Genomic DNA, 144,179 nt, shown 5'->3' with positions numbered 1-144,179 from the left:
CGGAACTAAGAGGCGGCGTCGCTTACGTCGTCGAGGCGTGCAGGAAACTAAACCCACCTCCCCTGAACATGGGTCGACTGAAGAGTCTCGTCATGCCTGCCCACAAGAAGTAGTGCTGAGCAAAGTGACTAGAAGGCAACCACACATTTATAAAAAGTAACACACTTTATAAAGTCAGGCAACACTAACGAGGCTTCGTGTGATTCTGTTTATTTGTACCTTACTTTGACCATCCGTTCACTGTTATTGATCATTGTGGAGAGCAGGCAGACGTTTTGTTTTTTATTATAGCAGCTATCGGATGGAATCAATACATGGGCTGCACAGGTTGTCGTGTCTGACTATCACAACTAGAATCATAATGAAAAATACGCCGGTAAAATGTGCCTGTAGAAAACGGCTTATGCCACAATAGGATAGCAATATCAAGTAGCCAGTTTACCTTCGGTTGCTATGCTAACATCTCCCATTTTTTACCAGAGACACTTTAATAACAGCGTTGTGATGCCAAACAGCGTCAATTCAGACTGACACACATTCCCTTAAGGGGAATTGGGGATATGTATCAGCTGTTTGTGTGACAGTCAGACAGTGAATACTTTAGAGAGGCCGCTCTAAAGTATTAGCTAACCCGGAGCTAACGGGAGAATAAACTCCTGTGGAAGAGCAGCACTGCAGCGGTCGGTAAATGCCGCTGAAACACATTAATAAACAATGAACCACGGCACTCTGGAGAAAAGCATAAGGTTGGAGAAGTCGTTATTTTATTTAATCTGACTTCGTATGATTAAAAGCAACACGATCATCGACCCGACGCAGTCCCCCGTTGTTGTCGTTGTTGTGAGCGCTGTTGGGGAGCAAATCAGCAATGTAAACGGTGACATCATGACGCAGCAGCGGCTGCACCAGTCGGGCTCTGGGTGGTGTGAACAGAGCGGGAGCAGAAAAGGGAAACCGGAGCTGAACCAGAAAAGCTCTAGCTCGGAGCTAGAAAGGGAAAAGCGCTGGTGTGAAAGCCGCATGAGTGACAAGCTTACAGATAGTGACGTAACAACACCACAAAAGCTGGTGGGTTGAAAGCAATACGGGAGGTAAAAAGAACTAGAATAATTGTGATTTATTTATTGTGGCTTTTATGTTTTGTTGAGGCAGAATCTCTGCTTCGCGCGTTCCTCTATGAGTTTGTTTTAAAAGAAGGAAAAGTCAAAGCAGCCAGAATAAGGGTTAAACAATAATCTGCTTTAATGGTAAAACATACAATACATCAAACTTTCTCCTATTCACCTAATCACGAAGCACTCTGCAGAGTACTCCGGGCGCCGATCTTCAAAATGATCACAACATTTATACACAGGTGGGGAGGAGTTTTGTCGCTTGCTCCTTCCTAGCTATATTTTAGTGGCGAGTTCACTTCTGAGCGAGCTAGCCAGTGAGTTGGCAGTGTTCCATTGGTCGGTTTCACTTCTGGGCGGGACCCCAGGTAGTGAGTCAACAGTTTGTTGATTCCATCTGTTGCTTCTGTGCGCGTGTTTGTGTGTGTTTGTCCCTCTGCCCTTAGGCAGATCCCCCAATCAATGATTTGGAGTCATGACAGAGGACTCTTTGACAGGACACATACTCATTCCCCCTTAACATCTTCAACACACACAAACATCGTATCATGTATCTTATCACACAACAGTCACCTGTTTTTCTCTATGAAAGCCATATTTATAAATATCCAAACGCCATCGTCCCATGACAGTCACCGAATCAGTCAACCAACATAAGTTAATTGTTCTTGTGGCTTAATGGCTTCCCTGAACTTCCCTTCAGCCCAAAGTCAGCTCTCTGGAATGAATACATTTAAAAATGAGAACAAAGGACTATGGCCTCGGTAACTGTTTCTTTTGGGGTCTGTAGGAGATAAATCATTAATTCTACAAGACTTTAACTGCCTTATATCTGAAAAGGTATCTGGGAATTCCCCTGTTAATTGCAAGGACTATTGATAATTAACAGAGAGACCCTAGGGGCCTCTTCTTGGTATCTGCTAGGCAGAAGTCACTCAATGCAGAAATCACAAGTTTAACAAACATTCTATATAAGGTGACATTAAAATGAATATACCAGATTGAACTTTCCTGCCATAACACGTTACTTTAATCCTTCAAATAATTCAAATAATACTTCAATTTTTAGGTATAAAATGTTATATAATTCAGGCTTATAATTCACCCTTCTGTAAAAGCCTTCAACAATGACAATATTCATAGTAATTTCATAAATCCTTCCATTACACGTTGTAAAAAATAGCCTATAAGTTAAGAAATCATTCCAATATGTAGCCTACATCTTCTGATGTAACAACAATAACATTATAAATAGTAACATAGCTGAACATGGTATTGCACATTTAGATGTCACAACTTAATACACTTTTTGGGGATGCAGCTTGGGATGTGAGGAGTTACACGGCTTAGAACGGGGGTGTCGCCTACTGTCCTGCCAGTGTTGGCAGGACAGGAGAGTGTGTGCACCAGTCTGCCTTGATCTATGAATTCATGTCCGTGACACTCACTGCTGCCCACAGCTGTTTTATAGAAGGAAAACCTCCTTCACTTCATGAAAGTGTTTTAACCACACACACCTCAACACACACACACACACACACACACACACACACACACACACACACACACACACACACACACACACACACACACACACACACACACACACACACACACACACACACACACACACACACACACTCACACAATTGACATGAAATCACTGACAAATATGAATATACTGTATTCAACTTCATTAAAACGTTATTAATGTGCCTAAGCTCAGTAATTCACTAAAAATATTTATATTTTAATGGAGCCTCGACGGCAGATCAGGATCCCAACGCGTAGCGGAGGGATCTTGATCAGCATGAAGGGTGTTATTTTCCCCATAAGGAACAAGTCGCTGCAAATTATCCCGCTTATTACATGGCCACATTCTCAACAAAGTACTGAGATGACTCCCAATATTAATTGAAATGCTTTTATGGATTTAGAAAATGTTTTTATTGATTTAAAAAATAGTTGTATTGATTTAAATTGACATGCATCCGCTAAGAAAAATAGTCCGTTGTTACCATTTTTTAAACAGTCTGAATGAAACGGCAGCTCTCAGCTGTGTATTTACACAACTAATGGCCCATCAACCACAGCTCTCTCCCCCCCTCCCCCTTGATCTTTCTTCTCCAGCAGCTAAATTAACTGTAGGTTACTCTGAGTGACAAGCTTACAGTAGAAACAACACTGTCATTGCAAGTGACCCTCAGTTAGTTTGACTTTTATGTTCAACTGCTAAATTCGTTACTGATAAAAAAGGGCTTCTACCGTACATTACCTTAACACTAGAACCGCCAGAGGTTTTTGTGTAGGCCTACCTAAAACCGTCAAATTCCGCTATTAGAATGCAATTTTTAACAACATAGGGTGCTAACACACTTTCAGGAAAAGTCACGGACTGTGAGACTTTAATATTTTGTTGAAATAAAGTTACATTGCACACACACAACACACATCACACAAATTGACCCGATTGGCGGTTCTAGTGTTAAATAAACTCACTAGTTAATAAAACCAGTTCAATACGCATTATTCTTATTCTTATCATTCTTTATGAGCGCAGAAATAGTCTTAAAATCAGACCTGTTTTTTAAATTAAATCTGACGGCAGGCAGTTATCTCTGATCACCTATAATAAATGCGCCACACCTAATCGCTGGCCATTCAGCCATAGAGCTCCCTCTATGCAAATCAAACTGTAGACGGTGGGAAGCACCTACTGTATTGTTTTAAATAATGGTCGGAATGTGACCTGTGAGCCTTCTGAATTACCGTGGGACAGACAGCACATTTTAGACTAAAATGTTCAATCAATAAAGTAACATATTATCTTATCTTATCTTAATAATATCTTCATACTAATAATAATAATAAATCAAGTATGTGTCCGAAAGGGAGCAGGAGGAAGCAAACACAAAAATATATAAAAAATATACTGCATATTAAAGCAAACGATTGTAAAGGTAAAAGTATGAGCATAACAAATAAAGAAGTGTAATGTAAACATCTACATTATTATTATGATTATTTAATATATAAAGACTATATATTATTGAATTACAAGATTAGATATACTTTAGTTGATCTAAAATATTGATGTGTTCAAATGCTCTTCAAAACACAACTGAAAGTCCATGAAAGTTGTCTTTCTGTATTTGTGAATGAAGTTCCATCTCCTGGTTAAAACCTGAAATTGAAAATCTGGCAACGCCCTCTTGGAAAATAGTGGGAGGGCTTAACATTCCTCGATACTGGTCTTAGGCAGGTCGTAGGCAGGAAGCTGTAAACTGGAGTCTGAAATTAGGTGCTACATCTGTAAAATGCATGATCTGTTTGGTATTTTGAAAAATAAAAAGTATAAATATGCCTTATATTGGTATGGTCCTACACTATATTATTCAAATATAGCATGATAGGTTCACTTTAAAGTAATCTCAGCCAGTATACAACACATTGAATCATCTAAGATGATGAATGAACAGTGTTGTGCTAGTTACTGAAAACCAGTAACTAGTTACATTACTAGTTACTTCATTTCAAAAGTAACTCAGTTACTTTACTGATTACTTACACCAAAAAATAATGCGTTACTGTGAAAAGTAAGGTTTTAGTTACTTAAAAAAAGGGCTCCCAAAAAAAAATGCTCCCATTAATGCCCTTATAGCCTTCATTTAAGTACTGTTATTGCATTGGAGAATAATACAATCTGTTGATCAACTTGACATGCATTTGCATCACTGAACTCTGCTAAGCAATGTGGTCTATACAAACACAAACACAAAGATATGTTTCAAAGTGCCAATTTATCGTCGTCAGAGAGCGATTCCGGTTGATACATGGCAAAGGCTTTCCCAAAGTTAGAGCCGTTATCAGTAACCGTGGAGGTAACTTTTGTTGACACTCCATACAAAGAGTGAATGTGGTCAATCTCACTAGCAATAAGATCGTACGTGTGCCTACCCTTTATCCTCTTACAGGCCAACGCAGCTTTCTGGCGTTGTAAAGTGGTGGGGTTTATCCAGTGAGATGTTATCCCGAGGAAGCTTCTGTTGTGGACAGACCAAATGTCTGCGGTGGTCGAGATGTATTCCAGCCCCTCAAATGTTTTCTTTAGCTCGCTATCCATTTTGGTATATTCTTTCTCCAGGTAGTTGGATTGCTAGTGAGAGCCTTTTCTTATCAAGCTCCACTTTTGTGGAATCAGCTTCCAGTTTGTGTTCGGACGGCAGACACCCTATCCGTTTTTAAGAGTGCGCTTAAGACTTTCCTTTTTGATAAAGCTTATAGTTAGGGCTGATTAGATTCAGCCCCTAGTTTTGCTGATATAGGCTTAGTTTGTCGGGGGACATCTTACTTCTTCCTTCTCTCTGTCTATACCTGTGTACTCTCATGTTCCGATTAACCCAGCTTCCCCAAATGTCTTTCTTTTTGGTGTCTATATACGCCGGGATCCGGAGTCATGGATGATCCTGCGGTCCTGTGTCATGGATTGCGAGTCCTGGATCTTGAGACGTGGCTGCGGTCCTGGATCATAAGTCCTGGATGGATATCCTCGTGGATTCATCTTCTTATTATACACACATGCATTTCAAAACATTTGGACTACCTATGTTGCAAATGTATTATCTTTTCAATTTACACACGGCATCTATTGCACGTCTGTCCGTCCTGGGAGAGGGATCCCTCCTCTGTTGCTCTCCCTGAGGTTTCTCCCATTTTTCCCTTTAAACTGTGGGGTTTTCTCTGGAAGTTTTTCCTTGTACGATGTGAGGGTCTAAGGACAGAGGGTGTCGTATTGTCATACTGATATTCTGTACAAACTGTGAAGTCCACTGAGACAAATGTAACATTTGTGATATTGGGCTATATAAATAAACATTGATTGATTGATTGATTGGAAAACGTTTTGCGTCCCATATGCCGTGTGCCGCCCGGACATGGTATCATGCTTAGGGGAGAGCGGGGTAATGTGAGACATTTTTTACATTTGCTCTCCTGTAGGCGAGCTAAAATGATATATCAGTAAAATTTACACATTTCCCATTAATTCAGGATGTTTCCTAGCACTGGAAATGATCAGAATGTCTTCAGGACAAAGGGCAGTGAAAATATGATTGTTTTTTAAAAAGTGGTCTTGTGTCTCACTTTACCCCAGCTAAGGGGTGAACTGAGACAGACTAGAGAAATCAAGGGGGTAAAGTGAACCACTTACCTTTTCCACTTTTAAACTACCAAAACAACACATGTTGTAACAGTTAGAATCCTGACAGATAGATTGACAACCACACATTCCAAAACTAATGTCGGATGCGCAACATAATCATGGGGATTGGTCAATTTAGCACATTTTTTAAACAAAGTAACTCCAAACAAAGTCAAATACAACATAATATATTTCAAAGTGCTTTAATAAACATTCAATTAACCATTTAACCAGTTAGATTAGAACACGATATGATATGAACATCAGCTGCATATTTAAACAAGGCCTACTCTACATTCCAGCCCTGCAGGTTACAGGGAAAGGTGAAGAGTTGCTCTCTCCGTGTTGTTCCTCCAGGCCTATTAGGTTGAGGCAGCTTCTTCACCACATCACCTTTAGGAACATGTGCCACATCCTTTTCTTTCATAGCAAACGTGGGTCTCTCCCACTCTCTGTTGTTTCCCTGGGTTTTTCTGAGGAATTGGGTTAGTATTTCGTCCCCCTCAACCTTCTCAACCATGCCAACATAACGGATACTTCGGTGTTTTGTGGCAAAGTTGACGAGGACGAAGTCACCCACGGACAGATCTTTGTTTCCGGGGTCACTCCTCTCATCTTCAGAGCTCTCAAAATCATCCTCAAATGGGACAGGGTCATCACTCTCCTCCGAGCTGCTATCTATGATTTTCTTCTTGGGTGCCTTCTTTTTCGGTTTTCCCTTTTCTTTGCTATTTTGCTTTTTCCCTGCCAGTTTCTTTTGTCTCTCTTCATAAGCCTGTTCTATGATTTGCTTCCCTGGAGTATCTGTTAAGATGGCTGTCTTCACACACTTTCGTTTTGTTTGTCCTCTGGGGGGACATTTTGGAAGTGGTATGATTTCCTGAGGAGACACATATCCAGATCGTGAGACAGCTGGCGAGGCACATCCATGTGGACCATGCAAAGTGGATGGAATAGCATCAGCGAGTGGAATAGCATCTGCAGCAGGTGGTTCATCTGCAGGGGGTGGATAATCTGCAGGCCGTGGACCATCCGGATCATCTGAAGTGGATGGACCAGTGGATGCAGGCCGCAGCTCAGGGTTTGGCCGGTCTGACACCATGGATGGTGCAAACGCCTCCTCAGGGAAAATATCTCTGTTATATGGGAAGATCCCAGTGGACTTGAAGCCAGAGGTGATATTGCGTGTGTCACTGCTGACAAGAAGGCCTCGTTCACAAATCCTGCAATCTGATAGATGGAGACTGTTTTGCCAGGGTTAGATCTCATCCACCCATCAAGAGCTCGGCTGTATAGGGTCTTGAACGGGCCATACACCGTCACGTCGAGAGGCTGCAAGCGATGGGATGTGTGGGGTGGGAGGGTGAGCAGAACAATACCATTACTCTTTGCTTTCTCCACTGCCTTGAGTGAGATGTGAGCTCTCAGATTATCCAGGATTAGCAGCATGGGATGGTCAGGAGTGCACTTAGTGTGCTTTATCAAGTGATCGAGGAACTCAGGCCAGGTGTCTTCGTTCATCCATCCTGTTCTGGTGGAGGCACCTTTGGCTCCTGGAGGTGCTCCTATCATGAAGTCGTCCTTAAACCTAACTCTGGGGAAGACAAACATGGGAGGTATGGCATTCCCAGCAGCATTCACTGCACACACCACAGTCACCAGTTCTCCTCTCTCAGCTGATGTGATAGAACCAACTTGCTTTTTCCCTTTCTCTGTCACAACCTGAATCAAGTAGAAAGTTTAGAATCAATGGCATGTGCAATCAGTAGGCTACTATTGGTCTAAAGGTACATTTTATTTTGTTGCAGTCCATTCATTTTTTTCTAGTTCACAGGCTCACAACATTACTAATAGCATTAGTTTCAGCATTCTGCCAATAGCTAGCTGGTCATTATCACAAGCCACTCAGTATCAGTCTGCTGCTCTCTAGTAGCTTACCTGCCGTGGCTTTTGTACTGTAAAGACGCCTGTTTCATCCACATTGTAAATCATGTGTGGAGGAAATGTGTGTCTGTTAAAGAAGAGAGGCAAGGGAAGAACCTTATCAGAATCAAAACCAAATCTTACAGGTAAAGCCTCCATAAAACATTTGCAACTAAAGAATTAATTCTGTCACCTGTCCATCACTACAGCCAGATTTGTAAAGAACTCCCCCACTGTAGTCTTATTGAAGGCTGTAGCCCTTCCCAGGGATGTTGCCTCCGGAGTTCGGACAGAGAGATGGCGACGGGCTAGAAAGCTGCCAAACCACTCTACTCCTAAAGAGTGGACAATTCGTTATTATAAGATAAGCTTTGTGGCAAGATCAGTTGGCCTAAGTTGACCTACAGAATCATGTGATCTCTTGCGCACCCTAGCCTACCTGCACATTGTTTCTCCATCCAATTGGCAGGGACAGGGATATGGTTTTTGTCTGCATATTCAAATGCCAGTTCACGGCACTTAACTGGAGCAAGGCCATGGAACTGGTCAGCCAGTTGTTTTAAATGTTGGGCAAGCTCCTCCTCCATCTCATCTGTCAGTATTCTTTTTGCCTCAGCTACTGCACCCCAGGCTACTGATTTAACTCTCCCTTTCTCTATTTTCTTAATGAATCTTTGGAGGGTTGTCTTGTCGATATTTCGTTCCTTTCCTGCTTGTCTTAAGGACTTCTTTCCTTGCATGACCTCTGCAGCTGCACTCTCCATCTCTGTGAGGGGTGTTTGGCCCCAAGATGTCGTCCTGATGTATCGTCTTGGCATGATGACTTTTCTACAATGTTTATGACATTAAAATTAAAACATATGTATTGTAATATTAGACTAAAATATATATAAGACTAAACTTAACTTGTGCTTCATGTCGGGGTAAAGTGAGACACTGTCTCACTTTACCCCACAGCATCTGTCTCACTTTACCCCACAGCCACCATTTTAGAAAAAACAACATCTCTAGGCAATTCAGGCTAATCTTTAACTAGCATCAATCACATGGTTTTATATGTTGGAAGTTCATCAACATGTATGATATAAGTTTTTCAACCTGAATCAATTTGCTTTGATATTACAGTTGATTACGTTCGCAGTAAGAAAATTTACTTTTACATGCAACAAACACATTTTTGTGAAAAAAAATACTTACCACAGAACCAGCACCAACTTCTCCTTCATGACAAGTGGGGGGTGGGAAGGGGTTGAAAACATTATGGTCACATGACCGCAAATGTGTTTCTTTGCCTAGTTACAGCGGGTGTCTCACATTACCCGGTGTCCCACATTACCCCGCTCTCCCCTACTAGCTCCCAGAAAGCGGGTGACTCCACTGTAGAAATAGCCTGCACGTGTTCAACAACATACCGTGCAATGGCTTTATCCACTTTCACCTGACTAGCAGTCCCTAGGTTGAAATCCAGCCGCTGTTGCTTGGGTGGAGGTGGGGTGGCGTCGGATGGCTCTGGGTCTGTGGTCTTAACTAATAGCTTCGTCCCAGCATGTTGTTTTTGCAGATGTTTTAACAGATTGGAATTGCTGTTTTGAGCAGTAGATAGGATCTTTGACCCGCCAAGACACAACTTACACTTAACTAACACATTCTTTTCTTTATGCTCGAGAAAAGTAAAATAGTGAGCATATCTCCATGCGGAGAAACTCGACTTGTGCTCCGCCGTCGCCATGATAGTATTGTTAGTAGGCTAACTAAACACAAACATGCCCACAAAGCGTCTCCGCATGTGACACAGGAAGTATCTAAGTACATTTACTCAAGTACTGTACTTAAGTACAGTTCTCATCTCTGTTCGCCTCGCTGTTGGCGCCGCTCACCAACGTCTGGGAGCCGAGACTATATAAAAAAAATAACGGAGTAACGCACCATGTAGTAACGGTAACTGAGTTACTGAATTTAAAAAATAACGCGTTAGAGTACTAGTTACGGCCAAAAATAACGGCGTTACAGTAACGCGTTAGTCCCAACACTGTGAATGAATGCCTTTGCACTGAGGTATTCCATCAGGCATGTATCAAATATCTAAATGATCTCCAAGAAGTATTTTAGCTACACACCAGTCAGTGGTTTAATGTGCATTCATCTTGAACATGTGTAATATGAAAGCCGACCATAGTCAGTTTTTGCAATAACTGTCAGTGTGCACCAGAGGGAGCTGCACTAACTGAGGACTGCACAGCAGCATGCTGGGAAAACATGGAAGGGCTTAAAAAGCTACTTTGCTGTAAAGGACAAAAGACAACAAAAGTTACACAATGAGAGGGTTTTGTTTAGTAAACATTCTGGCTTGATGGACCTTAGATTAGAAAATATATCTAGAAAGGTACTGCGGCAAATTACTACCTAATTCAAGTATATTATAATATTGTCTGAAAATCTCAATTTATTCTAGTAATACTCAAATGAATATATCAACATTCTTTTACTACTGAGATAAGATTAGTAGTAGGATGCCAGTTTTTCTTAGCAAGGATTTTTCTGAGTTATGATGACTAAACTGTCAAGAAAAATGTATTGACAATTAAAAGGAAGTTATAATTTTGCTGCAGGTCCGACCAGGATGTGGAGCTTCTGCCAATGAACGCTGGAGTTTCCTACAGACTTCAACAGGAGGAGGAAGCTGAACCTCAGCCGGCCAGCAGTGAGTGTCTTGTTCAAATGTTATGTTTATTACATGAAGGGTATCGCACAATACTTAGGACACAAATCTAATCCCAAACAAATAGCATTCCAATAACCATCCACACAAAGGACAAAGCATGAATAAACATGAATATAATGTTGTTTGTGCTGTCGACACATGTTCTTTATCCCATAAAAGGTTCTATTTTTTTTAATGGATAAACTTGATAGCCCGGCACAGCATTAGCATTAGCAATGTTTGAGTCATTAAACAAACACGGTAAAATAACAAATGTACAGAATTCCTTCACGACATTTAGCCTATTTTAGATGTCAATTATTTCAAGTATATGTATATGGGTGTGTATAAGGTCTTGAACCCCCCCCCCCCCCAATGTAAACAACCTACTTCGTTTATGAATTAACGCTAATGACTAAAGTCTGAACTTTTACTAACTGTAATTCATTTAATTAATTGTGTCAAATTGTACACATGTGAACTCAGGCAAAGAATTTCCTTTATGCTGGTATTTGATCAAAATACAGTCTCTGTTGTACTTCCTGTTTTAAGGGATTTCAGATTTCAATGTGCAGTTACTTTGAGTTTACTCCTTTGTGTTCCCTTTAGTTCCAGTGGTGGGGGTGCTCCAGATGTTGGAGGCGCTCGGCGGCAGCAAGCTGGACAGTCTGAAGGAAGTCCTGGTGGAGAGGGAAACACTCACCCTGGGGAAGGAGCTCGGCAAAGGTCAGTTCATGATGACTCAGCAACAATTATCGAGACTTTGAATGCAGGGCCACCATTTGCAAACTGGAAACAGGGTGAATAATACTGTGGATGTCTCCAACACTTCCTACAGTTCAGTGTTAAAGCAGCCTAGTTCACTTTCACACAGGAGAGCAGAGTCCCACATCCAGCAGTGAGTTCTTCCTTTGAAAAACAAAACCTTAACCACAATCTTTTTCCAAAATGTTAGAAAAGGGTTTTAGTTACTTCTTTTAAGTCATCAGTATGATTGTTTCCTACCCTGCAGCACAGATATTGTAAATGTAGAAAGGCTGCAATGAAAATAAGTTTAGTGTAATAAATAAATCGATCCACTATCATTTGAAGGATTCAGTAGGCCAAATAAAATAAGATTGATTCTGATTTTAAGATCATGGTGATGGTATATTCATATATACATATATGAAATAAATAAACCATTAATCATCACCACATTTTATTAAACGTTGCTTTTTATTGCTAAGCATATTGTCATTATGTCCACGACTTAATTGTAAGGTTGTAGTGTAAAACCTTGGTTATGTACTGTGGAAAGTTAATTGAAATGTTTTTCGATAGTAAAGAACATGGTGATAAATGCTGCAGATAGTCTAAAATATAATCTGACACTACAGATTAAAAACTGATTTCAATTCATGGTAGAAGAGAAGTCAGAACACTACCAAAGTCATGAAGATACATAATCTAGCAACCCCAAAAGTCTGAACCAAATGTTTTCCTAATCCATTTAGTAGATTTAGAAGTGTTTCAGTGAATGACTGAACACTTGGACCTTCTAATTGCACTCGAAGTGAAGCAATGTTATGGTGATCCATCCAAATGCTGTCGAATCTTCCGTTTTGAAAAAAGAAAAGAAGTATTTTACTTGGGAGTAAAACTGTGTGTTAAAATCATGTGTGTTCTCCAGGAGAGTATGGATCAGTCTATGAAGGGGTCTTCTCACCAGAGGAAGGAGGGGACATGAAGGTGGCTGTGAAAACCATGAAAGGTGGGGACTGAAATGAACCCTTTATCTAAACTCAACTGTACTTCTACTTATTTTGTGTTTTTATTCTCTGTCCTACAAATCCAGTTGGAATCCACAGCCAGGAGGACTTGTATGACTTTCTGAAAGAGGCAGAGATCATGAAGACCTTTGATCACGAGAATGTGGTCAGACTCCTGGGTAAGAAACCACCTAATGTTTTCTATCGGGCTGTGATACTGTGTTTCTTCAGAAATGATTAGGACACATCCACTTCCTCTCCGGTCCCACAAACCATTGCAAGCTGGTCATGCTGGTTGTTGGTATTTGCATTGAAAGGCAGGTTCATTTAGCTAGAGGGCCGTGTTCATACACATTTCAGAATCAGAATCAGGATATCTTTACTGTCATCATACATAGGTATAACACTATTTTGTTGGCACCCCTCACTGCAGTAATGGAAATAGCCACAAATAAATAAAAGCAGTGATAAAAGCAGAGGTAGCAGCTATGACAGTACGCTGCAATGAAATGGCACTTTGATTAAATTAAACGTCAATGTACAGTTACACATTTCACAGACTGTAACATTTAAATATACAAAGCTACAACAATTTTAATATAACTGTGTTCACAAAAAGATGCTTAAATTAACTAACGTCACATATTTCTGTTGTCTTATATAAGACACTTAGGTTAAAAACATGTTATCGATTTTTAGTTTCTTTCTTGCACTGCGTTTGATGTTGACAAGTACTGAATTAATTTTCTTTATGATATATATTTAGGCTAATTTAAATCATCTTTATTTGAAATACATTTATTTTTTAATGCAGTTGATGGAAACCTGAATAAAAAAAACTACACTTTGCTTTTGATTAATGTATTAAGCTTAAACAGCATTTGTAAACTATTGCTGTTGCTACATCTTAGATATTAAATATGTTGGTCTCTTCTTTGCTAAGGTTACATTGTTACATACACTTAGAGGTGGGGTAGGTCATTTTGGAGAAATCAGCTCGAGTGCGCTAGAATTTGAAAATACACAGCCGGAAAAAATCTGCCACTTCCTTACAGAGCCCACTTTTAAGTAAAACACACGCACAAAATTCTTTATTATTCCGCTGGGTTATTTTGCGCTGCTTCTTCTCCCACATTGAACAACGCAGAAACTCCGTTCAAACATGAAAACGTTCAGCTCGGTCGGGAATCAATGGCTATTACTTTTATCATTCATAACTTTCATAATTCCAGAGATACATCCCATAATTCATCAAGTTTTTAACATGGAAGTCAATGGAGAACTCTTCAGACTTCAACAATCTTCATGCAACTTCAACTGCTAACTGCTCCTTCTTCAACTGCTAACTGCTCCTTCATACTTTCACTCAGAAACCTCATTCTAACTTTAAAATGTTACACATCTTTCTGACATTAATCGTGTAACACAACTTTTAGATCTGATTCTTACTTTTACAGTTACGTAAACAAATATATATGTATATATATACAGAAAAAATATACTTTTCTGTATATAAACAAAAAGTGTATCTCGAGTTTCTCAAACGTACCTACCCCACCTTTAACAAACCTGTTACAAATGTGTTGTTCAACAAATTTGAGCCTTTGCCACATTTATTTGATCACAATGGAAACCTTTGATCTCTGGACACTTCGTTAGCTCAAATATAAACACCTGTGTCATGGAACACGATGATTTCATAACTCCAACTGACATGCTCAGAGCAGCAGACTTCAGATAACGGTTAATGGTCCTGCCCTCAACAGCTCTACGCCAAATCTGAGATCTCACCATAGGCTGTTGCCATGGATCCCTCGCCATAAAACATGATGTCGCTGTAACTCCAATGGACACGGTCCGGTTGTCCGACAATCTTCACCTGTATATTACCTCTCCAAGCCTCAACAGCTCTACGTCAAATCTGACATCTCACCATCAATCAATCAATCAATCAATCAATCAATCAATCAATCAATCAATCAATCAATCAATCAATGTTTATTTATATAGCCCAATATCACAAATGTTACATTTGTCTCAGTGGTCTTCACAGTGTGTACAGAATATCAGCATGACAATACGACACCCTCTGTCCTTTGACCCTCACATCGTACAAGGAAAAACTTCCAGAGAAAACCTACAGTTTAAAGGGGAACATGGGAGAAACCTCAGGGAGAGCAACAGAGGAGGGATCCCTCTCCCAGGACGGACAGACGTGCAATAGATGCCGTGTGTAAATCGAAAAGATAATACATTTACAACATAGGTAGTCCAAATGTTTGGAAATGCATGTGTCTATAATAAGAAGATGAATCCACGAGGATGTCAGCAATCTTGTGGGAGCCATCAGGGAAGTAGTATGGTGAGAGTCTGGCAGGACCGCAGAGACAGGTTCAGCCACGACTCGAAGTCCAGGACTCAGATCCAGTGCTCAGGATAAAGGATCCAGGACACACGACCATAGCAACAGGATTAGCCTCGACTCAGGATCCCGGCGTATATATGGACACAAAAAAGAGATTTGGGGGAAACTGGGTTAATCGGAACATGAGAGTACACAGGTACAAACAGCCAGAAATACGGAGTAAGGAGCCCCCCCCCAACAGTCCAAGCCTATAGCAGCTAAACTAACGTGTCTAAATACATGCACCTTAGGATAGGTTGATGGAAAATGGTAGCAAGTAAGAATTCGGAAACAGAGGTGGACAGGCACACACAGGGAAAAAGGTCCCCATTGGAACCTGAATTTGTCAGAGGTAGGAGTGGGTCAGTGACTACGTTTCACACTCCCCGGCCGGGCTAGGCGTTCTCTGCAACATGTTACCCTCTAATAAACCTCGAGAGGTCATAGAGGGGAAAGGTTTGGATAAAGTTTGAAAAGATCTAAGTTTTTAGGATTTAAGTGAAAGAGTAAGAACTCAAATGTATAGGTGAAGAGGCACAATGTATCTGCATCAATGCACTCTTATTAGATTATTTTATTTTATCACTAAAAGCTTTATCAAAAAGGAAGGTCTTAAGCGTACTCTTAAAAACGGATAGGCTGTCTGCCGCCCTAACACAAACTGGAAGCTGATTCCACAAATGTGGAGCTTGATAAGAAAAGGCTCTGGCTCCCATTGTACTTTTAGAGACTCTAGGAACAACCAACAACCCTGCATTCTTGGAACGCAATGCCCTAGTACAGGGGTTGGCAACCCGTGGCCCACGGGCCGCATGCGGCCCTTTAAGCCCTCTGCTCTGGCTCCCTTGAGTTTAGACAAAAATAAGAAGGAAATAAAATAAAAGTATTTGTAGGACTATTTATATTTTGTTGCATGGTCGAAAATGTTTCGTATCTTGTATTTTGAGGTGATGCTGTGACACATAAATAAAAAACAAAACGGTTTTAATTAGGTCAATTAAAAATATGCGTCACATCCTGCTACGGTCCCGCGCGAGCGCCTTTTCTTGGAGGCGCTCGCGCGGGGACCCCCGGCTCGATGAGCGAACTATGGATAAATCAAAGAAAAGTACCGGAGGAACACAGGAATTAAATTCTGTGTGGACAGAGTTATATGCTTTCACAGCAAACGATGCTGGTTTACCGGTATGTTTGATATGTAGAGAGAAGTTGTCAACGGTGCTGCAGCCTTTACGTATCGAGGAACAACAAGGGAGAGGAAGACAGCTGACAATCTTCAGTAATAATTTAATGGGGTATGTAATTTATTTCAGAAAACACTTTTTGTTATATTCCATGGAATGCTCTTAACGTCCCGATAGCAATGAATATATGAAATGCCTTGACAATAAATACATACAAAAATTAATCTCTGGAAGCCGTAGCGCTGTAAAAAGCACGACCAATCATTTTAGCCGACCCCGCTAAAATAACTGGATGGCCTACCTGCCTGTCAGCCTTCCATCTGTGCACAAATTTATCTCGTGCTCTCATTGGTCATGTGCGCGTTCGTGCGTGTTGGAGGAGGGAATCTGTAAGAAAGTCTGAAGGAAGAAGCCTATTTTTTCCGGTTGTGTATTTTCAAATTCTAGCGCACACGAGCTGGTTTCTTCATTCTTACCTACCCTACCTTTAACTCGTTATAGGGTGCAGCTATATGTTTTGTTTATTTCAAAGTGGGCCCATTTTAATAATATTTTTTTTCCCTTCAAATGTGCAGAAGACTCCCCAAGTGCTGTGTTTAATTTATTTTAAAGTAGGCCTGTGTATTATTTGTAATTCTCCTTATAGGAGTTCTTTGTTTCTTATTAGAGGTTAACAGTTTTATATAATGTAATAAATAGCCTAATAAATGCAAAAAAAATGTAGTTTTTGTCTGATATAACAATAAATACAACTTAGCTATCAAGCTATGAAATATGTTTTGCGGCTCCAGACAAAATATGTTTGGGGAAAAAGGAGCAAAATGGCTCTTTTGGTCAAAAAGGTTGCAGACCCCTGCCCTAGTAGGACAGTAGGGTATAATGAGTTCTTTAAGGTAAGATGGCGCCTGCCCATTAAGGGCTTTGTAGGCGAGAAGAAGAATTTTAAATTATATCCTGTGTTCTATAAGGAGCCAGTGTAAGGCAGCAAGAACAGGAGTAATGTGGTCCCTTTTCCTAACTCTGTTTAGTACACGAGCTGCAGCATTTTGAATCAGCTGAAGCGACTTGACTGACTTCTTGGTACACCCTGATAATAAGGAGTTACAATAATCCAGCCTTGAAGTAACAAATGCATGGACTAGTTTCTCTGCATCGTTTTGAGGCAAGATATGCCTAATTTTGGCAATGGAAGTAGATGGAAGTAGGCGGTCCTTGAGATTGATTTTATGTGGGCGTTAAAGGATAAATCCTGATCAAATATAACACCAAGATTCCTTACTGTCTCACTGGAGGCCAAATTAATGCCATCCATAACTAGTATATCTTTAGATAGTTTGTTCCGTAGATTCTTTGGGCCGAGTACAATGAAAATGTTCAAAAAGTGCTCAAACTTGTGCTAACAGTCCAGCCGTGAAGACATCTACGGGACAGTTTTGAAAGTTCTTCAAATGCCGTTGCCATGGCAACACAATGCTCGCCATGAAACACAGTTTTCTCATAACTTCAGTGAAAATGCTCCAAACGGCCCAAAACTTCACAGGTTTGGTAACGATGCAGCCATCAACGCATGTAAGCGTATTATGGGATGTCATCAAATGCCATTGCCGTGGCGACAGATCATTCACCATCAAGTTAGTTCAAAAGTTTGCATTTCAAATATTCTGCTGCTTTTCCAAGCCTTTTTACTTTATTTTCTTCTCTCATCACACATTCAAGCCCCCAGTGTTCATGTATCATTTCAATCTAAATTCTTCACTTTCTTCTTACACATTACATTTCAGCATAGCAATTCAGTGTCAGCTTTTCAGCATAAAGCATTCCCACTAGCAATTTCTTCAGGAATTGCATTCTCTAGTTGTTATTGATTTTCTCTTGTTTGTATTTGCATTGCATTTGATATTGAGGTAATCACAGAGTTACCAGTTTATATTACTTTTATATTTTGATACTCAGATTAGGTTACTGATTATATTTTTTATATGTAACAAGTTGTTGTAACTGTAATTACATTTTCAAAGTAGCCCTCCCAACCCTGGTAAAGGTTCATCTATTGTACCAAGAGAGAGTCTTTTTCTCTCCTCTGCAGCCGCAGCGACCTTGTGAAATATATGTGTGTGTGTGTGTGTGTGTGTGTGTGTGTGTGTGTGTGTGTGTGTGTGTGTGTGTGTGTGTGTGTGTGTGTGTGTGTGTGTGTGTGTGTGTGTGTGTGTGTGTGTGTGTGTGTGTGTGTGTGTGTGTGTGTGTGTGTGTGTGTGTGTGTGTGTGTGTGTGTGTGTGTGTGTGTTTCTCTCGCAGGGGTGACTCTACAGAGAGAGCAGGACTCTCCTCTTCCGGTGCCCCTGGTCATCCTGCCGTACATGAAACATGGAGACATGCGCCGCTTCCTCATCGCTACACGATACGGAGACATTCCTATGGTGAGGATGGCAGCTCATGTATGCACATCAAGGAGGAAATTGCAACCCCAGCACTTGCGAAAATAGACAGTATTTTTGTAGAGTTTGTCATCCTTTAAATTGGTTTCATATACAATAAGATTGTAATTAAGTAATTGCCGAAATACAACATGTTAACATTGGTTCTTACTTGTTCATAACACACACCAATAGTTAAACTCTGAGTCTAGAAAAAGGGTTCAATGAAACATCACTCATTCTTTCAAATGACGTTTTACAGTGACCTGTCACTAAGACAAAAGAAAATCTTCCTGCAATATTTTTATTTTGTCTATGACAAAAATAATGTTGCAAACTTTTTTCAGGGAGAATAATAATATTATAACTTAATAAAAATAAGCCTTTGACAAAGAAAACACTTTGATTAAACCCATATAAATTAAGCAATACAAGGGAAGACACTCAAATGGACACATAAGCATTATACAAATAAAATATTTAAAAGCTTAATTCTGCAAACTCACTGGACTGTACAGTACATTTACAGTACTTATGTACAATTTTGAGAGACTTGTACTTTACTTGAGCATTTCAAATGTTTTGTTTTTCTACTCCACTACAGTTCAGAGGTAAATGGTGTACTTTGACTCCACTCCGAGTATTTAATACCTTTAGTTACTTTACAGATGTGGATGAATGATGTGAAATATAATCAAGTGTTAAATCAGACTTCAGTTCCACCTGGAGTAAATTACATTTACACAGTCATTCAAACTAGCTGCACCTTTACCAGCTTTGAGAACACTTCAATGATCAATCATTATAAAACATATCATATATATTATTCTGAAATGGACCAATCTGCACAACGACTACTTTTACTGTCGCTACTTTCACTAGATTTTGATGATAACGCTTTTCTACTTTTACTTGAGGAACATTTTGAATGCAGGACTTTTACTGTAACAGAGTATTCCTACACTCTGGGACTTCTATTTAAAGGCCCTGACACACCAAGCAGTCACCAGGGAACTCGCCGATGCCGACGCCGACTGTTGCGTCGGCGTGTTCTCCTGCGTCTCGGGCCCTTTCTCATTTCATCAAATCCCCCTCCTCGACTCCTTGACTCCTCGACTCCTCGACTCCTCGGTCCTCCGGTAGTGACCCGGAAAAGAATTTCAGCGTGCCATGTTGAAGGACATCTCATTTCTCTAAATGCACTTCGAGGACCGAGGATCGAGCGTCGAGGATCGAGCGTCGAGGATCGAGCGTCGAGGAGCCTCTCTGGAGGAGCTATAACCGAGGATACACTGATGGGTCCTCCACAGTCCTCCACGGCTCCTTCGTGGATGCATTTCCGGGAACGGAGATGTTTCAAAGAGTTGTGACGCATGGCCGGACTTATCTCAGCCAATGACAGCTCTGCATGCATCTCCTGGATATTATTTTATTAACTGCTATCATCGCGACGCAATGTTTACAGTCAGTGAGAACAGCTGTGAGGTCCGTGCAGAAAGCAGAGCAGTGTGTATAATATATATCACTCAGTATAACAGTCCTACTCTCTTTATTTGCTTTAGTTTAGTAGATATCTACAAACAAAGAGTCGATATTTTTCTAAAACCATTTAGTGCTTCACATAATAAAATACACAAAGGCTGTTAGGCTGTTAGCTGTAGGTGCGTATGTGTGGTACAGTGTCTAGGTGTGTGTGGTACAGTGTGTGCGTAGATGCAGCGGACAGACAGGTCTCAGTTGGTTTGGTGTCCTCTGCTTACTTTTAATACTTGTAAATAAAACTTTTGGCCCTTAATTTATTTTCCTCATTGTAGCGACCAGAGAGGGGGGGGGGGGGAGGGGGGGGATATATCCAGTCTCTGATAGTGATACGTTATTATGAGAGTGCTCTGTTTGATTCTGAAATTGCATATTTATATAAATATATATATATGTGTGTGTGTGTGTGTGTGTACGCATCTGTAGCCTGTTATTGTCTCATTATACCGCACTGTGAATGAATTAAAAGTAAATATATAAGTCGTCATGAACACATCTGTCCATCAGACAGAGTGCTGCTGTGCCTCCTGTCATCATTAATGGACGTCTCTTTAAAATAACCGCTCGGAGGAGAGGAGTTCGCATTTCTCTAACCGCCTGCTGCTTCCCCTCCTCTCTCCACGGTTCCCCTCCTCGGCTCCTCCGCTCGCATCTCCTGTGGGCGGGACTAAGTCTCGAGGATAGGAGTCGAGGAGGGGAGTCGAGGAGGGGAGTAAGAGAAATGAGAAAGGGCCTTGGCCATGTCTCGCACTGGAACACACCGCAAAGACTTCAGCCGGCTACGTACGAACTGCGCATGCGTGAGTGGCAATAACTCTCCTTACCAGCAGGCGGCGGTAGTGTGTATTCGTCATTAAAAACAGGCAACAACCGGAAGACATAGAAGAAGAACAGACTACTAGCAAACAACAAATAGCGAAGGCGTTCCATTTTCACTCGCGTCCATCGAAAACATGCTTTGTGCGGTACTGGAGCTATCAGACATTGGAGTGTTGCTTGTGGAAGACATTAGGCTTGTTGGAGACAAGCGAGACCTGCACAGACTTGCGCAATTTCGATCAACGTCTTGCTAGTGCGTTGCATGATGGTTAGTCATTTTCTCCGACTTGCTCTGGAGGCTCGCCCATAGATATAAATAAACACTAGATGACTCACCCGCGCTGCTGGCCAATGGAGACTGACGTTGCCACATGGCCGCCATCTTGCTACAGGCAGTGCTCTCATTCATAACATAACATAATGGTTTACTATTTAAATAACCATAGCTTGCTCAATTTTCAACCAATTTTCAAACGGTTTAGTTTTTTATTAACATCAAAGATGTAGTTATGATACTGCATACTTATAATAATGGACTTTCCTATGAAAATAACATTAAGCAGATAAAGCAATAGCTATACACACACACACAAGGTATTTATATTAAATATTTGCCAGTGTATATATTTACATTTATTTTATTATATTGTTAATATTTAAAATAAATTATAAAATAAAAATATATTTATATTTTATATATAAAAATCGGTCTCATGTTACCACTCTGTAAGCCAAGAGTTGTTAATTTAGCAATGCCTTAGCTTGAAGAACAGGGACACAACTAATGACAATAGCATATGGTGGTATATTATTTAGATATTCACACCTTTATCAGAAGAACCAAACCAACATAAAATGAGCTCACAGACAGGCCAGTTCTGTCTCATTTATCACAATTATTTTTGACATCAGATCTTCATAACGTCCTAGTTTTGTATTTAGTTTCTAGATTTGTAAACAAATCCAGAACCTTTGAAATACATTACTACTTCACAGCACGGTGCGCTGAGTTCTTGTAGTCGAAAAAAGCCCAAGAATAATATAAACTGTACCCTGTGTCCTTCTGTAGTCCATTTACTGTTGTTTGTCTTGTCTTACCCCGGCTGATATCTCACTTAATCCACTGTTTTAATTATTCCCTATATTGCCCCTATGCCCTGTAAGGTGTACTTGGGTGTTAGGAAAGTGTTTGCACATGTTTGTTTATTCAAGTGTATGAGTGACATAGAGCAAGTGAGATGGCCAGTGGTTCTCAAACTTTTTACACAGAGTACCACCTGAAATGATATTGGGCTCTCCTAGTAACACCATCATAGACCTTCCTGGGTACCACCGAGATAAAAGATTTAATATGACAAGCCATATGATGCTCTCATTTGTTAGTGACATTCCACATGCAAATAAGATAAGATGGTACTTTATTGATCCCAATTTGGGAAAACATTTTTAGTTACAGCAGCATAAGGGACAAGGCATTTTACAATACATTAGAAATAAGTAAGAAAAATAAAGAAAATAAAGAAAGAGGAAAATATACAAGTTGGATTTGACAGGATATTATATATATATATATATATATATATATATATACACATATACATAAATATAAGGCATATGGAATATTAATGTTAAATATTGAACAGATTATATATGTGTAAAATGTACAACGTGGTTATATTCAAGAGAGACTATGGAGCAGAGAGTTATCTTCCATCCAGAGGTGATTTGATGTACAGAGTTATGGCACTGCGGAGCTGCAGCAGTCTGTTGGAGAAGGAGCTCCGTTGACTGTCCAGCTGCAGGTGGAGAGGATGGGTGGGGTTATCCATGATGGACAACAGCCTGTTCAGTGTCCTCCTCTCCACCACAGCTTCAAAGGGGTCCAGCTTGATGCCGATGGCAGACCCATCTGTCCTGATTAGTTTATTGATCCTGCTGGTGTCACCGGCTCTGATGCTGCCCCCCCCCCCCCCCCCCACAGCAGACCGCAGCAAAGAAGAGTGCACTGGCCACAACACACTAGAAGATCTCCAGCATCTTGCTGCACACGTGGAAGGATCTCTGCTTCCTCAGAAAATAGAGTCTGCTCATCCCCTTCTTGTGCACAGCGTCAGTGTTGATCCTCCAGCTCAGCCCATTGTCTAAGTGCACTCCCAGGTATTTGTAGTCCTCCACAACAGCCACATCTTCTCCCAGAATGCACAGGGGTAGAGGAGACGTCCTCACCCTCCTGAAATCAATGACCATCTCTCTGGTCTTGGCCACATTCAGAATACTCACAACATTAGGCTGAGGTTCATCTTCCGCTCTTCTAGAAATGGTTGTGCTTCTTGTTGCTTCCGGCTAAAATAAACATAATTAAAGAAATTTTGAGTGTTTAAAATGTGCTGTAATACACAACACATTATTTTTCCTAAACTTGCAGAAAGAAAAACAAAAGTGAGACATTTAATCACATATTTATATATCAATCTTATACACCTTGAATTCTTGTTGGCCAATGATACACATACCCTTTGAAGATGAGCTGGGAAATTGAATACTGTTGGCACAACACCATCTTTAAGCCGGACAGTCTGCCCCGTCCTGTCAAAGTCCTCACTCCTGAAGTGATCACTGCAGAGCAGTGTCCTGCCACAGCAAACAAAACCGTCCCTTCTTAGGGCAACTTCCCACTGCCTCCTCCTCTCTCCGGTTTTGGGAAACCTTAAAAACATGAGAAAGGTAGCCAGATATATAAATTATTGTCAACATTGTCCTCCCTTCTTTCCTTTAACATTAAGGGTAAGGACAAAAATACACACCGAAATTATCATATTTTTGGGGTAATTGTATGTATGTATATATGTATGTATGTAATGTATACTTTAAGAATAAGACAACCACACTAAGAGTTATAGAAGGTGTCCAAAAGAAAGATTAAATAATTGTGTAAAGAAATGGTAGCAACATATTCTAATGAGGCTGGGTCAACATCAATCTTGCAATACTATTATCTCACATAGCCCCACTGATCCTGTGTAGCAGGACTTGTAATGTACATACATCCACTAAGTAATTAACGATTATCCTAATTATAGTCATAATGTTGTCATATCTTACACGTGAAAGGTGATTCCACGGGTTCTTGTTTGCAGACTGCGGTGATTAGAGCATCCGTAGGCTGCACAAAAGTCAGGCATAGTCAGGTACTTCTGTAAACACAAAGCCAGCAATTTCCTGTATCATAATGTATCTAAAATGTAAGATTTTGTTAACAAGCCAAACCACTTGGAAGAAATCATGTGTAACTTAAGTTATGTTGAAAAGAAAGAGCAGTTATGCCTCTCCCACTGGTGTAAAGTTGCTGGGTCAACTTTGTAATACTAGGTCTCACTCACAGCCTCTTCTTATTAGCCAGCTAATAAATACAACCACGGCACATACACAAAGAAAAGCTGCAATTTCAACATGTCCAAGCATCCTGTATCATAGCCATGCTAATAATGTTTATAATAAACCAAACCGTTTGTAAATCAGTCAAGATTTCAGCGATTTAAGAGTATTTTTGTGCAGATCACTCACCTTACAACAGCTACCATAGCGCGTACCAGAGTACCTGTTGACTGTAGCAAGATGGCGGCCGGTGAGCTACGCTGGAAAATCTCCCACGAGCCATTTAGTGTTTCGCCTACATGAGACGTTGAAATCTCGCGGGACAAAGACGCACGCAGCCTTGAGAGCGAGGGAGCGGCGAGGCGGCGCAGTTCCTCACATTTTTCATAATTTCATAATAGCAACCAGGAGTGCAAAAAGCAGTAAAGTGAAAAGTAATGTACAAAATCTACAGAATAAAATATAGAATGAATTGAATGATGAATAAACAGTGAGGGGTAGATACACACAGCAGCAGCCTGTGAGCAGTATGAACAGTGTGTATGAATATGCTAAGATATATAAAGTATAAAAACGGTAAGTAGTGCAAGTATAGTATAAAATATATAGATATTAATTTCATGATGATAAACAGTGTGGAACAATGATGAAAAATGTGACTGGAAGTGGAAGTGACCCCCCCCTCTCCCCCTCAGTTTGTGCCCCACCAGAGTCTGCTGCGCTTCATGGTGGACATCGCGGGGGGGATGCAGTATCTGAGCTCTCAGGGCTTCCTGCACAGAGACCTGGCTGCACGCAACTGCATGTGAGTCCATCAGAGGGAGACATTGAGTGGGGGGGGGGGGGGGGGGGAATGAATGACTCCTTGTTCACATATGACTGTGACTCTGTCCTTTAGCCATTGGTATTCCTCGGGAGGAAGCTGATCAAAATATCAAGAAAGTAGACTGAGGCTTTAGAGGAGAAAGTGTATTAGCACAAATTAAAAAGACTGTTTATCAGAACTCTATTTGTTGTTATTTTATCCTATACTCCAGAAAGCATTGTTCAGAAGAGGATTAGGGCCATATGAAAATATTTGTTTGGGTTGGGCCCAAAAGTTAAAACAGATAAATGGAGTTCTGAAATTCAGAACTTCCGAATTTTAAGTATTTTTTCTGAAATGTCCCCTACATTTTTTTACTGGCACTAATCCTCTTCCATATCCCTGCCTAACCTAAAGCATTTTAATTATTTATTTTTTGTATCCATAGGCTGGGCGATGACCTGCGAGTGTGTGTGGCTGACTTCGGCCTTTCCAAAAAAATGTACAGCGACAATTATTACCGCCAAAAAGTGGCGATCCGTGTGCCGATCAAGTGGATGGCGATGGAGAGCCTGTCTGAGTCCCTGTATACCACCAAGAGTGACGTGGTGAGTTCAGGCTTCACGGGACATCGCTTCATTAGACACATGATTAACAGCTGTGAAAGAAAGATAAAACATTCGATTAGATATTATTTCCGCCACAGCAGCACCAAGAGAAGACATGGCACAGGAATAAATCAAATGAAAAACAATAAAGATATACATATTAGAAGTAGAATATAAACCAAATAAGCAAAACAGTGAATATATACGTATCAATAATGAAGGATAAATATGTATAGAGTATATATAATGAATGTACAATATAAATGTACAAATATAATTGAGGGCAGTGTACATTATGCTTGTCCAGCCTATCAATCTCACAAAGTGGAAACATTGAATACAATTTACATTTAAGTTAGCAGAATAATTACAATTTTAAGGTAAATCCTCAAGGGACCACCTTAAAACGATATATACAAATGAGTGAATTAGTGATTTGAGAAGGGAAAAACGGATTAGGATTGGTTAAACAAAGAGCAACTCAAGAACACTATGGAGCTGTGAGTTGCTGTGAGAAAGTAGAGATTGGACTCTCATTCCTGGAATGTGATATTTTCTCTATGTCTTACCTGTATTTGTCGTCCCTACCCTCTCAGTGGTCCTTCGGGGTGACCATGTGGGAGATTGTGTCCCGGGGAAGGACTCCCTATCCTGGAGTGAGCAACCACGAGCTGCTGGAGCTGCTGCTGTCCGGACACAGGCTCAAACCCCCTCAGGACTGTGACCACAAACTGTGAGTTCATCGCTGGTTCAGCTTCAGGCTATTTATTGGTACCCGTAGTTAGATTTGGGTTGCAGATAAAAGGACAAGGGATTTACCATGACACACATTCTGAAAACAACACATACAACAGACACATCTCTAATAAAAGTACACCCTGCTCCGTCACAACTTAAAACATTTAAAAAACACTAGTAAAACTATGGGCATTTGTAGTTGATAAATCGATAAATAGGTATCTGTGTGACACTGCTACCACTTATTCCTCTGTGCGATAGCTGCTGGAATAAAGGTGTTTTTATACCGCTTTGTACTACACTTGGGGACAACTAACCTCCTAAAGGAAGAAGCTTAAGCTTAAAGTGCAGAGGGGGGAGGGGGGGGGGGTCATCATTCAATTTAGAGCTGGGTAACCACTGTAACTGTAACTCCAGGTTCAGCTGTGGCTCACCAGTCAGTCTGCTGGACCCCTTTATGATCTGAGTCTCTGCTCTTTAAAGGCAGGTTACCAAAGCATGGCATTAAAGATAAGGACAGAATTGACTCGATAAAAGCAAGATAAACATGATCATCATGGTTTTGTCAATGTTAAAATAGGACAGTTTCCTAAGACAATACAAAAGCAGGTGACACCTTTTGCACACAGCTTCACAATTTGATTCAGAGCTCAATTTTTTGTCAATAATTGTCCTGAGATATTTGTATGATTGCACATATTCCACTTTCTGATTCACGATGGATAGACTTCATGTAGGTGGGGGATGTCAATGATCATGTCCTTGGTTTTGCTTATGTTCAGTTGTAGATAGGACTCCTCACACCACCTGACAAAGTCATCGATGACAGGGCCGTGGCTGGTCTCATTATCCTGGAGCCTACTAACAATTATATCATCTGCATACTCTAAATCAGGCATGGGCAAACTAAGGCCCGCGGGCCATATATGGGCTTTTTAATCCGGCCCGCCGAATATTGGTACAAAATTGTCCAAATTATAGTAAAGACCGCATTAATTTTGTATGTGTGAGTAACTTGTACCCCAGTTTGTTAAGAGATTCTGAAAGTTTCAGAAAAAAAGATTTTCTCCCTTTTATTCCTGATCCATTTAATAAAAACCTGTCCGAAAATGAGCTGATCAGATTTTGGCCACTTTGTGATGTCACAATGTTTTTTTGGGTTGTGCAATCATTAGCCAATAACCAACCAAGGTAACCCCCCCCCCCCACACACACACACACCTTATCACCTGAATCTCCTCCTAGAGCACCATTCTGTTTTTTCAAACCAATCACTTCTCAGAGGGGCGTGGCCAGCAGCAGCTCATTAGCATTTAAAGCTACAGAGACAGATTCAGCACTTTTGGAACATGGCTGAAACTGAGGGGATTATGGGATGCTGCAATGATCTGTCTGTTATTACAGCCAAACACTTCAGAGACATGTTCTGTATATATCTGAGACCTATAATATAATGTTGAAGAAGAGTATAATAGGGGACCTTTATACAATTGCAATATAACATATTTGTGTGAATCAACAATATGCATAGTTGTATATGCCCTGCCTCCTGCGCCCCACCATCACAGTTACGAGGTTATGCAGAGCTGCTGGCACGAGGACCCGAGCCTCAGGCCTGGCTTTGGGGAGCTGTGTGAGACACTGAGAGCTCTCCTGTCAGAGCTGCCAGAGCTGGAGGCCAGCCAGGAGGAGAGCTACATCAACACAGGCCTGGAGGTGGCTGCTGCTGCTGCTTCTGCCTCTCAGGAGACACACACTGAATGTGGGGGGAGATGCGAGAATGTGTACCTGCCTACTCCTCTTGGTGCTGCTGCTGCAGCCAGAGAGGAGGATGAGGAAGTAGCGGATGGCTACCTTAAGTATATTACTGGCTCTGCAGTTAAGGGGGATGATTACGACTAAAAAAGACAATGTTTAAGATACAACATTATAACTGAAACTCTCATTAACTGTGTTTGTATAAAATGCTCAGGGGCATTTCCCCGTCTAGACTGAGAGAGCGACAGAAAAGAAAATCTATTTTGCACTTTTTATATGTTTTGTATAATTGTATTGTAAATATAAAATCTATTACACTGTAGTTCGTCCTATATTCATTGTGCTAAGTTGTTTAGTTTCTTTTGTATTTGTATATATTTTCTTTTAAAATAGTTCTATTTTTTATCTTTAATTACAACTTATTTTCTTATGTTGTTTATGTTTTCAAACCATAGAAAATTCCTATAAACTCCTAATAAACTCAGTTCTGATTCTTATTCTGATCTGGTGCAGACAAACCTAATGATTGTATTTCCTTTTATAAAAGTTAACTAATAAAGTTGAATAATTTATATTAAACGTACACATATTTTAAATATAATAATAGAATCTGATTCAGCAAAACACAACTATTTTAACAATTTGATGTCTTTACTTGTGTTTTTAAACATCTATATATATTTTTTTTATTGGGAGTTGACATTTGAGAGTTTTAGCAATAATAATTGTGTTTACATCACCCAACCCAAGCAGCTGCCTTCTTGTTTACCTCAGTGAGTTCAGTTATTTTTTAAACCTACTTTTCCTGATAAACTACAAATCCCAGCGCCACTGTTGTTCTCGATTCGTCCCTGCTTTCTGAACCGAGTAGTGACACGTCACCTCACGTCACTACCGCACCTGCGCAGCCATCTTGAACTCCTAGCAAGCAACGGACACAGAAGGCAGAAAATAGGAGTAAATTACGGCAGCCTGACCCGAAGAAACAAGGATATGTCCCCTAGTATCGAGGGTATATGAAACGATAAAGGTCGAATACAGTGGAACGACCTCGGGACGATAACGGAGACGGTAAAACAGCCATCCAAGTGCCTAGGATACCGGACCTACAAGTCATCTTTTTCGCCGGAGTAGGAAGGAAGATTCGCCGACAGAAAAACACATCCAGAGAGAAACCATGAATCCCGAATAGTGAGTTTACATTTAACACGCTACATGTTAAGGCAGACTCTGTATTGGAAAGAATACTGTTTTAATATGGTGTATAAATAATTAATGCTAATTGTTCTGTCGATACATGTATAGTCAGATATTCGCTAGCTGGCTGTGAACAGGGCGCGGACAGCTCCTTTTAATGTGTCGGGCTCCTTAACGTCAGCTGACAGGGCTCGTGCCTCAGCGTGTCGGCCGTGTCAAGCGACCTCTTCACGGGACAAATAAACTACCAGTCCGCTGTATAAAACTAGAGGAAAAACAAGATGGAACGCGGTCATAGCTCAACCTAGAAACTAGAACTAAAAGGGTAGCTTTAGCTTGACAGTAACGTCGTTTCATGTAGTAATGGAATACAGTTTGTTGAGCAGTGGCCTCGGTAGAGCCTGTTGTTTCCATATGGACCCTTAAATCTTCATACGCACAGGTGCATACTGTACCTATTTAAGACGCCGGGTACTCAAATTATTTAAAAATGGCTTCCCCTTTAATTCAAGGCTTACAAGCAAACTGATATTTAGCAGTGGTATTAAGTAAATAAGTACATTTAATCAAGTACTGTACTTAAGTTTGTGGTACTTGAACTTTACTTGAGTATTTAAATGCATTTGTACTCTACTTCAATTCAGAGGTGTATATATTGTACTTTTACTCCACTACGTTTATGTAGTACCTGTTAGTTACTTTGCAGGTATAGATAAATGATAAACAATATGATAAATAAGACTTTATTTGCACCTGGAGTGAATTAACATTCTACCCAGCAGTCAATAAGGTAATTGACATGAGTTCCACCTTTACCAGCTTTCAAAACAAATCAATAATATATTAGAAACATATACTATTGTGAAATGGTCCAATCTGCATAATGACTGCTTTTACTTTTGGTTCGTTAAGTATAATTTGATGCTAATACTTCTGTACCTTTCCTTGAGTAACATTTTGAATGCAGGACTTTACTTGTAACAAAGTATCCCTACACTCTGGTACTTCTACCTTGACTCAAGTACAAGATCTGAGTACTTCTCCCACCTCTGATATTTAGCAAATATTAATAATCATAACTATTTGGTTGGTGCCAACCTAAAACAGGTTACCAGGTCATAATGTTGAATACTTGCAATGTGTTAATTTTGCAGTTAAAATGCCCAAACTGGCTTCTATTACTTGCATGCTGGTGCTAACGCCAGGTGATACGGCAGGGAGCAGATGTTTGACGGCTGACCTGCAGCCATGAAACGAGAGGACACCCGGTGTCACCGAATCTGTCTGCCGGTGCGGAAACTATTGACTGTCCGGGAGTCCATAGGAGAAGCTTTTCAATCCCTATTGAGCCCTGTCTAACTAGCTTTGCTAACACCTCCACACCCTTAGCAGACATTCTGGATTTCCCTGTGTGTTTTAAACGAACTGTGCAACATTGCCTCTAGTTGGATATTACCCAATATTGGCTACCATTATATTGTTATTTAATTGATTGGGCTGGTTATCTTTCTAATATAAACGAACTATGTAAAACGTGTATCTACTAAGTTTATTAATGATTAACAGATACTTTTGTAATGATTTAATTAACAGGTATATAACCATATAATAATACCATATTGAAGGTTGTCAGGTTGTTTACAAAAATAAAGCGTGACACTAAAGTGATTTAGGAAACCCCTCCCCAATAGATCGCTTGCCTTATCTTGACAACAATTAAATGATTACCAAGTTAACAATGTTTATTATTAATGGCGGACCAGACCTGATGGGTTGTTATAAAACTAAACGTTTATTAATGATTCATTAATGGTTATAACTGCTGACCCTTTTGCAAAAACATCTTATATTACTCAATATAAACGTTTCTACTTCTATGTATTAGGTTTTAGTTAAATAAACACAACTTAAAACGAATACAAATGTGATATATATATATATATATATATATGATCAAAAAGTGTATCAGCGATGTAGTACTTAACAAGGAGTGAGGTTACCAACCTACCTAATGATAAATCTTTGAAACAATGTGTTTTACATAACAATCTGCTTAATTACTATTAGGGTTGCAACATTCCGGGAATTTTCAAAGATGAAAACTTTCCACGGGAATTTACGGGAATAAACTGGGAATTTTCTAAATGGAAGGTTGGCTCTTCATAGGGAACTTAAATATAATTGGGGAAAGTATATTTTAGCATAATATTGACTAAAACAAACAGCTGCCATTCAATACACTTGAATATCCATGCCATAGCACACTGGTTACTGCATGGCTATTGAGACCACACAAAGGTTCGCAACAGGCTCACAAATGTGAGAGTGGAAACACTGGTTGGCATTCGGGCAAACCTAAGGCTTTATGGCAGTAAAGCTATGCATGTTGCCACAATAACTATTGTTAGCTGGCAGCTTCCCTCAGTTTAAGTGTATGGCCATGTACTTAAGATGGTCTTTGGATTAGTTGTTTGCCCTCAACATCAGTCCACATCAACAGAACCCCCAGCCATACAGACATGTGAAATGGGCTGATTGCGACAGTGCTGTTGCATCCAGTGTTTGTGAGATATTGCCAGTTGATCAAGTGTCAAGTTGCTGTGATGCACGACAGGTCTCAGTTTCCTATGACACAAGAATAGCAGGGGCATTGGGCAATTCTCTCCAGCTGTCTTTGCTGTGTGTCAAATTCATGTGATGTTGTTTTCCCCTCAGGGATTGGGAGGATGGACGGTGGGAGATGTTGTTCCATCCTTTTAAGAGAACCTGCCAGTACCAGCATAACAGTTAAAATCCTTCAAATGACATGAAAATAAGTATTGTTAAAGCATCAGTGTTGGATGTTAGGAATGGGCACCACAGCCGTAACGTTTTAAGTAATACCGAGCTCTAAGTCTAGGGCCGGATCAAGCTGCTGTAGTGCCCGGGGCACAAGTGTGTGATGGCCTATAGTAAACATTTCATTCATCCCACTGTGTGTGCATTCTGTATGTTTGTGCTGGAGTAACCAAGTACCTAGAATACTTTTACCTTTGACTTTATTGAACAGCAAACAGTAGTTGGACAACAAAGGAGTCAACAGCAACAAAGTTGCAGTTGCAAAATTCATTACAAGCTATTTAATTAACCTTAAGTAAAGCCATTTTTTTTGGTCAAAACAAAAAATATTTGGAATCGGCAACATAAAAAGTAGCATTGTCCCAACATCCTAAGGGTTAATGTATTGGCTGATCCAGGGGCTGAATAAAGCAGAATATATTTAAATCATTTCTTAACTGTACTCTTATGATTTAAATGATACAAATCAACATTTAAACAAAGCCATACCTTTCGTCTCTTAAAACGATCCGTTGATCGTCAATCATATTCTCTCAATAAAACCATTGTTAATTTTACCGCGTATCAACCATCGCATGTAAGATTCTAAATGTATTTTTTTTTAACCATGATTACGTTTTTAAAGTAAGTAGCTTGTAAACAAATAAGCTGCTGCTTGTATTGGATCAGACTCCTCTGGCAAACACTAAATATTATAGGACTTGGATGAGTCAGGCAAAAAAACCACTTTCTTGACCCTCTCTGTAATAAAAGCACAAACAATTTGGTCATGTTGCATCTGCTGGATTTGTATTGTATAACCTTAAAAAATAATTCCAGTGAATTCCACACTGTAATAATGTATGCAGATAAAAAAATGGGCAAAACAAAGACGATGTGATATCTGATTGGTAATTCATATTGGCAGACACCCTTATTTGTCACAAGCACCTTTTTCACGACAGAGCTTCAAGATCTAATAATGATGCTGGACTTTCACGACGGGCCTTTATCATGTCTGAAGGATTGTTTTGATACATAATATCCAACATAGGAAATCATTTGAATTGGCACAAACTAATTAGCACAAGCTATGCTAAGGTCAAACTATTTATCAACAAATCATGCAAATTCAAGGCCTAAATAACAAAGAATGGATCAGCTAACAAGTGTTGTGTGTGTACCCAAAACCGCTTATATATTTGTCCTTTGTGCCATTTATTTTTGTCTAAATACTAATTAAAAAAACATCATGAGCCACATTGTTGAACTGGGTTACATGACCCTATCAAATATTACCATTGTGACGGGGCTCTATTTGTCCGTTCAAAAAACACTGGCCTAGTCGGTTGGGTTAAGCTCCAAAACTTTATTTACAGCAACAAAAAAATATAGCTGAACCAGCACAACTTAAACAACAAAATAAAAGTCCAAAACAGGCCGTCCATCACTCATTAGAGTAAAAATGCTCTGGTGTTGCCTTCTCTGCAACCAACTCCCAAACATGTCCCAGCTGTTGCCTTCATTGCAACATTCTTCCGAGTGATACAGTCCCAAAAAACAAGGAACCAACACTGTCCCTTTTGAACCCGTAGCCCCTCCCACAGGCTCACCGTCAACAGGTGACACAATCTACTCAAAACCACATTTCAACAAAGAGATCCGACCCAAACATAAACAGGTTAACTACCTCTTAACATAATCATTCCCCATAATTAACAAACGTAAAATAAATAAGCAATTGCATGGTTCATTTGACTGAAGAGAGCAGGAAATGTTTGGTGTGTGTGTGATGTGTGTGTCGGCTGTCAGTGGTGGAATCAGTCACTCTGTGACCCGCTCCGTCACAACCATAAACACACATTGGAGTTTGTTTTACTCAATCACAGACTGAACTGTATCCCAAAATAATCCCCAAGATTTATCCGCCGCTGAAAATAGTCCCCCACAAACGTAGTACCTTTTCTTACTGTTTCAGTTATTTTTGCTTAAAACGCCAGTAACCAACTCTTTTAGCAAACTACTGAGCCGTCAACAACAAGGAAACATCCTTGTGAGCGCTCTTAAAGCATCTCTTCATTCTTTCCAATGGTTCTGAAGCTGAGAGACACCCAGGTGATAGTAGAGGAATTCAGGAATGATTGTAGGACAGACAACATGTTGTTGGTATTGGTTTGAACATCTGCTTTGTGGACACTAAGACAAAGCTTTATACTCAGGAAAGCTAGGTATAAAACATTGTTCATCTATCTTCCTTGGTGATGAGAAAGCTGTGTGTCAGTCAATGTTTAACACAACGGCACACTGGCATTGAGACAACACATGCTCTGAGCTTAAAGATGTGGCCCCTGTTCTGACCTGGAATGTTTTCTTTCAGTGACTATCTGTTCAAGCTCCTCCTCATTGGAGACTCTGGAGTAGGAAAGTCCTGTCTCCTGCTGCGTTTTGCGGTAAGTTTTTCACCCTCCAAAACATGTTCTTCCCATTACTTTTGGTCTCTTCAAATCGTTGTCCTTACACAACCTTTGGTCTAATTCTCACTCACTTTATCTCTGCAGGATGACACCTACACAGAGAGCTACATCAGCACCATTGGTGTGGACTTCAAGATCCGCACCATCGAGTTGGATGGCAAGACCATCAAACTGCAGATTGTGAGCACACACACACACACACCGACACACACACACACACACCGACACACACACACACACACACACACACACACGCGCGCACAGAACACCATCTGTAACCCTTACCTGAGCTAGGGCTTAGAGCCAACCATTGTTATCAAAACACACAAGAGGCCTTCTGTGTGTGCGTGTACATTTTACACTTGGTCCAAGCTGTAAGAGGATCCTGTTTAATTTAAAGGAGCAGGCGACACCACCTGAAAACATCCAGTTTGTTAAGCACACACACAGCAGCTCTGCTAATGCTGTAGATATACACAAACAACTACTAGCCCACTTCAAAGTGCTCTTTATTGACTTGCTTTTGTAGATCTAAACACACCTAAGAATGAATGAACTGTTCATGTTCCCGCCCTTTAGCTGATTCTCACAGTAGAAATGAACAGTAACCTGAAGCTTCACATTACTTCATCTTTTATGAACCTTGGTACGAGATTCTTCTTTGTGTTTACAAAGTTATACGTTCCCAATGTAGATCAAAAACACACATGATGTCATAGAAGCAGTTTGGTAAGCAAATGAATTCATTCGACAAGAGGGCAATTCAAGGTAATATTGTTTTGTTGTGTACTGCAGTGAAACCCTCTAATGATGTTGATGTAACTTTGACTCCTTGTGTTTATATCAACACTTTTATTCCGTTTTCTGTATTTTGTTTCTGTATGTTTTATTCTATTTTGATCTCATTCCAAAATGGAGCCACGGCCATAAAACCCAGTTTCCCCCGGGATAAATCAAGTATTCTGATTGGTGATGATTGTGATTACAATGGCTGAGGAGGACACAACAGGGTTACTAAATGCAACAACAGAACAGTAACAACGTGCTTCAGAGAACAGCGCATAGAAAGGTTTCACAAAACTAAGTTTAGGTAATCAGGTCTGGTTCGTTCTGTCAGGTGACGCGAGTTCAGAGCAGAGCTAGAGGAATGCTCACATCACATCATCCACTTTAGGGAAAACTTGAAAAGATTCCACTGTGTTCTTCACAGACCCAGGAGCAGGGCAGCCTCTCAGCCAACTGCTTCAAAGCATTGTTTTTTCCTTTTAACACAAATACTTGAAATACTGTTACTTGTCAAATAAACCCATAGTGCTACAGCCACCAAACACTAAAGAAGGCTGCTAAAATGAAGTGTGGGGGGGTGAGCTGTACTCTATTAGCCTGTCAGTTAATATGGTAAACTCTGAATAATGTGCATTTACACATCACTAATTGCATCATTGCAACATCACAGTCCTGTCACACCACTCTGCTCTCAGTGCTATTTGTGTCTCCATCCTTTAAGTATTTCCAAGCGCTGCTATTTTGACTGCTATCCAGAAATCAGCTCAATAGAATTGATGTTGCTACACTCCATTTGTTTATGGTACATCCTACTCCTCAATGGTCCATTTCTTATGCCGTAATACTGCTCCGTAAAGTCAAAACAACACATGAGACCTTGGATTGTCTCAAGGTGGTTATAAGTTAGGGTATTAATCAATTTCTTCGCATTCTTTGTGGATTTTTGTTTATTAATGTTCTTTCTCTGCCTGCGTCTCTGTCAGTGGGACACTGCAGGTCAGGAGAGGTTTCGTACCATCACCTCCAGTTACTACCGCGGAGCTCATGGCATCATTGTTGTATATGATGTGACAGATCAGGTGGGTAATCACTCCTATACTTTAGGATGTTATAGTTTGTCTTGTTACTTTGATAAGTATACATTCTGTGTACCAAATGTTGTTCATTACCTAACCCTGTTCAAACTTGAACTGATCTGATGTGAATTACATGGACAGACAATCCCAGTTGTGTCTTGTCCTAGCATGACATATAGCTATTTATTTGTATTATATGACTGTATGAATACATCATTGTGACAAATATAAAAAGATCACACATAATTCATTGCTAAACACAGCCTAAAAAACAGTTGCATCACTATCATGACCCAATCTCCACAAGAACCCCTATTACTAGAACTACACAACAAGTTGTTACTGCAGGGCTCTGGTATGTGATTTCATTAGATTGTTCAGGTGTTGATGATGTACTACAAGGACCTTTAGCTGTGTGCATGTCCTCCCAGTGGTGTTAGAAGCATGTCGAGTGCTGCAGTTAGCTCTAAAGCTCACATCCTTGTCTCTGTGCAGGAGTCCTATAACAACGTCAAGCAGTGGCTGCAGGAAATCGACCGCTACGCCAGTGAAAATGTCAACAAGCTTCTGGTGGGCAACAAGTGTGACCTGACCACTAAGAAAGTAGTGGACTACACAACAGCCAAGGTGAGGCTGTGCATTCAGTCCCAACATGATTCTTCTTCTCATCTGTGAGGGGGGGATGCACATGACATACTATTCCTTTGACTCATTCATGGTAACGCCTGTACTCTAATGGAGACTACACCATTACAACAGGCATACCTATCACTGCTGGAAACACCTTCCCTTTCTAACGGATACATAGCTTTTATTAAACAATCCATTGCACTTTGGCATGTTTTCGATAGCTGTTAGAAACTCACACTTTAAGGAATAGCCTTTAAGGAAACCTAAGGATTATTTATTTGAATGTGAACACCTCTTTGCAGCCATCCAAGAAACATAAGATGCTCGGGATGTCACATTGTGCTACCTAACACAAATCTACCTTGACAACTGGTGTGTGGGAGAGAAACTCTCGGGGAGTTCAGCCTCTGCAGACCATAGACATGCACTGAAAGCTATAGCACACACTACAGGAGAGGGAGAACCCCAAGGAGCATCATTGGGCATCTTTATGATTATTCATTATTGATTGATCTGTTTTTCTTTGACAAAAAAATGGCAAAAGTAGTTTGACTTGAATACAGCACCCGTTACTCCATGTCTGTGTGTGATGAGCTCACTGTCCCACTATAAGTGTTCTCCATGTTCTCCATCAGGAGTTTGCCGACTCCCTGGCCATCCCCTTCCTGGAGACCAGCGCCAAGAACGCCACCAACGTAGAGCAGGCCTTCATGACCATGGCAGCAGAGATCAAGAAGCGCATGGGCCCCGGGGCCACAGCCGGCGGAGACAAGCCCAACCTCAAGATCGATAGCACTCCTGTCAGGCAGTCCGGAGGGGGCTGCTGTTAAAGACCCCTCGCTCCACACCCGCCCGCCCTGACCATCACCTCCACCATTCCCACTGAAATCTCCCTCTCTTCTCCGTCTGTGTTCCCTCACCCCCCCACTCCTCCATCACACCCCCCTCTATCCGCCCTTCTGGAGATCCGGGGGCGGTTGATCAGAGGAGTAAACTGTAAGATTGTTAAGATTAGAAAACACATTGAAACATTTGGGCCCCGACACCCGTCAAACAGCGGAGAAAGGAAAGGGAGGGACACAGAGGCCACTTTTACTTTCTGCCAAGAGGACAGAGAGGAAACAGGGGGAAGATTGCTATTGATTTAGGATGGAAGTGAGGCAGTGGAAGATTAGGTTTAGATAAAATTGAGTTTATTGCTACACACACACACACACCCACCCACACCCACACACACACACACACACACACACACACACACACACACACACACACACACACACACACACACACACACACACACACACACACACACACACTGTAGCAGGGGGGCAGAGGTTCAAAAGATTTTAGCCTTTTGGCAAAACTCTTTCCTCCTCAGACTGTGTCTGTCTTTGCTGATCTCATCTCTCGCCTCAGCCCTACTTTCATCCCTGGAATTATTTACACACACACACACACACACACACACACACACACACACACACACACACACACACACACACACACACACACACACACACACACACACACACACACACACACACACACACACACACACACTAGATTCTCTTTCCCTGAACAGTGACTCATGGTTTGAAATATATTGATGGAGATCCAAGGGAAAGCTTCTCCCTCCATCTGTCCTTTCCCTGAAGCCACTCTGTGTCTTAAGGTGTGTTCAGACAGGAAGCAATGACACTCTTGTGGTTTATCATTCACGTGCTCTCCACAACTTGCTTTTCTAATGCTTGACTCGCCCTTTTTATGCGCTGTCAGTTGAAAGGAAACATTTGCCTCTTCCAACTACGAGCTAAGACAGTACTTGGCAAACAGCCAATCATATTGCAGCGGGTCAACAGGCCCAACCACCTACACTTGGCATCAGATGTGTGCTATCCCCTTTGATTGTCAAAGGCTTTGGACAAGCATTATGTAGTTTCCCCACAAACTATTATATCCAACTGCTGTTCTTAAACTGTGGATTGTTGTTTTAAATTCTGCTTCAACCAAGGATTTATATTACTATTCATTTCTCTGTAACTCACACTACCAGCTGGTAGGGCAGCAGTGGACACACGTCTGATCCCAGACCCCCCGGGTGAACCTGCACCTGTTTATGCCTTTCCATAGAGTTTGTATGCAATCTCGCTAGCATTAAGAATTGACCTCGGTTTCTGTCTGAACACACCTTTGAGTGAACTGGAAACAGGTGATGGCAGTAGTCATGTGAAGAATGAAAACTCCTCACATGCAGCTAATGCTGAATAAGGCCATGCCACTTTTGCTAAATTAATATTCAACTCACCTTGACTTCCATTCGACACGAGTAATGACGAATCTTTGCTTGGCATAGAGTTCAACTTTGGTCAAATCCGTCAGGGGTCTTCATTAGCTCATGTGTGACCTTGCCCTAAACTGATCATCATTGTCGGGTTGAAGTTCCAAACATTGTTGGATCTAGTCCCACATGTGCACCACGGAAAAGAGGTTTTTGGAACCCGACAATGATTTAATTTGAAGCATTCTAAAGTGGCAGAGCAAAATAAAATTCACCTTCTAGCGCAACAAGCTAGGTAGCATAGTGGCTACTTGTGGGGCTAATTTGCAAGCCAACCAGTTGCATCTAGCAAGCCAGCTAGCTTGGTCGCTAACAGCCAGTTAACACAGTTCACTCAAGAGGCCACTCTGTACCATAGTGTGTATGTTACCACACGGCTAATACCATAGCCTGCTTCTTTTTGGATCTATGTTCTCTTAAAAGTCAGAACGTGATTGGTCAGGGGCACACATTTCCTCTGAAATGAATTGTTTTGCTACTTTGGCTCGGCTACATACAGGAGAAAGATCTAGATGCAAAGACGGATCGTGCTTGGTTCTGAAGGAAGCATTAACTGCTCAACACTTGGGGGAGAAGAGGAGTACTGGCAGGTGACTTAATTCCACATATAGACGTCAGAGCTGGGGTGGAGGCGGGGTTGTGAGAACAGCAGTATACAGGGTTCATTAGACTTTTTTAGTTTTCATCTCATACATTAAAAGCAAGCGACGTGACAACATGCTGTAACATTTGGCACGGGGGCTTCCTGGATACACTAAATATTACAGAGCAGATGCATAGAGGGGGCAAAGATTTAACTTAAATGAAAGCGATTGGCAACATTCTGCATTGATCTTACAATTTATTGTTGTTGTGGTTTTATTGTTTGTTTTGTTTACTCATCGATACTTCTGAAGGAGACGTGTATAATTTGCTTAAATTCTCATGCTCAGCGGGTGACGGATAGCTTTTAGGATTTCATTTCTTGCTTGTTTGCAGATGGAGCTGAGGTGGAGGTGTGCCCTTTTGCGGGGGGGGGAGGGGGGGGGCGCTGCTGCTGCTGCTGCTGCTGCTGCTGCTGCTGCTGCTGCTGCTGCTGCTGCTGCTGCTGCTGCTGCTGCTGCTGCTGCTTCCCTGAGAACGACCTGTTGTAATCGTGTCACATTCGGACGGTTAGCGATTTCTTATTTGTCCCTGTGCATTTTGGGTTTCTGATCAGATGCTTTAGTTTGCCAGTTGTGATTATTTTTTTCACATTTGAGTCCCTTACAATCATTACTCGCTATACTTTTAATAAACAAGGCCATATGTTCAAGAACAGGATAAAGGAGGCACTTTATTTGAAGTATACTGAAGCTTTCATGTTCAACAAAGCAAAATACCTTTCTACATTTTTAAAGAAATGTTAATAATCATGGACACGGACACAGGAAGAATTCCCATATCATTTAAAACTCCTAAAGGCATCTTAAAGAAGCAGTGGTTCAGAGTAAACTTGTACTTCAGCGTGACATTTCATTCTATAGGTCATATTTACATGAGAGAAACATATTCAATCCGTCTTGCAAGACATATATGTGAACAGATTTGATGTTCTGTTCTGTTGGACCTTGCTAGCCGGTTGTCATGAAATGACTCCTGTTGGCATAGTAACGTTGAAATGGCAAAGGTATGAGTGTGTACATGCCTGGAGCGCTTCTCGTAACTGTGCTAGGTCTATTTCCAGGGAAACTACGAGGAGTGTGAGGAAAAGAGCTTCTGTAGAGGGGCCTCCACACTGACGTACAATCTGAGCCCTAACCCTTCACCCCCCCCCCCCCCCCCTCACAAAGAACTGGAAACAAGCATTAGGGCCTTCTAAGAACTCACTTTGTTTTGACTTCACTCGGTTATCTGTGGCTCCTACACACACATGCTGAACTAAAGGAATTCAGTCTGCTTCATGCCTTGTGTTGTGTTCGGGGGTGTCTGGAGATTCCGGGACTGACTGGTCTTGGTTTGCAGACCGGATATGAACTCCCAATTCAAGGCAACCCTTTACTGATACATTTGATAAATCTGATTTCAGGCACAACAGCGACACAAAACCTGTGTGTGTGTGTGTGTGTGTGTGTGTGTGTGTGTGTGTGTGTGTGTGTGTGTGTGTGTGTGTGTGTGTGTGTGTGTGTGTGTGTGTGTGTGTGTGTGTGTGTGTGTGTGTGTGTGTGTGTGTGTGTGTGTGTGTGTGTGTGTGTGTGTGTGTGTGTGTGTGTGTGTGTGTGTGTGTGTGTGTGTGTGTGTGTGTGTGTGTGTGTGTGTGTGTGTGTGTGTGTGTGTGTGTGTGTGTGTGTGTTTTCATTTTCCACTGATGTATGTTTATCCTTATGTTTTTTTATCCAGCCCTGTGTAGAGAAACTGGAATACAGTAGTTTGCTTTGCAGGACTTTAATCTCACATTAAGAGGAAGGAAGGAAAAAGCTGTGTGGATCAGGGTCAGGGTTGCGTGTAACATTCCTGAAGCTTTATGGACACATGTTGGCATCCCGGTATCACACTTGAGTAGATGCAGAACAAGCAAACCTAACACTTGAGACACACACACCCTGGATTTTGTCCTTTTTTAAGTCTTGTTATTCTACTGATTTTAATGTATTCATTGAATACTGTGTTGTCTAGTCGATGGAAGAATGAGAAGGGGAATCTGAATTGGGTGGGGGTGGGGCTTTCGCTTATGAATGTGATTCTGATGAAAATACACTTTTCTTTCTTTCTTTTTGTATTGATTTAGGGTGAAAGGGGGTATTTTTGTCCATGTCATTTGCACACTTGTCCATGGCTGTTCAATGGCTTATTAAAGGCACTCACTAGGTGTTGTTGTTAATAAAAAGCACCGGGCAGGAGCTGCCTGTCACTCACCTGTCTTTTTTCTGTCCGGCTTGTTCACTTTGGTGCTGTCTCCCTGCTGAGTTTGATCATGTTTTTTTTCTGTACATATTATAAATATATATATATATATATATAATAAAATGATGAAAAAGATCAACGTCAAAAAGAGAGCTGGTCTGGTATTGTTACTAACAGCATCCACATAACGGCTTCCTGAACACTGACGGACTGAACAGACATTATTATTGGGTGGGGGGGGGGAGGAGTACAGTTGATACAATACTGTATGTGAATAGTGGATTAAACAGGGGCATCACACTGGGTGGGTGGCTGGCTGGCCGTCACTGGCAGCTGTTGTCTCATGGTGGTGGACTTTGTAGCACGTCTTAACTCCTGAACAACCCTGAGGACTGGATGGCTGACTGGACTGACTGATTAGCATCAGAGGGATGCTGAGGAGAGGACCCCACCTTACCCCACCCCACCCCTCGTCAGCTGTTTTCGGCACATTGGTGGCACAGCGGTAAGTCAACGACACTTGCCTCCCTGAGGTTGCGTCACCCAGGAGAAATACATGTTTACGTCCAATGCAACACTTGGAGAAAGGCTCCAGTATGTATTACAAGTAACCTTTACGCAGTGGTGTAAGAAGTACAGTGTTAAAATGTGCTATTTAGCAATTGACAAAGTTCTCTCATGTAGCTTATTTAGTTAGAGTTCCTCAGGAATAACAAACATCATTTTCTACAGTCTAATTTGATAAACATGTGATACTGTTTAAATCAGTTTGAGTATTATGTTTATTATGTTTATATATAAAGCAGAAATATTTAAAATTCCAATTACATTGAGTAAGACAAGTCACAGATTAAAAACAAAAAGGATACAAACAGAGCTAGCTCAGACATATCGTGACATTCAGCCCAAGATGAGCTCCAAAGAACACTGGATTCTACATTTCCCAAAATGAAACTAAATAATGTATTTGTATCAGACACTCCCTCACAGTGCTGGTGAACACTCAAGTCTAAATCACAAGCCTATATCCCCAATGATGACATCACTATGACAACATCAAGATTATATTCTCCGTCTTGATTGAACTGAGATGTAAACTAAAGGAAAATGAATTGTAGTCCTTCATGCTGAATATTTGCTTGCAGATGATTTCCAGTCAGTCACAGCTGGTATTATCCTGACAGGCTGAGCTGCAGCTGACTCACCTCTCTCCTGTTTGGGTGAGGGACATGTCTGAGGTACTAGTACTTCACTTCAGTATTCTCAGTTAATGCTACTTTATACTTCACAAGCCAATATTGCATTTTTTACTCGACTACATTTATTTGACAACATTAGTTATCAGTTACTTTTTCAGATTCAGATTATAAAATAAAGCCAAATATGAATACACTAAAACATAAACCACATTTATTTGAGAGTTTTTTAGATATAGATTATTAGCTACAGAATATAAATGAATTATTAAATACACTTTGATATATTTGTATAGGTTAAGACATCCGGTAGCAGTATATGAAGTATTTAAATGAGCTCTGATAAAAACACATCAATAATCATAAATATAATCCAGCAACTCATTATGATTCTGAAATGGGCCATTTCGATACTTTTGTACTTTTACTTGAATTAGATTTTGAATGCAAGTACTTTTACAATTGAGAAATCCTATACTTTTACTTTAATAATCTTCTTTAATTCCTGAAAATGTGATCGGTAAATCCTACTATTAACATCTCCAAGCGGTAGCACGGAAAAAAGCAGACAGCAGGGGACTGTTACAGAATGGTTTAGGCCAGCGCCGTATAGATAGAAGAGTTACGACAGCGGAAGTCCAAAAACGGTTATCGTCACGTGGTTCATGCAGACGAGAATCGTTCCCCGGAAGTTCATGGCGGGCAATGTGAATGCATTGATAACAGGAGATAGAACTTCGACTTTTGGTCCTTATTAGTGAATAAAGGTTTTGATTTGCAATATTTATACAACAAATCGATATTTGTATGTATTTACATCAATATGTTTTAAAAAATAAAATAGAATTTGCTAATATTAAGTGATAATATTAGGATTAGTGTGAACAACTAGTTTACATGTTAGGCTAACAGTGCCTTGGTTAAAGAGCCTGTTGCTGTTTATTTATAGCTTTGAATTCTTTCAAACCAATATTATCTTCTTAAACTTGTATGGTAGTCAGGAGCATCACTTTCTAATGTTTATTGATATATTTAGAGGGAGGGGATCTAAAGGAATGCTTCAAAATTCAGATTAGATTAATTTCTACCATTTTCTTAAATTCATGGTAGTTTCAGTAATCCCATGGTAATTGAGGACACAAGTTATCTAAATGACTAATTTCATCTTTATGGCTTTCAGAGAGGACAGGAGACCGACAGGTGACTATCAAAGGACTAGCAGCAGCAGCATGATGTTGATGATGATGATGTTAAATGTGTTGTTTTAGGAACATCCATTGCAAATACATGGAATTCAATAAACATTGAATAGCATATCATGCAGTTTGTCTGTGCCTTTTCCTCCGTGTTGTCCTGGTTTGCTGTGCTGCCTCCTAGTCGCCACCATGGTTTGCTGTGCTGCCTGGGGATGCTCAAATCGCTCCGAGAAAGGAGTACGAATGTACGGCTTCCCCACTGACACAGAGCGGAGGAAAAAATGGCTGGCACAAGTCAGCAGGAGCAATTTCATGACCAACAGCAAAAAAATATGTGAGGTTAGGTTATTGTATACAAACACTGCATTTGCACTTTTTCACAAAACGAAAACCACACCATTGGGAAAGCTTAATGTTTTGTTTAATACAAAAAAACAGGGAAAGGCTTGAAAAACACTGAGAGTTGAGACTCAGGGTGCAGGGTGAGGGTCTCAGTGCAGGTATTCAGGCTCCATTGAATCCCCCTCTGGTTCTTGTGCTGAAAGAGGGAGTAACAGACAGGAGACAGGGTTATACACACCTATATAGCACACCTATTGGATGGGAAATTGCCTTGGGGAGATAAGGTGTGGTCTTTGTTCCCAACTGAAGTTATGGAACTTTATTATTTGTGAGTTTAACAAAGTATGACAAATGGCATCAGTAACAAATGTGATATGAATTTCTATAAAGTTGTCTCACTTTCTTGGTCATATTTTATATACAGTATATAATGAGTATAACATGTCCAGTAAGTATAAAGTGTTTCCTAATACTGTGTATTCAACCACTATGGTATAGTGTATGGTACTATGGTATGGTATCCTAGCTTAATCTGTTATCTGTAAACGTTCCCTAAATCTACTAATTTAGGGATAATCCACTGACATCCTTTAATACACATGTTAATTTGAATCAGATGTACTGATAATATCCGCAATATAAAATCTTTAAGCTTCTTCTTACCTTTAAAAGTCCGTCACGAACGGTCTATTATGCTGCAACTCTACAGCTCTGCTAGCCTTGGCGCTAACTTCCGGGGAACGATTGAGAGGCTCCACGATCCGCCATTGCTGTAAAAAAGTGGTCCATTGGAGTGAACGGAGATGACATAACTCTCAGTCTATACGGCGCTGGTTTAGGCTAGGTTGCAGCTCCACCCTGTGGACGTATTGTGCCTGTGTTATATATATATATCTGCCTCACGTGACTCTACCCCAGTTGTATGATTACCTGCTTAATGTGAATACACGGCGTTGAAACACAGCCTGATTTGCCTTGTTTATTAATGCACCTACATCTACAAACATGGTGTCAGAAGCTCAAATAGGACCCAGCTGTGGACTGCATGCTACTGTCCGTCGCTGAGACGGCGTGCATTTATTTGTTTTGGGAAGGTTTAGCAGTTTCAGTTAGCCTGTTAGCATTAGCGTCACGTTGGAACAATGGCATCCAGCATCCCACCTCCGGAGCCTATGAAGATGGCGGGGGACATCCACGGCAACTGGGTGAGCTTTTGAGCAGAATTTGAGGATTATCTGCTTGCGACCGGGCTCAGCGAGAAAGAAAAGCCGGTAGGCTACAAGCAGCTGCGCTAAGGAGGCTAATGAGGAACGACTGCCGCCATGTTTACAAACACAACCTGGGACTCACCGCGGACCAACAAAAGGATGCGGGTGATATACTGGTGGCACTGGAGCAATACTTCACGCCCGCAAAGAACGTAATCTTTGAGAGGTACGTTTTTGGCAACCTTAAACAAGAGGATGGAGAGCTCTTGGATGCGTTTGCTACCAGGCTGAGGGAAAAGGCTGCCTCTTGTGAATATGGAGCTATAAAAGATGAACTCATAAGGGACAGGCTTGTTCTCGGGATAACTGACGAGGGTGCTAGACGTCGTTTACTAAGGGAAAAGGACCTTAAATTGGACGAGGCCATTAAAATTTGCCGTGCAGCCGAGGTCATGGACAGCAAGTTAAAAACCATGTCACTGGGCAGCTCTGGACCTGGGGACAGCATTAATGCCACACAAGGACAGCGATATGGACGGAGGTCTGCCAGCAGGCCATCCGAGTCCACCAACACATCTGCACAACCACAGAGCATGAGAGACGCTGGCGAATGCAAGTACTGTGGCACACGGCACAAGCGTGGGCGTGACCTGTGCCCTGCTTTTGGTCAATCGTGCCGCTCGTGTGGCACTGCTAACCATTTTGCAAAAGTATGCATGAAAAGAGGCCAGCAGGCACGCCAGTTGAATGCTGTGGATGACCCGTTGCCAGGGGAACTGGAGGACAGCGATGAGAGAGACGTGTACACAGCGGAGAGCGTGGGGGCTGTGAACACTCAAGGTAAAAAGTGGTTTGTCAACCTGCCACTGCAAAGTGGGGTTCAGAGGTGCCAGCTCGACTCTGGAGCCACTTGCAATGTGATGAGCATCAAGGACAAGACGAGACTGGCGTCTAGAACGCCTCTTCTGAAGAGTCTCACCAGATTAAAACTATACAACAGTGAGTGGATGAGCTCATTAGGTGTGTACAGCACACAATGCGTCATTAGGGGTAAGACGCACAGACTGGACTTTGAGATCGTGCATACTGGCCAGAGGCCCTTGCTTTCGGGTGAGACATGTGAGAGACTTGGTCTGATACGCTTCACCATTCCTGAGGAGCTGAATAAGGTGGAGCACTGCAGGAAGGGAGACCTGACCAAGGAGTGTCTTGTCAGCACCTACCACGACGTGTTCACCAGCCCTGTTGAGTCTCTGCCCGGTGATATTCACTTTGAGCTGGACAGCACTGTGACACCGGTGCAGTGTGCTCCCAGGAACGTTCCAGTGGCCCTCAAGGCAGCTGTTAAGGCTCAGCTTGATCGATATGAAGAGCAGGGACACTTGACCACAGTCACTCAACCCACGGACTGGATTAGCAATCTAGTCATAGTAAAAAAGCCAGACAAATTGAGACTATGCATTGACCCGAAGCATCTCAACCGTGCTCTGAAACGGTCCCACTACCTTATGCCCACTTTAGATGACGTGTTGTATAAGCTGCCAAAGGCACGTATATTCACCCTGGTCGATGCACGTGATGCATTCCTGCAGTGCCACTTGGATGAAGAAAGCAGCCTGATTACAACATTCTGGACACCGTGGGGTAGGTAACGCTGGCTGAAACTTCCTTTCGGTGTGTCAGTTGCCCCGGAGCTGTATCAAAGGAAGCAGCATGAGCTGCTGGCTGGCTTGACAGGGATTGAGCCCATAGCTGATGACATCCTTGTAGTCGGCTGTGGGGACACAGAGGATGAGGCCAATCGCGACCATGACACAAACCTCATCGCTCTGATGGACAGATGCAGGGAAGTAAAGCTGAGACTGGGCCTGAAAAAGCTGCAGTTCCGAGTGAAGGAGGTCCGCTTCCACGGCCACATACTGTCCGCGGAGGGCCTCAAGGCTGACCCTGACAAAGTCAGGGCGGTGCTGGACATGCCAAACCCCACAGACGCAAAAGGGGTCCAGCGGTGTGTCGGATTTGTGAACTATCTGTCCAGATTCATGCTACGCTTGTCAGCGGTATGTGAGCCGCTGAGGAGACTGCTGGACAAGGATGTGATGTGGCACTGGCTGCCCAAACATGATGCCGCCATGAAGGAAATCAAGGCACTGGTCACGGCGGTGCCAGTCCTAAGGTACTATGACGTCCGCAAGCCAGTCACCGTACAGAGCGACTCCAGTCAGGCGGGTCTGGGCTGCTGCTTGCTTCAAGGGGGACAGCCTATCGCATTCGCCTCCCGGGCATTGACCCAAACAGAGCAAAATTATGCACAGATTGAAAAGGAGTGCCTGAGCATCGTATTCGCCTGCCAACGCTTCCACTACTATCTATATGGGAGGGATGATGTGACTGCAGAGACCAACCACCGCCCGCTGGTGTCCATCTTCACCAAGCCCCTCCTCAGTGCGCCAAAGCGCCTTCAGAGCATGCTCCTCACACTTCAGAATTACTGCCTTGCGGTGGTATACAAGCCAGGCCCTGAGATGTACATAAGTGACACGCTCAGCAGAGCCACCACCCCGCCACAGAGAACAGACACACTGTACCAACGTGAAATGGTCTGCAGCATGCAGCAGGAGCAGTGTGACACGGCGGCCATTCAGCAGGCAGACTATTTAAATGTCAGCAGCCAACGCCTGGCACAGATTCGGACACACACTGAGGAGGATGTGTGTCTTCAAACACTTAAGTCTGTCGTGCTGGAGGGATGGCCAGGACACAAAGAGGAGACCCCTGTAGCCGTCAGGGACTACTGGGCCGTCAGAGATGAGATAAGTGCACAGGATGGCGTGCTCTTCAGGAGTCAGCGCGTCATCATTCCAAAAGCTATGCGCCCGGAAATGCTGAGACGGATCCACTACAACCACGTGGGGGGCGAGGCGTGCTACAGGCAGGCCCGTGATACATTTTACTGGCCCGGTATGCAAGGGGAAGTCAAGGATTATGTGCAAAAGTGCTCTGTGTGCAATGAGTATGCACACGAACAACAGAAAGAGACTATGATGTCACACCCGCTCCCCACACGTCCCTGGCAGCTAGTAAGCATGGATCTGTACAGCTACGCAGCACAGAACTTCTTGCTCGTGGTGGACCATTATTCTGACTTTTGGGAGATCGACCTGCTCCCTGACCTATCAGCGGACACCACGATCCGTAGATGCAAGGCACAGTTTGCACGCTACGGTGTCCCAGACAGGGCCATTTCTGATGGTGGAGGCCAGTTTGCCGGTGGAGAGTTCCGGGCGTTTGCGAGAGAGTGGGGTTTTGAGCATGTCATGTCCTCACCGAGGCACCCAAAGGCTAATGGCAAAGCGGAGTCAGCAGTGAAAATTGTAAAGAGCCTGTGCAGAAGGGCAGACCGTGCCAAAGAGGACCCCTGGAGGGCCATACTGCATTGGAGAAATACGCCCACTGAGGGTATGCATTGCAGCCCAGCACAGCGGCTTATGTCGCGGAGACTGAGAACCCTTCTCCCTGTGGCCGACCAGCTACTGGTGCCTCAGGTCGTCACGGGTGTTCCTGACAAACTGAAAGTGAAACATCAAGCAGCAAAGCTGACATATGACAGATCTGCCAAGGATCTGCCGGAGCTGAACGTCGGCCAGCCCATACGGATGAAGCCGCCCCCTTGAGACTGGACGGGCCGATGGAGGAGAGGTGTGTGCCTTCAGCAGTTGGGACTCCGGTCCTATCTGGTCGGTGTGGAGGGGACCACGTATTGGCGCAACAGGGTTGATCTTCGACCAGCAGAGGCGGCCCTTCTCCAGCCGTCAGTTCTCCCATAATCGGCCCCGGAGCAGCCTGCGAGTGGGGGGAGCGCCAGAGAGGTCGTCTGCGTCCCCGAGGAGTCTCCAAGGCCATCACCCCCGAGGTCGTCGCGGTCTTCCCCGCAGACTGGGGGTACACCATGCCGTGAGTTACAGGGCCGGGCCTTCTCCCGGAGCGGACGGCTGATTAGACCTCCTGACAGACTTGACCTCTAGGACACACACACGCACTCACACACACACACTTGGACTGTGCGCACTCAAACACACATGGACGATAAAGATTTAAAAAAAGAAAAAAAAAAAGGAAGTGGAGAGATTGTAAAACAAATGTGATTGATTGTTCTGAGTTTATTGCTGATGTGTTCTGATCCGGCTATTATTGAAGTGTCTTTGCTAGGTGCACTATTTGTTGTTGAAATCATTTGATTAATGTTCTGTTTAAAGGTCAACAGTTTAATGGCAGTATTGATCCTGTGTTGTTACTTAACAAAAGGAAGGGAGATGTTACAGAATGGTTTAGGCTAGGTTGCAGCTCCACCCTGTGGACGTATTGTGCCTGTGTTATATATATATATCTGCCTCACGTGACTCTACCCCAGTTGTATGATTACCTGCTTAATGTGAATACACGGCGTTGAGACACAGCCTGATTTGCCTTGTTTATTAATGCACCTACATCTACAAACAGGGACGCCTCACTTTAATGTAGCAACTTGAATATTATCCCCCTACATTTCAATATTTTTTGTGAGTGAGTGAAATGTTTGACCTGATGGGGGGGGCTAGAGGAAACACCAGGAGCCTCATTTATAAAGGGATACGCTCAAAAAATGGCGTACGCCAGTTTCTACGCAATGTTTGCGATTTATAAAATACTAACTTGACGGGAAAACGTGCGGTCCTCAACGCAAACTCTAACCCAGGCCTATTCAACTGGCGGCCAGCGGGCCGGATGCGGCCCAGAACCAACTCCCGAATGGCCCAACCTCCCGTAGCCAAATTCCTACACTAGTACAGACCATGAACGCAACACTCCGCGTTGCATAGAAACCACCAAACCACAACGCAGCACGTTTTTTGAAAGTGCACCTAGTGGTGCTAGTAACGGTGGTCCTATGATAGCAACTCTAAAACATGTCTCTCTCAACTCTGAAGCGTAAACAGAGACAAAACGGTCATTGATCTTGTGGAGCAGATCCAAGTCAAGCTGGACCTTTTCGCTACCGACTTGAGCACGGGTCGGATGTTGCATTTTCCGACGCTCCCCAAACACATCACATCTCCGGCACAAATCACGGATGGGATGACAGATTTCATTGCGAGGTTGAAAGAGAACTTTGCCGGTCGATTGGATGGACTTGCTCTGCCCACAGACGTGATGATGGGCTTGGCCAGAGACCCCTTCACGGTTGCAATAGAGGGGGACGTATCAACCAGAGAAAAGGAAGTGGTCCCCTGCATCGACAAGGGGAAATATACACTGGAACTTATTGACATGCAGCGCACTAACGGGCCAGCGAAGTTTTGGAGTGATGTCAAAAAACAGCAGTTCCCTAACGTTCAGAAAGTTGCGATCTGTGTGCTCAGTATGTTTGGATCAACATACACATGTGAATCAAGCTTTTCACACATGAACTCAATCAAAAGTAGCACTTGCTGCTCCCTGACTGACAGCATTCTTAACCAATGTCTTAGGATTGCATTGACATCATATGAGCCAAAAATCACTGCTCTTGTTCAAAACAAAAAATGTCCCTTCTCCCATTGAGAAAGTCAGCGATGACAAATCACAAATGAGGTGATAGTAAGCACCTAGTTTACTATAGTAGACGTGTAGTGTAGTATTCATTCATATAGTTAGCCGTATCCCTTGTTATGGGTTTGTGCACTGAAGTGTTTGACAGTTCTTTCTGTATTCATTTAAGTGCACTTTGTAATGTGTCTGGGTCAAATGTGACCAAAACATATGATTTTTTTGTTATTACTTGAAAAGTGAAAAAATATTGATACGGTACTACCTCTTTGTGTTGCATTGGAGCTCTTTAGCTGTTTTTTTTTTTATGTGAGCACATTTATTAAGACTGCTATTATTGTATTCAGTAAATGCACTTTGTGATGTGCCGGGTTCAAAAAAAATAACCTTAATATTTGACTTCTAAAGAAAACAAATGTAATGCTACAACTGTGCACTTTTTTTTCAGATTCTGTTAAATTAATGCTAATTTGTTGTGTTTTTATGCACTTTTTGACGTACCTTTGTTAGATGAACAATGAATAAAAATTGCATGTTTTTCATCGCAGTAATATGTGTTGGTTTAAAATGTGTCATTACCCGCTTTTTACAGGCCGCTGAATGTCTGGCCCAGCTGAATTTTGTAGTTATAAAATCTGGCCCAACTGAATGTGTAGTTGAATAGCCCTAACCCATGCGTACGCACTAATCACAAAAACGGGAGAGACGAGAAACTGCGACACCGTTGGCAGAAGGAAGACTAGAGAGAATTATGTGGAAATAATACCATAAATAAAATGTTACCTCTCATTTATCATATATGAAGAATTCCTTTTTCAAACATTGATCAAAGCCAATCGCCTGTTTGCGACTCCTCAGTGCACACAAAAACATAACTTGGAGAAATAAATAAATATGGACATGTTATTTAAAACCATCTCGAATATGTTGTGTTAATGTTATGAAATGTTTTCTCATAAATGATGCGGTAAGCAGGACAGAATTACGTCTAAACTGACGCCGTTTTGCATTTCTATAGGTTGTAGATACGAGCATGGTTTTATATACTACCATGTTTAATCATGTTTTATGCCGTTTGCTAAGACTTGATAAGTCGCTCATAAAACACAGGATGTATGGAAACTAAGAACACCATATGTGGTAAATTGTAAAGCTAATATTACGCAACACATTAGTTGATTTCCTTTAACTGGTGGATATAGAGTTGCTGCAGTGGAGACGCTGCGCACAGCTGATCAACAGCTGGGACACAAACCACCAAATACGAAAACATAATTCAGATCCAGTCGTCATGACTCCAGTCCGGAGGGATTCCCCGATCATTTCTTACAGTTTCTCATTCAAGGGAGTGTCTCCTGTCCCTGGTACAAACACACTGCCTGAGGAAGGCTATGTGTATTTTTTTTTTGTCATGAACCTTTTTCGAACCACTTATTTATTTATTTTGGTGACGATCCGACCTCCATGCTGCTACTCTGGTTCAAACTGCATCCACCAAACAATATGATTTATCTCGACCTCCCCAAAATAACCAAAATCTGACACGGTGTGAGAAGTCTTTTTTAGCTGTTCTGTCGTCATTTCCTGCCATCTTCTTCATAAAGTCAGTCAGTCAAAATGAATGAATGAATGGGCGTTTCTTTGACTATTTTTAGGCAAAAATGGGCGTTAAGTGAAACCCGCAAAAGCTGCACCGCATTTCGAGTCGATTGTGATTTATAAAGGGTAACCGGCGTAGGAAGTGCTGTACGACCTTTCCTCACCGGTACGCAATATTTGGTGAATTGGAAAATGTCGGAACATTTCTGTACCTATTTTTTGGATTTCTACTACGTAAGCAACATTCCCACGTGAATCTTACGCACGGCGTTATAAATGAGGCCCCAGGAGGGTCACCAACCCATTTAGGATCAAGGTCCCTTCATTAAATACACTCTTCAGAGTTCAGTCTTTCACTAGATATGCTGAGAGCTGAATTCATGTATTTGACACATTCAACAGTCATTTTCTTTCATCATAAGGGAGGTTTTACACAGGGTCGAGAGAGCTCTATACAAATGTAATCCGTTACAATTAAAAGTTACAGTTTACATTTTTTTTAATCAATTAAGTAATCTAAGTATAAAAGTAATGTACCCTGATTACTATATTCTACTTTTGGATGACCTCAAAATCAAATGCAATGCGAATATATACGAGGAAAAAGGAGAAGAAACTTAAGTGTATTATGTAAAGCAACAAAACAATATGATCTTAGAAAAGAAGACAACAGGATATTTTGTATCCAAAATGTGTCATCTTAAATCAGATAGTTTACAAATGTATTTGTATGTAAAACATTTATTAAAACCAAACACATATTTTTGGTTTAATAAATCAGGTGCATTTAAATATAAATAAATATATATATTAAATTAAGGAAAGCATACCGATAATGTATTTATATTTATTTTTAAATGTATTTTAACGTTCTAATCCTGCTAGTAATCCCCATTTTGGAAAAGTGCAACAGTAATCTGTCATTTTATAAATGTAACTGTAAGGGAAAACATCTACCTTTTTCTTTGTATCCTGATTATGTAATCCATTATCAATTCCAAGTAATCTGTTACTCCCTAAACCTGGTGTTACACATAAAGTACACACACAGTAAAGTCTCCTGAAGGCACCAGGAAACACTGAAAAACTGAAACGTTGACTTGAATTAAATGTATCATGGGAACAAATGACACATAATTAGGTTAGTTGAAAGCAACACTATTAAGTTTAAATACAAAATATTAGGTTTAATTTAAGATTATTCCTTTCAACTAACCTGACCTAACTAACCTGTTGACATAATACAATTAATTAAAGTAAACCTTTCCGTTTTTTTAGTGCAGGTCCCTCCCCAGCATCCATTACCTGGACCACCGTACTGTAGATCTCTGCTGATGCCTGTCATCCACATGGCGGGCGCCCTTGATTTGTACCCCTGCCCCTCCCTGAGGGCCTTTAAATAACCACACATATCGAGCGGATCATCTGCAGGTGCAGGCGCTCCGCTGTTGTACATCACTGTCACACGGACATGTTGGAAGGGCGATTAAAGACACACCTGCCACTGAATATGGTCCAATGTTGTTCAGAATCTGGCTCTTGCTCTGATCTGAAAACCCTGCGGCAGCTCTGGGTGGGATTTCAGCTGCATGCTCCCTGGAGTGACATCTTTTCCAGCAGATTTTACATGATAAGATACAAGCAATCTGCTCATAAACACTCGTACCGAAATACTGTTAAATTGAGGATAATGTCATGGTGCAGCTTGTGGAACAGCTCTTGAATTGGGACAAATTATAGGGTTTGTCACTGTTTATTCAATAATTCTGTACAGCAGGTGCTGAAAGGTTATATGCAACCCTCCTGATGCCCTGTTGTGTTCTCTCTCTCTTTCTCCCTCCTTTCCCTGGTGGGGGAGCTTGGTGACCTTGAGTTATCTTTACAAGACACTGTTGAGTCTACATGCTGGATGCTACCGTGGATTGAGGTCCTCTCATAGCGAGCACTGTAGCATCTGTCCAGTCATTTACATGCTAACATGCAGTTAATGGTTGGTTCTAATTTTTCGGAAAATCTTTCAGTAGTTATAAAAACATCATGCTTGCCAAGACGTTAGAACACAGCTACATTGCTACAAAAAAGTCTGACTAGTCAAAAAAGTTGTAGACCTCTAGTCCCAGTATTAAGCTGTATTTTTAAGGGTCTCCATTTTGTATGTCTGGTATGCACACACACACACACACACACACACACACACACACACACACACAGTCCTACCATACTGTTCCACTGACCAACAAGTGGTAGAGCACGCCAAGATAAACTGCAACAAATAAACTGAACTAGAAGTCATGGGTGTGAACAAGGCAAGATTGTGTAGTAAAAACATGTTCTTTATGTTAAAACACAAAATGTGATATATGGTGATTAAAAACTGATTGTAGTAAACCTTTAAACTGTGATGAGACTGTTTTGATAATAAAATGTTTTACTTTTGTTCAAACTAATCTCAGAGTTGGGTTTCTACGTCTCAATGCCAGTTCATCAGTCCCTTTCTTCTTAGTGATGCCTTCATGCTTCCAGGTATCATAAATTCACTTGGTGAGTACAATGTTATGGTCTGAGATTTTACAGGTACTGTACTTCCAGGCACTTCAAATTCTTAGCACAGGGCTAAAGCTGCTCTGGAACAGGGCCAGCATCGGCTCACTTATGGTGCGTTCCAGTTGTACTGGTAAGTGGGAGTATCCAAGATCAAAGCTGGACATTTGTAACTGGAACGCCCCCTGAAGTCAGACTTCCTACGTGGAAACTCTGCAATATCTCGCCGCATCATTCAAAAACAGAGTCTCCGCATATGAACAGTAAGAGAACCCTTTAAAAATATAAGACGTTTAACTCTTCTGTATTATCTGTGTCCCATTAAATTAACTGTACATAAGGTATTGCTCATCTTCCATCTGTGGATATGTTGCTACGATGTCTGTATTCACAAAATACTAAATAAAGCGTAGTTATCAACCGGTGTTGCTTACAGTGGCCTTCTTTTTACGACTTGTGCCACTGGAATGCAGTCAATTCGATGTGACGTCACTCCCAGGTCTCACCTCCGACTTCCAATGTAAAAGGAACGCAGCATTAGCCCAGGGCTAAAGTTGGTGCTCTGGAACACGGCCAGCTAGCCCTAGTCTAACGGCTCACTTAGCCCCACACTAAGTGCAGTGTGAAAAGCCTGAAAAAAGACGACAAAGGATCACTAAACGTGTGCTCATTTCAACACAATTTATTTACACATCTTCATACAACTCAGTTTGAAGCCATAGCAATTTACTATTGCATGGCACCTTCAGTTCATCACTTCTTTTGTACTTCATCAGTGCTTTTCTTTCATCCCACACTTGAGTGTTCAGATTTTTGTTCTAGCACACAGTCTTTCCTCAACACCTCTACCCAGGGGTGGGCTTCAGTCGACGGGGCCCTGGAAGATGAGTTTGATGTGGCCCTGCTCCCCTGTCAACCAGGTACCACAGAAGGGGCAGGCAGCATGGAAGGCATGGGTGCCGTGGGGCAACGGGATCTGGCTCCACCCCACCACAGTCTTTTCTGAGCATACATGGCCGCAGGGGCAGAAAGCGTGAGTGGGAGGTCCGGCGTCCAGGTACAATCCTCCCTCACAGCCCAGCCACAGGGGAACATAGGGGCCCACTCTCCGGCACATGGGGCACTCCCTCTCCCCGGTGCTGGCGGTTGCGGTGCCCCCGGGTCCAGCAGGGCCCTTCTCCTTGCGGTAGCCCCAGTTGTGGTAGCCGTGCACGTGGCCACAGTTGACGTAGACCCAGGGCTGCTTCTTGTCCACGATCTCGCGCTGGGCCAGACTCGGGAAGGCCAGCGTGTTGAAGCCCACCGGACACTGGGGCCGGGCGGCGTTCAGCTCCTGGCGAAGGGACTCCAGCTGTTTGAGGGTGGGGGTGTGGCGCAGTCCGGCGGGGGTCCTCCACAGCAGGGTGGCCCCACATAGATCAATCAGAGATCCATCCTGGAGAGTGTTGGACTCATTTTCCACCTGAAGAGGAGAACAGATGATGGCAATGTAGCAGAGGAAGAGAAGAAGAGAACAGTTTCTATCACTGGCTGGAAGGAGGAAATGGGGATTCGTTAGACCCGTTGTCGAGGGGATATGACCCAGAAAAATCATGCCATCAGTTTCACTAAAACAACTCTTCACTGGGCTGTTAAGATGTTTAAAGGTGACAGTTTGCCAAAAATCCAAAATCCCAAAACATTTTAAAGATGTAATTTGAACAGCAGCTTCCACTGGTTCGCTAACTTTTTGGTTCACACCCCTTAAGGTCAAGACAGCAAGTGCGTGTACGAAAATCACAACCCAAGAGTAAGGGCTCGTGTCCACATAGCGCCGTTTATTTTCGCTTTTTTAATGTTTCTATGACAACAATATGTCAACAACGTATCACTGCTGTTGTAAGACTGACTAGCATGGATGTTATCATCTGTTTATGCTACTATATATTGTTTTACTATAAGCACCAAATATCAGAGTCTTACTCTCACACTTTGATTGAATGAGCTTCACCCCTCTGTCTGACAGCCATATGTTGAGGGGGGTGGACGATAACACAGTGTCACACCCACCGGGAGATACATCCGGTCCTACATCCAAGAAACGGGCTTTAAGGTTTTTGTTATGATAGTTTTCATCTGATACAAACACGGCCAAATATAACCTTTTCATTCAATTCACACAGTGTTGTCACCAGCATTATTCTGGAAAGTTGAATTATTTTCAACTCTGAGTGCTCTGATCTAAAAAAGAGGCTAGCGCTCAGAAGAAGGCACTATGTGGACAGACTCTTACCCTCCGGTAAATGTATAATGGGAGTCCCATTATACATTTTTAATCCCAATAATGAAAATGGACATGATCCTACAATAACACAATATTTCATTTCTTTCCTTCTTTAAAAATAATGAAATTTATAAAGATCAGCCATGCCAGGGTGATGAATAAACCAGTTTCTGTAGAAATCTCTGAAGTACACCAATTTCAGTAACCCGTATCAAAGCAAACGTATAATTTTCCCATCATGCCCTTCATCTCACCAGTTTCCCCCTCTGCTGCGCTGAGCGAGTCTCTCTCAGGGCGAAGACGTTTCCACAGACTGAGATTTCCCTCCAGACGCCCGGAGCCGGCTCAGACACAAACTCCCCCGCCGGGTGCATCACAAGAACCCCGTTGGTGGTCAGGCCGTCCATCAAGCCGTCGGACGTCCTCCATTTGGCCGCCCGTTCCTGAGAGACAAGTCAACACGAGGAATATGAGGTGGAGGCAGGATGGAGGAGGGGGTGTCAGAGGTGGCCGGCTGGGGCTAGCGTTGCTTTTCTCTGCTGCTATATTTAGCTCGGTACAGAATGACTACTTTACTGACTAATGCACCCACGCTCAGGATGAACCCTGGGAGAGAGGAAGGCTGTATTATGAACACAAATTAGCTAAAATGGAATGATACAGCACATTTCTGCCGTGTGTAGCTGCATTTAAAAAAAAGAAGGGCCAAGGCAGTTATAAAAAGCAGTGACTCAGCTCTGCAAATATTTATTTTAGGCTGCTCTGGAGAAAGAAGGATTTCACTGAAATATAGTGAGACATTAGGGGAAGGGCCAAAGGTCCCACGCACACTGAGAAAACTGAAACGTTGACTTTAAAAAATGTATAAAGTCAACACATTTCACATAACTGTATTAGCTAAGTTGAAAGCAACATTTTTTTATTTTAAATAAAACATATTAGATTCAACTTAATATTACTGCTTTCAATTAACCGTATCAGAGTATGTGTAATCTGTTGACATCATATATTTAATTAAAGTCAATGTTACAGTTTTCAGTGCAGGAAACTCAAACTGCGATGAGATTTGTCTTTCATAATAATACTAAAGAAGACACTGTCAGACACCATGGCACTCAGGAGCTTTGACTCTCAGAAATATAAAGCAACTATTTATCACATTTTGTAAATATATTTAGTGGCTAATCCTGAAAACATGCCCGCTATAATCCAATGACATCGTGATAAGGTCTTCTCATACTACATTATTTACAGTATCAACAGTAGTATCTGCATCACATCCATCAACACTACAGAGATGAACCACAGAGCCTGGCTGTAACAAAAAGAGAATAATTGTTTATCATGTCGGTGGTGTGATTGTAGTCCTGATGGCTGCCGGAGCTACAACAGCCTGCGTGGTGACGTGTGTGTAGATGGAGCGCTGGCTGCTGACGTTGTCTCTCTGCTCGCTGGCCTAGTTGTTGGGGGTCCTGATAAATCTTTCATGGGATGATGTCATGGTGTCATGAGAAAGGGCTATTATTGCTTTTGTGATAAGGCTGTAGCTCAGGCATTGTTTTGACCAGGGGCGACTTTTGTAAAATGATGGCCAGGGGTCAGCTAGTAAACAAATATTAAAACTCTCCTATTATAGTATTTGTAGGCATATATTATAGGTCTCAGATATATAAAAAACATGTCTATGAAGTGTTTTGCTCAAAATACTAAACAGATCACCAATTCTAGCCATGCCTCATATCCCTCTATTTCAGCCCTGTTAGAGAAGTGCTTATTCTGTGTCAGTATAAGTAGCTACTATGTGTGCCCCCTTTGGAGCACACATGCAGCAGGGCTGCACAGAGAGAAGCAGAAACTCAGCTAAATGCTGCGGTTATGAAACGCCATATCATGTTCAAAACCACTTCAAGGATTATTTCTGAAAACAGTATGGAGCTCAAACGCTTTCTCTCTCTCAGGTTTACCACAAGGTGAGTTCCTTGTTATGGCTTCTTTACACATACTCTCTCCAGTACAGGTTAGCTCTGAGTGTTAGCGCTGCTTGCTAATGTAAACAAACACCATATTACTTCCAAAACACGTCAGGCATTGTTTCTGATAGCAACGTTTCTGATAGGACCGCCGGTCTAAAGCCAGCCCACATTTTCGATGTTACGTCATATCGGACGTAAATCTGGATCAGCTCTGTTGTACCCCCGTTTTTAGAGATGTGGGTACAGAGGAAAAGAGAAAGGGTTGTATTTTCTGACACTTTGTGAGTTCCCTGACACATTGGGAACACATATTTATGTATAAAAGACATCAAAAAGTGCATTTTGCATGACAGGAGACCTTTAAAGCTTGGGGTAACAACTTGGGGTTTTCTCTCTCCTGTGTTCTATAGTTTTTTTGCATGTAAATGGTCTGCAAAAGCTACGCCAGAAACGTCTCGATTGTACTCCTTTCTTTACTTCTGCAACATAGTGACATCACTACGTAACACTCGTGCTTCTACTGGCTAGCGCTCCAACACATTGTACGTGATAGGCTAAGGGGCGGGACATCTCTAAGCAGTTGACCAGTCACAACAGAGCCGACCAGCTAACCAATCAGAGCAGACAGGGCTCTGGTTTCAGACAGAGGGTGAAAAGAGGTGCTGCAGCACAGGCAGTATGAGAAAAATAAAGAGCTTTTTGAACATTAAAACATGGAAACATGTCACAGGAGAGGAGCTAAATATATTTAGCATGGACCTCTGTTAGGGGGCTTCAGGGGATCCTACCCTGGTACTTAATTGTTTTACTAACAAGCTTAGCACCACATTAGCAGCGAGCATACCCTTCTCTCTGATGGAAAACAATTACAAATCCTCCCCAGGCGGCCTCAGGCTCCAGACAGTTCCACTGAACTGAGATCAGCAAGATGGAGGGGAAACTGCTGAGTCGGCTTGATGGAGCATGACTGTGCTGCATTAATGAAAAATAACCAGTGCCCTGCTTTCTATTTTAGGGTAAAGCTATTTGGAGCTTTCTTTGCATGTCTGACAGTAAGTCTTACTAGAAATGGCACAACTGTTATCACAGAAATTATGAACATTATGAATTTTCACATTAGACGTTGTATTTTCATAGATTTGCTAACTGGTTATGATGATATTACTTTCTAAAGGAAGAGCTGAGCACAGCTATATCAGTCAAAATAGAGCAGGTTGTAATCATTTCCAGATCTCAATATCTAATATCTAATAATATATCAGTATATTATTATCATATCCGATTAGACCCGGGCCCCCATGACATGGACACTTAAACCCCCTATTAACACCTCACGTTACATATTAACATCATGACCGTTTATATATGATACATTAATGCACATCTTTGGGATTATATCTCTGTATGCTTTTTTCAAAGCTCCCATTTTGAATCAGAAATATTGTTGTTCTATTGTATGTGTTTTAGAAGTTCTGCTATTTTATGTTTCTTAATTTCTGTACATGCTTTTATTATGTATTGAATTTCCCCTTACTGTGTTGATGTCATACACATAAGCAAATAACTTGTATTTGAAAACATACTGGTAAAAAATAAATACATCGGATTCTGATTTCGAACAAAATAGGGAAGTTATAAAAAACACAAAAAAAACCTGAATTATTGGGTCTTTGAAATAATGAAATACAGTAGCATACAAACAGTGTACTGCGTGTACTCATATGCTGCATTCACTGACTGATATTTACGACAAGAAGCAGTTACATTAGAGCCACACACAAACACACACTTTGCTCCCTCCTCTCCAGGTCACATGCACTGACACCCATCTTTACTGCTATGATGTCACCCGTGGGAGGCAAAGCCCTGTCCCTGAAGTCACTCACACTGTATGCTAGTTGCCGTGGTAACCGGTCCCTGTGTAGGGAGAACACTCACCCCCAGGAAGATGTTCTTGGAGGAGTCGAAGCCGGCGGCGTAGATGCGGGCGGTGTAGGGGGCGCTGCGCTCACACATGATGCGGCAGGCGTAGCGTGAGATGGTGCTCTGCGGCGACTGGCCTCCCCCCCCCCCCCCCCTCCCCCGCTGCACCCCCGCCCTGACCGCTGCTGCTCCCCGCCGTGTCCGTCACCACAAAGTCGATCATGCTCTCTGTGGACCGGCCGATCTGAGGGGCCAGAGAGAGGGGTCATTGTCAGGAAACAGTTAAAAGATGGACAGTAAAGGGTTACTTCACACAAAGTCATTTGTTTCACTTATATTCAGGAGTTTCTCTCTTTAATTGGCCACAATTAGATGTTCCTACATTAAACACTTTACCCACAACCAATCAGAGCTGGAATCAGATGATTTACTTAATATTTTCAGAGTGAAGTGCTTTTGTTTGCGTAAACTCGAGGGGAATTACTAACGTCAGTGTGATTTTGGTGAGGGGGGGTGCCAAATCTGGCAGCAATAACACCAACTGGCCAGATTTAAATAGTCCCCTTTGAGTAAAAGTAGCAATACTACAGTGTAAAAATACTCTGTTGCAATTAAAAGTCCTGAATTCACATTTGTACTTCGGTAAAAGTAAAAGCGTGTTAGTGTCAAAATATACTTAAAGTATCAAAAGTAAAAGTACTCTGCACAATTGCACATTTAAACACCAGATATATTTCGTTATTATTTGATTATAATTATTGTTGTTTGTATTATTGTATAATTGTGTTCATCACTTCAATGATATGCTTGGTGAAGATGGGGTTTATTTGAATTGTTTCATACACTACTGGGTAGGTAAGCCTATAATGCAGAGGTCACCAACTACTTTTGACCAAGGGACAAAATTAATCCAAGAGACACTTTCGGGGGCCAGAGTTTTTATATATATATATATATATATATATATATATATATATATATATATATATATATATATATATATATAATTGATTAAAATGTTCACTTTATTGAAAAAATTATCTTTTTTTTAATAAGCCTGTATCCTGATTGCTGGGAAACGGTTGCAGGATGTAAGAAAATTGTTTGCCAGGCACGCAAAAATGTAACCGTCAAAGAGCCTCAAGCGTAAAGTTGACGTGGAAAACCGCAGTTTTAATGAGGAATGGACGGATAAATACGCATTCATCATGCCATCGTTCCGCCAACCCCACAGCCACCCCCCACTGTGCGGGCCGGATCAGAATGTCTGGCGGGCCACCAGTTGATGGTCACTGCTATAATGTATGTGTTGATTTATATTTTGTATTAACCTAAAACTGCAAAGTACGAGTAAAGTACAAGTATCTCCATTTTTTCTCAAGTACAGTACTTGAGCTTCTTTCATGCGCCATTGTGTCACAGTGTTTCCCACATAAACTCATTTGGCTTTCTGTTGAAGTGGATTAAAAATGTGGTTTTGGCTTAAAGGGTTAGTGATTCAAAAGTTGACTGTGATGCAATACATTGGCCCTCAACTCTTCCAATTAGTTGTACAGTATGACAGGTATTAACAGGTACACCTAAAACCTCAACTTATTTCACTTCATTAAACCTAGACTGAAAAGCATTTCGGTTTCATTGCACTGGCAATTAGTTCGGTCAGCTGAGTTGGACAAACAACAGTTTAGCCAAAACAGCTGCACTAGAAAACCCCAATGACCAGTGGCTTAAATCTGAAGCAGGAAGTTGCTCTGTAAACTGTGTTGGATGTTTATCAATCTGATTTGCATTTGTTGTGTCCTATAAGGTGCCTCCAGACAGTTAGTGGGTGCTGGTCCCGCCCCCATTGTTTTCAGCCCTCAGCAGCTGTGTGGCTGTGGGGGTCAGCGGCCCCAAAAACAGTCATACACGCCGAAAGCTGCATCCTCTGCACGCCGCCTGAAAGCAGCTTCAGCGATGTCGCCGCCTCCCAAGATCCCATTAATAGGTACAGTATCATGCGAAAAGCTGACGGATCAAACAGACCTTCGTGCTGGACTAAAGAAAATAAGATGCAGCAGCGGGTTTTAGGTCATTTCTATTTTTGTGTAATGTATTTATGAATTGCTATTTTGATATGTATCTAGTCAAGAATGACACAATTTCACAATCTTTTAAAAATGTGATTATTTTTCAAGCCGTGTTACACCAATGTTACACACATTACATGTTACTATACCAATGATGAACACATATGTCACCTATGTGACAACCATATTACACCCATGCCACAACTATATTACCCAAATATATCACCCACATTACCACCCTATTACAACCATGTGGCCCCCTTATAATCGCACATTACACAAATAATAAACTCATTATACATGCATATTACACCCATGTAACACCCTGTTACCTCCATCATGTAGGCAAGAGTCTTAGTCAACGTATGCTGCCATTTTGGATTTTGATATGAACGATGAACGACTTTGAGGAGCACAATATGCATTTCCTTCGCCTTAATCATAATGGGTTGGTGGCGAATATCTTACATATATCTATAAACTTGGACAAAGTACACCAGGTGAACCGAGAATGAGAGTGAGACAGTATGGATGGAAGGGGAGCCTGTTGATTCTGTCTGCTGGAGTCTTTGTATGGATCTCCTCGATGAAGAGAGAAGGTTTTTGGAAACAACTGTGACGGATCTGACTTATCTCCTCCTGCAGGTGTTATCTTCTCAGACTCTGGTCCTCCGTCCTTCTGCCTGTTCTCACGCTTCCTCTTCATTCCTTATGCCCTCAATGCTCTACTGTTGTATGAGTCTACAGGGCTGACAGCGTACTACACAACTTCATATTACAATCTGACACCTTCAAAAGTGCCCTTTTATGCTCATTCAGGTTCATAGTATTTAGTGTCTCCACTGGGACATGTCTCCATACTTTAATGTTCAAAAAGCTCTTTATTGTTCTCATAATGCCTTTGCTGCAGCACCTCTTTTCCCCCTCTGTCTGAAACCAGAGCCCAGTCTGCTCTGATTGGTTAGCTGGACGGCTCTGTTGGGATTGGTCAACCACTTAGAGATGTCTTAGCCTCACATCACGTACGATGTGTTGGAGCGCTAGCCAATAGTAGCTTGAGTGTTACATGGTGATGTCATTATGTAATGGAACTAAACAAAGTAAAGTGTGTTTGAGAGAAACTCCACAAAAACTTATAAAACACACTATAAAGATACAATTTAAGAAAGAATTATAAGGCCGCTATAAAAGGATAGGTCAATATAGACCTTATACCCGCTTTTTCAAACACAGAGATATGGATATTAATCTCATGGCAGTGTGTTAGGAACAGATCTGTGGTAAAAATACTGCTAGCCTATAAGAGGGGTAAACACAGCTCACCTGTTACATGCTCTCTAAAAGCTAATTATACAAATAAATGAATTCATCAAATGTCTGTGGATGAACATCATCCTTAAACCTGCTTCATATAAAAAGTGCAGCACAGATTAGTGATGCATTCAATGTCAGGTTAAGGAGTTTTGGCCTTTCCTACGTTAAGCTAGCACATTGATTTTTTTAATGAAATTAAGCTAGAAGGGCAGAACGCCGCCATGGCCGAATGCCCCATCTGGCAATATAAGCAAAAGGGAAATATAATTTGTGTATCTGCCACATCCTGCCACCAAAATAAAAATCTGGGTTGATCTGAGCAGAAAATAAAAACAAACAAAATCAAATAAAACAATACTGAAATACAAAAAAGTATTGATATCACCTGACTACCTTTTGTTTTAAATGTTACTCTTTCCCTTTTTTTATAGTGCTACAGTAAGTTAAATGTGTAAATTGGCCACAATTAGCTTTCCCTATATTAAACATTACTTTACCCACCACCTCTGGTTACACATGTCCATAGAGCTTCTTAAACCACACCTGTATCACAGTCCACTTACATTAAAGGGGACACATCATGCTCTTTCTCAGGTTCATATTTGTATTTAAGGGGTCTACTAGATTACTAGAACATGTGTACATGCTTTAACGTTCAAAAACACATCGCATTTCTGATTCTGTCTGTCTGACTGCACCTGAATTCCCCCCTCCTGAAAAGCCCATGCTTTGATTGGCTTGTGAAAAGAATATGTCGCACCATTGCAAATGTCGTTTTTAATACGTGGGAAATGACTTAGTCTTATTTCACAGTGTGTGGGTTGGTAGGCATCTAGATACCCAAATGTGTGTGTGTGTGTGTGTGTGTGTGTGTGTGTGTGTGTGTGGACTCAGAACAGTCTCATGATACACACATGCACACAGAAGGATTCACACTTGTGTTTTTCAATGCACACACAAATGTGTTCCGTTTCATATACATGTAAATAAAATCCAAATACAGAAAAAAGTTTTACATATGTATTTTTGATCCACACATATTTGTTTTCAGTTTAAATCCTCTGCACCTGCAAACACAAACCGCTTTCTGTGCACGGATTGCTGTGCATTCGTGTGTGGGTTTTTTGAGACTCCCCTGACGGTCAGCTGATTCGTACTTGTAATTTTGTCTATCTATAGGGGTGTAACGGTTCACAAACATTTCGGTTCGGTACGTACCTCGGTTTTTAGGTCACGGTTCGGTTCGGTACGTTTTCGGTACAGCAGAAAAAATTATCACAAAACATAACATATATATATATATTTTTTTATTATTATTAAACAGTGAATAATGTATTCACTCAAATAAATACAAAATATAATAAAATAAACATTAAGGTGCAGCATTTCGATGAACTGAAATAATCTGTATTTGAACTGTACTGTACTAGTACCTAAGCAGCCAGTTTGACATTATGACTTGCTTGTCATTGTATTCTCACGTTTTTTAAAGAAAAATGAACTTGTCCACATTGCTTGCCGAAAGGGTAGATCTGCTGGCGCTAACAATGTCTCCTGATGTGGAGAACACCCTCTCGCTAGGGACAGAGGTAGCAGATACAGACAGTTAGAGCTTTGCTAACATGGCAACATAAGGATATTTGGCGTTTGTAATAGCTTTGGCTCGGTCTGAACTTTTTGCGAGTGGTGGAGGCTTAAATGCTAGTGGGAGTTGGGTTTGCATTTCAGTCTTTTTTCTTTTGGTACCGGTGATATTCACGTTCGGGTGATGCCTTTTCAAATGAGTGTGGAAGTTTGATGTATTGCCAGCCGCATAACCAATTTTAGTTGAACAATGCCGACAAACAGCTTTGGTTCGGTCCACCTGTCTTTGTCCGTCATCTTTGTACGTAACTGCGAAACCAAAATGTTCCCAAACCGGAGACTCCAATGATGCTGGAGAATTTTCGAGCTCAACTTTATCTGCGTTTGCCAGTTCCTCAAATTACTGACTACATTTGAACGCATCCCTCTGACCAGCCTCTCGTCCAATGAAATGACTTGCTCGCTCTATGATGCATTGAACCCAATGTGAGCAAATTACTCTGAATGCTGCGACGCAGCACCTGAGATTACTTCCAAGAAGTTGTTCACGTTCTCAATTTTTTACGTTTAACGTTATATTCGTTCGGTACACTTCGGTACACACCTGTACCGAACCGAAGGGCCCGTATCGAACAATTTCGGTACGGGTACGTATACCGTTACACCCCTAATCTATAGCCAATCAGATGTCTCCTTCATTCTAAGCCAATCACATGAGCGCGCCCCCACAAGGGTAGATTTCTTGCGTTCATGACGTAGTGCTTCATATATGCATTTTGCAGGTCCATGGAGCCGGCCTGCAGGCGCTAATCTCAGGACCGTAGTATAGTTGTCTTTATTTTTACGGTATTATTATTCAAAGTTAAATAAGGAAGTGTGTGTTATATGAGATGGCAGAGAGGTTTCAGCACCGATTATTAAATCAAAGAGGCTTAATGTTTTAGATTATATTATTTCACTATAGCTATGTGGACGGTGTCAAGGTCCAATGTTGACAAAATTCATCAATAGCGGTTGTAACAAAAATACAAGATGTTTTTATTTATAGATATACTATTACTAATAATAATAATAATAATATAAAATATTTTATTTGCGTGCATTACCTGTTTGGAAAGTGGCGCTGTACTGAGAGTGGCCATTTTATTTTGTAATTATATAATACTTGTAATAATGGTGCGTTCACACCGGACGCGATGCGAATAATTGCTCGAGTTTCTTGCCGGCTGTCAGCTGTGTTTACTCGCGTCATTCATCTGAGTCAGCTTCTCGAGCCGTATCTGGCCGTGCAACACTTATACTGTATGCCGAAGCAGTGGCGGACTGGCCATCGGGACATACCGAAGTGGGCCGGTCGGGCCACTCCGATCGGCCCACCTCGGTACCGGCAGGGGCGGACTGGCCATCTGAAGTTGCTTTGACAGGCGACAGAGGTCCACCGCTTCCCAGCAGCGAGGCTCCCCCCGTTGATAGTTCACTGTCTAGCACCCACGGGAAGTGGCGCTGTACCTTAAAGAGCATGTGACATGAACCCAACAACTGTTGTGCAATGAAATAGTGGGCTACTAGTAATCTCGAACAGTCAGTTTAAAAAAGAAAAAGCGATACCGTTCCGATAAATATCAATAATTTCGAACATCGCGGGAAAATTCCTTCGACTCATTTTGAGGTTTTGGGGGAAGCCGGAAGTGACGTCAATGCGGGAACGCTTCACTGTGCGGCGAGAGAGCCAAACACGTGTGTGTTGTCATGCGTAGAAATGGTGAATTACTGAGTTTAGGCACGTTAATAACGTTTTAATGAAGTTGACTACAGTATATTCATATTTGTCAGTGCTTTCATGTCAATTCGGCGAACATAAACATAAATGATCGTGGTGAAGATGATGATTAAATTAGGATTAAAAATCGGTAGTGAGAGCTGCTGAATTTCCTCCCGTCGGATGTGATATAAAAACAAATCGATTATTTTTGTAAACTCAAGTGGATGATATTACATTTATTAGTGCTTTCATGTCAATTCGGCGAACATATGACACATTAAATGATCGTGAGGATGATGATTTAAAAATCTTTTGTTTGAGCCGGTCTGCATTTCCTGATGAGAAAACTAACCTTAGCTTTTTGTAGTTGCAGTCAGTGGTGTAGTGGGCGTTGGACGCGGGGGTACACCGTACCCCCACTTATTTGAAGCATGATTTCTTTTTTTAATAGTCTAATACATCTAAAATCATTGCCAGTGTTATCAGTTGCAAGTGTGTGTTTGTTGTAATAATGACGAAAACATAATAGGCAGATTTCACAGTTATTATAATAAAAACGTAGCTCAAGCATTTATGCAACTTGATTTGAAGCGTGTGTGTGTGAGGGGCAGAACTGTGTGTGTAGGGTGACCAGGTGTCCCGCACTGTGCGGGACTGCACACACAGCATTTGTATTATTTGTCCCGCGTCCCACACATTGAGACTATGTCCCGCATTTGAGTGATAGTCGCGCAGAAAGGCCGGATCGGTTCGCTGACAGCCGGCACCGCCCTTTATTATTATATTGTCTAAACGGCATCATGTAAGTTGCGCTGACAGGCGACACAGAGGTCCCCAAGCTCCCCCCCCCCCCGTTGACAGTTCACGAGCGCGTCCATAGTGTCTCCCGTCCACCCACCACCCCGTCCACCCAGTAAAAACATCCCCACTACACCACTGGTTGTAGTAGTAGGCCTACACCAACATGGATTAAACGTGTTTTTTTTTTTTTACCACAATGTTGGGGAAATTAATGGATAAAATGCACGGATTATTATTATTATTATTATTATTATTATTCCCACTCCGATCGGGACACTAGGTCCACCGTTTCCCCGCAGCGAGGCTCCCCCCGTTGACAGTTTACGTGGGCTGGGCTGGGTGCAGTGGCGGACTGGCCATCGGGACGAATCCCGATGGGCCGGTACCGAAGTGGGCCGGTCGGATAAGTCACTAGCACATCCCCCACTCCCCCCGTTGACAATTTACTAGTGGTACCGAAGTGGGCCGGTCGAGAGTCCCGGGCTGATTTTTAGTCCCAGTCCACCACTGGCTACATGACCGTGTGATCGCCCATATTGACGCACTTAATTCCTAAACTTCTAACAGATACAAAATAAACCGATCCTTCAGCTCTCAGACACGTTCAAAATTAAACCGTCATCGCTGTCTGAGCTTGCTGCTGTGTGCGCCATCGTGCGTTTACATGCAGATGCTGGGATCCTGAACTGAGGTTACCTACTGTAACCCCAGCTTCTATGAGTAAATGGCGCAGCCCTCTAAGGCTATTGCTATTGGGTAATCCCCCTGCGCCCCCGCGCAGCACTGAAACAATTGTAGTCCACGCCCACCCGCAAGGTGGGCCCCACCCTCGGGCCTCCTTCCGGTATAAATAGGAAGGTGGCCCGGCAATCTGCTCCCATACAACATAACTTTTCTTCAGCTATTCGTAGAGCCAGTGGGGCCCCGCACTTAGAGGGCTGCGCCATTTACTCATAGAAGCTGGGGTTACAGTAGGTAACCTCAGTTCTATTTCGTATATGGCTTCGCCCTCTAAGGCTATCGCTATTGGGTTAAGGGCCAAGCATGATGTAGTCTGCGCCCCACTGGGTCCGCCCGGCACTAGAAGCACAGACATACCTGCTCAATAACACCCCCCTGCCTGATGTGCCATGCGTAATGGCTCATCACCGTACCTGGAACATAGCAAAACATGCCTATCTTCCCGACGGGGTGAAGGCTGGGAACAATACATACAGGCCGCTGTGAGAAAGTAGAGACGAAAGTCCCACCTCGTCCTGCGATCGTAGTGGGGGAACAGCAGCTCTCTGCGTGCAGACAGGCAGGAGAGCGCACAGCTGGATCCCTGACGTCACTCACTCTGACCAGGCACTCCGTACATAGTGTGTTAGAGGAAAAAGGAACATCCCTCCTATAAGAGGGGAAATGGGCCGCTCTCCGCGTGCCGAGAGGCAGGAGAGAGGCGCACAGCTGGCTCCCTGACGTCACTCACCCCGACAGGACACCCAGTACAGGGTGTGTCAGAGAGGAATGGGAGACATCCCTCAAATAAAAATGAATAAATGAACAGGGGGGGGGGAAGACCAAGATGCAGCCGTGCAAATATCTTCCTCTGACATTCCTCCGTGCAAAGCCGTGGAGGAGGAAATTCCTCTGGTGGAGTGCGCCTTGATGTTCTCCGGGGGCTCCACCCCAGAGGAGACATGCCTGTGACACAGCCTCACACAGCCAGTGTGACAGCCGTTGTGCAGACAGAGGTTGCCCGATTGAGCTCTCTCTATAGTGCACGAACAGGCGCTGAGAACGGCGCCAGGCCGCCGTGCGCGCCACATAGCAGGACAGCGCGCGCACCGGACAGAGGAGATTTAGAAAAATAGCGGGGGTAAAAACCACGGAAGACACTGTTCCTGGGATGACAGGAGTGTTTCTTGTATCCCATGGAACTGCTGGGGGGAGAGGCTTCTCTGTGAAGTGCCGTAATGGTCTTTCATGGTGACGAGCCACGCCATCGCCGCCGCTGCCCGTGAGGCAAAAGGGCTGCGAGGGAGTTTCCACACGCTGCTTTTCACTCCGTCTCTCCTCATGAGGCGCGTACACGCCCAGGGGATGAGAGGTGTGTGCATGCTGTCCACACGAGGCGTTATAACGGTGCTCGTGGTTATTAGGACCGTGTGTAGGAGGCATATCTGGGACAGAGGAATGCCGCTAGTTCTGCAGTTTATAAACCAATAGGTTAAAACAGCAGGCTTCTGCAGCGAATGAACCACCTCTGGAGTGTCCCCCTGTTGGAAGAGACTCAGGGGGATCATCACGTGACCAGCTGACGCCAAGGCCGAGCAGCTGCGTCACGGAGAGGGCTGTGTGGGTTGTGACACGCCGGAGGAGAGCTGTCAGTTCTTCCCCTCGCTGCCGCGAGAGTCGCGCTCTCATGCTGGCTGAGTTTAACTCCACTCCCAGATAAACGATTGTCTGAGAGGGAAGAGGACAGCTCTTCTTCCAATTTATTATGAAACCCAGGCTTTGACAGATGCGATACGAGATGTACCGTCTGTAAAGCGACTTCCTCCCTGGGGCGAGCCAGCAAATAGCAGGTCGTCCAGAGGAAAACCACACTCTCATCCCTCCTCTGTGTAGTGGCTCCAGCCTTCTCTACACAAATGCGAGGAGCCAGGAAATATCCGAACGGCAGACGATTGTCTGGTCTGATATTCCCTGAATGGAAAACGCAGGAATTTCCTGTGTTTCGGGATGATGGGTACGTGGAAGTATGCATCCTTCAGGTGGAAGTGAACCAGTCGTCCTGGTGAAAACATTCCAGCACCTGTTTGATCGTCAGCATGTGGAATACTGACAGATCCAGGATGCCTCATTCCCCCAGTCTTTTTCGGGATTAGAAAAATAACGGGAGTGAAAACCCCTGATTTTCCTCCCTTTGAGGAACCCTGGAAATATCCTCTTTCAACAGGAGTTCCAGCAGCTCGGATTGGAGCGCAAGACATAGCTTCTGGGAGGACAGGAGTGTTTCCTGTATCCCATTGAACTGTGGGGGTGGGGGAGAGGCGAACTGCAGGACGTATCCTCTGCTGATCAGCCTGCTCATCCATCTGTCCATCAGACACACGCGCTGCCACTCTGAGAAACACTCTAAGAGCGGGCGCACATGCTCGAGATGTTCTGTGGTCGTCATGGCAACGAGCCACGCCAGGGAGTCTCCACACGCTGCGTTTCACTCCGGCTCTCATCATGAGGCGTGTACACGCTCAGGGGATGAATGGAGGTGTGTGCAGTGCTGTCCACACGAGGCGTTATAACAGCGCTCATGGGTTTATTATGACCGTGTGTAGGAGGCGTATCTCGGACAGAGGAATGCCGCGAGCTCTGCAGGTTATTAACTGAGGTTAAAACCGGCAGGCTTCTGCAGCGAGCCCTGCTGTCTACTTAATCAACAGATTAAGGGCAGCCGGCTTAATTAGCGAGCTCTGCAGGTTATTAACCGATAGGTTAAAACCAGCAGGCTTCTTGCAGCGAGCCCTGGCGCCGTGGCGCTGCGGGCGCTGCCGCTGGGGGCACTCAGCCTGGAATACTGCTCATTCCCCCGTTCTGGCTTCTCTGTGATGCCATTGCCCTCGCCGCCACTGTGAGGCGAAAGGGCTGCGAGGAAGCCTCCACATGCTGCGTTTTACTCCGACTCTCATCATGAGGCGCGTACACGCTCAGGGGATGGATGGAGGTTTGTGCAGTGCTGCCCACATGAGGCGTTATAACGGCGCTCATGGGTTTATTAAGGCCGTGTGTACGAGGCGTATTTCGGACAGAGGAATGCCGCGAGCTCTGCAGGTTATTAACCGAGGTTAAAACGGGCAGGCTTCTGCAGCGAGCCCTGCTGGTAATCAACAGATTAGTGGCAGCCAGCTTAATTAGCGAGCTCTGCAGTTAATTAACCGATAGGTTAAAACCAGCAGGCTTCTGTAGCGAGCCCTGGCGCCGTGGCGCTGCGGGCGCTTCCGCTGGGGGCACTCAGCTTGGAATACTGCTCATTCCCCCGTTCTGGCTTCTCTGTGATGTGCTGTAATGGTCGTCATGGTGACGAGCCACGCCATTGCCCTCGCCGCCGCTGCCCGTGAGGCGAAAGGGCTGCGAGGAAACCTCCACACGCTGCGTTTCACTCCAGCTGTCATCATGAGGCGTGTACACGCTCAGGGGATGAGTGGAGGTGTGTGCAGTGCTGTCCACATGAGGCGTTATACCGGCGCTCATGGGTTATGACCGTGTGTAGGAGGCGTATCTCGGACAGAGGAATGCCGCGAGTTCTGCAGGTTTATTAACCGATAGGTTAAAACCAGCAGGCTTCTGCAGGGAGCCCTGCTGCCTACTTAATCAACGGATTAGTGGCAGCCGGCTTAATTACCGGCTCCGCTTCCTCTGAGGCTCTCGCGGAGCCGACCAGGAGTGGGGGAGCCTCACTCCCATTTGACTCGCCGCCGGGAGACCCTGTCTCCGGGGTGGCGGGGGAGCAGAGACGTGGGACGGAGCCCCTGCAGCCGCCGGGGCGGTTGCTGTGGGCGTCTCTCCGCTTGCGGCCTCCTGTGGCCGGCGTGGACGCCGCGGCTACTGCGGGCGTTGGTGCTGCTGTGGCAGCTCAGCCGACTGGAGCCAGCTGTACATGCTGGCGAATGCCGTCCACCTGTTCCGCGGCCGTCTTCATGAACTGGGGTCCGAACAGCCCGTCCGGGCTGATTGGAGCGTCCAGTAGCACTTTTCTGGCCGTCTCCGTAACAGACGCCGCCGCGCTGTGGTGACGGAGAGGGGGAAAGCATGTTCGGCCGCCAAGCTGGCACCCTGCTCCGACTCTGTCTCCCCCGTCCGGGGGAGAGGAGGGAGGGGAGAACCGAACGGTGAACCGTGGAGGGAGGCGGGGCAGGAGTTGCTTCGGACTCCTGCCCGGCACTCTGCCCCAGGGACACGAGGCCCCGTCCGCGGGCTCGTAAGCCTGGACGGGCCAATCGTCCTCCTCGGCCACAGCAGCAAGAGTGTCCGCTCTCCGCTTCCTTTCGCCCGAGGGGAGACGAGCGCAGTGCATGCTACCTGCTGGTTTAGAGCCGCGTACGCGTGCTCTGACCCCCGGCAGGATTCGCATACTGCTTTTATCTCTGCAGGTCATAACTCATTATGAACCCAGAGCCACATGAGGGACAACCACGGACTCAGTTGTTGCTCATGATGATTCTCAATTGCTGTGCTTCAGTAACTGTGCTGGTTTGCTGAAAAAAAGAGGGAGCAGATTGCCGGGCCACCTTCCTATTTATACCGGAAGGAGGCCCGAGGGTGGGGCCCACCTTGCGGGTGGGCGTGGACTACAAGTGTTTCAGTGCTGCGCGGGGGCGCAGGGGGATTACCCAATAGCGATAGCCTTAGAGGGCGAAGCCATATACGAAATAGAACGGTGCAGCTGGAGCGCTGTGCCCGCATTGACGTCACCCATAATTTGGCGGAACTTGAAGAATCCCCGAGAAGATCCAGGAAATGGTCAACATTGAAGGGCAGATTAATGGTTATCAAAGTACCAATATCCAAAATCAGTTCAGTAACGGTTTTCAAGGGGACAATATTTACTCAAATTGATGGGTTTGGATGATGGGGGAAAATCGTGTCACAGGCTCTTTAATAATATAAAGGCTTGTATTTGCGTGTATTTCCTGTTCGGAAAGTGGCAATGTACTGAGAGTGGAGGTGTCCTGAGATCAGCGCCTGCAGGCAGGCTCCATGGACCTGTCAGCTCCGGACAGCGAAAAATGCGTACATAAAGCGCTACGTTTTAAACGGAAAACAAATATGTGAGGATCAAAAATACATATGTAAAACTTTGTTCTGTATTTGGATGTATATGAAACGGAACACATTTGTGTGTGCATTGAAAAACACAAGTGTGGATCCGGAAATACAAGTGTGAATCCTTCTGTATGCATGTGTGTATTATGAGACTGTTCTGAGCCCATACGTGTGTGTGTGTGTGTGTGTGTGTGTGTGTGTGTGTGTGTGTGTGTGTGTGTGTGTGTGTGTGTGTGTGACACTCACCTGGAACATGTCTGTGTTGGTGTCATGTGTGTACTCCACGATGACAGAGTGGCTCCGGGACAGTGTGTAGGAGATGCTGTGCTGGCTTTTGTTGCTGAGCGCCTGCCAATGGAAAACACATCATCCTGGTCACATGACAAGGAGAGCTGAAGGTCTGCCCCCCCCCCCCCCGCAGAATCTACCCAGAGGACAGCCCCAGATCTAATTAAAATGACTCGTATCGTTTTATAACTGATTTATTGTCATGATGGAGAGAGATCAATATGCACAGTAAGTGATCATTAGAACCCATATTTACAATATACACATGCATTACATATACACACACCATTACGTGGAAAAGTGTTCCTATTTGAAGCCTCTGCAGCAGCACTTATTATGGCTTGGCTCATTGAAAGTTGATGACCTGCAGGATTCCTGTTTGTATCTTCTTGGTTTAGTGCACTTTGGATAAAAGCGTGAGCTAAATGTAATGTCAATTAATTATAGTTCAGCACAGAGGTGCTAATGTCAGCATGCTAACATTTACAATGACAATGCTAACGTACCATTTGTAAATTGAATCCATCCAAAGCAAATATTACAAGGCTTTATAATTCAGCAGACAATATTTAAATGTTTCCCTTGATAAGTAAAATAAAAACCAATATTCATTTATTATTTTATCCCTCCTATTTGCCAGCACCTGAAATGCACACAATAGGAGGAAGAACATGAATGTGTTTAGCTACTTGTTAATTCACCATCCACACTATGATTTTTTTTAATTGATATTGATCCTTCAGAAATGTTTGTTATGTCCTCATGGGGTCTCATTGTAGAAAAAATGGTTATGTTTAAAACCGTGTGCAGATAATCTCCCATCTGGAATACCGTCTTCTGCATAGTGGACTTTATGTTCTTCCACAAAGGCAGTTAGTGCTGAATTACATGTAGTGGGGGGGGGGGGGGGGTGTACAGTTTATTCTGCATTGTGCTGAGATGTCCCGCTAAAGAGTCTGTATTATATTTTATGACAGCCCATTGTCTATTTATGGTACTCTGTAAATCTGATATGAACACACTGCACTTTGTATCCTTTTACATGCTGTTGTATCACTATAACGTTTCTTAGGGGAACCTATAATGGGCCTGTGGTGCTGAATAGTGGCTGTTTAATCTATTATATGCACTGTAATGGCGCATTTACACTGCAGGCCTCGCTCGGTTTAGTTAGGCCTTATTAGGCCCGGCTCACTTTAATGCTGCGCTCACATTACAGTTTAGGAACTGGGGTAGTTAATATAGTAACGCAGTGTAGGCGGGGCGATCGGCTTTTTGGCGGGCGGAGCGACGCTGCATACAACTACCGTGACGTCATCTTAAATGCGACACGACTCACAAAACACACAACAACAATGGAGGATGTGGAAGCCATCGTGTCCTTGCTTCTTGGTATGTGTTTTTTTATTCTTAGGTTCACTGTTTTCAAAAATGCTGCAAGGTTCACTGTTTTCAAAAATGCTGCAAGCGTGCCTTAATATATGCGACACTAGGGATTAAGTCGCGCGAGAATTGTGACGATTCTCTCCAATTCTCACCAATCAGCAGTCGTCAATAGTTTAGCATATTCCGCCCGGTTGTTGGCCCCGCTTGTTGGCCTCGATAGAACCACGATTTAGTCGGGCCAGAAAAAAGTTGAAAAAGTAGCCCCGGGCCAAAACTAGGCCAAGTGGAAGCGCAAGCAAAAACGGGCCCCGCACGGCTCGGCACGCTTAAAGCGAGCTCCGCGCTGCAGTGTGAATGCACCATAATATGCTTACTGGGAGTTGTATCCAATCATGCAGTGTAGTGATTTTTAAGTGTATAGTGTCCATATTATTACTATATAGTACATTTGCATTCTATTTTGTACAGTATATACATGAGAGCAACCCATCTGGGTACTTTCCCTCTGCGTCATGGCCGTGTTTCTTTTTGGGTGAGACGTTTGCTGTCATTTGACTGCCGGTAAATACAGATTCTGATGTTTCCCCAGTCTGATCAAAAAGTGTATAGAACAGTGCATTTTTTGCCTAAATACAGCAGTCAGCATCAATGTTCAATCAATGTCCTCTTAGACTGGGGAGGGGGCAGCACTGGGATTTCCTTGGCTTGTAAGTGTTTCATATTTGAATGCAGCATACTACATGTAATACTTGAGACCATTCTTTATGGACCTTTACTTTTACCCTCCCTTTGTCTAAGTTACATTAAAGAAAGTCGTAACTTTGGATCTTTTTGTTGTTTGACGTGTAATACACAACATCTTTGAGGCATGATAAAAAAGAAAAATTCTGCTTGGTGCAGATTCTTTGTTTTCACCATAAAAAGGGCGGGGTGACGTAGCGCTGCTCCGATCTATTGATTTAGGAGTCAATAGTTTTAGCACACAGTCAAAGTGCTGTTATATTCATTTATTTATATGTTTGTTGCTTTAGTTCAATAACATTGGTTGATGTCCCGGAATGTATCAGTTCTCAGAAGAAGTTAGTTTGGTAGAAGTACCAATACCAAAATATTTGAATAATTACTCCATAAGTCAAACTAATGTAAGTATTCCACACGCATTTATTTGTAAACTATGCAGTTTTGATTCACAATCCTTGAGTGCCATATACAATCCCATATCATGGATTAACAAATCAAGGCTTTTTTTCTACCATGTGACCCAAGAGGAGCTCTAAATAAGGTTTTTACATTCATATGTTGCTATTACAGAGGGAATAGGCACTCTAAACATTTACTAAAGTCGAGGGCTGGCATCCAGCAGGAATGAAAAAGAAACAGCTCTCCGTTACTTCAGTAAAAGCACAAATTCTTCCGTTCCTGAAAATAGCATCAGTTTTCTTTCATCCTGGCCCAGGGAAACCTCCTCTTCAGTTTGAATGAGCACCTTAACTTTAATGATAACGCTGTGATCCCTCACCTTGGACACCAGCGGGGTGGAGACATTGTGGATGACGTCAGGTTTGACCCCATTAGCTTTGGGTCTCTTATAGAGTGCCAGGCGACTTCTTCTGCGGCCCTTGTCCCCGTTGGCCAGAGACCCATTGTGCCTGTGAAACATAGAAGAAATGTTACGCACTTTCCACTAACATATACATCGCTGCAGTTATTATCCAGTGGAAAGTCGACGACGCTGAAGTTGGCTTCCGATTCAGAGCATCCGATTCGGCAGTTAAGGGGAAAGTTAAGGGACATTTAATTTACAGCGCTGAGCGAACAATCCTCCGTGTTTGAACCTCTTAAATCGCTGCATAGCCGATTTATTTGGACTGGATTATCCCAGAGTCTAAAGATGATTTATAACCCAGTTTGAGATTTGTGAAACCTTTATTCTATTTGTGAAAATACGAAAAAGGGAGATTTCAGTGCTTTTTTCACATGTAGACCACATTAGACCAGGTCCTGATCTAAAACCACTATACCTAGACTCATCAAATCTGGACTGGATTATTTGTGAAACCTTTATTCTATTTGTGAAAATACAAACAAGGGAGATTTTGCAGCTTTTTTTTTATCTAGATCATATTAGACCAGGTCCTGATCTGAAACAACTAGACCTACATTCATCAAATCTGGACTGGATTATCCCAGAGAGTCTAAAGATTCTTTATAACACAGTTTCAGATTTGTGAAACCTTTATTCTATTTATGAAAATACAAAAAAGGGAGATTTTGCAGCTTTTTTAAAATCTAGACCACATTAGACCAGGTCCTGATCTAAAACCACTATACCTAGACTCATCAAATCTGGACTGGATTATCCCAGAGAGTCTAAAGATTCTTTATAACACAGTTTCAGATTTGTGAAGCCTTTATTCTATTTGTGAAAATACAAAAAGGGAGATTTTGATGCTTTATTTTGTATCTAGACCACATTAGATCAGGTCCTGATCTAAAACCACTTGACCTAGACTCATCAAATCTGGACTGGATTATCCCAGAGGGTCTAAAGATTCTTTATAACTCAGTTTTAGATTTGTGAAACCTTAATTCTATTTTAGAAAATACAAAAAAGGGAGATTTCAGTGCTTTTTTTACATGTAGACCACATTAGACCAGGTCCTGATCTAAAACCACTAGACCTAGACTCGTCAAATCTGGACTGGATTATCCCAGAGAGTCTAAAGATTCTTTATAACACAGTCTCAGATTTGTGAAACCTTTATTCTATAAAACCTTATACCTTAAAACCTTATCTTAATTCCAAGGGCAGCGGTCAGTGCAGCTGACAGTAATACACCTCTGTGCTGCTCACATGCTGAAGTTGATCAGTATGAAGTTGTCCATGCTTCAGTGCAGAAAGGAGACAAAACTATTTTTTTTGTACTGTTTTGCCCTCCTTCAAAATGCTACTGTATTTGGCCAGGTATTGTCAATTTCAAGGTGTATGGTACATGTTTTTTCATCAAAGACTGAAACTAATGGGTGCAAGAAACATCTCTCAGCACTGCAGGAGGCCATACGGACAAAGAAGTCAGAAAATATCAATTTCAAAAATGAAGATGAAGACCACACACCTGCTGATTTTGAAGACATGCACAGATCTCTCACAAAATCATCCCCTTTCTTTGCTCCTATCAAAGAGGTGGTCACACAAGCACAGGAGGAAGCAGGGAAGGAGGATGACGCAAACGGATCATGCCAGCCAAATCCTCATTATTGTGACACACTTGTGGAAATAATTCTCCATTACGCTGGTACTGTGCCTCTTTGGACAGGTCTGATGCTTAAAGATCTTGGCAAAACCTGTGACAGTAATGCTGTTGTAGAGAACTGGTTCCGCACAACAACAAAAAGTGATCCTTTCATCAAAATTGTACAGAAGAGCAGGAGACTTTCTCCAGCTACAGCAAGAGTTTGTGATTGGAAGACTCAAGGGCGTTGCAATAATGAAAAAACAGGTAAATCCTTCAAAAACATACGCTGAAGACAAAAGACAATCTGAGGGACCAGAGACACTTCCTCTGTCACAAGAGGAGACATGGAGGAAGCGAAGTAAAACGCAGAAAAGAAAGTCGAAGTACTTCAGCCCCCCTACTCCAACTGCTCAGAGAAAAAAGTATAAACTGTCTGAAACAGATGCAAGGGAAAAGCAAAAGGGATGCTGTCCACATTGGGGAGGAGAGGGAACAATTGGACAGCAAACTGTGTCAATGACAACACTTGCACAGTGGACAACCTCCTGTACAACCTGCATCTCGCAATAAAAAGGAGACATTACATTACATTGCATTTAGCTGACGCTTTTATCCAAAGCGACTTACAATAAGTACATTCGACCAGGAAGATACAACCTTGAAGAAAACAGAATCATATAAGTACATCAGGTTTCATAGAGCCAAACATTTCAAGTGCTACTCAACTGGCTTTAGATAAGCCAGTCCTTTGTTAGTATATAAGTGCTTTGTTAGTAATTCTATCTCTGGAAGTGGAGTCGAAAGAGATGAGTTTTCAGTCTGCGCCGGAAGATGTGCAAGCTATCTGCTGTCCTGATTTCAATGGGGAGCTCATTCCACCCTTTTAGAGCCAGGATAGCAAACCCACGTGTTTTTGCTGATGAGAACTTGGGCCCCCCTCACAGTGCGGGTGCAGCGAGCTGTTTGGTCGATGCAGAGCGGAGTGCACGTGCTGGGGTGTACAGTTTAACCATGTCCTGGATGTAGGAAGGGCCAGATCCATTCGCAGCATGGTACGCAAGTACCAGTGTCTTGAAGTGGATTCTAGCAGTTACTGGAAGCCAGTGAAGGGAGCGGAGGAGCGGCGTGGTTTGGGAAAACTTTGGAAGGTTGAAGACCAGACGAGCCGCTGCATTCTGGATGAGCTGCAGAGGTCGGATGGCACATGCAGGTAGACCAGCCAGGAGGGAGTTGCGGTAGTCTAGGCGTGAGATGACGAGAGCCTGGACCAGAACCTGCGCTGTTTTCTGGGTCAGCTGGGGACGTATCCTCCTGATGTTGTAAAGAGTGTATCTGCAGCAGCGGGTTGTAGCAGCGATGTTTGCAGTTTAGGACAGTTTGTTATCTAGGGTCACACCCAGATTCCTTGCAGTCTGAGTCGGGGAAACACCAGAGGTGCGGATGTTGATTGTTAGGTCAAGAGTGGGACAATCTTTTCCCGGAAGGAAAAGCAGTTCAGTCTTGTCAAGGTTGAGCTTGAGGTGATGAGCAGACATCCAATGAGAGATGTCAGCTAGACAAGCAGAGATGCGTGTGACGACCTGGGTCTCTGAGCGGGGAAAGGACAGAATTAATTGGGTGTCGTCAGCGTAGCATTGGTATGAAAAACCATGCGGGCTAATGACAGATCCGAGCGAGTTTGTGTACAAGGAGAAGAGGAGGGGACCAAGAACAGAGCCCTGAGGGACCCCTGCAGTTAATTGACAAGGGTCGGACTCGGACCCTCTCCAAGTTACCCTGTAGGTGCGGTCTTTGAGGTATGAGGTGAGGAGGGAAAGTGCAGTGCCTGAAATTCCAAGTTCTTGGAGAGTGCGAAGGAGGATCTGATGATTCACCGTGTCGAATGCAGCAGACAGGTCCAGAAGGATGATGACAGAGGAGAGGGATGCTGCTTTAGCAGTGTTCAGTTCTTCAGAGACAGCAAGGAGGGCAGTTTCTGTTGAGTGACCTGCCTTGAAACCAGACTGGTGCGGATCAAGAAGGTTGTTCTGATGGAGATAACAGGAGAGTTGTATAAAGACAGCGCGTTCAAATGTTTTAGACAGGAACGGGAGGAGAGAGACAGGCCAGTAGTTTATAACATCAGAAGGGTTGAGAGTGGGTTTCTTTAGGAGAGGGTTTACTCTTGCCTCCTTGAGACTGTTTGGAAAGTGACCAGAAGTTAGAGAAGTGTTGATGAAATGGGTGAGAAACGGTAGAATATCAGGAGCGATAGTCTGAAGGAGGTTTGAGGGGATAGGGTCCAGAGGACAGTAGGGCTGTAGCGATACACTAATCTCACGATACGATACACGATATTCAACTCACGATACGATATATATCACGATATTCAGCCAACGATACGATTCGATACGATTCGATATAATTCGATACACTTACATCATTTTCTGAAAGATTTTAAAGGGACAGTGTGATTTTGGTGACATCTTGTGAGTGTTCCATTGACTTGGATTGAATTAATTCAACTGAAAACTGAAAGCATCAATTATACAATATATGGCTCTGACTAGACAGAGAGTCTACAGCTTGCAAATGCTGGACAAAATGACTCAAAAGATGTGGTGAGAAAATTTGTTTCATTTATTGAAACAGTGCCAACTGTAGCTTACAAGCCTTTGAAACGTAAGTACATAAAGTGCAGTATCACAATGGACAATTGAAAAGAATTAAAAGGTGCAGCAGGTGGCCTGTTCTGAACAGATTATTTTACAGCATTTTTAGCTTAACACAGAATATGAGGTAGCCAATAATTCAAATCACTAAGAACAACATTTAATGTAAAATGTACCTGCCAATAATTCAAGTTTAAAGAAGTAACATTTAAGCCAAAAACACTAAACAGAAAGGCTCCTCTCTACATAAATGCATCTACATTGTCTTCAGATTTTTGTTCAGGAATATAATCTGATCAACGTGGTCTGGGAGAAGTGCACTTCTCTGAGCAGTGACGATGGCCCATTCCCAAACCACCCCCTACACCCTACCCCTCCGTTTGCGCATTCACGTGGAGGGTCCGCCATATTGAGGGCTGTTCCAAAGCAACGAGTGTGGAGCGGTGTGGAGGGGGAGTGGGCTATCAAGCCCTCAAACAGCGAGTCTGCAGGGGTGCTGACTTGAGACCGGTCTCTACCTGACCGGAGTCACGCTGTGTGTGTCCGTCAGGAAACAAGCTGTTAACAAGTAGTTCCAGCAAACATCCACTGATAAACTGCGATGTTAACAACCTCATGATAACCTCATATGTTTTGAAGCTAGGATCGTACCTGTGTTTAGTCTAGAAAAAGGTAAATGTGTGCATTTTATTATAAAGTTGTGTATATTTACAGACCGTTGCAAAAACTAAGAAGCTTATAAACATCAGGTTTAAAACTAAAAGAGCCTTGAAACACAATGAAAGATGTTAGGAGTTTTATTTGAGTAATTAATTTAAACTTTTTGTCTAAGAGATGCTGATTTGAAACCGTTGTTACATACAGTTACGGCATTTCCTGTTTCTGCCGGAGAGAGGGGAGGCCGTCCCAAAGCTTGCTGCTGTATTTACTCCCTCCATCTGACAGGAGGAAGCCTCGTTGAGCTGCGAGTGTAGCTACAGACGGAGTTCACTCCGTCGAGGGAGGGGTTTGGGATTGGGCCGATATCTCCGGCGGTAGAGAAGACCCTCTCCAGTGTGGTTAATGTTTGCCGCCATTCTCCTGAACCGCTTCGCACTCACTGCGAGAAGAAGACACCGGCGTCTGTGTATCTAGAAATGCTCTACAGCGACACTAGCGGCTCGGCTGGCTGACATAATCGCTCTTCATGCAAAGCGAACGGGGGGGGGAATGGGCAGCGAGCAGAGTGCCAGGCGGAACACGGGGGATTTGAATGATACTTAATGTATCGATACCCGCGGCTGAAATATCGATACTTTCTCGGGAAACAAAATATCGATGTATATCGCAGGATCGATTAAATTGCACAGCCCTAGCGGACAGGTGGTAGGACGGGCAGAGGTAACGAGGGTAAGAACTTCACTTGGAGAGAGAGGGGAGAAGGAGGTCAGTGTGTGGGTGAAAGGTGAGTCAGAAAAAGAAGAGCGAATATCATCAACCTTTTTTTCAAAGTAGTTAACAAAGTTGCTTGACAGAAGGGAGGAGGGGGAAGGGGCTTTGGGGGGGTCCAAGAGGGTGGAGAAGATTGAAAATATTTTTGGGGGATTGGAATAGGAAGATTGGATCTTATCTTGAAAGAAAGTGCTTTTTGCCTGAGAGATCGAAGCGGAGAAAGAGGAGAGGAGAGCCTGATAGGTTAGGAGGTCGTCATGGTGTTTGGATTTCCACCATTTCCGCTCTGCTGCCCGAAGATTGGTTCTATTAGCACGCAGTGCGTCATTTAGCCAGGGAGCAGGAGGGGACTGACGAGCCTGCCGAGATGTGAGAGGACAGAGAGAGGACAGAGAGGATGAGAGAGTAGAGAGGAGAGTTTCTGTAGCAGAGTTTGGAGGCAGGAGTTGGAACGAGTCAGAGGAAGGGAGGGCTGAGAGCACCGATGAGGCAAAGGTAGAGGGGGAGAGGGAACGAAGGTTACGGCGGACAGTTGCAGAATTAGAAGAGATTAGTTTGTTATGTTTGGAAAGGGGTAGAGAGAATGAAATGAAGAAGTGATCGGATGTATGTGTGGAGCGGGTTTACAGAGAGGTTAGAAGTAGAGCAGTTCCTTGAGAATATGAGGACATTGCCAGCGTTATCAGTTGGTGGGGATGGAGACAGTGAGAAAGCAAAGGTGGTTAACAGAGATGTTAGTTTGTCTATCTTCCCTGTCTGGAGGTTGAAGGTATAGTGGTTTTAGATCAGGACCTGGTCTAATGTGGTCAGGATGCGAAAAAAGCACTGAAATCTCCCTTATTTGTATTTTCACAAATAGAATAAAGGTTTCACAAATCTGAAATGGTGTTATAAAGAATCTTTAGACTCTCTGGGATAATCCAGTCCAGATTTGATGAGTCTAGGTATAGTGGTTTTAGATCAGGACCTGGTCTAATGTGGTCTACATGTGAAAAAAACACTGACATCTCCCTTTTTTGTACTTTCACAAATAGAATAAAGGTTTCACAAATCTCAAACTGGGTTATAAATAATCTTTAGACTCTCTGGGATAATCCAGTCCAAATAAATCGGCTATGCAGCGATTTAAGAGGTTCAAACACGGAGGATTGTTCGCTCAGCGCTGTAAATTAAACGTCCCTTAACTTTCCCCTTAACTGCCGAATCGGATGCTCTGAATCGGAAATCAACTTCAGCGTCGTACTACTGGCCTAGTTAAATCAAAGTGGTAACTTTTTTTTGGCTAGGCAGTGTAGTTTTACACACAGTCAAATTTGACTTTCTCAGGACTTAAAAGAGTTTTTGGAGGCAGACCCCCAAAAAGAAAACATATATATACACACATACAAGGTCATCATCTTGACAGTTTTGTATGCTCATCCGTGAGCAGAGCATCAAGTTGGCATTCCTAACAGCTGAATGCGGCGATTACCATGTTGTTCAGCAAAACGCCTCAAACAAACTTATTAAGATCTAAAGCTTTACTGAGTTTTGAATCAATGCTGAGTACAGCCAAACTTGACAGTCTCTTCTCTGTCATTGTAGACCGCAAATACCTCATCAGTTCCGTGTACTTGAGTCCGAATGTCACTTTTCCCCATGATATACAGCGTACTGTTCAAAGCCGTGTGATTTATTCGGAGTCTAGCCATCATGATTTCCTCCCTTCTGTTTCTTTCTTTATGAATATTAATTGTAATTGTATTTTGTACTTTGTGATAGTCCTTGCCTTTCTGGTCTTTCTCCCACCTTTTCTGACAGATCTCCATCCCTTTTTTCTTAATTACTGCTTTTCCTTCTCCTTTACCAAGTTGAACTGGTAGTGTTATTTGCTTTTGTAGTGCAGTTTTTGCTAATCTATCAGCACACTCGTTCCCTTTCACCCCCTCATGTGCAGGCACCCAGCAGAACTGCAGATCTGTGCAGTCTTAACAGGCTATGATTCAGTTCTATGAGAATGTCTTCTCTAGTAGTTGTTGTTGATTGTATGCTTTGTAATATGGACAATGAATCTGTGCATATAACCACCCTATCTGGTCTGACCTCTTCAACCCACTGCAATCCTATTATTACAGCAAGCATTTCTGCTGTATACACTGATAATTGATCAGATGTTCTTTTTAAAATAGATATTTTAAAGTCTGGGATGTATATGCCAACTCCAACACGCTCTTCCTTGTTCTTAGAGCCATCTGTATAAATTTGTAGGTAATTGTAGTACTTTTCGTTCAGATACATACTTGTTTTAATTCCCACTTCATTTATTTGCCACTCTTTTTTCCTTTCTATGATATTCATATCTATGTTAGCTTCTGGGAACAGCCATGGGGGAACACTGCTAAATGGAGTTGCTTTGGCAAACGTGATATTCTCCACTCCATATGCCCTCGTTCTTTCCTTACTCGTCCAGCCAAAACCACGTCCCTGGAATTTTGCATATTCCCAGCAATCCTGTAATATTCTGTTTGAAATATTTTCTTCTCCACTACCTTGTAGTCTGACCCAGTATGACAGAGCAAGTTTCTCTCTTCTGATCTCCAGAGGTGTCTCTCCTGCTTCTATCAGAACTGCATTAATAGGGGATGACTTTATTGCTCCAATACACAGCCGCAATGCTTTATATTGTATTCTATCAATTTTTAAAAGCGATGTTTTTGCTGCTGCTCCATATACTATACAACCGTAATCTATTGTGGACCTCATAATTGATCTGTAAATGTCTATTAATGCTTGTTTATCTGCGCCCCAGTTGCATCCAGCTATAGCTCGCAATAAATGTAATACTTTTTTGCATTTTGTTTCCACTTGATTAATATGCATTTTCCATGTGTATTTGCTATCAAACCACAGTCCTAGGTATTTGAACTAATTTACCTTTGTCATTGGACGCTCATATAGTGTTAGCTGTTGGCCATCAATCTTGCGTTTGTTTGTAAATACCATGTAGCATGACTTGCTTTCTGACATTTTGAATCCCCAGTTATATGACCACCTCTGCACTTTTGTAATCGCTCTAGCTATATTCTCCATTACGTATGGGGCATTTCTTCCCCTCATCCAAATAGCCCCATCATCTGCGTACAGAGCCGATTGTATGCATGTGTCTAAGCATGTAAATATATCATTAATCATGATGTTAAATAATATTGGACTGACTGCACTCCCTTGGGGAATACCATTTTCTATTTCAAAATAGTTGGAAATATCTGCTCCAACCTTTACTCTAAATGTCCTGTCTGTTAAAAAGGCCCTTACCCAATTGTACATTCTCCCTCCAATACCCATTCTACCCAATTTGATCAGTAACCCATCCCTCCACATAGAGTCATACGCCTTTTCAATGTCAAAGTACACTATTGCCATTATCTCTTTCATTTTCAATGTTTTTTCCACATCGTTACTCACTCTTACTAGCGCATCTATTGTGGAACGCCCTTTACGAAATCCGCTCTGAAAACTACTCAGCAGCCCTTTCTGTTCCAGTACATGTGAGAGCCTACTGACAATGATCTTTTCCATCCATTTACATAGGTGTGATGTAAGAGCTATTGGTCTGTAGTTACTAGGGTTAGCTGTATCTTTCCCTGGCTTATTGAATGGTAGCACAATTGCTGTTTTCCACACACTTGGCATATCTCCTTCTCTCCAGATTTTATTGAAAAGACTCAACACCATTTTCATAGTTTCCATAGGTAATTGTCTAAACATAGCATAGCATAGCTGGTCTTGTCCTGGGGCTGTATATCCTGTACCTTGTAAGGCTATTTTGAGTTCTGACATTGTAAATTCCACGTCCAGAGCCGACCTATTATCCTGTCTCTTCTCCTTCACGTTTTCATTCTCTGCTAGTAACTGCTGTTTTTGCTGCCTATGCATATCACTGAGATGCTCCCCACTATGTACTGCTGCAAGTGTCCTTCCTAACATATCTGCCTTCTCTTTATCTGTCACTGCCAGCCTCTCCCCATCCACCGAGGCTGGAATTTTAATGGATTTCCTTTTCCCACTCATCCGCTTAAACATGGACCAGACATCACCTAATTTAACTCCTCTGCCAATGGTAGAACAAAATTCTCTCCATGTTCTCTTTTTTGTATATTTAATTGTCCTTCGAGCAGATGCCCTTTTCCTTTGAAACTCTATAACATTATTTTGCGTCATGTTTTCCTTTAATTCTCTAAATGCATTATTTCGCTCTTTAATAGCCCTGCTGCATTCCTCATTCCACCATGGCACCACTTTCTTCCTACCCTTGATTGTTGTTTTGGGTATACTGTTCTCTGCTGCATTCAGTATATGTTGCGTTATTTGGCTTGTAATGACCTCTATGCTTCCCTCTGATGTTAGCAGGTGTACCGACTCCTCACACCATATCCTACATTTCCCCCAATCAGCTTTAGCAAAGCACCACCTGGTTATTACACCTCCTTCCTGCATATATACATTAGTATTCATTTTAGTAAGCACTGGATAATGGTCACTTCCTACAGTGGAGCTATTCAAAACAAACCATTCGCATGTATGAACCAAACAGTTTGACACTAATGTCAGATCCAGGCATGAGACTTTCCCCCTGTGTACATCTACTCTTGTGCCATGTCCATCATTAAGGCATACTAGTGTTCTTTCCTCCAGCATTTCTTCCACTATATTTCCGTTACTATCTGTATGGTTGCTGCCCCATAGACTGTTGTGTGCATTGAAATCACCACACCAAACTTCCTTCCTATGTTTATTGCCTGCTATTTCTTTAAATATATCAGTGGTTAGATGTTTACATGGGTTGTATAAATTGATTATCCTAATGTTATCTTGTTTCCTAGGGTTGCAAATTTCCACTATAATACTCTATATCATCAGGAGATTGCACCTCCCTATATACCACACCATCTTTGAGAAACGTGGCACACCCTCCACCATTTTGACTATTAGCTCTATCATGCCTTATACAGCTAAATCCTGGAATGACAAAGTCTAATTGAGGTCGTAACCAGGTTTCTTGCACACATATTACCTCAGGGACAACCTCTAGCTCATATATATATTTCTTGAATTCTTGACCATTAGCTATGAGGCTTCTTGCGTTCCACTGTAGTATGTGCAGAACCATGATTAAGGATCTAACCCTCATCCTGATTTTCATTTCCCCCAGCTCCATTTATAGCTAGCATTGCATGTATCTGATCTGCTTTAATATCTTTCATGTCTAGGAATTTTCCAGCTGCCTCCACAATGGCTTTGATTCTATCACTTTTCTTTTTTAACTGGAATGCAACATTTACAATATGGCATATGAATACCACAAAATGCACCTTTTTCACTCCTAGAACATCATCATCCTCTTTACTCTTGGTGGCGCTGTGGGGTTGGATTTGAAGATTACTTTTTGGTGTGTTCCTGCCATTTTGTATTGTAATGCTCTGCTCCATTACACTAGGGGTCTTAATGGTTGTTATTGTTCCCCTTACTTTCTTTATTGCTTCTGCGTATGAAACTTTGTTTGTAATCTTAACCCTCTGCACCTCTCTGGCCTCTCTCTGCACTTCACATCCTCCAAACGCAGCACTGTGATCTCCTCCGCAGTTACAACATTTAACCTTTGCATCCTTTTCACATTTTCCATACTCATGTTTTCCTCCGCATCTCGCACACCTTAGCTGCCCTTTACACTGCTGCGCTGTGTGCCCCATTCATTGACATGCGTAACACCTGAGAGGTTTGGGAATGTACTCCCTAACAGTGAAGTTCAAATATCCCATTTGTACTGCCTTAGTGAGGTTCTCTCAAACTGAATGAGAACTGATAATGTTTCTTTGAATGTGCCATCCCGTTTGCTTTTAAGCCTTGTAACTTCCACTACTTTACCTCCTTTTAATTCACTTTTAATATCTTCCACTGACATGTCCAATGGCACTCCTGAAATTACTCCTCTCAGTTTTGCCATTGCTCCTGGTAAATGCGCCTTCATTTTCTCCCCATTCAGTGAGTTCATTCTCAGAATCTTTTCCTGCTGCTGTTTGTTATTGGCATGTATCAAAACCCGCTTGTTGTTCATGAATTTAGCAAACTTAATTTTTCCAATCTCTTTTTCAATTGCTTTGGTAAGTTTAATCGGGTGGTAATGCCCACCATCCTGATTGAATTCTATTACAACTTTCCACTCGTGTTCTAGTTCTTTATCCAACATTGCTTGGCTGACACTTTGACTGATTTTTGATTTTTTGCTTTGATTAGCCTTGTCGGCTTCACCCGACCAATCCGACCACCTTCTAGCTCTTTCTGAACTATCTCTTTCTTTCAAAGATCTTTTCTTCCTCGCAGCTTTGGATATCATCCATTCCATATCGTCTCTTTGGCTACCATCTGAGCTGGTTGACATGATGAAACACTCAATGTGCAGTTTATGCAAATCCACCAAAAAATAACAGTCCAATGCTACCGTTTCTGTATGTATCCGAGTTTTCCGATTCTCTCTGAGCTTTCTGTCACGCGTCTCCGACTTCACTTCCACTTCCGGGTCTCCTGTGGCCTGGCGTCCTCGAGCCAAAAGCCCAAGAGCACATTTCGACGCTGATATAATACTTGTAATAAGTGGCGTTCAGGGCCGGGGGAGGGGTTACAAGACTCGCGTCGTGTGCTGCATTCACTTGCACTTGGACATCAGAGACTTTCTCTCATAAATGTCAGATGAGCCAAAACTTTTTTTAAAACAAAGATGCCAACTGGGGTGGCAGCTGGGGTGGCAAGGCCTATTTTTAAGGTGGCAGTTGCCACCCCATGCCATTCGTATTTGGATGGCATCTTCTTGTGAAGTCAAATAAGCTATTTTTCCTTTTAGTAACTGTCTCCATAGACACTTACACTGGGGACGCTCGGGGCATGTCCCCACTGTTGGGGAAATATTTTCCAAGGCATGTCCCCACTGTTGGGGAAATATTTTCCGGGGCATGTCCCCACTGTTGAGGAAATATTTTCCAAGGCTTTGACCCAGTTGATCGGTTAATACTGTCCTGACTGAGCACATGCACCTGTAACCTTGGCTGCTCTGCTCACAGTGTGTTGTCTCCCTGCTCCTGCCTGTTGGCGTCAGCTGATAGAGGTGTTATGATTCTATCTTGTTATGCACAATGTTGATTATTCTCTCTGAACTAGCTAAATACATGGGTCTGGGGTAGAGTTCTTCAGAATTGACGTGGCAACTCTACCATGAAGTCAGAACCTCTGACTCTTGGACTTGTTTCGTGAATTCCCCGGCCGAAGCTCCAAATAAACCCATCAGTGTTCGACATCAAAGCTCCAGCTCTCCCTGTGTCTCCTTTGAGTCGGTGACTCCTCATGCATTGCTACACAGAAGTTTCCCCCACACCCACCACTTTTGGAAATGGACAATTTTGTCCCCACCACTTTGCATAAGGGTAATTATTTAAAAATCTTCGGAAAATGCTGTGCACAAAGAATTGTACACTTTGGGAAAGGTTTATTAGCACAAGAGAACATGTCAAATCTGGAGGACTGTTCATACCTTCTGGGTGTATTTCTGGTTACCCCTGTGGCGCAGTTTGGACCTGCGGCACGTTTAATATTAGTAATAATTGAGTAGAGAATAAAATAGCAATTGTTGCTCCCGCTTTGCAGCAGCGTAGCATAGTCACTGCACTAGTTGTCAAAAAAAGTATTGTAAGCATATGTATGTATGTATTGTATGTAAACAATATATGCATGTCTTTTTTCCAGGGGGCGGTTAATGCAGTGGTGTTTTTTAAATCTCAAGTGTCCCCACCACTTTTCCGAACAAAGTGCCCATGACTGTCTCAAATAAGGTATTTTCCAATAGACTGGGCACATTATTTAATTCATCTCAACAGGCCCCACCTTGTCTAACAGAATAAACCAAGAGAGCAGTGAGAGGGTTATATTGTGATGGCAACTGGTTCAATAAGAACAAGCACAAACATAAGAGTATTTGTTTAATCAAGCATAGCCTAATAAAGTGTGGTCTTTGACGCTGTAGTTGAGGGACATCAATTGGACAAGCATCTGACAGAGCCACTGGTTACCCTGCAGTGTTAGAAAATAAATATATTTTTGTTTTTGTTCAAGATCAAGATCTAACCTATTCATTTACTGGGCCTGGTAACTCATTGAATCCTATCCGACTTGGCTAGTCATTAGCATTTCTCTACTATTTATGGTTATAGAAAACATGAAATAATAGCTAATTTATGTTTTATTTATGTTCAAGGACCCTGACCTTGGCCAGGAAAAACAGGCACTCGCTTGTTTAATTATTTTGTGGTCTAGATTTCTTAAAAATCTTTTTTGCGTGTGTTTATAAATTACCTCGAGGGCCGTACCAAATGGTCTCGCGGTCCGTATACGGTCCGGAGGCTCCCCACCCCTGGTTCACACGGTGCCGCAAACGTTACGTTACCAGACCTTCCCACTTTGGGATGCGTTATCATTTGAGGGCTCCGTTTCCGCAGTTCCGTTACGGCCTCGTGTGGACGAACCGTCCATACGATAAAGAACTATAGCGGATAACACGTGTTTCGTCCCCGTGTGGAAGGGGCCTTAGATGTGTCCTGGGTCAGGGTCCTATAACTCACACTGATATATGACTCACACTCAGCAAACATATAGGCAGGCTTGGGGAGTAACAGCAACACACTCTCACTCCCTAAACGTCCAGGAGTGACGCTTGGTCAGGGACCCCGTGGCGTGCAGTTGGGACGCGCCGAGGCTCCTTCAAAGAGGCAACGTGGGCAACACCTCCGCTTCTCCGTCCCGCGGGCCCACCACCTACGGGAAACAGCGATGGGGTCGGGTGCGCTGCCAGAAGGGTGAAAGTGAAAGCAGAGGGTCTCGACGGACCAGACCCGGGCGACAGAAGCTGGCTTTGGGGAGGTGGAACGTCACCTCTCTGGGGGGGAAGGAGCCGGAGCTTGTGTGGGATGTGGAGCGTTTCTAGTTGGATCTGGTTGGGCTCACCTCTACGCACAGCGTTGGCTCTGGAACCTTACTTCTGGATAGGAGTTGGACTCTATTCTTCTCCGGAGTTGCTCAAGGTGTGAGGCGCCGGGCGGGTGTGGGGATACTCACAAGTCCCCGGTTGGGTGCTTCGTTGTTGGAGTTTACTCCAGTGGACGAGAGGGTCGCCTCCCTACGCCTGCGGGTTATGGGGGGGAAAACTCTGACTGTTGTGTGTGCTTATGCACCAAACAGCAGTTCAGAGTATACGGCCTTCTTGGAGACTCTGGAAAGAGTCCTGTATGGGGCTCCTGAAGGGGACTCTTTAATCTTGCTGGGAGATTTCAACGCACATGTGGGCAATGATGGAGACACTTGGAGGGGCGTGACTGGGAGGAACCGTCCCCCTGATCTGAACCGGAGTGGTGGTTTGTTACTGGACTTCTGTGCTAGTCATGGATTGGCCATAACAAACACCATGTTCGAACATAAGGATGCTCATAAGTGTACGTGGTACCAGGCAGAAGGTCCATGATCGATTTTGTTATTGTATCATCGGACCTGAGGCCGTATAATTTGGACACTCGGGTAAAGAGAGGGGCGGAGTTGTCAACTGATCACCATCTGGTGGTGAGTTGGGTCGAGTGGCGGGGAAGCCTCTGGATAGACCTGGTAAGCCCAAACGTGTAGTTCGGGTGAACTGGGAATGTCTGGAGGTGGCCCAAGTTCAGGAGGCCTTCAACTCACACCTCCGGCGGAGCTTTTCGGGCATTCCTGTGGAGGTTGGGGACATTGAACCAGAGTGGCCAGTGTTCAAAGCCTCTATTGCCGAAGCCGCGGCAGGGAGCTGTGGTCTCTGGCGGTAACCTTCGAACCTCCTGGTGGACACCGGTGGTCAGGGAAGCCGTACGACTGAAGAAGGAGGCCTTCAGGGATTTGTTATCCCGGGGGAATCCAGAGGCAGTTGCAAGGTACCGACAGGCCCGAAGGGCAGCAGCCTCAGCCATGGCCGAGGCAAAGCAGCGGGTGTGGGAGAAGTTCGGAGAAGACATGGAAAAGGACTTTCGGGCGGCACCAAAGTTTTTCTGGAAAACTGTCCGACACCTCAGGAGGGGGAAGCAGGGAACCATCCAAGCTGTGTACAGTAAGGATGGGGGACTTTGTTGACCTCAACTGATGGAGTGTTAGGGCGTTGGAAGGAACACTTGGAGGAACTCCTGAACCCGACAACTCCGCCCTCTATGTTAGAGGCAGAGCAGGAGTATGACGGGGGATCAACACCAATCTCCCGGGGGGAGGTCACTGAGGTCGTCAAACAACTCCACAGTGGCAAAGCCCCGGGGGTGGATGAGATCCGCCCAGAAATGCTGAAGGCTATGGGTGTTGAGGGACTGTCATGGTTGACACATCTCATCCACGTTGCGTGGAAGTCGGAAACAGTACCAAAGGAGTGGCAGACCGGGGTTGTGGTTCCCCTTTTCAAAAAGAGGGAACAGTTGAACCACTCCTCCTTCTCGTCGAAAGGAGCCAGTTGAGGTGGTTCGGGCACCTAGTAAGGATGCCACCTGGGCGCCTCCCTAGGGAGGTGTTCCAGGCATGTCCAGCTGGGAGGAGATCGAGAGGACCTAGGACCAGGTGGAGGGATTATATCTCTTCGCTGGTCTGGGAGCGCCTTGGGATCCCCCAGTAAGAGCTGGTGGATGTGGCCAGGGAAAAGAAAGTTTGGGGCTCTCTGCTGGAACTGCTACCCCCGCGACCCGACCACGGAAAAGCGAGAGAAGATGGATGGATGGATGGACAATGCTTTTGTGTTTTTCCCCTTAAATTCTGAGAAACAACTTGTTTTCTCTGAAATGTGGAGCGCCAAAGAGACTACACTACCCACAATCCCCAGCTGTTGTTGTGACTACGCCTGTCCGCTTCGCGACAAACCCCGTGATTAATCTTCAAGCTCCGGGATTGGTTGTTGGAGTGGCAGTGCGCCAAGGTTACGCCGAGCGTCAAGCTCTTTGAAATGGAACGAAACCACGGCAGACTATTCAAAACTGGACTCGAACGCCCCCCGAGAACTACACATGCTGGCTATTGTGTTTCGCAACATGTTCTCTATGGCACGTCTCTACTGGGAATTGTAGTTTTAAAAGACGTTTTCGTTTTTCCCAAAATTAGAAGTTGCCAGTATTAAACTGTATACAGCCCAGGAGGTTTAGGCGCTAGGAAACATATTAGTGTTTACAAATGTAAAAGATGTAATTACTAAATGGGTGAAAATCGCTTGTATTCATAATGGGCAGCATTAATATATACCCACATGACAGCTCATTGTTACTTTGTAATTCTACTCCACTACAATTCAGAGGTTAAGCTGGTATTTTTACTCCACTACATTTATTTTTATTTTATTTTAGTTACTTTGCAGATTCTGATTAATGATGTGAAATATAAACAACCCTTAAATCAGACTTTAGTTACACCTGAGTAAAATTCAGGGAAGGTGATTGTCAAGTGCCAACAATCAGAAGAGATATTTGATAGTTGGTGCTTGAGAAGACTAAACATTTATTTGCAGATCTCTATAAAGTATATTAATTACTCGTTATTCTCTACTAATAGTTAATTAAAAACTGTATATAATGGCTATTTTGCACATCCCTTTCAAGATTTCAAGATTTTCTAAGGTTTATTGACATATCATATACACAACTACGGTGTACTTATGCAATGAATGAAAAACTTGGGTCACAGGTTCCTCTACAGTGCATTACAAGACATCTATCAATATGTGTGTACAGTATACCTCCACCATTAAACTGTCATATTCTGCACGTTTCTTATACTATCTACATACATAAGAGTATCATTAATGTGTATAATATCAGTTATAATAAGTGCTTCAACATAGTTAACATTGCAGGAAAGCAATATATTAGACGTTTAGTACTTTGTCAGGCTTAATATTTATCTGTAGATAAATACTCCCAAAGCTTTTTTATTATTTGAAAGAAGACCTTAACCTAAAGTATTCTTTAATGTGTTAATAAAGGTTAATTAGTTTGCCTGTTTTGCACATCCTCATATTAATATCTTTGTACATCCAGCACTAAACTGTTTTATTGTAGAGATCACTTACAGTGTCTTCTTGATTTTTTATATTCTATATTTCTAACATTGACCTTCTACTTTCCCCCTATGAAAGTATGTACTCTTATAATTTGTTTTCATCAAATAACATTATTCAACAAAAATAACATTATTCAACAAAAATAATTCAATAACGTGCTTTAACCACTAGGCGGTGCACACAAGGTACACACAGCATACTAATAATAACTTTGTATTATTAGTGTAGGACACTTATGTATGTATAACATCTGAAGATGTGTAGTTTTATTCATGTTTTTACATAATTTTACAGGATATTGCTATACTATTTCTCATGTTTTACTTCTACACATTAATATCTGATTTGTAAAACATCACAGACAGAAAGGTATATCTGTCATTTAATGGTAAGCTATTGAAATTGTGATTCCATAGATGTGTTTCCCATCAACCAAATCCCCTGACTATTCTCTCAACTTAGTATTTACATTCTTATATTCAAAGAAAATCAGTAATATCTTTAAAAACGTGCATTGCGGCTGAAACATCCAATCAGCGAGCTGAGGATCTTTCCTACGTCTGTTTCCGGTATTGTTCCTGTAATGAGAGTTCACATTTATGCTACATTGAAGGGTGGAATTGACTACACATCTTCAGAAACATAATTTATTTCATATATAACTCATAGCAAATAAAGTATAAAAATATAAGTAATAAAAAGATAAAACACTGGCATGTAATTTACGTTAGAATAAATAGAATGGTTTTGAATAATAGATGAGAGTAAAATCTACGTCACGTTAGAGCCCCGCCCACTTTTGGGGAAACCAACGTTGTCATTTGAACGGCGATCAAGCCTGAAGCCACAGAGATATTCTGTTACTGTCCTTTCTTCTTAGAGGAAGTACAGCCACACTTAACTTTGGACTTGTTTTAATGTTTGAAGTGCAATAAACGTCACAGCAGCTTTTTGGCATGTTAAAACTATTATTTTCTGCCTCGCTCATGTAACAGCTGGCGAAATTACAGCCTCGCCTACTGATTTTAATTTAACCATATATCGAGCCCGATTCTCGATCTCAAATGTATGCTCTAAAATGATATTTATAAATGACTTATCATTATTATAAGCAAGACAATACTTGGCAAAGATATGTAGAAAATAAACGTATTTAAGATACGTTCATAACAAACGTAACGTGGGAGAAAATACGTTTCTCACTAAACGTAATTGAGAATGCGGTTTAGTTCTGTGGGAACGTAATTTTTAGGAGACAGGGGCCCTTTCTCATTTCTCTAACTCCCCTCCTCGACTCCCCTCCTCGACTCCTATCCTCGAGACTTAGCCCCGCCCACAGGGGATGCGAGCAAAGGAGCCGAGGAGGGGAGCCGAGGAGAGAGGAGGGGAAGCAGCAGGCGGTTAGAGAAATGAGAACTCCTCTCCTCTAAGCGGTAATTTTAAAGATATTATTTGAATTATTTGAACGATTAAAGTAACGTATTATAGCAGAACGTTTTATACAGTGTATTTCTGGTATATTCATTTTAATGTCACTTTATATATTCATGTGTGTTAATTTTGAAGGGACAAAGTACATTTTTACTCTTAAATATAGAGGTTTTTTCATATATTCCTGAAAACGATGTCCCATTTTTAGTAATAATAGATTAGCGCAATAGTCTTTTCTTCCACTCTTATGTGTAATCAAAAGGGTGTTTTTTTTTGGCTATGTGTGGGTAGGTATAATACAAATGACCTGTGACCTCTGCCTTGCAGTTCCCAGACATCTGGAGAGGCCCTGAGTCTCTGGCTTCCCCTGTTAATTACAAAAAACCATTGTTGATTAACCCAAAGGGAGATTTGCCTTAGATATAATGCAGTTAAAGTCTTGTTAAATTAATGATTCATTTCCTGTAGACCCCAAAAGAGGCCTTGAGAATTGGGTCACACAGTAAACGAGACCATAGTCCTTTGTTTTCATTTTTAAATGTAATCATTCCAGATAGCTGACTTTTAGGTGAGAAGAAGGTCAGGGAAGACCTTAGGGCATGGGAACAGTTAACTTCTGTTGGTTGACTGATTCTGTGACCGTCATGGGATGATGGCGTTTGGATATTTACAAGTATGGCTTTCATAAAGAAAAACAGGTGACATTTGTATGATGGGCTGCATAGGGATAATGTGTGTGCGTTCTGTCAAAGAGTCCTCTGTCATGACTCCAAATCATTGATTGGGGGACTGCCTGAGGGCAGAGGGACAGAAACACACACACGCACAAGAGATGAAGCAACAGATGGAATCGACAAACTGCTGACTCACTGCCTGGGGTCCCGCCCAGGAGTGAAACCAGCCAATGGAACACTGCCAACTCACTGGCTAGCTCGCTCAGAAGTGAACTCGCCAATAACCAAGAGCTAGGGAGGAGCAAGTGATAAAACTCCTCCCACCTGTGTATAAATGTTGTTTATTTTTGATGTTCGGCGCTCTTGTTTTGACTGGCCGTTACTGAGAAGTGTCTCACGCGGTGGTAGAACCTGAGCCCGGAGTACTCTGCATTTTGAAGCTGCTTTTGCAGAGTGCTTCGTGATTAGGTGATTAGGTGTTGTATCTTTTACCATTAAAAGCAAATATTATTGTTTAACCCTTATCCTGGTTGCTTTGAGTTTTTCCTTCTTTTGAGAACCCGCTCATATAGGAACGGCGCGGAGCAGAGGTTCTGCCCCAACAACGTCCATTAATGATGACAGGAGGCACAGCAGCCCTGTGTCTGTCCCTCAGTCTGATGGACAGATGTGTTCATGACCACTTATATATTTACTTTGATTCATTCACACACACACACACACACACACACACACACACACACACACACACACACACACACACACACACACACACACACACACACACACACACACACACACACACACACACACACACACACACACACACACACACACACACACACACACACACACACACACACACACACACACACAGACAGACAGACAGACAGACAGACAGACAGACAGACAGACAGACAGACAGACAGACAGACAGACAGACAGACAGACAGACACATAAATATGTATATATTTATATACATATATACAATTTCAGAATCAAACAGAGCACTCTCATAATAACGTAACACTATCAGAGACTGGATATATATCCCCCCCCCCCCCTCTCCCCTCTCTGGTCGCTACAATGAGGGAAATAAATTACGGGCCAAAGGTTTTATTTACAAGTATTAAAAGTAAGCAGAGGACACCAAACCAACTGAGACCTGTCTGTCCGCTGCATCTACGCACACACTGTACCACACACACCTACACTGTACCACACATACCTACAGCTCCTAAAGCATATAATCAGCCGTTGTGTATTTTATTATGTGAAGCTTTCTGCACGGACCTCACAGCTGTTCTCACTGTAAACATCTCGTTGCGATGAGAGCAGTTAATAAAATAGTATCCAGGGGATGCATGCAGAGCTGTCATTGGCTGAGATTAAGTCCGGCCGTGCGTCACCACTCTTTAGAGGCTTCTCAATTCTTAAATTTCCCCTCCTCGACTACCCTCCTCGAATCCTATCCTCGAGACTTAGTCCCGCCCACAGGAGATGCGAGCGGAGGACTGAGGAGGGGAAGCGAGGAGAGAGGAGGGGAAGCAGCAGGCAGTTATAGAAATGAGAACTCCTCCCCTCTGAGCGGTCATTTTAAAGAGACGTCCATTAATGATGACAGGAGACACAGCAGCACTCTGTCTGATGGAAAGATGTGTTGATGACGACTTATATATTTACTTTGAATTCATTGAGATTGCAGTATAATGAGAGAATAACAGGCTACAGATGCGGACACACACACACAAATATATTTATATAAATATATACAATTTAAAGTATGAGAGCACTCTCATAATAACGTAACACAATCAGATACTGGATATACCCCCCCCTCTCTCTGGTCACTGAAATGGGGAATTGAAATTACGGGCTAAAAGTTGTATTGTATTCAAAGTAAGCAGAGGACACCAAACCAACTGAGACCCTTCTGTCCGCCGCATCTACGCACTGTACAACACACACACCTACACACTGTACCACACACACACCGACACACTGTACCACACACAAACCTACACACTGTACCACACATACCTACAGCTCCTAAAGCATAATCAGGCTATTTTATTATGTGAAGCACTAAATGGTCTTAGAAAAATATCGACTCTGTTTGTAGTTATCTACTAAACGAAAGCAAGTAAAGAGAGTAGGCCTGTTATACTGAGTGATATATATTATACAAACTGCTCTGCTTTCTGCACGGACCTCACAGCTGTTCTCTCTGGAAACATCGCAACACGATGAAAGCAGTTTCTAAAATCATATCCAGGGAATGTATGCAGAGCTGTCATTGGCTGAGATAAGTCCGGCCGTGCGTCACGCCTCCACCGTTCCCGGAAATGCATCCGCAGAGGAGCCGTGGAGGAACAATCAGTGTATCCTCGGTTATAGCTCCTCCACGAGAGCCTCCTCAACGCTCGATCCTCGGTGTGCATTTAGAGAAATGAGATGTCCTTCCAAATGGCACGCTGAAATTCATTTCCGGGTCACTACCGAAGGACCGAGGAGTCGAGGAGTCGAGGAGTCGAGGAGGGGAAATTTGAGTATTGAGAAGCCTCTTTTGAAACATCTCTGTTCCCGGAAATGCATCCACGAAGGAGCCGTGGAGGACCATGGAGGACCCATCAGTGTATCCTCGGTTATAGCTCCTCCAGAGAGCCTCCTCGACGTTCGATCCTCGGTCCTCAAAGTGCATTCAGAGAAATTAGATGTCCTTCAACATGGCGCGCTGAAATTCATTTCCGGGTCACGGAGGACCGATGAGTCGAGGAGTCGAGGAGTCGAAGAGGGGGATTTGATGTGTGAATTTATGTTTCATCCAATCACAGAGCTTGTTGACTTATCACGAGGTTTGTCGCAAAGCGGGTAGTGTAGTCTCTTTGGTGCACATTGCCTTTAAGAGCTGCCGACATAAACGGATGCGGTTCTTCCATGAGCGTCAAATACCGCCGCCGATGGGAATACATCGCAATCAGTTGAAAGCTATTTGCGTCCGTTTATGAAGCTGAAGGAGCCTCGGTGCTTCACAACTGCACGCCACGGGACCCTGACCAAGCGTCGCTCCTGGACGCTTAGGGAGTGAGAGTGTGTTGGTAACAGATTACATGTAATGGGATTACTTAATCAGGATGCAAAAAAAAGGGAATTGTATTTCATAAAAAAAGATGTAATGAGATTGCTGTTACATTTCTACGATTACTAGAAGGATAACAATGTTAAAATACACTGAAAAAACTGAAACATTGACTTTAATTAAATGTATTATGTCAACAAATTTCACCTAAATGTATTTAGTTTTTTCAGTGTACATTTAAAAAAAAAAAAAAAGAATATATTATAGGTACAGTAGAAGTACTCACTGCATTTTCTTTATGGTTTACATTAAGGCTACTTTCATTATTTTTTAATTATATATTATTTCAATGCAGTTTGTGAACACCTGATTTATTAACTAAATGACTGTTTACTTTTAATTCAAATTAAAACAGCATTTGTAAACTGTACTGTTCTATAATATAAGAGGACACATTTTTGATCTTACATTTAAAATATCTTTGTTTCTTCTTTTCTAAAGTCACATTGTTCTATTGTCTTATACAATACACTTAAAAACATCTTATTATTATTTATGTTTCTCTTGTATTTATTTGCATTGAGGTAATCCATGTAACAGAAAGTAATCAGGTTACATTACTTTTATATTGTGACACTCAGCTTAAGTTACTGATAAATTGTTTTAAAGGTAATAATTGTAGCATATTACATTTATAAAGTAACCCTTCCAACCCTACATATAGACGTTGTACATCAGCAGAAATGTCTCTCTATGGACTCACCCTAAGACGATGAGCTCGCCGTACTTGACGGGCTCCTTGTCCTCGGGGAAGACTCCGTCGTGGGGGGTGGAGCTTGAGCCCAGGGGGGCCGAGGGCTGGCTCTTGTTGCAGGATGGGCGCAGCTCCAGAGATGGGGGGGGACACAGCGCCTCTGAGCTACCCTCCAAAACCATGCCCACCGGCCACAACTGGGGCTCGCTGCTAGGGGGGGAAGAGAGAGAGAGGGAGAGAGAGAGAGAGAGAGAGAGGGGGAGAGAGGGAGAGAGAGAGTTAGAACACTTGATTTGCTGATGAGAGTCAGAATCCCGCTTATTACACGGCCACATACTAAATAAACGGACAACTTGACTCCAAATATTAATTGAAAATGATTTTATCTACTTAAATATTATTGTATTGCTTCTGCTAAGAAGAAACACTTTGTTCGCACCAACGGCTGGAACTGCAACAACAAAAACAACAACAACAACAACAACAACAAAGTTAATTAAAATGAGGGCAGCACTGATCGAGGTAACTGTCTAATCAGTTCACAGTTTCTGTTCCACTAACAGTAAGTCTTTACTTCCTGTCTGTCTTCTTCTGCTGTTCTCGTGAGTGTTTACTTCCTGCCTGCCTTCTTCTGTGGAGTTATCTGACGTCCTAGGCCGTATCTCATTTCCGAGATTCCCCTCCTCGACTACTATGCCTGTGTCTTAGTCCTGCCCACAGGAGATGCGAGTGCACTCTAAAAACGAATTCAGGTGACCTTTCACCTCCACTTAATTAAATGCATGGTTGCAAGATAAAAATGTGAGTTAATTGATTTAGATAAACATTTTAAGTTGCAAACATTAATTTATGGTAATTACATCAACTTAATATTGTGTGTAATTTGAACTCTGATTTCTGCGTTAATTGACTTAAAACAAAATTCAAGTTGTAGTAAGTAATGCAATTGGCTTGATAACTTAATTGTTCTACACCGTGGCCCTTTCTCATTTCATCAAATCCCCCTCCTCGACTCCTCGACTCCTCGGTCCTCCGGTAATGACCCGGAAATGAATTTCAGCGCGCCATGTTGAAGGACATCTCATTTCTCTAAATGCACTTCGAGGACCGAGGATCGAACGTCGAGGAGCCTCTCTGGAGGAGCTATAACCGAGGATACACTGATGGGTCCTCCACGGTCCTCCACGGCTCCTTCGTAGATGCATTTCCGGGAACAGAGATGTTTCAAAGAGTCGTGACGCACGGCCGGACTTATGTCAGCCAATGACAGCTCTGCATGCATCCCCTGGATATTATTTTATTAACTGCTTTCATAGCGACGCGATGTTTACAGTGAGAACAGCTGTGAGGTCCGTGCAGAAAGCAGAGCAGTGTGTATAATATCACTCAGTTTAACAGGCCTACTCTCTTTATTTTCTTTAATTTAGTAGATATCTACAAACAAAGAGTCGATATTTTTCTAAAACCATTTAGTGCTTCACATAATAAAATACACAACGGCTGTAGCCTGTTTTAGGAGCTGTAGATGCGTGTGTGTGGTGTAGGTTTGTGTGGTACAGTGTGTGCGTAGATGCAGCGGACAGACAGGTCTCAGTTGGTTTGGTGTCCTCTGCTTACTTTTAATACTTGTAAATAAAACTTTTGGCCAGTCATTTATTTTCCTCATTGTAGCGACCAGAGAGGGGAGTCTCTGATTGCGTTACGTTATTATGAGAGTGCTCTGTTTGATTCTGAAATTGTATGTATTTATATAAATATATACATATATATATATATATATATGTGTGTGTGTATGTGTGTGTGTCCGCATCTGCAGCCTGTTATTGTCTCATTATACCGCACTGTGAATGAATCAAAGTAAATATATAAGTCGTCATGAACACATCTGTCCATCAGACAGTGCTGCTTTGCCTCCTGTCATCATGAATGGACGTCTCTTTAAAATGACCGCTCAGAGGAGAGGAGTTCTCATTTCTCTAACCGCCTGCTGCTTCCCCTCCTCTCTCCTCGGTTCCCCTCCTCGGCTCCTCGGCTCCTCGGCTAATCCGCTCGCATCTCCTGTGGGCGGGACTAAGTCTCGAGGATAGGAGGCGAGGAGGGGAGTCGAGGAGGGGAGTCGAGGAGGGGAGTTAGAGAAATGAGAAAGGGCCCTTGAGTTAGGGATTTCAAGTCCACTCCCACCTAACATGCCTGGACAAGTTCCGACAGTTAAGGCCCCGTTTACACGATACAAAACGGGTTGGATCCGCATAGTTTCAAATAGTCATTCAAATACAGTAGATAGCCTTGTAGTTGCACTGTATAGGCAAATTGCTGTTTGACCAAAATTAGCAGCCTTTGAACTGTGAATAGTTATGTGAGAGGATACAAAGTAGTAGAGGCTACTGTGAGAGTAAAAATACTTTGGTTACTATTGTGATATCGCTTTTTATTAAAAATGAATCTCGGTGAAGAAGATCAAGGACATGCTTCTTGAGGTAGGATCGTTATTTAGAGTTGTCACTGAAATGCAAGTTGTTGGCAGTCACCCATTCAGAATATATTAATTTAGGTCATTTCTCCTTTTTTCCTTTTTCAAAAATAGCACAATACAATTGAAGTACGCAGAGAACTATAGCCATCCGCTGCCTTGTCGTGTACCTTGGAGAAAAGGAAGAGGACCTTTTCAAGGAGTTTAGCGACGTAATTAAAAATCTTGAAATAAAATAAAATCCACGGGCACAGCGTGAAAACACAGGACAAAAGCACTGCTCTCTGTCAGTCACATTTTGAAGCAAACAAATGAATGAGCAAGCATTCTGCGTTGAATGTGTTCATACTTTTTGAAATAATGACTGTCGGCAGTTTAAACATCTTTGTTACATCTTTTGTAAAATTGATGTGTGTGTTCTGCAGATTGGTGGCCATTGAGAGTTTGTTACTATAGTTTTACAAAAACTTTACAGATTTTACATATTTGGCACTGGTTTTAAATATGCAAAGGCCTCTAAGTTCGTTGTGATGGCAGCATTTATTTGCTGTGTCCCCATTTCCCATGGTAATATGGCTAATGTGTTTATTTATTATTTGTGGGGAAATTTAAATGTGTGTTATTTATCTTTTTTTTCAAGATTTAAATGAAGCTCAGCGTAAGTTATTTCAGGAAGACTGGGTGTATATACATTCACTCCACAGCTGCATATAATCAGCTCATCACAGGCGTTCTCTTTAACCTATTACATTTCACCTCAATCTCCAGCAGCCAATCAACGTGCTGCAGCCAAACTATAAAATGGTTCTCCTCTCTCCTGCAGTCAGCTGTGATTTCAGGTGTTCATGCACCTTATCATATGGCATGTGTCAATAAATGTTCAAACTAAATGAATTCTCTCCTGATTGAAACATCATGTGTTGAAATAAACAACTGCAGTTCAAAATAAAAAGTGAATTGCCTAATATTTTTGTTGTGGAATCAATTAATTTCTTTCTTTAAAGGCAAAAACATGAAAAAGCGAAGAAAAAAAACTAATGAATCCAATATATTTGGAGCAACTTAATTTATAAATGGTTGTCAACTTCAAAGCATGTGTTCACATGATGGTAATCTAAGCACATACAACCTAAAGTTCCTTTTAAATCATACGGTAAAACAAGTTGGAACAACTTAATTTTTGGAGTAATAAACTTAAAAACTTGTATCCCGAATGAGGGTAATTAAGTACATACAACTTCAAATTCCTTTTAAATCATGTGGTAAACTAGTCGGAACAACTTAATCTTTTGAGTAATCAACTTCAAAACTTGTGTTTATGCTACCAATTATTAAGTAAGTGGTAATTAAAAACACCTCTGATTGTAGAGGAAAAGCCTTCTCCCCTAACTCAAATAACTTTGTTGCTTTAAGACAATTTCATTAGAAGTTGTCTTAACTCAATAAACATTGATGCAAACTGTTGCGTTGATTTTCTTTGTTGAGCCAAGGCATTTGTTTTTAGAGTGTGGAGGAGCCGAGGAGGGGAACCGAGGAGAGAGGAGGGGAAGCAGCAGGCGGTTAGAGAAATGAGAACTCCTCTCCTCTGAGCGGTTATTTTAAAGAGACGTCCACTAATGATGACAGGAGGCACAGCAGCCCTCTGTCTGATAGACAGATGTGTTCATGACCACTTATATATTTACTTTGATTCATTCACAGTGCGGTATAATGAGACAATAACAGGCTACAGATGTTACAGACATACACACACACACACACACACACACACACACACACACACACACACACACACACACACACACACACACACACACACACACACACACACACACACACACACACACACACACACACACACACACACACACACACACACACACACACACACACACACACACACACACACACACACACACACACATATATATATTTATATAAATAATTTCAGAATCAAACAAGTATAATAACGTAACACAATCAGAGACTGGATATACCCCCCCCCCCCCATTTCGCTGAAATGGGGAATTGAAATTACGGACCAAAAGTTGTATTTACAAGTATTAAAAGTAAGCAGAGGACACCAGACCAACTGAGACCCGGCTGTCCAGAGAGCTTTAGGCATCATTCAAATTTTAGACTTTTTAGGCATCTTTGTCCCCTGAGAGAGATACATTAATAGAAGCATGTGAACAGCAAATATGTAACACTTTTATTTGCCAATTGGAAGCAATGATGGGGGTCACAGTGTCATGTATCCATTTAAATTCATCACAACTCACAAAGCAACATTTTTTAAAATGAAAACATACAGGATTAAGATGTATTCACAGACAATAACAAGTAGAAGAGCTGTAGGTTACTGAGTTCAGCTGATGGTGCAGTTTCCTTCAAAAAGAGATATTTATAGCCGTGCACAACATCCAGCTACTTGGTGAAGAACCGCTGGGTCTGTCCTTGGGGGATTCCTGCTGAAATCAATGTCCCTTGCTTTAGTATTGGCGGCGTTCCGTTCCAGCAGGGCATTGCCTCACCACTCTATAAAATCATAGAGGTCGGGGCATGTACCCAAATGCTGATATTGACCGCAGATATATATAGTTCAATGCAAAGCCATTCATTTCCACCTTTCACTTTGCACCCAAGGCAAAAAATAAAATATTACAAATGTAATTCAGAAATAATTGATAGAATGTGTGTTATAGGATGGGACAGCCTCAGTCTTTGTCACATTGGCTCTTCTGGCAATTGTCATCCTCTTTATGCCACTGAAGTGCTTTCAGTTTGCTGAGCCAGGGCCTCAACACAACAGCCGCTCCGTCTAATATGATTGGATAGGCACAGGCGATCCAGCTTTTTCGATGAAGGCAGATACGTTCATCTATGAACCCTGTTATTACTTTCTGATGCATCTGTTGTGCTGTTTTATCCGTGGTGACGACTTACACTTTGTGACTTCTAGAGAGTTATACGAAGAGGAGTGCTGTGTCCCCTTCATACACTCTTACATTTAACAACCAGATAACCATTCATTGACAAACTGTCATATTAACAGAACGGTGAAGGGGTTTGTGATAACTTACTTTCATTTCTACTATAGTTTCATTACAGTGGCATTTCATAGTAGCCCTGTCAAATCGCACTAAGGGCTTGTCACTTAAACATCTTTGACTCAAAATGGATTTTTCTGATAAAGGAAATCCATAACACACCAGGAGAAAGTCTGTGACAAGCATTTCATAAACTGGCAAGGGATAGTAGGGAATATGAATATTACCCTTAAAGAGTAGGATCATTTCACCACACACAGTATGAGTCACTATGTGGATATTTTGATGTTACTTCTTTATACAAGTCAAACAAAGCTACATCCCTGTCTCTACACACAGGTTCTAAGCCCGTTCTTAATGCTCAAGCCTATTATTAATCAAAAGTGGGCGAAAACACCTACACAGTGGAAAGTGAGTGTTGCAAAAGCATGAGAAAAGCCCTATAAGCATTGTTCTCCCTTTGAGCAGATTAGATAATCAAACTGGGAATGACGATATTGAAAATACAATGCCATGTTTGGACTCTTCCTTTCCTGCTTGATTTGTCTGTATTGGCCCTTTCAGATCATCATACACACAAAACAAAGCCATATACTCCACTCTGCCAGTGAGTGAGTGTGTGGTCGTTATTAGACGTGATTGGATTTTGGCTTTCTGATTGGGCCCCGATGAGGAGAATACCTCCTCATAATCAGATGAAGGATGGCAGAAAGCAGATTCAGGCTGCCAGTGGCCACTTCATTACCCGCCCTCTCTGTGGCCCTGGATATTGAGCGGTGAGAGCAGAGCTGGGCACATGGGAGGCTGGGTGGACACAAGCAAATGAGAGGAGAGGGAAAACAATAAAGCCTGAGGAGAAATAGAAAGAGATAAGAAATAGAAAAACGGGCTTCCTCTGGGTGGCAGTATTGATTGTAGGGAACTTCAAGGGCGCTGAAAAAAGAATTGTATATGTATTTAAACGTGTATATGTATTTATCTATATGTATATACATGATATATCCTAAAAATCGAAAAGTCATATTCATCTTCCCAAAATCATTGCAATTTGATGATTTGGAAAACTCACACAGGAGTCACGGTTTCAACTTTTTCCTCCTAATGCTAATTCTCGTTCGGATACAAGGTCAATATTGGCTGAGCCCCCACGCGTCAAACGGTGAAGTACATTTTTTGTTACCAAACCGTTAAACTACAACTTCCATGTCAGTCACATGATGCCATTGGGCCCAGAAGTACTTTGGTCCATGGACTAACATTGGGAAACCATGACATGAAGGTGGCTCTCTTTTAACCTGGTTTAATTGCCCTGGCAACTTCTGCTGCAGAGATAGCCTGCTCCGGACCAGGTGATATATATAGACTTGATAGTTAATCTATGAGAGGTAAATATTCTTGGTTGAGGGAATGTGTTATGAATGTTAAACTTGTGACGTTACATTTATACCACCAAACAAAGCCGTGCAGTAACAGCCGCACATACTGAACAACGTGGCAAACTATCAGTTATGAATAACGCCAAACAAGATATTAGTCTTCTGTATGAAGTGTTGGCCTTCTTATTGGGCCCCAGTCAGATGAAATACAGGACCATCATTTCAGGTCCGTTTAACACAAGGCAATTAGAAATTGATTAGTCTATTAGTATGAATCACAGATAAAAAACAATTAATACATTTCATTTCACTTACATTTATATTGACCAACAATGTATCCCACAGTGTCCGACCTAAATGCAATTTTAAATATCTATGGTTATATCTGTGCAGTAACTAGTTTAAATCTTAAAGGCCCCCTATTATACTCTTCTTCAACAATATGGTACAGGTGTCAGATGTATATAAAACCTGTCTCTGACGTGTTGCTGGCTGAAACACCAAACAGATCATTGCAGTGTCCCGTAAACCCCTCTGTTTCAGCCCTATTAAAAAAGTGCTGATTCTGTGTCTTTAGCTTTAAATGCTAATGAGCTGCTCCTGGCCACGCCCCTCTGAGAGATGATTGGTTAAAAAACACAATGGTACTCTAGGCAGAGATGCAGGTGCTAAGGTGCGTGTGCAGTTGTCAAATTAGAAATAAACGGGAGGATTTTTTTTTAATGTCCTTATACAATGGAAATAGGTGGCGATCGATCAATTTCATGCTGTTAATGAGTCAAATGACGTATCAAGCGGCCCTTTTTATCTTAGCGCGAGTTCACAAAGACAGTTGATATCCAGGTTTGCGGTACCCGTTATCTATGATAAGGACTTTTAGTTGTATCGAGCTAAGTCAAAGAAACCCTGGCTCTGTTGAACTCGCTTCGTAGAATAACAACCAGGAGGGGGATTTGAGACAAATAACAACAAAACAGACTATGAAGTAAAACATCTATAAAAGCAAAAGACGCATGACTGCCTTGGGTGGATGAGTGGGTGTGGACGAGAAGGAGGAGGATGATAGTGAGGTGGGAGGAGGAGGAGGAGGAGGAGTGGGTTTGAAGGGCAAGGAGAGGTGAAGGAAATAAATGAAAAGGAGGGGCAGATTTGTGATTCTGCTGGTATCCTGAAAGAAACAAATACACACGCACTAAAGCTTGAACGATGTGTGTGGATGAGGAAGAGAGGAGGGAAATGAGGAAGAGGAGTGTGAGGCGGTGTGTGTGGTAGGAGCGCATGCGCGGAAGTGTCGGGCTTTGGCAGGGTGATGGATTGCCTGTTCTGTGCCACGCATTTTCTAATCAACCCACAGCCACATCCTGGGGGTGGAGAGGGAGAGAGAGGGAGAGAGAGAGGGAGGGAGGGAGGGAAGGGTGAAACAAAGAAAAAGCTGTCTGACAAAGGAAGACAAAGGAAGGAGAGAATAATAAAGATAAATAGATAAAGGGAATGCAGTCAATATGAGCAGAGTAGAGTGGCTGGAGGGTCTGTGGTAGGAACGGCCGCTGATGGTGCTGAGGCTGAACACATTCTCACACACACATGCTGCCAGAAAATGCAACACAACACACAGTATCACTGCGTTAAAATAGTACCACACTATACAGGGTGGTGTATTCACTTCTATACAGGGTAATGTTACATTACCCTGTATAGAAGTGAATACACCACTACCACTACATTACTAATGTAACACAACCCTGCACACACACGACACATCACTGTGTCTTATGCCAAAAGCTATATAGTCATTTAAGATAACAATAAATAATGTATTCTTTAAATATGCTCATTGGTAGCACACTTACAGTATGCTAACAGCATGGCGCTAAAGGCTAAATGTCTGTCAGTTTGTTGTTCCGCTGTTTTGGTTCAGACTAAAACATACACAAATCTATTGGACACATTGTTACATACACAATGTATTTACTGTTAAAAGTGGTGGATTATGTCCAAGTACTTGCAAAAGGGAGTACATCCCTATCAGAATAAGAAGTTTAGTGCAATCATTACCATGCTAACATACTAATGTAGCTTCCTCAAAGCGCCACCATGGCTGTAGACTGTTAGCTCTAGGCTATAGGAGTGATTTGTGTTTTTAATCAGAGCGCTGGTGGGACGAAGCAGCGTTCTGATCGCAGTAAATACAGCGCTAGCAAAGCAGCAGTGGGCCTTGAGAGCTATAATGCCACACGTAGCGATTCAAAAATAACTAATTAACATAAGGGGGGTCGACCAACACTCTAAGAATTTAGTTCTGGGTTTTACTGATGTTAAACGTAATTAATGTGAGTGAATACATTAATTACTGCAGTTTTCTGACAACGTTAACTAGCTAACTAACTTAATTTAACTTACTGACTAAAGCAGTGTTTCTCAATGAATGAGAAAAAAGTGGTTAGTTCAAGTCAGTAATAATACAGTCTGAGATAATAATAGAAGGACAGTGGAGCGTATGTTTTTGAAACTTTTAAGGGCCGTGTCACAGAACAAGTGAAGTAAAGATAACGTTGTCGGTAGCTTACAGGTTTTCAACTGAGCTTTTCTCTTCAGTGTTATTCTTTTTCCTTAGTTTACAGCCAGCAAACATAAGCCTTGTCTTTTGTAGCAACAGCATGTAGCCGTTTTCAGTAAGAAAGCTCTGATAAATCCACTACACTACGTGCTCAGCACCAAATAGTACCCAGGGACAGATAAAGACTAGGTACTGAACAAAGTGAAGCATTTAGCAGCTAAAGAAACAGATATGTGTCTCAGTAGGTGGTGGAGACCAAACCAAAGCTGAAAGGAGAGTCAGCATTGGTCTCTCATTCATCAGGTGGACACAAACAGGATGTTTTACTCTGTAACTGATGGGTGTGGATATAGGAAGGTGTTTGCTAACACTTTCGCCATAGCTTTAGTAGTTTTCCTTATTGGCTAGCTTCAGTTTACTAGCTTCTGAAATACAGTGCACTCCGTAACTATCCGATACCTTTTATTTAGCGTACGTCAGCTCATTCATAAGGATGTCAATTCCACATTTTCTTAGTGGGACAACCATTTACGGCATATAGTACATGCTAAGTGTGTACATTATCATGCTATCATAGGTTTTGGTATTTCAGCATAACACTCCCTCCTCCATACTGCTTTTGTTTGAACATTTGTTATCCTCTTTTCTTTTTTCTGGCCTCCCTCTCCTTCCCCCCAGCATTCACTCTCTCTAACCACCCACTGCAGGGGAAGGGCGAGAGTGTGTGGAGTGTGTAGGAGAGAAAGAAGGATGAAAAGGAGAAAGAAAGGAAGAGTCACATTGGTCTCCTCCAGTAACAAATGAACAGGGAGCTAAATATACTCCAACTGACAAATGAACTCTGCAGTGAATTATGGCCTCATGACAAACTCATCACACTCCTGTTCAACCTGTTTAAATAAAGAATTCACATGTATTCTTAGTTACTGGAAATGAGACAGTGCTCTTGGATGGTATAAAGAGAGGGTTTATTGTCTGATTAAATCTAAGTAAAAGGTAGCAATAAGGAAAGATGTATTTTTTTATACATACAATAATGTGAAACATCAGTAATACAGAGTTGTGTTGTGTATGTTTTCATATTTTAATCATGACGGAGGCAGAGAGCATGACTGATTCACATTATGTAACACTTTATACTGTGCAAATCCTAAAAGCCAGTGTTATGAACGGTTCTGTTACCCCCCCCCCCCCCCATAAATCCAGCCTCCGATCCTTCCAACTCTTTCACTTTCTCTTTCTGCTTGGATTTGGGTCCATTCCATTTTTGGTAGTTGTTTTCTTTAATTCTACACTTTAAAAGGTTTAACTAAGGTTTATCATTTCACCCACAATATCATTCGATTTTTGGAAATTCAATGGCTGGTGTCGACCAATCAGAACTTAGTTGGCTGGATAAAATGTGTCTTTCCACCTAGCTATGACAAATGATACAAACAAATTGCATCATTTGAGCGAGATAATGTGGCTGTGCCGATAGGGGACTTGTCTCTATACATTTACTGTATTGAAATAAAAATCTCTTTTGGTTTGGGTGAAACTGAAGCAGACCTCCATGAAAAATACTCTATGTAGCTCTATCCAAAATGTATCGGGTCTTTCTTGGCCCATGCTACTCCCTTCTATAAAGTTCAATGGACATCAGGTCAGTACTTTTTTGGTAATCCTGGAGACAAACAAACCAATAAACAAATGAATATACAACTCTCTCTAAAGTCCTGCTCACAGCTCTGCAAATCTGTATAAAGGCACAGTAGCACTTTGATCAAAATGTTAACGTCAGCATGCTAAAATTCTCAAAAAACTGTAAGTTAAGTTTGGTGCAATCCCAACATTGGCTAATTTGCACATACACCAATAAGTCTGTTGTTATTTGTTTTGAAGGTATTTGGTCATAGAGTAATAGACAAAAGGGAAATAGTTTCAATTGTGATAGTTCAAGAATCTACGTTAGCCAGTTGATTTTAATTGAATTGTTGAATTGTACGCACAATGTAGTCACTGTTGAGTGTTTTGTATGAAATGGGCGAATGTGTGTGTGTGAGGCTGCTCCTATACTGTGATGGGGTGTGTGTCCGGCAGCTCTGTCTGCTCCTACATAGTCCTGTCGTATAGGATGCAGTAAGGCGATACGTTTTGTTTTAAATTTAAAATGAGAGAAAGAGCAAGAAAGCTGGAGAATGGGTTATTGCTCCTGCAAAGAGACAGAGAGGACGCACCTGTAGCACTCATCAGGGTTATTTGAATTTCAAGAAGTCACATGACCAATTGAGTGGGGATGATAGAGAAAGAGAATTTTTAAGAATCTCCCCTCTCTTCCCTCCCCTCATCATTAAACACTCTTCGCTGCAATTCAGAAAGCAGTCAAATATAGATGCAAACAGCTGACAGACGTATAGCAGCCACAGCCCTCTCTGAAGGTCACCAGGTTTTACGCTGATATCTAATATCTATAGAGGGACAATGCGTATGCTCAATCTAAATGATACAGATGACTCAACAATTATTTGAGTTAAAACTTTAAAGAGTCCTCTCCGGCTGATGTTCAGGTTCATATCAGTATGTAGTGTTTCTACTTTAAAGAGTCCTCTCCTGCTGATGTTCAGGTGTATATCAGTATGTAGTGTTTCTTCTTGAAAGAGTCCTCTCCTGCTGATGTTCAGGTGTATATCAGTATGTAGTGTCTCTGCTTTAAAGAGTCCTCTCCTGCTGATGTTCAGGTGTATATCAGTGTGTAGTGACTCTACTTTAAAGAGTTCTCTCCTGCTGATGTTCAGGTTCATATCAGTATGTAGTGTCTCTACTTTAAAGAGACCTCTCCTGCTGATGTTCAGGTGTATATCAGTGTGTAGTGTCTCTACTTTAAAGAGTCCTCTCCTGCTGATGTTCAGGTGTATATCAGTATGTAGTGTCTCTACTTTAAAGAGTCCTCTCCTGCTGATGTGTAGGTGTATGTGTATGTGTATATTCAGCGCTAACCAATATTATCAGGAGTGTTACATAGTGATGTCACTATGATACAGAAGTACAAAAAGGATTAAGATCGAGGCATTTCAGGCATGGGGGGAGAGAAACTCCCTCTGGAGGTACATTAGGGATTTCAGCCGTTGCAGACTGTTTACATGCATAAAATAGGAATAGTGGTGTACGTCATACGGTTACATCATGCCTGTTCCTATGCAGCATCAAGCATGACAGCAGCTTGTGAGCTGTCTCATAGATCATCACGGTTTGTAATCCTGATAAGGAGTCAGCATATTTCAGCTTTGCAATCACAAAGCATTGTGGGTGATGTCAGGTGATTCCTGTGGGAAATGAAATTGAAGATATCTTAACTATCAGCCCTAGTGAATAGATGCCCCTCTTTGTAGTGATATCACCTGCCTCAAGTTCTGCCACAATCTTTAGACGAGTCCACCCACCAAGTTTAAAGGTAACCTAATTTGAACTACTTTTTTTTTTTTGCTAAGCGCTTGACACATATATATATATTGACAACACATTCTCACTCCCAACTCGTAATATAGTAACGTTATGTCAGGATCCCTTGGCGTCACTATCAAACGCAGTGGGGGGCCCTTTAGCGCCGATTTTCAACTAACAGGGCATCCCATTGACTTGCATAGAGCTGCCTCAACGTTGGTAATAGACGAGTTGGGATCGCGGATAAATGCTCTCCGCAGATCCATTCTCACAGCGTTTATCAACCTTTTTCTAACTCAATATCAAGCCACACTCATTGTTTATACTTCTTTATTTTAATTTTATAATGTCGGACTTTTGTTGTTGATTTTTTCTTATCAAGCTCCACATTTGTGGCTTCCAGTTTGTGTTCGGGCGGCAGACACCCTATCCGTTTTTAAGAGTGCGCTTAAGACCTTCCTTTTTGATAAAGCTTATAGTTAGGGCTGATTAGATTCAGCGCCTAGTTTTGCTGATATAGGCTTGGTTTGTCGGGGGACATCTTACTTCTTCCTTCTCTTTGTCTGTACCTGTATTCTCTCATGTTCCGAATAACCCAGCTTCCCCAAATGTCTTTCTTTTTGGTGTCTATATACGCCGGGATCCGGAGTCATGGATGATCCTGTTGCTGCGGTCCTGTGTCCTGGATCGCGAGTCCTGGATCGCGAGTCATGGCTGTGCCTGCTGCTGTGGTCCTGGATCATAAGTCCTGGATGGATATCCTCGTGGATTCATCTTCCTATTATACACACATGCATTTCCAAACATTTGGACTACCTATGTTGCAAATGTATTATCTTTTCGATTTCCACACGGCATCTATAGAGAACCGCAGTGACGTGTCCAAAAACCCGGAAGTAAGTTAGCATTTTTAGCACTTCCGGTTCCTTCGTCAAAAAGCAATGCATTTTTTCCATAGGGTTTTGGAAAATAGCTCGAAATAAGGTCTGTGGTTGACACAAATTTAAGAAATAAATCACGTTTTGTTCTACGAGATTAAATACATCAGCAGTGACCCCACTGGTGATTTTTGAAGAGTTTACGTGTCTGAAAAACGATGGTTGTTACCGAGTGGCTGAATAGGACTACAGAAATTGTCGAGGCCGTTGTACGTCATTACGCCTAACACGTAAACACTCCCGCTAAGTTTGTTTTTCCCTGTGTTCTGCTTGAAAGCAAGTACATGCCTATCTTTAGTATCTGTATATCTATATCATATTTATTTCTTTCGTTCAATTTTGATCTATAAAAATTTCAAAATAGTGAAAATATTTGTAATCTTGGGGCCTCTTCTCTCTAACATCTACATGCTACCACTGGCTCAGATAATGAAGAACAACTAAATAAGTTACCATAGCGATGCGGGTGACACACAAATTTACGTAACAATTTCACCAGGAGACTATGCTCCAATTCAAACACTGAGTAAGTGCATTGAACAAATCAATGACTGGATGTGTCAGAACTTTCTCCAATTAAACAAAGATAAAACTGAGGTAATGGTTTTTGGAGCCAAGGCAGAACGTATAAAAGTTAGCGCTGAGCTTCAGTCTGCAATGTTCAAAACAACAGATAAAGCCAGAAATCTAGGTGTAGTCATGGACTCTGACCTGAGTTTCAACATTAAAACAATTACTAAATCAGCCTACTATCACCTAAAGAACATATCTAGGATTAAAAGACTAATGTCACAGCAGGATTTGGAAAAACTTGTCCATGCTTTTATCTTCAGTAGACTGGACTACTGTAATGTTGTCTTCACAGGTCTCACTAACACATCTATTAGAAAGCTGCAGCTGATTCAGAACGCTGCTGCTCGAGTCCTCACTGACACTAAGAAAGTGGATCACATCACTCCTGTTCTGAAGTCTTTACACTGGTTCCTCACTAACACTAAGAAAGAGGATCACATCACTCCTGTTCTGAAGTCTTTACACTGGTTCCTCACTGACACTAAGAAAGTGGATCACATCGCTCTTGTTCTGAAGTCTTTACACTGGTTCCTCACTAACACTAAGAAAGAGGATCACATCACTCCTGTTCTGAAGTCTTTACACTGGTTCCTCACTGACACTAAGAAAGTGGATCACATCACTCCTGTTCGGAAGTCTTTACACTGGCTTCCTGTGTGTCAAAGAATAGATTTCAAAATACTGCTGCTGGTTTATAAAGCATTGAATGGTTTAGGTCCAAAATACATTTCTGACCTCCTGATAAATTATGAACCATCCAGATCTCTCAGGTCTTCAGGGACTGGTCAGCTTTCTGTCCCCAGAGTCAGAACTAAACATGGAGAAGCAGCGTTTAGTTATTATGCTCCAAATATCTGGAACAAACTCCCAGAAACCTGCAGGTCCACTGCAACTCTTACTACTTTTAAATCCAGGCTGAAGACTTTTCTTTTTGTCGCTGCTTTTAATAGAACTATTCATATCTTAGACTGCACTGTAACTTTTATCCATGTATTTTTTCTTTTAATGTTTATTTGATTAGCTTTTCTTTTTAATGACTGATTTTAAATGCCATTTTCTTAATGTCTTTCATTTTTTGTAAAGCACTTTGAATGTGATTTTGAATTGTGTTGAAAAGTGCTATATAAATAAACTTGCCTTGCCTAATAAAGATTTCATGTGACACATAAAATGGATTTGTTGATGGGAATGAATGTGAATAAATTAACTCTAGGTTAACGGTACTCTTGCTATCACTACTCACCGACACTATAAACCTTGTCCCTCATGCTAGCCCTGACAACACCGGTAAGCACACCTTCATCTAGACTGCACTGTAACGTGTCCTGACTTGTAGTGGTTCTCTCCTATCTACACTCTTCTTGTCATCTTTGTAAAACGATATCAGACTGGTAATTGACACAGCCATGACTTCTAGTTAAATTCAGTGTGGCTAAAATGAAAAGCGTTGTTAAAATATGCAAGCCCGCGAAAGTCAAATTCAGCTTTATTGTCAAAAATTCTACATGTGTTATACATCCAGAAATATCGAAATATCGTTTCCCACAGTGTGACATGTATACATAAAACAAAACAAAAAGGGCCTAGATAACCGCGGTATACAGTTTAAAATGTTAATATATTTAAAGTGTTCAAAGTGCAGTTTCAGTGCAAGTTAGTTGAAACTATCTTAAGTTGGCGTGACGTTGAAGTCGTGCGACCCTGCTGCTGTACTGGCTTGTAGTTCGTCTATAGCATAACGTTAGTATTTTGCTTCCGGCGACTAGATTTATGATTCAAAAATTATAAAAGTAGGGTTGACATGTGGAGATTATCCGGCTGAACAAAACGTGATCCCTCTCTTAAATGTGTGTCAACCACAGACCTTATTTCGAGCTATTTTCCAAAATCCTATGGAGAAATTGCATTGGTTTTTGACGAAGGAACCGGAAGGAGTTTACTTCCGGGTTTTATGACGCGTCACTGCGGTTCTCTATAGCACGTCTGTCCGTCCTGGGAGAGGGATCCCTCCTCTGTTGCTCTCCCTGAGGTTTCTCCCATGTTTCCCTTTAAATTGTGGGGTTTCTCAGGAAGTTTTTCCTTGTACGATGTGAGGGTCTAAGGACAGAGGGTGTCATATTGTCATACTGATATTCTGTACAAACTGTGAAGTCCACTGAAACAAATGTAACATTTGTGATATTGGGCTATATAAATAAACATTGATTGATTGATTGCCGTCAGTTAGGAGGAGAGTAGGGGCTCAGAATACTGACATCTCTATTGTTTCATCGTTTTTTCCTTCAAATTTGTTATTCTTTTCTAAACCACACTGTCACTGCAGCGCACTGTCAGTGCGCCAAGGTTACGGCTAGCGTCAAACAGCGCTTTGAAATGGAATGAATCCACAGCAGACTTTCCAAAACTGGATTCAAACTAGTCACAGGCTTTGTGATTTGATAATCGCATCATCTAAAATCGCGATTTCGATTTAAAATCGATTAATCGTTCAGCCCTACCACTCCTATTGTTAATTGATAAGCCTGAAACATGCACTTGTCAAGGTTCAGAGGCAAATTTTGCAAATATGGCAGTAGCCATATAGATCGTCTTAAGATAAGATATACTTTATTGATCCAAAGTTGGAAACATTTGCGTTACATCAGCATGTGTAACAGTTGTAAATATGCAGTGGTGTTTATTTGTAAATAATTTAGTATAATCACACAAATTCTGTGTTTTATATTTAATAATTCTGTGTTCTTCATTTATTGAATGTTCAATACCTGACAAGGTCGGAGATGAAAAAGGTCGGAGATGAAAAACTTGGGTTGCAGGTTCCTCAACAGTTCATTACAAGACATCTATCAATATGTGTGTATACCCAGGGCCGCCCCTCCCTACAGGCCAATCACGCAGGCTGCATGGGGCCCCGCCTTGCGCAGGGGGCCCCACCCAGAGGGCCTCAGCTGCTGTGGCACCCCCCGCTGACATGCGAGAGTGAGAGGTGACAAGGGGAGCACGTCTGTAACCCGACACCGTTGCAATGAATTGACATCTGACCAATCACGGCTTCGATACGGCCACAAGTGCAGGTGAAGAGATGTCGATGAAAAGACAGTTTCAGTCCGAGAGGGAAAAAAATAAATCATGAAGAAACTAGAGCATTTAGAGAGTTATTGTATGAGTCAAATGTACAACTTGCGAATGTTGTATAAGTCAAATTGCCAATTGCCATATTAAAACATCAGCTGCAATTTACGACATGAAGAAGGCAGTCTCTGCATAGCATATAGGCTAATGGAGATGCAGTTATTTCCAGCATTCTTTATTTAACATTCATTCAAGTATTTATCTGCTAATGTACAGGAGGAAGAGTGATAAACTGTCTGTCTAGTTGGCTTACATAACAGTTAAAGTTTACAGTCTAAAAAACATGGAGCATTTTTTCCCCTTTTATTCATTTTTATGTCAATTTGCACATTTCATGGTGATGCTCAGCCTCTACCCTTAACTCCTAACAGTCATCATCATGTCAACCACAACACAGAGAAATACTGATAGAAATGTGTGTGTAGTTGTTGATACATTGCTGACAGAGGCAACTACATTTGAATACAGATTTAAGAAATATCAGTTTTTGAGCATGTCATAATTATGTTTTGTCTTGACTATATTACAACTATATTATAATAAAATAATATAGTATTTATATTATTGAATTGATTATGATTATTATTATTAGTAGAAGTAGTTTATTTGCATTCATTATATTTTAATCTTTTTGAGGCTAGTATTTGGCAGGAAATGCAGACATAATCACGTGTAAACGCATACTGAACGACATACATGCACATTTACCATTTACCTCACTCTATAAAAAAGTAACTGTGTTGATAATAATAATAAACAGGAATTATATTTGCAAGGTAGCCTACTTTGTTTCCAAAAAAAATGTTTTCACTCCTGTCGGTTGGGGGGGGGGGGCTCATCTCACAATGTCTCACATCTCACAATAAATTATGCAATATATTAGACGTTAAAGAGCAACTTCCAGGTTAAAGACACCTGTGAATAAATGTGTAGGAAAATGATGAATACACTAGATTTTCTAAAATATATACAGAAATATACACTACAGTGATATCTGGCGTCGTTTTTGTAAGAAATGTTCACTTCCGCATAAAAAAGCCTCGGCACGTGACCTCCCGCGTGTGAAGTAACACGGGGGACACAAGGGGGAGAGCGGCCGGTGTAACGTATTAATAAAAATGGATCCCAATGCTAGTTTCGACACGAATATTCGAATATTCGAATGCATATGACGGACCACAACCTTATAATTATGAGCCTGCTAGGCGTCCAACAGACCAGGAGCAGCCAAGGATTAGAAGAAATAACGGCCATCGGAGAGAAATTGAGCTGTGGTGTGAGGAGAACCAGTGGAGAACTGGGCAGCTATCTTGGTGAGTGACCGGCGTTAGCTACAGAATGTTAGCTAACGTCACATCACAACATTGTAAAGTTAGCTATCATATATCAGGCTATAACTAAAGTAGCATTGATAATATAGTAACGTTACTGGCAGGACTGTTGATACTGATCCATAACAGAAACTAATGCGCAAGTATCAGCCGTATCTCGCGTTACCTAATGCAACTCCACACTACGGTGCTGTGTACCGGAGGAGAGACGCGAGATACGGCTGATACTTGACGATCTGGCGGAGAAAGGTTGTGGAGCCTCCGTTGATATGTCGTTGTAAATGGCTTGATGGAAAGCAGGTGTGTAGTCGGGGAAGGTGCACAGCTGATTGCAGCAGGTGAGTGGAGGTTGAGCCGGGAGCCAGGAGTGACAGCCACCACGCACACACAAACAACACAGACAGGGGGAAACAAACAAACACAAAGGAGATTGCTGGAGCAGTACAGCCACCACAGCGTTACCTAATGCAACTCCACACTATGTCTTACGGTGCCGTGTACCGGAGGGGAGAGAGAGAGAGCAGCGAAGGGGGGGGGAGAGAGAAGTAATACGGTTTCCTGATAAAGCTGTGGAGAGTATGTGCTGCAGGGAGGTGGATGCACAACGCACCCAGGAACGAACGCTAGCTCCGGTCCTTTTTACTGTGGACTCGATGTCCTGACAGGCTGGTATTTGTGCAACCTGCACAAATACAATACTGCACCATGATTACAAATGGTGAAATACAATGTAAAACTACCAAAAAATACCAGCTCCTTAAAACACAACCGCTCTACTCAACGCAACTCTACTATACCCGCGGTCAGAGAGCGGAGATGTGTCCCCTGTGTGATGTAATATGACGCGTTTGACGTATGACCTTAAAAAAAAGCCGTTTTTAAGAGCAGAGCTCAAAATTGCTCCTTTCCCTCTGAATTCCTGCCCTTATGTCTCGTAAAACATATAAAATCCTGCATTCACTTTTTTAATTGTAATTTTCAAGCAAGTTTAAGCATAAATGTAGAAAAAATAAGTAAGAAGTACTTCGTCAGGCTTCATATTTATCTGTTGATACCCCCAAAGCTTTTATCTTATTTAAAAGAAGACCTTAATTTAAAGTATTCTTTAATGTTTAAATAAAGGTTAATTAGTTTGTCTGTTTTGCACATCCTCCTATTAATATCTTTGTACATCCGGCACTAAACCGTTTTATTGTAGAGATCACCTACAGTATCTTCTTGATATGTTCTATTCTATATTTCTATCATTGACCTTCTACTTTCCCCCTATAAAAGTATGTAATCTTAATATTTTCATGTTTTCATCAAATATAACATATTAAAAAAAAAAAAATCAATAACGTTCTTTAACCACTAGGTGGTGTGGGTTCAAAACTGTCTACAGTGTTAACACAATAAAATATACTGCTGTTTCCAGTTTAGTTTATGATGGATGTATTTTGTTATCCACACATATATTGTTTTGATATTTGTAACACCAAACCGACAGAAAATATGGTCTTAACATGACCCAGTGGTCTAGTTAATTAAAAATGTATTATTAAACATAATATTAAAAGGAACTCTTATTTTGAAAATACAGCTTCCTGTGTTCGAATGAGCTGCTCCGACCCTCGGTCCTGACTGACTCCAAAAGCCTGACATTATTTCACTTTTTGTGAAAAATTCAGGCGGAAGCATATTACATTACATTGTATTTAGCTGACGCTTTTATCCAAAGCGACTTACAATAAGTGCATTCGACCAGGAAGATACAACCTTGAAGAAAACAGAATCATATAAGTACATCAGGTTTCATAGAGCTAAAACCTTTCAAGTGCTACTCAATTGGCTTTAGATAAGACAGTCCTTTATTAGTATATAAGTGCTCTGTTAGCAGTTCTTTGTTAGTAATATATATGCCAGGCCCATGATGAATATTTCTGTTGGAGGTGATTGGGTAAAAGTAGCAATCCACAAGATGAAGTCGTTGCAACCTGTATGGAGTGGACCATGGGAAGTTGTAGAACGCACTGCAGATGCAATCCGGATCAAAGTTAAAAAAGGAACATGTTGGCACCTTCTTACACATTGTGTAACCAGATGCATGCACTGTAGAAACAATGAGTTATTGAGGCTATGGCCTTGGCCACCTGGGTTAGCTCCGTGCCCACGCATAGCTGGGAATCAGTATAACCAAGATTCCACTTTTCTGTAGAAGCTTCATCAAAACAAATTACGTATGATGGTGCCAGAGTAGGGAGGGACTTCCACAGGCCGGCCGAATGCTGATTGGAGGATCGTGTTGCCAAGAGACTCTATCTGAGTCTGTGCACCAACCAAAGAGAACCAAGTCTAAACCGTGGTATCTCTTCATCTAGTCTTGACCAATCATAAATGTACGTGCAACGGCGTGTGTAATCAAATGTATTGTCGCACGAGGTTCGAGGCTCTTGACGGATTTGGTGGTTACAGATTACAGCTTTGCTGCCTGTGATTCCCAAAGACGTGACGAGTCTTTGACCAAGTAATATATATCGTTTGCTCTCTTTACAATAAATAGTTAAACTTAGACGTTGTCTGTCTTTTCTGGAATTCTGAACCCAACAATTTGCAGCGACTAAATCATATTGTTGTACCGATTAAGTGAAATGTAAAAATGTCCCATGCCACACCTGACCATCTCTCACAGCACAGTCATTGAAAATCACTGCTCTAGCATACCATCACCTTAATCAGCATCTTTCCGGTGCCACAAGCTGTCTATCACAAATCTAAAAACAAGTGGCTCTGATGCAATGGAAAAATTAGTAGAGCCCTTTGGGAAACTGATGACGGTTTCATCTTGCAGTATAAGTATTGTAACATCAACTGACCAGTGGCGAGTCGTCAGAGCCCTCTAGGCCCTCTCTGATATTCTACAAAATAATATTAAAAAACTTTTTTTTTTTTAATCTTTTTTTAGTTATATTTTTCATTAGTTTTACCAAAATAACTTGATTTAATTGTATTTAAAATAAAATGTCCAAAGAAATAAATCCTTTGAATCTGCCTATTCAGTTTCTGTTTGAATGTGAAGGGTTAAATGAAAGAAGCTTGTCTCTGCGAGGTGAAGACAGGAGCTGATTGGTGGTCCTGCTGTAAATTCAAAGAGGGCCCGCTAGGGTAACTCAGCACCATATAGATAGAAGAGTTACGACAGCGGAAGTCCAAAAACGGTTATCGTCACGTGGTTCATGTAGACGAGAATCGTTCCCCGGAAGTTCATGGCGGGCAATGTGACTCGATAACAGGAGATAGAACTACGATTTTTGGTAATTATTAGTGAATAAAGGTTTTGATTTGCAATATTTATACAACAAATCGATATGTGTATGTATTTACATAAATATGTTTTAAAAAATAAAATAGAATTTTCTAATATTAAGTAATAATATTAGGATTAGTGTGAACAACTAGTTTACATGTTAGGCTAACAGTGCCTTGGTTAAAGTCCATGAAATGTCCAAAATAAACGTTATTCTGTGTTAATAAATCGCTTCATCACTTTCCACTGTTTCATTTGACATATCAACCTCAATGATTCTTTCCATAAATAACCCCCAAATAACATGAAATGTGTGCCACTTTCCCGTGTTATTCCGCTCCGGTAGCGAAAAGCTTGCCAGCCATTAACCCAGCTGTGTGACGTCACACGTGGCAAACACCAGCCTCGTCTGGATTGTTTGTTTTGTATCCTTCCGCTATTTTCGCTCAACATATGTGTAACCAGACCTCGCTAAACTTTTTTTATCTAACAATTCATGATGGGGAAGCGATGTGTAGTTGTGAGCTGTGAATGTTTCCTGATTGCTATAAACATTGATCATGGGTGCTGGAAGATTGTGCACAAAACTCGGGTCAGAATTAAGTTACTACAGGTGTTATGCCAGCTTGAGCTAAATGTCACCAGAGTACAGTGAACTTGCCTAGTGACTGAAATATATAAAAGTTGAAGTGAAATAAGTAAGGCCAAAAATGAATTACGTCTGAATGTCTTTATTATTTTTACCACTTTTAATTATTTGTGGGCTGGCACATATACCAAAATAGACTAATGTACACTGCAATAAAGATCAAATGTTACAAGTGAAAAAATAACAAAAGAACCCTTTTTTATTTATCAAACAGTAAATTAATACAATCTTACAAACTTGTGATTTGGAAAATGTTGTTATATTTACATGTTTCTTTGGAAAAATAATATTGTAAATGATGTACTTTGTAAATTATTTACATCATGCGAAACCATTTTAACCAGTTCAGCTGCATGACTTATGTCAAATTACAGATTTGGCCATTGAAATCCCTGATAGCGGCCTCCCGGTTCAGGGTAAGTCTTCCGTATCTCGGTTACAGCACATGCAGGCAGCGGGACTCTGATTTTTGGGCCGAGTACACCCCAGCAGCAATGTACAAACTGTCGATAAGCTGTATATCGATACTTCCTAATGAAAAAAAAGTATACAGATTATAAATATATTTGGAGAAAAATAAAATGTTATGTAGTACTATTATGTAGCAATGGTTACAAATTGGCTTATAACATGATATTTGTATTTTACTTTCACAAAATAAATATGAGGTTGTACATGACTGCTTGACAGAATCATAGACCTCTTATATATTTCCTCACATGTGTAGTTGTTTCTTTTCCCAAGCATACATTGAACTTGCATACACAGAAAAAATAAAAGCCAAGCTGTTTTTGACTGCTTGAAAGAGTTTAATGGTATCTTTAAAAGTGTACCATATCTGTAGCGACTAAAAGTATTATATGAAAGCAAAGCTGCAATAGGCAGTTGGGTCAATCAATATTTACTTACTGGTGTAGTGGGCCATCAACTGCTCTGTGTTGTTGTTTGTATTGGAGATACGCTATTTTCAGTGTCCAAACACTGAGACACCCAGCACGGGTCTGATTTTCAAGACCCGCTCCAGCCCCGCACCCGTGACGTGCAATAGGCCTACCGAACCCGCCCCGCTTCCCGCACATATTGCCAATTAGTTCCGCAACCCGACCCGACCCGCCGGCACAAGATCCGCAACCCGACCCGAACCCGCATATATATAAGCAGTGACAACGTGCAATTATTAACACACGCAGTTGCATATTTGGCTCAAAAAGCCTGGGATGTTGGTTATTTTCTCCATCTAGGTTGACACCAAAAGCCTCCCAGACGTTGGATTTTGCTCTTGAGGAAGAGTTATTGAAAATGCTGTATTCTCCGCTATAGAGAGCTTCACCTCAGCCATTCAGAATGTGGTGCGCTCAGCAGCAGATAGATGCACTGCAGAGGTTATGATTATGCTCGGTCCCGCGAAGGAGAGGTCTGAGGATTTAAACATTAAACTAAATTATGATTGTTTAAATATATTTATTATGCAACACCCGCAACCCGACCCGCATCATCTTTGTTTTACCCAGAAGCGAACCCGGAAAAAAGCGTTTGAAAAAATACCACCCGCAAATCACCTTTTTTGCGGGTCACCCGTCGGGTACCCGCGGATACCCGACCCGATGCAGGACTCTGCTATCTGGTCAGTAGGTTGCAAACTGTCTATTTGTTCCATCACCTGCCAGATCTCTCTGCAGCATACACATTCATCTGCAGTGGGCATGCTTTCACAGCATTGACATGTACACCTGAATATTGTACATAACATAAAAAAAAAACAATATCTGCCGGACGTGTGAGGAACAGATGACAAATTAAGATCGACATTTAGTGCAGGTCAAATTAAATAAAACAGAATTTACCATTCAGTATTGCCGACTCGAGTCTCGCCGGCTGCGGAATTCGCTTCTCTTTCACAAGTTTCTGCCTCGTTGTTCGATTGCCGGACAGGAGGCTCGTACTGATAAGGCAAGATGCCTTGAAGTGAAAGGCTAGCTGGTTCACTCTCTACTTCTGTAACTGAATCCAGATAACCCACCGAATCTGAGCTTGAATGATCGCTGTCGCTGTCGCTGTCTGAAGTTGTCGCGTTGCTTGCCATTTGGACTGATTTGATCAAATGGCAATATTTGCCACGTGTGACGTCACCGCTCGTTTGGGAGTGATCGGGGGCGTACTCGGCAAACTTCGGAACCAACATCGGTTTTTAACGTATATGTCATTTAATTATGACCAAACTTTAAACATTTTTATTTATTTTTATTCTGGTGATATCTAAACTACATGTTAAAAAACACCTGTGTTAGATGCATTACATGGCCTTTAAAGAGACTGTTGCTGTTTATTTATAGCTTTGAATTCTTTAAAACCAATATTATCTTCTTAAACTTGTATGGTAGTCAGGAGCATCACTTTCTAATGTTTATTGATATATTTAGAGGGAGGGGATCTAAAGGAATGCTTCAAAATTCAGATTAGATTCATTTCTACCATTTTCTTAAATTCATGGTAGTTTCAGTAATCCCATGGTAATTGAGGACACAAGTTATCTAAATGACTAATGTCATCTTTATGGCTTTCAGAAAGGACAGGAGACCGACAGGTGACTATCAAAGGACTAGCAGCAGCAGCAGCAGCAGCAGCAGCAGCAGCAGCAGCAGCAGCAGCAGCAGCAGCAGCAGCAGCAGCATGATGATGATGATGATGTTAAATGTGTTGTTTTAGGAACATCTATTGCAAATAAATGGAATTCAATAAACAGCACATCATGCAGTTTGTCTGTGCCTTTTCCTCCGTGTTGTCCTGGTTTGCTGTGCTGCCTCCTGGTCGCCACCATGGTTTGCTGTGCTGCCTGGGGATGCTCAAATCGCTCCAAGAAAGGAGTACGAATGTACGGCTTCCCCACTGACACAGAGCGGAGGAAAAAATGGCTGGCTCAAGTCAGCAGGAGCAATTTCACGACTAACAGCAAAAAAATATGTCTTTATTATATACAAACACTGCATTTGCACTTTTTCACAAAACGAAAACCACACCATTGGGAAAGCTTAATGTTTTGTTTAATACAAAAAAACAGGGAAAGGCTTGAAAAACACTGAGAGTTGAGACTCAGGGTGCAGGGTGAGGGTCTCAGTGCAGGTATTCAGGCTCCATTGAATCCCCCTCTGGTTCTTGTGCTGAAAGAGGGAGTAACAGACAGGAGAAAGGGTTATACACACCTATATAGCACACCTATTGGATGGGAAATTAACTTGGGGAGATAAGGTGTGGCCTTTGTTCCCAACTGAAGTTATGGAACTTTATTATTTGTGAGTTTAACAAAGTATGACAAATGGCATCAGTAACAGATGTGATATGAATTTCTATAAAGTTGTCTCACATTCTTGGTCATATTTTATATACAGTATGTAATGAGTATAACATGTCCAGTAAGTATAAAGTGTTTCCTAATACTGTGTATTCAACCACTATGGTATAGTGTATGGTACTATGGTATGGTATCCATAGCTTAATCTGTTATCTGTAAACGTTCCCTAAATCTACTAATTTAGGGATAATCCACTGACATCCTTTAATACACATGTTAATTGTAATCAAATGTACTGATAATATCCGCAATATAAATCTTTAAACTTCTTCTTACCTTTAAAAGTCCGTCACGAACGGTCTATTATGCTGCAACTCTACAGCTCTGCTAGCCTTGGCGCTAACTTCCGGGGACCGATTGAGAGGCTCCACGATCCGCCATTGCTGTAAAAAAGTGGTCCATTGGAGTGAACGGAGAGGACGTAACTCTCAGTCTATATGGCGCTGGGGTAACTGAACGAGAGAGAAATGACAGTACAATTGACCAATCATATCTTCCCTCTAAATGGGTGGGTTTTATTATCGCAGACTTTATAACAAGTTCCGCCCGCTGTGAAGCTTTTCTTGTTTCCATAGCAATAACAACTTCCTGTCAACAGCGTAAACTCGCCTTCAAAATAAAAGAATGCCAAATTACACTTAAGACATACAACTGCAACAAAAGTAACAAACAAAATGCAATATCCTTTTAAATTTCAAAGAACACAAATTGGGTTATTTACAGGTGTTGTTTTGTGTGGTAGAGGGTCGCTTTCATTGATGCGTTTTGCACCCCGGGCCGTTGTTTTGATATTCCGCTGTGACATAATAACTGATCTAGCTGAACTTGTTTCTTTTTAATTCCACAGGAATTGTACATAAATGCTTACTGCAGAGAATTGCATATGGTCTGTTTGAAATGGTGACATATCTATAATCTAGTTATAGGAATGGTTAAACCTCTGTTTGACTTGCATATATACATAGAGCTCTGTGGATATGAGGAATTAGACAATCCTTAATGGAGCCGTCTCACTCTCAACAAACACGATCAGAAGAACTTCACCAGAGAATTGGCTTTAGATTGAAATGGGTTTAAACTAGGGCTGTCAGTCGATTAAAATAGTTAATCGCGAATAATCGCAAATTAATCGCACATTTGTTATCTTTTCTAAATGTATATATGATATGATATTTAATTTTGCATATGCTTTATGCAAATGTTTGTTTATTATCATTGGAACAATGACACATATTCTCCTGAATATTCTCAACAAAACATCCTGGAACCTCTCTCTCTCTCTCTCTTATGGCGCATTTCCACTGCAGGGCCTCGCACGGCTTAGTGCTGTATAGTTAGGCCTTGGTAGGCCAGGCTCACTTTATGCTGCATTTCCATTAGAGTTTAGTAGCTGGGGCAGTAACTATAGTAACGCAGTGTAGGCGGAGCCGCGGCGTCATCTTCAATGCGAACCACAAAACCAACATCAGCTGTTAGCTGTTAGCCGTCAGAGCTCACAGCTCCTCATATCTGTTCAGAAACTAGACAAAAGTTAAACAAGTACAAACCACAGACTGTCTGTTACATGGCGAATACAGTCGCTGGCAGTGGCGGCTGGTGGAAATTATTTTAGGTGGGGCAATTGTAATGGTGAATAAACCACACGGGGAACATTTTGAGAAATTACCCCTTAATTTAAATTGGCTACACTATTTCATTGTTGCTGTTGTATGATTGGTGTTTAGCTATGGTATTTAGCATCTACAGCACCTCCGCTTTTAGGGTTGACGTAGACCCAAACGTCGCCCGGAGGTCCCCCGGTGTTGTTGCGGGAGCTGCTGCACTAGCTAACGCTCCACTAGCTAACGCTGCACGAGCAAAACAAACGCTTATTTATTTTGCAAATGGTGCGGCGGGCTTCAAACACATTCCCCTCCACTGGTCTCAACCAAGCACTAAATTAGATGTTTTCCAACCAAATATGGTTGAACTGACACTTCCCCATATTAATTTGTAAGTAGATTCGAAGATACATGAGTTTCTGACTGCCGCAAACTGAAGCTTGGTTGCTAGGTTACTAGCTGGGTGTTCTCCAATAAGGGGCCGGGGGAAACAAAGTTAGTGATTACTGGTTCCAAGTTGATTTAATTCAATATAAATTGTTGGGGGGAACTGAAGGGCTATTACCGTACTGGTTACTTTGCAGCCCGGACATTTCTCCCAAAACACATTTAGACGCTATCGCAACACAGAAGTACCTTTCAAATCCGATCATTTTTAAAACCTTCTAAATCATATTTAAGACCTTTCTTATTTTTTTTGTCATATTTAAGACCTTTTTAAGGCCTAAAATTCAGATTATCAAATGTAAGACTTTTTAAGACCCCGCGTGAACCCTGAAGAGACTAAATACGAACATTATATGCAGACACAGACGTGGTTCAGAAACACAGAAATATTAGAAAACAGACCATTAAGGCAAAACATCTAGTTTGATGGACGCTGTCAAAACTACAATATATGTGTGTGTGTGTGTGTGTGTGTGTGTGTGTGTGTGTGTGTGTGTGTGTGTGTGTGTGTGTGTGTGTGTGTGTGTGTGTGTGTGTGTGTGTGTGTGTGTGTGTGTGTGTGTTTATTTAGCACGGGCAAATAGTATCTGTCCCCGGCTGTTTGAAGAGCAAGCATGGGAAACAAAAGACAGTGTTTACCTCTTTGCATCCAGCTAGTCACACACACAGTTACAATCACACTCCCTGTAATTGAAATAATTAATAGATAGTTTAGCTTCTCACCATCATTTGCTGTGGTCCACTGATGTTAACGATCGTAACTGAAAGGTTGCCTGTCAAACGTAAACATTCAGTCACGTGACTCGCAAGCTCTTGCGAGAGTTTTACACAAGACGGATCCTTTCTAGCCATAACCCTGCACCGGGCGCTGACATTGGCGCCCGGTGATCATCAGATTTGACGAAGCTGATTGGCTGAAATTATGTTTCGGAGCCATTGCTTACAGATAGCAACAGTCAGCTGCTGGTGGTTGCTGCTGCACTGGTTGAGGGTTCCTCTCTTAGCGCCCAGACGAGAGAGGGTAATGATACACGGGCAAGGCCAGGCAGGAAACATGTGACTTATCAGTAACTTTAGACATCGTAACACCATTTTAAACGAGATTTTATTGTAGATTATACATTTTACTGATACTAATTATATAATATGTACCTTGTTCATTAAAAATTAAAATTAAAAAAATATATTTTTAAAAATATATATTAAAAAAATATATATATTTTTTTAATTTTAATTTTTTTAATTCTAATTTGTAATGTGGGAAGAGGTGGGGCGGCGCCCCTAGAGCCCCTATGGGCCGGCCGCCACTGATCGCTGGTTTGTTTATGTCTTTAGGCCGTTGTTGTGAGTGTGGACGGTTGGAGCATATTAGCTATTATATATATATAATATATATATTAGGCATGGGCGGTATCATTTTTTTCATACCGTCATACCTTGCTGACATCATACCGTGGTATACGGTATATGACGGTATCAGTCCCAATTTAAGGGGTAATTTCTCCCCCAAAAACTTTTTTACTCACTATATCAACAGCCCCACCAAAAATATTTTCCACCAGCCGCCACTGACGGTATGATTTGGTTCGACTTGAGTGAGGTGGCGTTCGGCGGCAAATAGATGTTTCGAACGGTATATTATATGTTCGGTGTAAAATGCAGCCCGAGCCGGTAGACGCTCGCAAAGTAGCGCGACGTGCGCCAAGTGCAAAGCAAGGGCTGCATACATGACATATTGTGCAAATGGCACATTTTGAGATCGGATACAGGACGCGTTTGTAGATGTCCGACGTTGTTTCCATAGTGAGCTAAGTTAACAATATATCATCATACATAAACATTTTCCGGGAGTAAATACTTGACTTATTGAATAAAGTTTGCTATATTCACTAACTAGTTTGGCAATATTATTCCGTGTATGTGTTAAAAACCTTATTTCCATTTGATTCATTGGATTACTCGCGTGAATGTTTAGCACGTAAATGCTTTCGTTTTTAAAACCGTCCGACCTCGACTACAAAACCATCAACCAGTTGCATAGGATTAAAACATGTCAACACTCACTCACCCCGTCTTAAACATTCCCAAAGAAGTGCCTCTGTCTCTCGTTGTGCTGGATGAAGTCACTGGCGACGAGTAAACCCAAAATAGTCCCAAACAGGCGTAGATGCATTTTTCTTTTTTACTAGTTGTCCGAGTTCGGGGCCGGCAAATGCTGCCGCCATCTTGCTCAGCTCAGCTCTGTGCTGAGCTCTGAGAGCGGGAAAGACGGACTGCCCTCCCCTGCCCTCTGCTGGCGCGTGCTGTGCATTACAACCAATGTCGTCCCTGTCAAAACTCCGTGTCAGTGTAATAGAATGAAACGCATCTGTGATTTGGCGCACAGTCTGTGACGTCACGGTATTGAAAATCATACCGACGGTATTTCGAAATACCCTGGTATACCGTAATACCGTCATACCGCCCAAGCCTAATATATATATATATATATATATATATAAAATATATATATTATATATAATATAGCTATTAGCTATATGTTAGCTTAGTCGATCTCCATTTAGAAAACACGCATTTTAAAAGGTTTTTCACCTGCCGTCTGTCTGCAGACTTGTCAAAGCATTAATTCATGGTTTTTACTAACCGGTATCAGTATGTTGTTACTTTGGCATCATTTTGAAACGTGTATTACAATTAAATCACGTCAAATATGTTCATTTTGTTGTAGTTGCCAGCGATTCTCTCACTAGTTTAGCATACTCAGCCCGGTTGTTGGCCCGGAAAGAACCTCGATTTTGGAGAGCCAGAAAAACTGTGAAAAAGCACCCGCTAGCCGGAACTACGCCTTGTAGAAACGCAACCAAAAACGGGACGGGCATGACACGCTTAAACCGCACTCCGCGCTGTAGTGGAAATGCGCCATTACACTCTCTCCCAACCCTGTGTACTTCTCTGCACTGAGCCAGTTGCTCAAACAGACAAGCCTGTTTACAGTTGTCGGCGAAATGCCGCTCCTCTATTTCATAACAGTCAAAGCATGAGACTGAAGTTCCCACCTAGGGTCAAAATAATGCGCCGTGATGTGCAGTTGACACGTTGGATGTGATCCGAATCATCTCACACAGTCCCTCGTCCTCCAGAATGTTAATTGTCCTGCAAGCTGTAGCCACCGCCAGCCATTTAGCTATCGCTGTTGAAAGCTTGCTGCTCATAGACGCCGTGTCCAGGAGTCTCCCCGGCAAACTTTCAAGCGTGGTCTGCCGCACGCGAGTGGCAGGAGCGGGGCTGTCAGCATCAGCTGTGTGCTTGGCTTGTTGTTTAAAATAAATAAATCAATCAATGTTTATTTATATAGCCCAAAATCACAAATGTTACATTTGTCTCAGTGGACTTCACAGTTTGTACAGAAAATCAGTATGACAATACGACACCCCCTGTCCTTAGACCCTCACATCGTACAAGGAAAAACTTCCAGAGAACACCCACAGTTTAAAGGGGAACAGAGAAACATCAGGGAGAGCAACAGAGGAGGGATCCCTCTCCCAGGAATGACAGACGTGCAATAGATGCCGTGTGTAAATTGAAAAGATAATACATTTGCAACATAGGTAGTCCAAATGTTTGGAAATGCATGTGTGTATAATAGGAAGATGAATCCACGAGGATATCCATCCAGGAATAAAACACATTTGGAAACCACCATCCGACTAACAACAACAACAACAACGTCAAGCCTTTGGGCTCTGAAAGTGCGGGGCGGGCTGAGGACAAATACACATGTGTTAATCGCACGTTAAAATAATTAATGGCGTTAACTTGACAGCCCTAGTTTAAACTGAACTCAATGAACCATGTCAGAAGAGTTTACTAGCAAACTATTTTTATGTAATTTAAAATCTCCCCTTCTTGTTTTGCAGGGTCACCTCTTCTCAGTGTGACCCCTCGGGCTACGTAGGAGTTTCACAGGTGGGCTGCTGCTGTGTTAGCTAATCTCTCAGTCACACACAAACAGACACGCCTACACACACATTTCTTGTTTGAAGTGATCTTGTGGGTTTGGAAACTGTGATTATGATATATTTGTCTAACAAACATTCATATATTTCCATGTCGGGCAGTTAGTTATTTTGTATGTAGGCTACATGTCTTAAGCTAGTTATTCACAGCCGTCATACATTACGCTTGTAGCTCGATTTTTTCTTTTCATCAAACTGCATCCTATTGCTTTTTTTTCTTTTTTTCTTTTTTAAGACCTTCTAAAGAGCTTTCTTTCAATGATACTGTTAATAAGATTGCGGTCTATTCAGCCGCTGTTTATACTACGAGTAGTGTTAGTTTATTTATTAGCAGCTATAGTTATTAACGGCTACAAGTTCTAGCACCACTGTCACTTTCACAGATTTTTATGGTACTAAAGTAATACCACAATAAACTATTGCTAACTAACTACTTCTACTTTTATGTTACTGTTAACACTATTTATTAAACAGCTTAATTGAATACTCGACTCTGATTGGTCAACTTGGACATTTCAAAGGTTATTAATACTCGATAACACACTGCTGCTAAGCAAAATAATGACCGTTGCTAAGGAGGAATAGGGCAGAGAAAGGGGTTAAAAGACAGAGCACTGCACGTCAGAGAAATCAGCACAAGTACGTTTTAAATGATCCCTTATGTATTGCTGAAACTCCTTAATATTGCCACTATGTCCTTTACTATAAAATAGATAGTTGTTGCTGAGGATATAAAGAAGATTGCAAGTTAGCAATCTATTGAATAAAAAAATGTAGGATTTAAAAAATCAAACATATCCATTACAAATGTTTTGTAAGGAAGGGATGCATTCAATGTGTTTATTGGACCTCATGCTGTGTCCGTACTTTCAGTTAAACAGCAATATCTATCTATCTAAAGGTCACTACAGCTAACATTAGCCACCCTAGGCTAACCCTGTGTGGTTTATTGTGAATTAAAATAACTCTACTTTGTAAAGGGATGATTTGTCATTCTTTCAAAATGTACAAAGGCTCTTCAATCCAGCATTTGTAATTATAAGTGTTATTTTAGGCTCAAACATTAAAATTGGACAACTCAATTCGGGGGTCCAAATCCAACATGTGTTACACCGATTAACTGAAACTTTGATTTTAATTAAATGCATCATAATCATAATTGTATAAGGTTAGTTGAGGGCAAATATATTAGATTCAACATGATATTAGTGTAATCTGTTGACATAATATTGAATTAAAGTCATAGTTTCAGTGTATTAAACGTGTTATTTTAGGCCCAAACATTAACATTAGAAAACTCTACTGCTTATTTTTTTAAGTAAATATAATTTTCTCCAAACTTCTCAAAATAAATCTCTTCAGGTAACAGCTGCCTTTAGACAGACATCCACATAGCTCATCTCTGCATTAATTATGAATTAATAACGTACATCATATCCATTAATTCAGAGGTAAATGACACCGTACCGTCTGCTTTTATAAATGGGCATTACATATGCAACTCTTCTTACAGAAACAGCATCATATCCAAATATCGATGATCAAGCCAATGTGTCTAAAACTACCCTCTCCCTATATATATATAAGTCATTACTCAGCAAACTATTATATTGTTGATTCATGAATACCATCAACTACTTTTGGTGTCGTGAGCCATTTTGAGCTAATTTCCCCTGACCATCCCACCAAATCCTTTAAGCATCATAGAAGCATCCAGAAGCAGCCTGGACATATTGCATTAAAGTGTTAATGCGACAGAAACGCTAGATTCCTGCTCCAGATTATTCAATCATGGCCTCTTTTATAATTGCTGTGTGTGCGGATTGCAGCGGATTGCAGGGCCATGCTGTGGATGGACTTCTTCTACTCTATTAACACATGATGATGTAGTAACCTGATCCTATTGGGCCATAACAGGCTGCAATGGGAAAAGGAGAAATCAGGATCCACGCAACATCTGTAATATGTCCTCCTCTTCCTCACAAAGTGCTATTGTGTTTTTAAAGGCTGGGCTTGTACACAGGGGATTCCGCAGACAACACACGCTACATATAGACGCACACACACCCTCCTTACGCACCTTTGCCTGTCATACACACACACACACACACACACACACACACACACACACACACACACACACACACACACACACACACACACACACACACACACACACACACACACACACACACACACACACACAGCTGCAGTGATGTAAATAATCAAAACGCCTCTAGTAACAGCAGAATCCGGTAGACAAATCTATCTATTTTCGAATCAATTACACCAGTTTGACATAATTTACCAATGAATTGACCTAATACAGATTAAGAAAGTCAAAATAAGGTGACTTTACCCTCCATCATTTCCCTAGAAGAGCAGTATAGCAGACCCCAGCTGCCCCTGTGAGGATGGAGATCCTGTAATAAAGACAGGTGATGCACGAAATCTTATAAACAGGCCCGTACCCGCTGATGTTTGCCGATGGATGTCCGGGACCGACTCGGGTCTGTGTGTAATCCCTCCTCTGGGTGTCTGTGCTCGGGCTCTGCCAGTCCCCGTAAGGCCTGGGGAGTATGAAGACGGAGAATAGCAGATAAAAAGAAGAAGAAGAAGAAGAAGAAGAAGAAGAAGAAGAAGAAGAAGAAGTAGAGAGAGAAGAAGAAGAAGAAGAAGAAGAAGAAGAAGAAGCGCAGATCAGCAGCGTTCAGGTTCAGATACACCAACACTGAGACGCGTTCACTGCTGTCGGATATTACAGCAGCCGGATGGCACGCCTACGTGTCCGTCTCTCTCTCTCTCTCTCTCTCTCTCTCTCTCTCTCTCTCTCTCTCTCTCTCTCTCTCTCTTCTCTCTCTCTCTCTCTCTCTCTCTCTCTCTCTCTCTCTCTCTCTCTCTCTCTCTCTCTCTCTCTCTCTCTCTCTCGAAATAAATCTTGCCACAGGAATATTGTGTTGCCTTTATGTGCTCCTGGTAAATTCGGGGTTCCAAATGTACAGTTGTGTAAAGTAGCTAAGTACAGCGTGCTTAAGTATGATTTTCAGTTACTAGTACTTTACTTGAGTAATTTAATAGTATGCTACTTAGTGCTTCCCCACTACAATTCAGAGGTACATGGTGTACTTTTACTCCACTCCATGTATTTAATACCTTTAGTTACTTCACAGGTGTGGATGAATGATGTGAAATATAATCGAGTGTTAAATCAGACTTTAGTTCCACCTGGATTAAATCCACAAACTACCCTGCAGTATACAAAGTCATTCAAACTAGCTGCACCTTTACCAGCTTTGAGAACACTTTCATGATCAATCATTATAAAACATATCATATATATTATTCTGAAATGGACCAATCTGCACAATGACTACTTTTACTGTCGCTACTTTCACTATATTTTGATGGTAATACTTGATTTACTTTTACTTGAGGAACATTTTGAATGCAGGACTTTTTATTCCTTCAATGTTTTACTTCTACTTTAACTTAAGTATAAGATCTAAGTACTTCTCCCACCTCATCTGAACATTTGTTATTTTTGACATCTCTTCTGCTTCATTTTTTAAGTAAATATCATTTTATTCAAACTTGTCAGAATAAATTAGAGTTAACAGCTGCCTTACAGTATATACAGACATTCACATGTATATCATCTCTGCATTAATTATGAATTAATAACCTGCATCATATCCATTAATTCTGAGGTAAATGACACCGTAACATCTGCCTTTATAAATGGGCATTATGCAACCGGCATGAGCCTGACTCTTATCATCTATCAGTTTCAGGGTTCCAAAGCTGGTGCCTTCAAGAACACACGTTATCAGGGCAGCCAGTTTACAATTCACTTTGAGTTCCAAGGCATATTCTCCAGTCCAAATCCACCCTCAACATTTACTTGGCCGGATGATGGGATAACTTTTCTTTACAAAAAGGACCACTTTCCAATAAACACTCTTTATACATGTTTTATATAACTAATGGTCTGTTAGGCTCTAACTTGCATAAGGCCTACAGTATCAATGCTAAACGTGGCATTTATAAGCCTGGTTAGGGTTTGTGCTTTACCACCATATCAATGTTAATGATATCGTTTAAGCCTCAGCATATTGAACTCAGGGACCTTAAACCAATGAGAGACCAGATGTTTTGTAGCCATGCTACGATCTAGGGTCCACTTTGGTAAACTCTAGAAACATATGTCATATGAATGTAAAATCTGTTGGAAATGGGATATCATTTTTGGTACAACAATACTTTTTCTTTCTGTTTGTAGCCAGTTTGTGGTCCAGTATTGTCCAAGAACGTTTGAGCAGTCTTTGGTTTAATGCAGGTCAACAGAGCAACAGAGGCAGGACGCATTGGCTCTAATGCAATCCCAGATTATCGCTTTACGTTGATTTAAAGACGTGGTCTCTCAACTTCAACTCTATCCTAGCCTTGACACATGTTGGCTTCACCTGAACAGTGCCCCCCTATTGAATAATTAGCAGTCATTTTGTCAAGACATCATTCTCCCCAGAGGATGAATTCTAACAGTTTTAAGATCTGCTCATTTAATCTGGTCAAAATGTGTCCAATCCTTAATCATTATGTAAACTTATTTTCTGTCAAATGCTAATTAGCAAATGTATACATGCTATCATGTTATATTTATAGAACGTATACCTGGCTAGCATCAGCAGCATTGTTAGTATGTTACCATGCTAATGTTTGCTTCAAAACAAAACACCACAGAGCTGATAGGATGGATTTGAAGTATGTCATAAAATAATCATTAGAAAATCCAAATTGTCCTCTTTAATGATGTAGGCTACCTCAAGTCAAGTCACAATGAATGTGGCGAGAGGTACACATTCATTATTTTGGCGCCATATGGTGTTAGACAAAGTCACACCAACGGTCTTTCCTTTCAAAGGTTGAACACTGTTTGAAAACATTGTTAGCTTTTATTAATGTATGCATATATAAGGACACTGTAATAATAAAAAAAATGAAGTGCTTTCAATTCTACATGTGTTTATAAAAACAGGGTTTACTGGTAAATCATTCTGGTTATTTTAACAATTAACTTATGCACAGTATTACTCTATCTACACTATGTGTGGTATGGTTTACCGCTCCAAAATGTGAGCCTCTAATATGTTTAAGTATATCGTGTCATTTGTATTTCTTTGTTCATCAGTGTATCCTTCCCATAAGTAGCTCCATATTTCTTATATTTCTGTTTTTAATGACTACTGCTTGTTAGTGTGCTAGGGTTAAATATAAATAAATATTATTTTCTTCAAACTATTCTGGCAAAAATAAAATGGAAATATTAATGATATTAGAAATATTTAAATGAATAGGAAATGAATAACAAAGTGGCTGCAAATGGCCGCATTAAAAATCAACTTGGAGATGTAACGCAATACTTTAAAGATTCTTAGTCTGAAATGTAGGTAAAACAAAGGGGCCTTCCAATGTTATTAAGATTTTGAGAGTATTGAAGGAAGTCAAGCCAGACAATATCACTGCTTTCTTCTCCACGCAATGTTTACAGTGAGAACAGCTGTGAGGTCCGTGCAGAAAGCAGAGCAGTGTGTAAAATATATATCAGTAGTTATATTCATGCCGCATCAATCTCATTAGTATGCATACAAAAGTGAGTGAGTGTGTGTGTGTGTGTGTGTGTGTGTGTGTGTGTGTGTGTGTGTGTGTGTGTGTGTGTGTGTGTGTGTGTGTGTGTGTGTGTGTGTGTGTGTGTGTGTGTGTGTGTGTGTGTGTGTGTGTGTGTGTGTGTGTGTGTGTGTGTGTGTGTGTGTGTGACGGTCTCCCCTAACCCCTGCTGTGGACCGGGGCTACATCAAATCTTATTTTAGCCCCTAAAGAAAAGCCCACCATAAACATAATAATTAAAAATAGTATTGATGTATGTTACCACTTTCCTTCTTCATCAGACAGCTTAGATTCCCGTTAGAAAGGGGCTAACATCTACTCTCGTCTCAAAGCCTCCTTCCTTCTGCGGTGATGCAGGCAAATGCTGCCCCTCTCTACTATACTAAAGTCACCATACAAACTTTATTGTCCTATCTAAATTAGATTAAGGTTTTAATATGATTTGTGTTAATTAGTTTACTAGCTAGGAGGAAGTCTCTGTCTACATTGCAAGGATTAGACTGATGGTTGTAATTTGTTTTTTGAGCCATTGACCTGGCTAAGGGTTTATAAGGATATCTAGTTTCTACAGCAAGAGAAAGGTGATGATGAACCACCCCTGGCATTTCTTCTCTGCGTTTTCCTGACCTGGATCTGATCCTGAAAAACTCTGGTAAGTACTTCATATAATTATTAAATGTTGTATGTTGTGTGTTAAACAACCTCTGTGTATATATTGTATTTATTGTGTATTAGCACTATGATTCATAATGGTGTAGTGCCGAGAGATAGGGAGTCAGAGGCGGTGCATCGAAGGTGCAAAGTTGTCTTTAATAGAGAGCTGCAAAGGACATGTTGTCGGGTCGCAGCCCGGGACGACAAGAGGAAGAGCCAGGAGGGCATACAATATATATAAGGAACACACAACAGGTCCTTGTGGAAACAAAACCCCAATTGTAGTTCCATGTGTGAATTATGAACCAGTGTATCAATACGTGGTCACCACACAAGCCCCCCCAGAATTCAAATATGGCAAAATAAATCCTCGCGTCCATGGAGGAAGCACCACAGGGGCCGAGGAGGGCGGGGTCGCAATTGAGGACCGGGCCATGGAACGGGCCGACGAAAGGAGGCCGCATGAGAGGGTAGGGACCCTAACGAGGGCGAGGGCACCCCCACCGGGGGCGGGCCGGAACGGGCCGTTGTAAGGGGGCTGCAGTAGGTGTCGTGGCGAACCCAGCAGGAAAAAGCGCTGCCTGGACGCAGGCGAAGGCACGGCGGCGGCGGGCATGAAACCTCCGGAAGGACGGAGCGGAATCCCAGGAAGGCAGGAGCAGTCACCCCGGGAGGAAGGAGCCGTGGACAGGGGAGAAGCCAGACGGAGCGCCGTCCGAAGCTGCCGTCGAGGCCAACCGTGAGCCGCGGTAAGAGGAGAGGCCAGGCAGGGTCCCGGAGCACGCCACCCACGGGCCAATAAAGGCATGGGCGACGTCCGAAACCGCCGAGGCGAGACGGGGTCCAGAAGCGTGCCACCCAGGCGCCGATGAGAGCGCGGGTGGCGTCAGAAGCCGCCATCGAGGTGATGAAACGGCGAGAGGTTCCACACGAGGCCAACCAGACATGGTCGAACCTCCTCTCAGGCACCAGAAAAAGCTCAAAAAGGGCCGTACTGTCCACGGTCCAAAAAAGGTAGGTGAAATCGTGAGAGGATCCACACGAGGCCGACCAGACATGGTCGAACCTCCTCTCAGGCACCAGGGAAAAAAAACAAACTCAAAAGGTCGATAGCCGTTAGCAGCTAGCCATTAGCCGCTAGCTGGCAGCCGTCGGTAGCCGCTAGCCGTAGCCGTTAGCTAACGAGGTTAGCTGCTAGTCGTCGAAGGCTAGCGCAGCCTGGACGTGCAGCCGCACGAGCAGAAGAAAACAGCCCCAGGAGGTAGCAATCGGGTTCATCCCTACCCAGCGGGTCGTGCATCGTCTCCCTGTTGGTTGGAAGACCGATGCGGGAATGGCGAGCAACGTCCCCAGCCATTCTGCGAGGCGTGCACCGAGCCTCAGTCCGCGTGCCGGTGGCAGCAACGGACGATTCCAAAAATCCCCGGCATTTCGAGAAAGAAACCTGAGTTTCCTTTGCCGTGTTCGGGTCCGTCTCGGAAACTTCTGCGAGACTTATATGTCAGGGTCACCAATGTAGTGCCGAGAGATAGGGAGTCAGAGGCGGTGCATCGAAGGTGCAAAGTTGTCTTTAATAGAGAGCTGCAAAGGACATGTTGTCGGGTCGCAGCCCGGGACGACAAGAGGAAGAGCCAGGAGGGCACACAATATATATAAGGAACACACAACAGGTCCGTGTGGAAACAAAACCCCAATTGTAGTTCCATGTGTGAATTATGAACCAGTGTATCAATACGTGGTCACCACAATGGTTTTTAAGTTTTGGGGGAGACTGTTAACTAATGTTGAAGTACTTTAGTGGATGGGATGGAGTCTCACACAGTGTCTGTGAAGGTGTGTGTGTGTGTGTGTGTGTGTGTGTTACGGCTGCTGCCTTCCTGGTCGTCTGAGTGTTTTCAGCTGTGTGTGTTCTATGTAAATGAGCTGTGCGGTTGCCCTCCCGGCATTGGCTGCCATCTCCTGGTCCGCCCCTGAAGATTGCGATTGGAGCACGCCGGGCCCGACGCACTCCAATCGCAGCGCACAGCCGGCGCACACCTGCTGGAGATTATTACAAAGCTTGGGGACAATCATCATTCTGGAGGCTCTGTATGTGGACAGATGCCTCTCGCTACTTGCTCTTTGTTCTGGGTTTAAACTTGTGTGATCAGTAGTGTCTAAAGTAGGTTAGTTAGAGTGTAGAGTAGCTTAGTTAGTGTTTAGTAGTGATGGCAAAATGAAGCTTTGAATGAAGCGTCGAACCACTTGGACAATTGTGTCGGAAATAGGTTAATTTCTCGAAGCTTCAGTTACAGCGACCTCTCCTGGCGAAGTGCAAGGCTGCAGTGGGTTTAACGTATCTTTGCCTTGAAAAATATTCGAGACACACACACACACACACACACACACACACACACACACACACACACACACACACACTAAGACTGAATATCATGTTCTATTTGCAATTAAAGATTGATAATAGTGTGTATTGGGTTATTGAGAAGAGACTAGAGAGTGCTTGACATCTTTTTTTGGGCGGAGACGGCCTTTTATCAGTTATTAAAGTATTAAAGTTGAAAAGCAATGATTAAAAGTTGAACTATTCCGAGCTTTGAACCAGCTGCGCGGAGGATATCGCCGCATCCTAGCCGCCGGCTCTATCCACTGGGCAATCAATTCCTTAGACCATCGAAGTGTTTTTATATTACTGATTGTCTTTTTGTTCACAACTTCTCCACATTTCGAAGTGTTTCACGAGCCAGAACGATCTATTTTTCTTCCTGGCTTGCTATAATGATCCAATGCAATGCCAACAACAACTCAACAGCAACAATGCAAACTCCGACAACAACCCACTCATTGCGCATTGTTTAGAGAGGTTATAAAGTGTTGAAGCGCTCAAATTTGAAACTGTCACCTGTCAGAATCGAGACGAGGCAGTGCATTGAATCACCTGATTGGACGG

General features: G+C 42.2%; 5 protein-coding genes and 1 long non-coding RNA gene across 11 annotated transcripts in view; 2 read left to right on the top strand and 4 right to left on the bottom strand.

Moving 5' to 3' along the window:
- LOC307033304 (tyrosine-protein kinase receptor TYRO3) overlaps nt 1-28,653 on the top strand; it is a 56,024-nt gene extending 27,371 nt beyond the window's left edge. For all 5 annotated transcript variants that reach the window (XM_079671711.1, XM_079671710.1, XM_079671712.1 and 2 more), the window contains 9 exons: nt 10,845-10,936; nt 11,546-11,662; nt 12,609-12,689; nt 12,774-12,866; nt 18,571-18,692; nt 25,118-25,227; nt 25,676-25,835; nt 26,432-26,568; nt 28,142-28,653. In XM_079671711.1, coding sequence (XP_079527837.1) covers nt 10,845-10,936; nt 11,546-11,662; nt 12,609-12,689; nt 12,774-12,866; nt 18,571-18,692; nt 25,118-25,227; nt 25,676-25,835; nt 26,432-26,568; nt 28,142-28,475 — 1,246 coding nt within the window. In that variant the 3' untranslated portion in view covers nt 28,476-28,653. The remainder of the gene's footprint in view (nt 1-10,844; nt 10,937-11,545; nt 11,663-12,608; nt 12,690-12,773; nt 12,867-18,570; nt 18,693-25,117; nt 25,228-25,675; nt 25,836-26,431; nt 26,569-28,141) is intronic.
- Nucleotides 7,114-9,523, bottom strand: LOC307033310 (uncharacterized protein). 2 transcript variants are annotated; one of them, XM_079671734.1, is made up of 5 exons: nt 9,433-9,523; nt 8,675-9,063; nt 8,429-8,570; nt 8,251-8,323; nt 7,114-8,034 (listed from the first exon to the last, which is right to left on the bottom strand). In XM_079671734.1, exons 2-5 carry the CDS (start codon nt 9,051-9,053, stop codon nt 7,135-7,137), a joined length of 1,494 nt encoding a protein of 497 aa, XP_079527860.1. In that variant the 5' UTR covers nt 9,054-9,063; nt 9,433-9,523; the 3' UTR covers nt 7,114-7,134. The 2 variants fall into 2 exon arrangements, with proteins under 2 accessions (XP_079527860.1, XP_079527859.1); XM_079671733.1 differs by lacking the exon at nt 9,433-9,523 and having other exon boundaries at nt 8,675-9,361.
- On the bottom strand, nt 21,652-24,795 carry LOC307033316 (THAP domain-containing protein 5-like). The gene is made up of 4 exons (XM_079671746.1): nt 24,638-24,795; nt 24,150-24,241; nt 23,561-23,753; nt 21,652-23,390 (listed from the first exon to the last, which is right to left on the bottom strand). Exons 2-4 carry the CDS (start codon nt 24,227-24,229, stop codon nt 23,067-23,069), a joined length of 597 nt encoding a protein of 198 aa, XP_079527872.1. The 5' UTR covers nt 24,230-24,241; nt 24,638-24,795; the 3' UTR covers nt 21,652-23,066.
- A 563-nt stretch (nt 28,654-29,216) lies between the features above and the next one.
- On the top strand, nt 29,217-42,664 carry rab1ba (zRAB1B, member RAS oncogene family a). The gene is made up of 6 exons (XM_079671745.1): nt 29,217-29,522; nt 34,723-34,795; nt 34,904-34,999; nt 36,589-36,684; nt 37,177-37,308; nt 37,947-42,664. Exons 1-6 carry the CDS (start codon nt 29,509-29,511, stop codon nt 38,139-38,141), a joined length of 606 nt encoding a protein of 201 aa, XP_079527871.1. The 5' UTR covers nt 29,217-29,508; the 3' UTR covers nt 38,142-42,664.
- A 2,646-nt stretch (nt 42,665-45,310) lies between these two features.
- LOC307033317 lies at nt 45,311-46,424 on the bottom strand. Its single transcript, XR_013806467.1, has 2 exons — nt 45,912-46,424; nt 45,311-45,444 (listed from the first exon to the last, which is right to left on the bottom strand). It is a non-coding gene; the product is annotated as an uncharacterized lncRNA (long non-coding RNA).
- Nucleotides 46,425-56,827: 10,403 nt separating this feature from the next.
- On the bottom strand, nt 56,828-137,607 carry peli3 (pellino E3 ubiquitin protein ligase family member 3). The gene is given in 8 exon segments (XM_079671744.1): nt 56,828-57,623; nt 58,679-58,867; nt 62,336-62,471; nt 62,473-62,564; nt 75,905-76,006; nt 78,852-78,981; nt 102,726-102,926; nt 137,386-137,607. Coding segments are annotated over 7 exon segments (1,422 nt in total). The 5' UTR covers nt 102,899-102,926; nt 137,386-137,607; the 3' UTR covers nt 56,828-57,023.
- Nucleotides 137,608-144,179: the final 6,572 nt, after the last annotated feature.

This window comes from Notothenia rossii, assembly GCF_949606895.1.
Source record: "Notothenia rossii genome assembly, chromosome: 3".
NCBI classification, from domain to species: Eukaryota; Metazoa; Chordata; class Actinopteri; order Perciformes; family Nototheniidae; genus Notothenia; species Notothenia rossii.
This window is presented reverse-complemented; position numbering and strand designations above follow the sequence as displayed.

Excerpts from the sequence above, each read along its gene's own strand:
- LOC307033310 (XM_079671734.1), bottom strand. The coding sequence starts at position 9,053 with ATGCCAAGACGATACATCAGGACGACATCTTGGGGCCAAACACCCCTC. Across the intron at positions 8,571-8,674 it reads GATGGAGAAACAATGTGCAG|GAGTAGAGTGGTTTGGCAGC; the intron begins GTAGGCTAGGGT and ends TCCACTCTTTAG. Across the intron at positions 8,035-8,250 it reads CAGTACAAAAGCCACGGCAG|GTTGTGACAGAGAAAGGGAA; the intron begins GTAAGCTACTAG and ends TACTTGATTCAG.
- LOC307033316 (XM_079671746.1), bottom strand. The coding sequence starts at position 24,229 with ATGCCTGACTTTTGTGCAGCCTACGGATGCTCTAATCACCGCAGTCTG. Across the intron at positions 23,754-24,149 it reads CGTGGAATCACCTTTCACGT|GTTTCCCAAAACCGGAGAGA; the intron begins GTAAGATATGAC and ends CATGTTTTTAAG. Across the intron at positions 23,391-23,560 it reads TCCCAGCTCATCTTCAAAGG|CCGGAAGCAACAAGAAGCAC; the intron begins GTATGTGTATCA and ends TGTTTATTTTAG.
- rab1ba (XM_079671745.1), top strand. Across the intron at positions 35,000-36,588 it reads AGACCATCAAACTGCAGATT|TGGGACACTGCAGGTCAGGA; the intron begins GTGAGCACACAC and ends CGTCTCTGTCAG. Across the intron at positions 37,309-37,946 it reads TGGACTACACAACAGCCAAG|GAGTTTGCCGACTCCCTGGC; the intron begins GTGAGGCTGTGC and ends GTTCTCCATCAG.